At 35.7% G+C, this 144179-nt stretch overlaps 1 protein-coding gene across 3 annotated transcripts; it reads left to right on the top strand.

Moving 5' to 3' along the window:
- The first annotated feature begins 22748 nt into the window (after positions 1 to 22748).
- On the top strand, positions 22749 to 100029 carry LOC149542848 (uncharacterized). 3 transcript variants are annotated; one of them, XM_089797734.1, is made up of 3 exons: positions 22749 to 23089; positions 23173 to 23215; positions 96035 to 96524. In XM_089797734.1, the coding sequence occupies exons 1-3, from the start codon at positions 22862 to 22864 to the stop codon at positions 96157 to 96159; spliced, it is 396 nt and encodes a 131-aa protein (XP_089653860.1). In that variant the 5' UTR covers positions 22749 to 22861; the 3' UTR covers positions 96160 to 96524. The 3 variants fall into 3 exon arrangements, with proteins under 3 accessions (XP_089653860.1, XP_089653862.1, XP_089653861.1); XM_089797736.1 differs by lacking the exon at positions 96035 to 96524 and adding an exon at positions 99384 to 100029 and having other exon boundaries at positions 22752 to 23089; XM_089797735.1 differs by having other exon boundaries at positions 22753 to 23089; positions 96038 to 96524.
- The last annotated feature ends 44150 nt before the right edge of the window (positions 100030 to 144179 follow it).

Genomic DNA, 144179 nt, shown 5'->3' on the forward strand with positions numbered 1-144179 from the left:
TTTCTGAGGAATAATGAATTTTTAATTCAAATATTCCACATAATATTAACATAATCGTGATGTCATCATGGCACATGTGCATCTTACATCATGGATTTTATCCTTACACTTGGCTAAGAATTCTCATAATCTATATATTCTTATTCCTTACGCATATCTATATTTAGTTGTCATCATCATATATTCTTGGCTTTAAGTGGCTTTGAGGTATTACATGACATGACATAGATCCTCCACCATTTTTAAGTATGTTTGACTTCCAAGCATCATACAATCATACATTGTGTGTCATATGTTTCATGGATTCTCAAAGGAATCTCTAGCCAAGTTGCATATCCAAGATGACAAGTTCAATGCTCTCCTCTTGCGTGTTGGCTATTAAATGAGCCACTTTGCTCTCATTTGCGGTCCCTTGATTCTTAGTCTTTCAAGTTTTTCAAGTCCCTTGGTCTCTGGTCTCTCAAGATCAAAATCACTTCTTCTAGTACTCTCAAAACCATTATCCCATCATAGACTTTTCCTTTCAATTGTGTGTGTTATAGGCAATTGGAGCTACAGCATATGGAGAAGAAAGAAGGACATGGGAGCTACAAATGAAAGAGGGAGTTTTTACTTTGTGTTTCTTTCTTTGTTTATTTGGCTTTCACGGTAGACTAGAGGGTATTAGCATATGTTCATTGAGTTTTGTGATTTTCTCATAGTATGTTAGATATTAACCCATTTTCTAGTCTTATAGTCATAACTAATACTCATTATATTATGGTAAAGTATGAAATAAATTATAATTTTTTCCCATTTCAAATTTCCTTTAATATACAATTCTTTATCCCTTAATATGGACTAATAATGATCTTAGCCATAAGGAAGGTTGTAGGATTATAAACATCAACACCAAAGCTGACTAAAGCAAATAAAATGCTATGGACACAGTAAATCCTAAGCATAAAGTTGAAATATGACACCCTCTCTTGTAAAATATTAAATAATTTTGTTGTAACTATCATTTAATATAATGACATGTTTGGTTGTTGGAATACAACCGAAATAGTCATTGAAAATGAGGATATCCAGTTGTATTCTTCATTTGGTGAGGGGAATAGGAATGGGGAATAGGGATACATATTCCCATTGTAGCCCTAAAATGAGCATTGGTCCTAATGCAAGAGCATCCTGGGTTGCATTGCTATCCTACATATTTTTCCTTCTTTCTTGTTGCTACTGAGTTGCAATGTCTTACATTGTCAAGTTTCTTAGTAGTCGTCAAGTTCTCTATGTTTGTTGAGTTTATAGTTGCTTTTGAGTTATCCTTTGGTTCTCAAGCTTTCTTTGATTGCTAAGTTATTTTTTGGTTGTTGAGTTCCTTTGGTTGCTAAGCATGCTACCAACGTCCCTTGGTTGTTGAGCAATGTCAAGTTCCTTAGTTGTCGAGTGTTGCCAAGATCTTTGGTTGTTGAGCATTGTCGAGTTCGTTGAGTTGCAACAATTTGTTAGATTCGTTGTTTGTCACTTTGTCTATGTGTGCTTTCTTGTCAGAGCTGACCTTTGCATTTAATTTAGTGATAGGTATTTGTTGTGAGCGACTTATATCTTATTCTAGCATTTAATATGAGAGTTTATTTTGTTATAATTCCAACAGGCTGACTTGTGGTCGTCCATGTATTTAAAGAGGTCTTTGGTAGAGTCTTATAGAAAAATAGTTAGAGGATAAAAGATTATAGGAGCAGAAGCAAGCTAAGATGCAAAGTTTGATCATTGACGATTGTAATCATTTGTAATATGGCTGTAACTATAACCCAGATGACCTTACAACTGGACATGTATTAGATACATTTGATGAATATATAAAGGCATTTTGTTCCTTTATCTCCCGAGTTTGTTGTTATTTGGTGTTTATTTTCTACTATGTTTACTCTAGCAGGTGGTTGGATAGTTGGGTGTGCCTTTGGGTCTAGTTACCTTGAACCTCCATGTGTCAGGTGGTATCAGAGAAGAGGTTCATCCTTGTGGAGATTGAATCATGTAGGAACCTAAGTGAATTTGGGTTGTAGTGTTGCAGATCTGTGTATTTGACCTATAACTTACTGAGGGTTACGATCTTGCAGGAACCTGATTATCAAGATGGTTTGAGGTAGAAGAAATATTGATAATGTCATGTTGGATACATTGAGATAGATTGCAATTAGATTAGATGTTGTAGAGAGAGCCCAAAGAAGAGGAGCACATCTTGATGATGTGAGTGATGATGAACCAACAACACCAAACCCTCATCCAGAATCTAAAGAAGAACAAGATGAGGCAAGGTTGTTAAGAGTGTTTTTTAGGGAAAATTCAAAGCTTACTATTGAATTTATTCCTTATGATGGAAAACTAGATGGCAATATTGTGTTAGATTGGATTTCTGAAATGGAGAAGTTCTTTGAGTATGAAAACACCCCTGATAATAGGATGGTGAAGATTGAAGTTACTAGGTTGAAAGGATATGCCTTACTATGGTGGGAGCTTTTACAAACTGATAAAGAGAGGAGAGGAAAGGAGAAGATCAAGACTTTACCAAAGGTGGTGAACAAGGTAAAGAACAAGTTCCTTCCTATTGATTACCAAGTTAATTTGTTAAGAAAGATCCAAATTTGAGACAAAGAGACATGACTGTGAAGGAGTATACTGAAGAATTCTATGAATTAGACACCAGATCTAGACATGTGGATGATGATGTTGAGAAAATTGCAAGGTACATAAATGGATTGAGATCTAGAATACAAGATGAGATAAGTTGTGTGAATTTGGAAAGTATGGAGGAAGCATATCGATATGCCTTGAAAACTAAAGAGATCTTGACAAAGAAGCATGAACAAAGACAAAGAGGTAGAGGTGGTAGATGCTAGAGAGGTAGAGGTAGATCTTATGGAGAAGGTGGCAGATCTGATAGTTCTGTGCAAGATAATGGCAAAACTAATGTGATGTCCCCAATGGGTTTTAATAGGAATTAAGGATTAATTACCAATATTAGATTACTAAAATAATATAATAATTATTATTATAAGATAAATAATATTAAATATATGTGATATATATATTGGATATATCTAAATTTGTATAATAATATATCATTATTTAATATAATGATCTTAGGGTATGTTTAATAATGATATAGTTATAATTCATCATAATATTTAAGATTACATAAAATTAATAATATAATATTATAATAGTCTTTACATAATTTATATAACTTATATAGTTAATATATAATCATTAAAATAATATATAATTAATAAAATATGTTATTAATATAATTAATATTAATATGAAAGGACACATATCTATGAATATACTCATATATATAATATATCAATGCATTGGAAAAGACAACAGAAAAAATGGGCAAAAAGGCATACGAATAAAAAAATGGGGAAAATAAGAGAATGACCAGAAGGGGTCATTACAATTGAATGAAAGAATGATGATAAAGACAAGACCAAGTGGAAAGGTGGTGATTCTTACCAAGGAGGTACTAGTTCTTACCAAGGAAGAGGTAATTCTTATTCTAGAGGTGGTTGTGGTAATTGTTTTAGATGTGCTAAAGAAGGGCATAGATCTTTTGAATGTAGATCCTCTAAAAGTGGACAAGGTAATAGAAATGTTGTAGTTCAAGAAGACATTGAGGGTTCACCTAGTGGACCTAAGGTTGGAGAAAATTTGATGGTGAGAAGAACCTTATGTAATAAGGGAAGTGATGATGAACTTGTCCTAAGGAGAAGTCTTTTCAAGACCAGATGTCAAATGGCCAAAAAATATTGTAAGGTGATCATTGATAGTGGAAGTTCTACAAATTTGGCATCAAAAGATTTGGTTAAAAAGTTACAGTTATAGAAGTTGGAGCATCCTAATCCTTATCATGTTTCATGGATCAAAGATGAGCATAAGATATTGGTAAGTGAACAATGTATTGTGAAGTTCAAGAATGGACATTATTTTAATGAAATGTTGTATGATATTATGTCTATGGGTTGTTGTCATATTTTGTTGGGTAGACCATGGCAATGTGATAGATGTGCTATACATGATGGAAGATTAAATCTATATACTCTTTGGATGAATGGAAAAAAGCAAATATTGTTGCCTTTGATTGAAAGTCTAGATGAGGTTAAGTGTACTACTATAAGAATTTGCATGGTTAATGGAAAGAAATTTGAAAAAGAAATGAAGAAGAATCAAACATGTTTTGCTATAATCCCTAGGAGAGCAATTTGTGCCAATAGCAATTAAGTATCAGAAAATAGTGCTAACTGAGTTCTAGTCAGTTGTAACTAAGTAGCAAAAGCTAGTGATAACCGAGTGACAACAGAAACTGACAATATTGACCGAGTGCTAGTAGAAATTACAAATTTTTTGAATGAGTATAAAAATATTGTTATAGAGGATACACCTGATGGTTTGCGTCCAATGAGAAGTATAAATCATTATATGGATATGATTCTTGGAGCTAGTTTTCTGAATAAAGCACTATATAGATTGGTACCTACTAAAAATAAAGAACTTAACAAACAAGTGTATGAGTTGTTAGAGAAAGGTTTGATCAGAGAAAGTTTGAGTCCATGTGCTATACTTGATATATTAGCACCTAAGAAGAATGGAGAATGTGTACTAATTCCAAAGCTATTAACTAGACCATAGTGAAATACAGGTTTCCTTTACCGAGGATGGATTACATAATGGATTGTTTGAGTGAAGAAAAGTATTTTACAAAGATTGATTTCAAGACTGGTTATGATCAGATCATAATCAAAGAAGGTGATGAATAGAATTCTGCTTTTAAAACTAAAGATGGTTTGTATGAATGGTTGGTAATGCCTTTTGGTTTGACTAATGTACCTAGTACTTTCATGAGATTGATGAATGAAGTTCTAAAGAGATTCTTGGGTAAGTTTGTGATTATTTATTTAGATGATATTTTGATATTCAGTAAGACTAAGGAAGAACATCTTGAGCATGTTAGGCAAGTATTGCAGAGATTGAAAGAGAAAAAGTTGATGATTAATCTGAAGAAGTGTTCTTTTATGCAAGAGGAGATTGTGTATTTGGGATTTGTGATTTCAGCTGATGGTTTGAAGATGGATCCTAAGAAGGTTAAAGCAATTTTGGAATGGCCTAAACCTAAGAATGTAAGTGATGTAAGATCATTTCATGGTTTGTCTAGTTTTTACAAGAAGTTTATAAGGGATTTTAATTCTATTTGTAACACTATGACCGAGACAATGAGAGGATATAAAAAAGAATTCAGGTGGACACAAGGAGCTGAGTAGGAATAATGTTTTTGTATGTGCAACTTAGGATAAGTGATGAGTGGGAATTTTTATTTAATCAAAAAGGGCACATGTTCTTTTAATTAAATAAGAGACTTGGGATAAAGTGGTCACCCCATAGGTTATAATCGAATAAATAAATTTTTGAGGATTTGATCAAAGATAAGCATTAAATAAAATATGAAAAAAAATGCTAGAAAGGGGGCTCATAGTCTAGATGACCATTTTTAGTTGATTACATTTGCCCCTCTTTGACTGATGTGTGATCAATTTGGGAACACACAACATTAAAGAATACATAATCCAAGTAGGAAACAATAGATAGAGAGATCTAATTCTAAAGAACAAAATGCAGAAAGAAATAGCAAGTCCTAAATGTATAGTCTAATAGTGATAGTATTGAACACTATGATAGAGATGATATCAGAACTTAAGAAGAATACTAACACCAAGAAAAGTAGATAGATCAAGAGAAAATAGATAGTTGTAGAAGAAAGCAATTTGTAATTATGATAGAATATTCTTGCCCCCTCAAGATTAAAATCAAAATGAGATAGAGGAGATGTGGAAATAAGCTAGATTTGATCAAATCAAAACAAAGAAAAGTTCATGATGATAAATAAGAGATTAATAACAAAGAGTGACCATCTAGAAATGAAGATATGCCCCATTTTGAATAAGTTTGATCAAGAAAGATAAATCATAAGAATTAGGTCAAAGAAAGAAGAAAGATTAAATGAGATGAAATAGAAGTGAAAGCGAAGAGTGGAAGAGAGTAGAAATGATGAAGAAATTAAGAAATGATGATTGCCCCAACAAGATTCAAAGATTAAGCCTCAATAGGTCAACTGGCCACATAGAAGGAGGAAGAAATTTTGACTAGAAAGATGAACCCGAATTTGGATTTTGATCCCAAAAAATGGATCCTAGATGTCAACATTAGAAAATATAGGTAAAAAAATAGATGAGATGGTAAGATAGAAAATAAAGTGAGAAATAGGAAAGAAGAGATAAGATAAGATCAAGAAGAGGCAAGAGAAAGATAATTTTAGTTAGTTGACACATCCATGAAAGATAAATAAGAGAGCTCTATCAATATACAAAATGCAAAGCTAAGCTAGAATGAACCCTAGAATGCAAGCTATTATGAAAAGGTGCAATTGTAAGGGTTACATAAGTAGGTCATAGTTTTTATCATCGAGCCTTATTAGGGACATCAGAAGATCATACAATCATCACAAGGATGACCTATGAAGATGTGAATATGATATATATCAGATAGGAGTGTGGGAACCCAACCTATGCATCAAAGACATATAGGTCAAGATGACTATGCAGTTAGATTCCCTAAGTTTAGTATAGCAAGATAACACCTATATCAAGGTATAAGCACCAAGATAATCCCTAACTAAGGTCTTGCAAAAATAGACAAGGATGATACATTATAGGCCCAAAGTGTCAAGTAGGATAAGCATGAATACTCTAAATACCTTAGACTAACAAAGTATACCCACAAGCAAAAAGCAAGTAAAACATGCCCCATGCCCCCAATCTTCTAGTCCATGACATCCTTGAAATACTATTAGGGAGGGAACACATAGCAAATAAATCATCATAGACAACACATAAAGAAGATAAAGTTCATCATAGCTCAACAAGTTTAATGTTTACGTGTGTGTGTGTGTGTGTATGTCACATGGCCATTTCTTCAAGACTTAGTTCTGATAGTGAGAAATATCATAGCATCCAAGACTGTAGGTAGACTAGATGAAAAGTGTTGAGAATCACTCAATGTCAAGAGGGGTAGTGTTGAGAAACACTATTTTAAATGAGCTGCCAGAGAAACCCTAATGGATAAGGAGACCGTGATAAGCTAAGCAGTCGTGCCCTCAAGACGAGGACAAGAGACAATTCCAAGCTAGAAAATGTGTTGTGAATGAGTGAAGGGGTGAGACTGATAGACATAGGTGCAAGTGTCTCAAGTAATGCCCATTTCTAGATTTTCACCACTTGGCATATTTTTCCAAAACTTCTTATAACTTTTTTTGTGTTTTTTAAAATGATTTAGAGATTACCCACTCTCAAGAAAGATCACATAAATTTGTCCCAATGTCTAGCAAGTTATAGGACATGATGGACAAGTGAGATGGTAGATAAGCAGAGATGGATAAGAAATGAGTATGAAGCAAGTGAATGTGATCCTCAAGGATTGGCTCTTCAAGAGTACCCAAGCTAGAGAAAGATAGTCATATAAAAAAGGATTTGGATAAGCAATGGAATTAATGAGCAAGATAGCATGTAGGATAAGCAATGAGGCCAACAAGTGAGATAACATATGGAATAAGCAGTGGAAGATAATAAGCAAGATAGCATGAAAGCAAGTAGTCTAAAAGAGCATCCATTTCAAGAGGCCTGAGAACCATGTTTTTATTTATTGTGATCAAGACCATGGGGTCAATTAGATAGGATGGCAGTAAGATACAACAATAAGGATGGAGCTAGAAATGAAGGATATGAGTGAATGATTAAGAACAATAAGTAATCTCATGGATGAGATAGACAATATGAAAGGATAGCTCAACATTGTCGAGATCAAGGAGAGAAGAGGGGATAGATGGAAGATGGAAGAATTATGCATGATGCCTATTTACTAGGTTTTCATCATGGTACTTATCCAAGGTGCCACCAAAAGTGGTTTTCACCATAGGACAAATTTATTATCTTTATTTTTGTTACCAAGGTGCCACAAGAAGTGGTTTTCACAAAGGCACTTTTTCTCTCTCTTTTTTTTGGGATTTTTTTTGGATTTTTCTATTTTTTAGAAAGAGCTCAAGATTTTTTCAATTTGGATAGTAGTCATATTAGAAGGATAAGTCATGATAAGCCAATACCATAGATAAGTGTACTTAAAGATGTTGATAGGGTAAAGAACACGAGACGGTAGTAGGATAAGTATATGGAGGATAAGAATTCATGTCTTGAAAGGATTGTAGGAGTATGGATAACATATAAGTGTAAGATTTAGAGGGTTTCATGAGGATAGGTGAAATATTGGGTAAGATCAACATTGACACACACCTTGAAGGGTGTTGGCATGATGGAGAAAATAGTTTGAGGTTTAGACATATGAGGTAGTTGAGTAATGTTGGAGGAAGATGGAGTGGAAGGATTTGAAATAGTTTTAGGAAGATGTTTGGAAGAAGATGAAGTGGAAGCCTTTGGAAGAGAATGTCAACTTTGATTTGTTTTCAATATTCAAGTCTTTCAAAAGAGACTTGGGAATTCATATAGCTTCAGATTTTTCTTTTTTTTTGGATGCTTTAGAGCATGTATCTTCAATAATGGATTTAGGAACCCATATTTTCTTTGATTTCACTTTTTTAATAGTGGACCTTTGTGGTATCTTGAATGTTTTCTTCTTCTTTTCATTCACATGTCGATTAGATGGGATATAGTGATCTTCATTTTTCAATGGATTCTTATGTTTATTCTCACTTCCAAAAGACTTGGGATTTGTGGATGAATAAGGCTGACATGATTGGTTTATATGGATAGATGGATGAATATTTGTCAAGGATGAGCATCTTTGTTGATCTTGAGGTATGATAGGAGAGCTAGAGGATGGGCTAGGGGTGAAAAATGTAGGAGATGAAGGAGCATACAACCCTAATATGGAAGGAAGATTTGAAGGTTATAGCTCAAATGGATTAGGACCAAGGATAGATTTTGGAGAGGCAAATGGATAGTCAATAGGGATATCAACATCTTTAGAGTGAGAAATGTGACCAAGGCCATCAATAGACTCATGAGTAGCTTTGATAGGAGCAACACCTTTGATATGAGGATTTGAAGCTTGAGAATAATTCTAAAGTTGATATGAAGAAGTAGAACATGAGGGGATGCTTTGATCTTGACAAGTAGCTTTGGATAGCAATGGAAGATAACTTTTCTCATAATTTTCAGTAAGCTCAATGGAAATAGTGGAAGTAATGTCTTCATCATATGTAGGAGGTGGGTAAGATATAGGATATGGAGGGGTGGCATCTTAAAGGAGATAAAAGGGTGCTTGATCTTGATATTTCTTGACATTTATAGATTTTTATTTTTGAGAGTCCTCTTGACATGGAGCCACTTCTAAGGACAAGGGAGTATGAAGAGAGAATGGAGTAGTTGTTAAAGTAGGCATACTAGTGCATGAAGGTTGAGGATCTTTAGTCTTAGTAGCATGGAAAATATTTGCAGCCAAATGAAGGTTAGCTTGAATTTCTTTTGGAGGTAGCCCTTGAGAATAGGCATAGTGCATGTGAAAAGCATTAGGTTCTTTATTTGATGGAGGCATGTTGGAAAGATTTGAAGCTTTGGGAGATACATAAGTGTTGGAAAAAGGCCATCACTAGACATAGGTTCATCAACATGATCTTGCTCAAGAGAAGTACCCTCATCACACGAGTCATTTGAGGTATCAATAATCCCATTATCTATAAGATCTTGGACTTTATGTTTCAGCTCAATGCAATCAGGAGTATTATGCTCATAATGTCAATGATAAGAATAATAGATATCCAAGAATGAGTTTCCATATGAGATAGACAAGCAATGTTATGAGCTTAGTGCCAAGAAATGTTTGCAAAATGTCATCATACAAATCTTCCATAAGAGAAAAATTCCTCTCAAAAGTATACCTAGGATCTTCTTGTTGTAGCTCAAGTGCATAGCATGCACCCAAGTCTTCATCATTGTCTTGTTCAAAGATAGGTCCATCATGAAAGCTTGACATAGGCTCTAAGGAGATATCATTTGCTTGTTCTCTAAAGAAGTCTTTGGATCTATAAGATGAAGATAATTGATGTCTTGGAGTAGAATATTTAGACCTTAAAGAAAGTGAACCATGTGTATGTAAAGGTCTTAAGAATGTAATCTTCTCCTCTAACCTTTTCTCAAGTTCACACTTCATTTCTATCATGCACTTAGAGAGATTAAGGTAAGTAGGATCATTTGTGTCTTCTAGTTCTTTGCATTGAGCATATAAATCTTGAAACTCTTTAGTGGCATTAAGGATTTCACAATCATCTAGATTTGGTAGCACAAGGTTTGAATGCCATATTAGTGGATAGATAATCAAGCATGAAGGAGATTAGAGGAAGCTAAGAAGGTGATAGAAGATAACTTTATGTCCAAACTATAGAGGTAGAGTATTCACTTACCAAGATAGTAGAGAGAGATTAAAGTGACTTGTCAAGCAAGGTGTCCAAGCAACTTATGACACTAGTGACTCAAGTCAAGAGCTAGGCAAGAAGCCCAAATAACCAAATAAATAGAGCAAGTGGGGTGACAAGTGAACTACTTTCCCAACCCAAGATTGTATTCAAGAAATCAAGGTAACCATTTTAACAAAAAGATAACTAGAAAGCAAACATAGACCATGAAGATAGAAAAACCAATAGCATTAAGACCAAAGAGCCACTTTAAGCATGCTTAAGCACTAGAGACATAAAAAATCAAAGCCAAATGATGCAACTCCCCTTAGCAAGCAATAGATGATGCAGGAGCATCTAGAGGTATAAGGGCAATCCTGTGTCACCTAAAAAAATGTACTTAGACTTAGTTTCCGTTTCATGTCTTTACATTTTTGGATACCCATTTGGCTCAAATAAAGGTTCCAACTCTCATAGTTCAACTATCAGTGCGTTTGAAAATCTCGAAAAAATAGGAGCATGTATTTGGGCCATCATTTCGATAAACTAGAAGTTGTGAATTGGCCAGATGAATGTAATCATGATTTAGAGCATTCCAGAAAAAGAATCAGGTCAATAGGCCCCACGGTTTGAAAGTTATTGCAGTTTTTTGGGTTTTTGAGACCTCCTAAGAATGCTTCAAAGTTAGGTTTGGGGCATTAAATGACCTTGAAAAGGGTCAAAAAATGGGGGACAAGTGAAGCTTGTCCATAGGGCTATAGAGCGCTTCGAGATATTTTCGAAAATGTAAACAGTTCGTCAATCGGAGCTACGGTTCAAAAGTTATGCCTCCCGGAAGTTCGACTATCGTTTCTGGATTCTTCTAGATTTGCACCAACTTCTAACGCAGCTTCTGGAACCTTCTATTTTGTCGGTGGATGCCTACTAGCACTTTCTAGAATGTACTCCTAGTCCTTAACCCTCCGAGGTCTATTTAAGGAGATTTCTGGCATTGTAAAAGGCCGTTCGGAGTGGAGTTTGAGAGGAGGTGCTAAAAGGAGAAATATTCTCCAGATTTATGCTATTGTAAGCCCTTAGGGCATGTGCTGAAGTTTATTTTCTCTGTACTATTTGTACTAGCTTATTTTCTCAGTTAATTTTTCCTTTCTATTGGTTCCATTCTGTTCTTGGGTTGTGTCCCCATCAAGAAGTGGTATCAGAGCGGGTTTTCCTGAGTGTGTAGACAGAGCGCCGACTGTGAGGCAGTTTGCACCAAGACTGTGTGGTTGTGGGTTTGAGTTAGAAGATGCCTCCATGAAGAGAGCATGGTAGAAGGGTTAGAGCTATTGATCTTGAGGAGGTTAGAGCCCTCCAGAGACAGGTACAAGCATTGCAAGAGGAGCTTCGTAGAGGAGCAAATGTTGCCGCAGATGACAATAGTGAGGATGACAATGAAGAGGAAGTAATGGAAGTTGACGGGGAAGTTCTGAATACTGTAGAGGAAAGGATTTTTAGGGCCATTACTAAGTTTGGGAAAAGACCTACAATTGAAGTGGGTATATTTTCGAGAAATTTGAAACCAGATGAGTTAATCGATTGGATCAATGAACTGGAAGAATACTTTGAGTATGAGGATATAAGGGACCCATATAGGGTTAAGTTTGCAAAGGCCAAATTGAAAGGCCATGCCAAAATCTGGTGGCAAGAGATTCAACTGGAAAGACTTAGAAGAGGAAAGGAGAAGATCACAAGATGGGATCGCATGGTGGACAATTTGAAGAAGCAGTTCATTCCTATGGACTACGAGCTTGATCTGTTTAAGAAGATGCATGGGTTAAAGCAAGTAGGAAGATCAGTCCAAGAATATACAGAGGAGTTTTACCGATTCTTGATTAGAGCGGGGCATGCAGAAGCAAATAAGGAGAAGGTTGCTCGTTATATCAGTGGGTTGCGACCTAGTATCTAGGAGGAATTAAGTCTGGTAAGAATGACCAGCATTGAAGAAGCATACCAGTTTGCCCTACGAGTTGAAGAGAAGCTGAGTAAAAGGTTTGAAGGAAGACAAAGAGGGCGCGGTCAAGGAGGAAGGGGAAGTGGTAGATCATCTAGAGGCCGCAATGAAACTCAAAAGAAAAATGAAGATGAGGGTATTAGCAGGAACCAGAGGAATGAGGGTTTCAACCGCTCATGTGATCAAGACTTTGGAAATCAAAGAGGAAGAGGTAGAGGACGTGGACAAGGAAGAGGAGGCTTCTGTGGTACCTATTTTCATTGCAATGAAGAAGGTCATCGTGCCTTTGAATGCCCTCAACGACAAGGAAGGACAGATAGGAGAGCTGAGGGCAAAGCTAGGGTTGCTCATGTGGATGAGGATGCACAATCATCGCATTCAGAGGATGCAGAAAGAGGAGAGACCTTGGTAAATGAAAGAGTCCTACTAAGTGGTGAGAATGAACTAGGACAACGAAGGAGTTTGTTTCATACCAGATGCAAGTGTGAGGATAAATGCTGTGATGTGATCATTGATGGTGGTAGCACTGATAACCTGGTATCAGAAGAGATGGTCTCTAAGCTGAAGCTCAAGAGGGAGAAACATCCCCAGCCCTATCGGATTTCTTGGGTAAAAGATGATCATAAGGTCCTAGTAAGTTAACAATGTTTAGTAAAATTCAAAATTGGGAGTTACCATGATGAAGTTCTCTGTGATGTTATTTCGATGGATGTTTGCCGTCTATTGTTGGGTAGACCATGGCAGTTTGATAGACATGCAATACATGATGGACATGCAAACACATACTCTCTAACAAAGGATGGAGTTCGCCACAAATTGAAGCCCATGAAAAAGGAAGGTGAAAAGGTATGTAGCAGTGCTAGGATTTGTCTTGTTGATGGAAGGAAGTTTTTAGATGGCATGAAACATCAGCGTATGTGCTATGCTTTGATTCCTAGGAAAGATAAAGAAGGTAGTAGTGAAATACCATTTGAAGTTTCAGATTTACTAGGGGAATTTGGAGATATTATCTCTGATAATGTTCCAGATGGATTGCCACCAGTAAGGCAAATCAGTCATCAGATAGATCTGATTCCAAGAGCTAGTTTGCCTAACAAGGCTGCTCATAGGATGACTCCTACTGAAACAGAGGAGCTAAATAGACAGGTTCAGGAGTTGCTGAGGAAGGGCTTGATTCGAGAGAGCCTGAGTCCATGTGCAGTACCTGCAATACTCGCACCAAAGAAGGATGGAGAGTGGAGGATGTGTACAGATTCTCGAGCTATAAATAGGATAACCATCAAGTACCAATTTCCTTTGCCAAGGATGGATGATCTTATGGACTTCTTGAGTGGAGTTCAGTACTTCATAAAGATAGATCTGAAGAGTGGCTATCATCAGATACGTATTTGAGAAGGAGATGAGTGGAAAACAGCCTTCAAAACCAAGGAGGGTCTTTATGAGTGGTTAGTCATGCCCTTTGGATTGACGAACGCCCCAAGCACCTTCATGTGGCTCATGAATGAGGTACTTAAGAAGTTCTTGGGAAAATTTGTTATTGTCTATTTGGATGATATTTTAATTTTCAGCAAGATTTTGGAAGAACATTTACTGCATATTCGTAGTGTCCTTGAAAGGCTAAGGGAAGAGAAATTGTTAATTAATCTAAAGAAGTGTGTCTTTGCAAAAAGGGAGTTAGTCTATTTGGGATTTGTTATATCACCTGAAGGTCTCAAAATGGATCCAGAGAAGGTAAAAGCCATCTTGGAATGGCCTACTCCAAGGTCTGCTACTGAGGTAAGATCATTTCATGGTCTAGTTAGTTTTTACAGGAAGTTTATTAAGAATTTCAGTGGCATATGTGCACCTCTAACTGATACAATAAGAGGGGATAGAAAAGAGTTCAAATGGACTGCAGTAGCTGCGAGAAGTTTTGAATTGCTGAAGAAGAAGGTGACTGAACAGCCTGTGTTGGCACTTCCAGATTTTAGAAAAGTATTCCAGGTGGATTGTGATGCTAGTGGTAGCGCTATTGGGGCTGTATTAAGCCAAGAAGGTAAGCCTATTGCATATTTTAGTGAAAAATTGAATGATGCAAAGAAGAAGTATTCTATTTATGATCAAGAGTTCTATGCAATAGTTCAGGCCTTAAAGAAATGGAGGCATTATTTATTGCCAAAGGAATTTGTTTTGTATACTGATCATCAGGCATTACAGTACCTAAATAGCCAAGGTAAATTGAATCAGAGGCATATGAAGTGGGTAGAATTCTTGCAGAGTTATACATTTGTGTTGAAGCATAGAAGTGGAAAATCTAATAGGGTTGCAGATGCATTAAGTAGGAGACAGCTGTTGCTTACAACAATGCAGGTTGAAGTAGTTGGGTTTGATGAACTCAAGAATTTGTACCCCGAGGATCCTGATTTTGCTAAAGCATGGAAAGCTTGTAAAGAACCTGTTGCTGTAGATAGAACCAAGTGGTTAGACTATTTGATTCAGGATGGCATGTTGTTCAAAGGTAGTCAATTGTGCATTCCAAGGAGTTCCATGAGGGAAAATCTGATTAAGGAGAAACACAGTGGAGGGATGGCAGGACATTTTGGTCGGGATAAGACCATTGCCATTCTTAGAGAACATTATTTTTGGCCTCAAATTACACAGGATGTGAAGAAGTTTGTACAGAGTTGCCAGGTTTGTCAAGTTGCCAAGGGGTTTAGTCAAAATACTGGCCTATATCAGCCATTGCCTGTTCCATCAAGGCCATGGGAGGACATAAGTATGGATTTTGTTCTTGGATTGCCAAGGACACAAAGGGGTAATGACTCAGTATTCGTGGTGGTTGATAGGTTCTCCAAAATGGCACATTTCATTCCATGCCACAAAACTCATGATGCTGTCCATATTGCAGACTTGTTTTTCAAAGAGGTGGTAAGACTACATGGTCTTCCAAGGAGTATAGTTTATGACCGAGATACTTAATTTGTGGGGTATTTCTGGAGGACATTATGGAAGAAGTTGAGAACAGACTTGAAATTCAGTTCTCTTCTTGATGGGGACACAACCCAAGAACAGAATGGAACCAACAAAAAGGGAAAATATATTAACTGAGAAAATAAGCTAGTACAAATAGTACAGAGAAAATAAACTTCAGCACATGCCCTAAGGGCTTACAATAGCATAAATCTGGAGAATATTTCCCCTTTTAGCACCTCCTCTCCAACTCCACTCCGAACTGCCTTTTACAATGCCATAAATCTCCTTAAATAGACCCCGGAGGGTTAAGGACTAGGAGTACATTCTAGAAAGTGCTAGTAGGCATCCACCGACAAAATAGAAGGTTCCAGAAGCTGCATTAGAAGTTGGTGCAAATCTAGAAGAATCCAGAAACGGTAGTCGAACTTTCGGGAGGCATAACTTTTGAACCGTAGCTCTGATTGACGAACCGTTTACATTTTCGGAAAGCTCTTGAAGCGCTCTATAGCCCTATGGACCAGCTTTTCTCGTCCTCCATTTTTTGACCCTTTTCGAGGTCATTTAATGCCCCAAACCTGACTTTGAAGCATTCTTAGGAGGTCTCCAAAACCCGAAAAACTGCAATAACTTTCAAACCGTGGGGCCTATTGACCTGATTCTTTTTTTGGAATGCTCTAAATTATGATTACATTCATCTGGCCAATTCACACCTTCTAGTTTACCGAAATGATGGCCCAAATACATGCTCCTATTTTTTCGAGATTTTCAAACGCACTGATAGTTGAACTATGAGAGTTGGAACCTTTATTTGAGCCAAATGGGTATCCAAAAATGTAAAGACATGAAACATAAACTAAGTCTAAGTACATTTTTTTGGGTGACACTGGATTGCCCTTATACCTCTGGATGCTCCTGCATCAACAGAAGAAAATGTTTGCACTTGATGTTTTGACTTCATTGACAGAGTTTGACAATAGTTGATAGCATAGAAAGTTTGATGTGCAAAAGCAAGTTTTTTCCAAGCAAGATAGAGACACATGGAGTAGTATTCAAATGATCAAGAAAGGGACAAAACAACCTTGCATGATACAAGCATATGTGAGGTCTCAAAAGAAATCCCTAGAACTATCATCATGTGTATGTTGAAAAGATTTCCACGGGTCTAGCACATTCAAGAACACGTCAAGCAATATCTACCTAAAGAACATGGTTCATTACTTAACAACTTGGCCCACACTTGATGCCCCTTCACCTCACACCAAGTGGTTACCCACAAGAGATATTGGTTTTGTCATGGAGATGTTATTGGCATAACCAAGGGAAAACATATGGTGAGTGTAAAATCTAGGGGTGATTCAGGTAGTCCACTAGGATCGATCCTTGTACCAAGAAATTGAGCAACAAAATAGGGTAGCTACTAACTTAGAGTGTTTAGAAAGAGCTTCTATTCGTAACGTTCCTCTTGCACCCAACTACGGGACACCCCCCTCACCTTGCATTGGGTAATAGACCTCATGGCCACAAGAGCACCTTAAGTGTTCTTGATTAGCATTTTCCTCATGGTCCCAATCCACAAGTACTCACACTTACCAAAGACAAACACTATGTCTACCAAGGTTTTGTGTCGTTGATAGCCTTGAGATTATAGTGGGTTGGAATAGCTAGGATCGCTTGTCCTCACTTAGGTCGTTCCTCTTGGTTTCCCAAGAGTAGGCCCTCTAAAGGATTCAAACTAAAAGTATATTGGATCCACTTTCAAGAGTCAAGATTTCTAATTCATCGTGAGGGTAAAGAGCATACTCTCCTATCTTGATCGTTTCCCCCAAACAGGCCAAGAACTTTCAACTATCCCCTTGTTTTTGAAATCCAAAGGCAAGTAAAATTTTTTGATTCACCACAAGGGCAAAGAGCATACTCTTCTATCACCAAGGAACCTCAATCACAAGTTTAATGTGCCTACAAAATGAAAGAAACTATTAGAGTGTTGTACATGGAAAAATAAAAACAAGCAAGTTTGGTTTTTATGCTTTGGGCAACCCTGCAAACAAGTGTTAGTAGCCCTTGTGCATTCAAAGCTTTGACATATGTTCTTTTTAGTAATGAAATGAGAAACTCCCTACTAAAAAACCAAGGTTAGGGCATAATAACCAAGCAAGAATTGCAATACAAAGTGGTTAGTTGCCTCAAAAATCCAAGTTATCTTCCAACCAAGTGTATGCAAAGAAAGTGCAATCTAATCGCAAAATGATCTATTTTTACTCATTACTTTTGACCTAGTCAACAAGATTGGACTTGTTTGCTATGATTTTAGATCAAAAAATAGAAATGAAAAGAAGAGACCCCTATTAAAATCTAGAGAACTTTCCAAAAATGCAAGAAATTTAGAACTATCTCTTCATTTGTGCCTTAGGGACCCATTTTGTCAAAATAGACCATATTTTTTAAATCAAGTTATTGAGCCCTAATATGAGTTCAAAATTCAAAACACAAAGAACTAATCCCTTATATAATTCAAAGACCTTTTCCAAAAATGTAAGTTTTTCCAAAAATTTCACTGATTTGTGAACATGAATGATTCTCTATGAAAAACAAAGAAAAATTCATGACAAACATAAATCAACTCAAAACAATATGAAAATTGGAGCAAGACATTTAGGTTGCATCCCCAACCTGCAAAAGAAAATTCAAATCCAAACTCAAAGTGGTTTGGAACTAGGGTTTTTGGCCTTCAAACAACTCTACACAAGGGTTAGCCTTAAAACCAAAGAAAGAAACCTGAAAAACCACTTGATTAGATCCAAACAGTTGTTATAAAAGACCAGAAATGATAATGTAACCAAAATTCAAGCAAGAAAATGAAATGAAGCTAGAAACTTGGTTCTAGCTCCACGATGGGCACAAAAAATGTGTGCATAAAAAGTGTCACACTTCTATAAACCATTATTCTTGAGAATACCCATGAAAGAGGGCATCTCAAGAGGCAGCTTATAGATCTCTATCTATGATGTACAAAGGCCATGAGATGATGGTTCTCAAATGAACCAAACTATGCAACCCTTGCAAGGTGTACCATAGAACGAGAGATTCAAAGATGGGAACAAGTATGCTAGCATCCAAGAATCTAGAATAAAATAATGCAAATGCAAGCTACTTTAAATGAAATGCAAGATACCAAAGAGAACTAAGCTAAAGCATAAAGAAAACTAAGCTAAAAAGTATGACATGGTGTAAGTAGAATGAGAGCTAAGCTAAAATGCAAAAATGCAAGAATGTTTGAAGTCTCCATAATCACCAAGAAAACCTACAACATAACAATAGCTTGGGAGACTAAGATTTTTTGAATGAGGAGAGAACCCTTCCTTTTAATGAAAAATGGACGATAGAGATTAAGAGGCAAAAGAGGCATACTCAGGAGGAGAATGCATCTTGAGTGATTCATGTGTACAAGCATCTCAACACATCGCAATTAATGGTTGACTTTTGTGAGGATTTGAGATGTATGGAGGAGAATTAAAGTTATTTTTAAAATAGAAGATTCCTCCCACTTAGAAAATTGTGCATTCATGTGTAGACAAAAATGTTTGTTATTTTATTTCTAAAATAGGAATAATGCTTTTGTGTGTGCAACTTAGGATAATAGATGAGTGATCTGTAAACTAGGATTTACAAGTTTTATAACTTTAATCCAAAATACAGATTTAATCCTTGATCCAGGCAGTAATTGTGTGGTATGTGCTATAAAACTATTGAATTTACAAGATTTATGTTTTAAACACTTAATTTAACTACGTGTTTAATTACATAAAATAATAAATAAATTGGAAGAATTGAGAGAATAAGAAAGAGATAGTAAAGAGATGCAAACACTTTGATAACATAGTTCATCCTGGTAGGACTACGTCTCCAAGTCTGATTCTCAATCTGGGGACCACTTTGTTAAATTTGTCAATCAATGTGTGGAGATTTTTATTTAATTAAAAGGGCGACATGTTCTTTTAATTAAATAAGACACTTATGATAAAGTGGTCACACCATAGGTTATAATCGAATAAATAGATCTTTGAGGATTTGATCAAAGATAAGCATTAGATAAATTATGAGAAAATGCTAGAAAGGGGGCTCATAGTATAAATGACCATTTTTAGTTGATTACAAGAAGCAGATTGAAGAAGTTGAACATATATTAGATCGAAAAGTTCGTAAGAGCACAAAAGGAAAATATTACTATGAGTGTTTGGTAAAATGGAAAAATAAACCAATGGAAGATGCTACATGCATTTCCCAATCTGAGTTGGATTCAACTTAGGTTGTGACATCTCAATGATTCAGGAGAATCATTTATTTCAACCCCAGTTGTTTGATGCAGGAGCATCCTAGATTGCATTGTTATCCTGCATATTTTTCCTTCTTTCTTGTTGCGATCGAGTTGCAATGTCTTACATTGTTGAGTTTCCTAGTAGTCATCGAGTTTTCTATGTTTGTTGAGTTTGCAATTGCTACTGAGTTATCCTTTATTTTCGAGCATGCTGCCGAGTTCCTTTGGTTGCTGAGTTCCTTGGTCACTGAGTGTTGTCAAGTTCTTTGGTTGCTAAGTTCCTTGGTCATTGAGTGTTGTCAAGTTCTTTGGTTGCCGAGTTCGTCGAGTTGCAACAATCTATTGGATTTTTTGTTTGCTGAGTTGTTTGTGTGCAATTTCTTGTTAGAGCTGACCTTTGCATTTAATTTAGTAATAGGTATTTGTTATGAGCCAACTTGTGGCTTATTCTAGTATTTAATATGAGAGTTTATTTTATTATAATTGTAATTGGTCGACTTGTGGCCATGCATGTATTTAAAGAGGTCTTTGGTAGAGTCTTATAGACAGATAGTCAAAGGATTAAAGATAGTAGGAGTAGAAGCAAGTTGAGATGCAAAGTTTGATCATCGAAGATTGTAATTGTTTGCAATATGGTTGTAACCGAGAAGGCCTTACAACTAGGCATATATTAGATATCTTTGATGAATATATGAAGGCATTTTGTTCCTTTATCTCCTAAGTTTTTTGTTATTTGGTGTTTGTTTTTTGCTGTGTTTACTCTAGTAGGTGGTTGGGTAGCTGGGTATGCCTTTGGCCCTGGTTACCTCAAACCTCCTTGCATTTGGTCCATTTGCAAAAATACTTGTTATTGGAATGGGAAATAGGAATACTTCTTTTGTGGACAAGTCACTTTGGTCTGTTGGCCTTGTTCTTTTGTCGGAGAAGCCCGAATTCGATTGCTACAAATAGAAACCTACTGTTATTGTTCTCCTGTGGTTAAGAAGATATGCTACCCCTACAAAAACAAGGATGAAAGTTGTTGCAACATTGTAAACATCCTAACCAATTTGGGCATTGGGTTGGTGATTGCTAAACAAATCATGAAAAATTTGACCCAGAAACCACTGCCTATTTGTATGAATGCTTAATAAAAAATATAACGACGAATGATGTGGGGTTAGACAACCAATTGATATTTAGTGGATTGGATGAAGACTTGGAGCTACACATAGATTCAATGGGCATTTTTAACAACATTCAGAAGATATTGAAAATTTTGTGTGCTGTAGGTGCTCATGATTTCTCTTTTACAAACATTTTTATGCTCAATCCCCAACTCACTCTCAAATTATTGAGTGCCTTAATCAATTTCTCCTATTATAAGTAAAAGGCTATAGATGATTTTATCGATTCAAACTTGTTAATTGGCTTGTTTGTTGTTTGCCACTTGAAAAGTTTTCATTTGAATTCTCCACAACCACCTCTCTTTTATTTGAAAACTTGCCCAATTTTTTTTATAGAACATGAAAAATTTGACAAAGTTTTTTAGTTGATGCTTGCACCTTGAAAATTAAAATAAATTCCCAATTAAATTTTAGGTGAATCAAACAGGACTGGGATTCTCATTTTCTATTCTCATTTCCATTTTCATTTTCCATTGTAATTTCCTATTCCTATGCTTGTAACCAAACAGACCCTAAGGGCCCGTTTGGTTGCAAGCATAGGAATAGAAAATTAGAATGAAATTGTGGAATAGGAATGGAAATGGGGAATGGGAATGGAAAAGAGCAATCTCATTCTTATTTGGTTCACCTAGTATTTGATTGGGAATATGTTACTCCCTTGTTTGGTTGTACAAACACACAAGTTTCCTACTGTTTTGATTGGAAGGGCAACTGATGGAGCAGAGTCAACTTTAAACCAATATCTGATAGAGATTTAGTTTGTCACATTGTGTAGGAGCTCTGTTCCTCCAAGCAAGACAACGATTTCTCAGAATGATTCGATGGACGTTTTCAAATACACTTCCCATGGATGTTTTTGCAAAGATGTCATGATTTTTAAACAATAAAATAAAATGAAGATTTCCATTAAAACTCGACAATATGAAAAGTCATGGCTAAGTGGGGCAAAAAAAGGCAGTTAAAAATAATCTACGACAGATGCAAGATTTTGAAGATATTAATACAACTTCTTGTTATCTTGCAACCTGATCATACAACAGTACTAAACCTTAGAACATTTTGGAACCTTGAAAATAAATTTTGCCTTGTTGAAGGATGCTCACTGAGATGTGTAATGGGCCATTTAAGTTTATTACAAGTTTGGGGGCTATACAAATAACCATCTCAAGCTACCATATGGTTGTGCTTTGGAAAACTATAGTATAAACACAACTCCTCAAAATGTTAAGCTAAGTCTGGTATGAAAACCCATTCCAAATCAAAATGAAAATCAAAGCCTTTTCAGATTAAACCGAGAGGAAACGTGAAGCTGCTGTAGATTAAACCCTGAAAACGAAGAGTGAAGCCGTTGCTGAGCGGAGATGAAAATGATTTCGCTACCAAAATGTTTTAGCCCTTATGTGCAAACTCGAAAACCCAAAAAAATATGAAATTTGGAATAATAAGATTGAGAATAAGAATGGCCTATTCTAATAACAGATTTTTTTTGGCATAAACTTATGCTCGTTTTAGGGGTAAAATTGGAATACGAAACCATATTCTCTATTCTGATTTGGTGCACCAAACAGAAAATATAAAACATATTCCAGAATGTCTATTCCTATTCTAGCAAACAATCAGACCCTAAAAGAAAGAGACGTATTCCCAATTAAGAGAAGGAATGCCTTGTGTATTTACAAATAGGCACACACTAGCATCGCACACTATTTTAATAATTTTTTTTATGCACGGAAAGGATGCATTAGTAAATGTGGTAAAAGTCCAAAAATTTAATAGCTTCGAAACTTTAAAAAAACTACAATATTTTAAAATATAAGCCTCCTTTTATAAGACTGCTTAGCAGCCGTAGTTGTTTAATGCGCTGGTTATCGGAAACACCAAAATAAACAGACTACAAATTCAAAGGAAAATAATTTTGTAGGTTCTGAGTGACTGTAGTTATGGAAATCAGGGGGCCATTGATGCGGGCATTCAGTGTTATGAGTAGGAGTTTCAGCTCCGCCGCTGCTGGCGCAAGTGAAGTAGCCAAGGTTAAAACAAAGAGGAAGAGGAAGACATTGTTTGAAGTTGCCAGGTTTCTACCCGATTGGGGAATTGGCTCTAAATTCTTTAAAACTCACTGGGACCCCAATGATTACTGGCAGCTCTCTCGTATCAACCTCTATAAGGTACTTCGCTTGCCCTCTCTGAAGCTTAAATATCATAAATTTGTTTATTTGTCGATGAAAATGTAGTGTCGTTTGCATTTCAGGACGGCATTCACGGGAAGGCGTGGGGTATTTTTCACAAGAATGGTGAGCTACTCGTAAACCCTTAGGCTTAAAATAAGAAATTCGTAGTGTCATATTCAAAGCGGGTCCGGTTCAGTCTCAGTCTTAGAAAACTAATAGCCAATGTATTGGAACTTTACATTTAACCATCCAAACAAGAATTTGCAAATACACTTGAAACTGTTTATATTATCGGTGTCTGCTAGTGGTTACGATTTTTTTTTCAGAAGGGATGTAATCGTTTTCATCTTGTAAGTTCTAAATCGTTCCATTGCCTTCTTGATGCAAATTCGTTCAATTGATTGAATTGTGAATATGTAACGGACTTAGCACAAACTAAGCAGGCCAAAATTTTGACTCAAACTTGGGACTCAAGAATGTAAAAGTACAAATTTTGACCAGATTTATTCTTAACAATGACTAATGTGCAAGTTGTATGCTTATTTGTAATAACTGACAATTAACTTGAATCTTATCGAATCCTACCTTTACACATCTCCATTGATTGGTCCAGGTCTGCTGTTTTTTCATTACTTTACCCGGTTCATTCCTGTGCCGTGGAAATGAATCTGCAAAAACTGACATAAAAAACAGAACTGATTTAAAGTCATGCAAAATACTGAATTCAAAAATTGCACGGAGAAACTATCTCTGAGTTTTAAACCAAAAGGAGTACAATGTATCATAATGTTCTCCTATATGATTATGACGATTGCGTAGAGCGAGCTATCACCATCTTAGAAAATTACATATCCATTGTCTTTTTGCAAATTATTCCTCCAACTTATGTTCCTAAGACGCAGTGCTCTTGAACTGTATAGTTTAAACTTAACATTCCTCTTGAAGAAAGATATTATCCTCAAGCATATCATGATCATCATCGAATGAAGCCCCTTTTGATGCTTTTAGTTCTGCTGCCCCTGCTGCATATCTCTCAAAATCAGTGATATCCTCCCCAATAAACATTGATTGAACATCCTCAGTAATCCGACACAAATATTGGTTAATTTCATCTAAGTCAATCCCATCATAACTTTCTTCCCCTTCCACGTATTTTATGTGAAGATATAAATTTCATCGAAGTCGATCCCATCATAGCTTTCTTCTCCTTCCACCTTTTTTATGTGAAAATATAAGAACCCCTGAAGGTTCTAACTTTCAACTTGGAAGTTTTACATTTTGTTAAACACTTTGCATGCAAACTAATAAGTTGATTTCACCAATAATCTGTTTTTCAACGAGATAAACTTGCAAACAGCTATGTAATATCATTTTAATTTGCTTAATATTCAACCTGGCATTTTATCAAATTCTTGGCAATTATATCATTTTGAAAAACAAACATCAAACTACAAGGCATTTTGTCATACAGTTTGCATATAGCCAACTGCTGCAACTATTCACAAGAATTCCTCTTTATTCAATTTTGAAAATGAATTAGGTAAATGATCAACTAATGCCTTGAAGAATAGATTTGTATGCAAATAAAAAACCTGGAATTAAATTGCAGCTTGTAATTGTTGGCCTTAATGGTTCACACGTGAAATCTGAAAGCTATTTAGAACCCTGACATCAATGTGTGATGAATCAATGTAGCACAAACCCTAAAATGTGCCTCTTTTGGCACTCATGTCACCTACTGGAGACTCACGTGGTTCCCTATTCCTTGTGGCTGCCTTAATGACTTCAGACGCTGACTTAGAAGGCTGCAATTTATTATATTTGAAAAATCTTAAACCTCTGCAATCAATCTCTAAAATAAGCTATGAAACTGAACATCAATTTCTTCATCAATTAAGCCCAATCATGGCCTTTGAATAAAGCCATCACCATTGCACAATTCACTGGGTATTTCACCAATACAGAGTGCTGAAAGCTATGAAGAATTCCCAATTCTCCAAGCTGAAACTTCAGAAACCTTTCTCTCCAAATTTTATTCCCACAATTCAATAATATCAAATGCATAGATTGATTCCATCTCTCCCTTTGAAGGTATTTATAAATCCCAAATACAAATTGAGCCTAAAGCTTCAGGCTTACGCTTGATATGACTTATCATATAGGCTTTTGTTGTTAGAATATGCTAAAACTAGAAAGCCAGAATCAAGTTGACAGAGTTAGATTACAGTTGGAAATAAAATAAACAGAATGCCATTACTTAGAGATACTTGATGTGAATGCTCAGCATCAATAGAAATCCCCAATATGAAATATCCAAGTATTCCAGTATATCTAATATATCTCCAATATGGAGAATACAATGCACCAATATGCAAAATACATGCAAGCTACCCTGTTTATATAGGAAAAAGCTGATAGAAGGCACGGGCAAGGTTGAGACAAGTATCTCAACTTGGAGGAAGTAGAGTCTTGATGGAACTCAACAACATCCCCTCTAGAAGAGTAGAGTCCAAATTGGACTCAACCATATCTTAGGAGGAGTTAGAGTTCAAGAAGGACTCAACCATACCATGGGAGAAGGTGGAGTCAAAGTAGGATCCAAGAAAATCCTTTAATATGCTCCTTAAATGATATCTAGATAAATAATATCCTCCCAATAAATAAGTTTACCTAAGTAGACTTAAGAGTGAAATGGAAAAGAACTATTTACTCTAACAGCTCCCTTGAAGTGCAACTTATGAAGTAAAATAATGTAGTATAAATGCTTTATGGGTTCTTACAACAAAGCCTTGTTAGGTACCCATGTACAACCAAAATGCAACCTGTCGTAACTGGAGAAAAGAGAGATAATCTCATGGGAAAAACCCTTCCCCACAAGAGAGATGAAAAAGAAAGCAAGATGCATGTATGGATGGAGTAATCAAGACCTCCCCATTATGACATACATCATGCATATACAATAAAGAATCCCCATATAGGAGAGAAGAAGAGGAAGAGAGACCGAGTAGTCCCCCCCCTCCAATGTAGATTGTAAACTTGTGGTAGATGCTCCAGGCTCCATGTAGAAATTGCTCCATGAATGTAGAACAACATTCCTCCCGTTAAGAAAAAAGAAAACCTGCTCAAGTGCCCTCATGCCAATACTGAAAGGTACTTTCTCCAAATCATGTGTACTATGCCACTCTGCTGAAAAAGACAAGTTAGGATCAACTAAGGATGAATGTAGAATAAGTGTCAAAGACTCAAGAGTCTCCTTTGAAGATAGACTGAGCTCCTCGAACTGCTGTATCAAATTATCCACTTTCATGTCAACCTCAAAAGAATAATCAACTAGAGAATAAAGATTAGGGTCAACATGTTCCCTCGCAGCAATTGAAGATGGATCATTCTCGTCAAAGACAAGATGAATTTCTCAATAGTGTCCCCCAAATCTGCAATGTAGGGCTACTCAAACAAACCAACAATGTCTGTCAAGTACTCATACAAAGGAGTTGTGACCGGAAGAGAATGAATGTCCTGTTGCACTGTAACAATAGGAGCCATAACAGTACTAGAATCTTTAGAAAGACCAATTGATGTAGGAGATGTATTATCAATACGTATCTCTTGAACCTCAATTGAAAGAATATCAAGATTCACTTGACCATATTGAATCTCCTCAAAAGTTTCCACACTAGATGTCTGAGTGTTTACATTAGCCAAAGGAACAGTGTCAGAAAAGTGTGAGCAGGTTTACAATCGAGATTATTGATCTACTGCCCCAACAACTGCAATATCTCTACTATGTAAATCTCAAATAATCATAGAATCTGGAGTGAGCTCAACACTTTTCCCGTCCCCACCATGTGTGATCTAATGATGGAACAAATATTTGCAGACAATGAAGGTACACAAAGGACATCATTGAATGATCCTTCGTCTATGTCAATAGACTCTTTCCCACAAGCACTCATATATGTGTTGTTAGCCATCAGGATGTTTGGCGATGAACAAATTTCAAATGAAAAAAATATATTTAATGATGAAGCCATATGATGACAATCTCCAAAATCAAGGATCCATCTCTCTGACTTAGAATTTGCAGTTGCGAGAAGTGCTTCCCCCTTCTTTTATATTGTGTTAGATGAAGATGGTAAATCTTTTGAAGGTAAATTGATTTTATTTTGTGTGAAAAGATGCTTTAACTCATCAATTTGTTTTAAATAACATTGATGTTCATCATGCCGGAATTTCTTGCAATATGCACATGTGGGCTTCTCCTATTTAGATGATTCCATGTTTGAGGAAGAAGATTCAAAATCTTTTTGTGCCTTGTTCCTTTTCTTTTTTTGTTTCTGTTCAGGATTCACTGCTTCTTTCTATATCTTAGGCTCACTAGCAATCAATGCTTGTGACTTGGATGTCTTGATGATACCCTTTTGAATTAACTTTCCTTCCTCTTGGATTAGAAGATTTAAAAATGCATCAAAAGTAGGATCAACATATGCAACTCACATAGAAACCCTATTGGTATGAAAGGTAGAAACAAATACAGAGTACTAGCTTGGATAACACATTGATAATTAATTATATATCTTCCTATATTATCTTGCAATCCTTTAGCTATGTCCTTAGTTGTTTAATCTTGGAGATGCAGTCTTCGATGTTATTGAAATTTTTTGGATCAACATTCATTAGATCATTAGCAATCTGATATCCCTTAATTTTGTCAGATTTACCGTACAAAGTTTCAAGAGCTTCCCAAACCATTTTAGGTGTCTTGAATGATTCAAGATGAAATTGTAAATCGAAAGAGACCAGTGAACAAATGTAAACAAGAGCTTTCTCATGATTGATCTCCCATGCTTGAAGAGAATTAGCATCAATAGGTGCAGGAATAGATTCGTTTACATATCCTTTGCAACCATTTTCCCTCAGATAATTTCATAGTGGTTTTTCCACAATTCATTGTTATCTGGATCGAAACTGTTGTTTTATAAGGAATGCTGCAAATGTATTAGCATTGCCTATACGGTATGCGTTTTTAAAGTGTAGATTTGAATGTATATATATATAGGAGTAGAAGAGACATGTCTCTATGTTAATCAATATTGGTTACTGTAAGTTAATTGCCATTGGACAACATCAACACTCCCTCTTAGCTAGGGAGGAAAAACACATGGTTAGATTTTACCTCAATGTAATATCAAGTTGGCATGATTAACAATATCTTTGATAAAAAGATACTAACAATTTCGGTATCATCTCATGATATCAGAAGTAATGGCCTCAGAGTATCAAGTCACATGATATTCACCAAGTACTCAAAAAATATCCATAAATAATGTATCCTCAATAATACTTACCATAGAAACATTGATGGTTTGTTTAAGGAACTTAATCCACCATGCAAGTTATCATCTGTCATGATCTTTTTAGACATCATAAGATGTCCATCACAATAGAAGGCCATGGTCAGTTTAAGGATCTCAATTGACCATACAAGCGATCATCTATCATAATCTGCTTTGACATCATAAGATGTCCATTATAATAGAAGATGAAGTTATTGTAAGATCGTCACCTTTCAATAATTTCTGCAAATACAAGTGAATCATTTGGAAGTTGTCACTTCCTCATGATATACACAGGGGGCATGCCCATTAAAATCATGCAATTACGCATGCGGATTTTTAGACTCCCCTGAATATCGATCTTGTGAGTTCCTCATCCAAGGTTGCCTCTAATGAAGTGTTAGACTCCCTTTGAATCTTATATCAATCTTCCTTTTCCTGTAAGGACATCCCCCTAGAGAGAGGAAAAGATCAAGGGAAATAGCTCTTATAGTACATATAGAAATACAAATAAGAGATTAACTACAAGAAGTAAATAAAAGTAGTTCTCAAGATATAATAATCAAAAAATACTTATCTCTTGTAGTTAAAGGATAATGCCCTTCAGACGATACTTGATCCTCTTTAGCACTACTGATAGATCAGTGCTCCAACCTCCAAGTTCATAGATACATGATTAATTACATTCTTATATCTTCCTTATAAATAATATCCAATACAAATTTATTTCCACATATATACATATTTCCTTATCAATACGGTTATGGTATATTGAAAGACATATATGTTCATTACTAGAGATCACATATTAAGATTTATATTAGCTCACCATAATATAAAAATTAATTTATAATGTTAAGGTATACCTCTAGTTGCTTGATTGGTGGGTCCCTCTTGTACACGTGGCATTCGCATGATACTTACCTATTTGACAACCTCTGTGTATAACTTGTGGTTGCCCTTCCTTCATTTCCTATACACCTATTCCAACTCATTTTCTGCATGTGGTTACATGGTTTGACTGCCATTCTCCTCTGCGATGATGAGTACCATTGTGGCGATGAAACTTGAGCAATGAGTAACTCCCCCTCCCTTGGCCTTCAACTTGAGGAGACCAAGCGTTCTTCCTGACAAAGTGAAGAGCTTAAAAAAAGATTGAGTATTTAAAACTTGTTCCAAAACTCCAATTTTGTGCGTGCAAAGAGGATATTGGAAATTGATGTGGAATTTGTATTTACATTCTCTCCTTTGAATTTATGAGCTGACATGTCATCATGGAGTTTTGTCTAGCTATTTGTGCGCACTCATTTGTGCATACTTTATGACCATCTCCCCTTAAGGTATTTGGCAATAATAACTGTGCCAAAAGGATGATTCTCGGTAAGACATTCAAAACGGTGCTTTAATGCATCATTCACATTTCATAATTGAGTAACATCATGATACCACATTACTTGAGACATTTTATCAAACATATTAGTTACACTATCTATGCCTTTGATGGATGCTTATACTGTGTTTGAAGGTGAAAACTCTCCAATTTGAGTTTTCAGTATACTGCCTCTCCAATGTGAAAACTCTCCATTTTATATCCATGTGTGTGGCTTATCAAGGTGGTGGAATGTAGATCATGCCATGTTAAGGCATTTCTGTTAAATAACTTGCGTATTGCATACATGTTTGCAGAGAAGATCATGTATTTATTTAATTTTATAGGAAGTTGTGTGCATTGGTTGTTTAATCGCCCAAAGAAATCTTTATGCCATCAATAAGGTAATCATACCATTCATAGCCATCCATTTTTTTTGCATACTATGCTCATCACAACATTAGTATTAAGGTAGGGTCATTGAGTTGGATTCTTTCTTTACCTTCTCCATTTATGGTCTGGCTCTGATACCATGTTGTTTTATAAAGATCATGTAAATGTGTTAGCACTGCCTGTACGATATGCATTTTCCAAGTGTAGCTCTGAATGTATATAGGAGTAGAATAGGCATGTTTAATGAGGAAAATTGTCACTATGTTAATCAATATTGGTTATTTTAAGTTAATTGCCATTAGACAATATCGACAGCAATATAAACATGTCCTATAGCATTCAAACAGAAATGGAGAGAACATGTAAAGTGGCAGCAAAAATAATGTCTTATGTTGATCTACTGAAATAATTACGAAGCTGTTGCACAAGTTTGACATAAATATCACTCTAAATTGATTATACATCAAATCTAATGCAAGTGTACAACTTGACTCAGATTGTCCTGAACTCTCCAAAGCTTTTTTGCCTGAAAGCCTGACAGAGACCAACCTTTTTGATGTTGAAAGAACCTGTATTCATAGCACTTCATCTGGTCACCTGAATCCATGTGGGAAATCTAGTCAAGATTGGATATCAGTAATGGTATATGTAAACAAATTGAGATCCCACAAAAATCTGTTGAAATGGCAGGTTGGACCTTGTGTGCAAATCACTCATGTCAAAAACATAACCATTGCATTAAAAGTGGCAACTCGTACTTCATCTTCCACCATTGAAAGTGCATTTGAATTAATTTCATTAAGATGCAGAATTATTTTTGGGCAGGAAAGCTATTTTTGGAGTAGTTGTGTCATTAAATCTGTTCAATAACGATGCCTTCGGTTGTGCAAGGAGGTAGGTGGGAATGAACAAGGCAAGATGTGGGAATTTTTATTTTTGGGGGTTGGGGATTAGGAGTTGGGAGTAAGCTATACTTCATGCTTGAAGCAAATGAATAAGAGTATCTTCATACCTCCAACTCCGAAGGGCATATGATTTAAAGTTATCTATAGTTGGGGATAAAGTTACCAAGTAACTCACCCCTTAAAGTATGTAAAGTGGGGTAAGTTTGAACTCACAGTCCTAAAAAGTGAACAATGGGAAATGTTGAGGATAAGGGTTGGCTCATAATTCATAAATTGTTAGAGAGTTTGGGATTAGGAGTTGATGATATTACGAAGTAATTCGTAAAATACTTGCTTGTTATTAACAAAGATCGACCACTTTGTTTGTTGATAACGAAGGCATTATCAAGTTTAGCACGAAATTCAGTCTTCCATGAACGGACCACAGATTAGATTGTAGACATTCTCACCAAGCCTCTTGGTCCTGATAAGTTTGTCAAATTTAGAGGGCAACTTGGTTTTGTGGATAGATTAACCATTAAGGGAGGGTATTGTGATAATATATAAGCTTCTATTATTAGTTAATGGTTATCTATTTGTAATATGTTTTAAATATTAGAATGTTTCTAATATTTTGTTAGTTGTAGTTATATGTTAGCTTTCTTTTAGCTGGAATAGAATATTTCTATTCTTTACGATTGTTTCCTAGGAAACATCGCTTTATTCTTTTGTATATATAGACCTTTTCGTCTCTGTTAATAACAAGCAAGTATTTTACCAATTACTATGAATTACCCAAACAAGGAAACATGGAAACTTGTGATCCCAATGACATAACATAATGAAAATGTGGGGGATTGGGGCTGGGATACATCATACCTTGCACCACATTAGAAGCATTTTTGCAAAGTTGACTCTAAAATTATATATTGAGAAGATAGATAAGATAAGATAAATTTATTAATGTCCATCAAGAGACCACCAAAAGGGTCTAAGGGACTGGAAGCGTACAACAATGGAGACAATGTACAAAGGGAACACCAAATGGTGCTCAGGAAGGAGCAAGCAAAGAAATAAGAAAGAGAGTAGAAGAGAAAGAAGATGAAAGAGGCCAAGACTAAGAGTATGTCCTTTCATGGGAAAAAGTCCCGCACCAAAGGGTACGGACTAAGGCTGCCAAGGGCACTAGTCTGTCTCTCTAAATACCTCTGGAGGAGTGACACTGTCGAGAGGATCCACCTGGGGTCCTAGTTTGTCTCTGAACACTGTTGGAGGAGTGACGCTGTCGAGTGAACCTACTGTAGGGTCTGACAGACTTGGAGTGACAGGGGGTAGGAGTGGTGAGTGGCCGCTTCTTACCCCGAGTGGGAGGCAAGGGTGAGAAGAAAGCTGCGATAAGCTGATCAGAGGCCTGGTGCTGTGGAAAAAGTAACTGCAAAGTGTGGTCATGAAATTGCAATGCCTCTTGGAGGTAAATCACAAGGCATCTTTGATCTGGGTAGCTAAAAAAGGTGGAGAGAGAATGACACTCTTTGAAACAAACAATATAACCTCCCTCTAATCTCATAGTAGATGGGGCACCGAAAAATGAAGCAAATTTCTGTTTTGGCTTTAGTCAAAGAACATAACCAACAAATCCGGTCATCTTTGTCAATTTGACGATCCGTCTGGATCTGGAGTCTGTGGGAACCAACAAAAAAGGAACCCAAAGAGATACGCAAGGCATGGATCCAATGCCGAAATAGATAACTAGGGCGCATGATGATTCCATCTTGGATATCTAAAAAGTGCTCAGCATAAAAGGCCATATGCGGATGAAGCCCCCAGTGGGATTGCACCAAGTTGCGAGAATGTAATGTTTGTAAATCCATTTTGATGTGTCTGTTCAACTCTATTATGGGGGGAGAAGGTGATCGGGAGCATCCAGTGAGAATTGAAAGGGGGGGAAGGTGGTCAATCTCAATCCCTACAGATCTCAATAGAGGGGTGCCCTGAACATGCCAACAACAAGCTCTGGTGGTAGAGTTTGAGTCAGCAATAGTAGTTGAACAGTAGGCCAGATAGGGGTAGTGGTTACGATCGTTGACAGAATCCGCAAAACCACGAAGACAGTGGAGATGCCAGATCAAATCAATGACGACTCCAAGCCTGAAGGGATACGCACCAAACTCAGCAAAGATAATACTCTGCGGGTTGGACCGATGACATTTGATGATACATCGTAGAAAAAGTGTTTGAACCCGCTCAATCGAGGCCCAATCCGAGTCAAGGAGGGAGGGACCCCATACTACAAAACCATAGAGCACTGTGGGTTTGACTAAGGAGTCCAAGAGGGACAACTTAGAAGAAGTGTATAGAAAGTGATGTCAAAAGCACTGTCTCTCCAACAAGGCAAGGGAGCCTAACCCTTTGTAGATCTTGGGCCAGATTTCAAATCTCAAGCTGAAGTGGGATCCAAAGAACTTAACCCCAAGATACATCGAAGATGGGTCAATCTCAACCTCCTGTCCTTGAAAATATAAGTGTAGGTGTGAGGTCTTCAAGCAGTTGGAGACCATGACCTGAGTCTTACCCAAGTTCACAACCAACTCATGTGAGTCACAAAAAAGAAGCAAGCCCATCAAGAAGCCTCTGAATACCCTCGGGAGAAGAGGCCAAAAGAACCACATCATTTGCGAAGAGAAGGATGTAGATCAAGACTTTGTGCAAGTAAAAGTCCTTGAGAAACTCCTTGAGCTCATTGATGTAGATGCCAAATAGGGTAGGAGAGAGAGGGCAGCCCTGCTTCACACCAATGGTGCTCTATATGGTATCAGAGAAACATTTTGAAGTCTGGAACCTGCCTACCATAGTCTCATAGAGCTTCATAATAGTTGTAATCAAAATGTCTGAAATCCCAATGTCTCTAAGCCTCTAGAAAAGGGCCCTCCAAGGGATGGAATCAAAGGCCTTGCAAAAGTCCATTAAGCAGTAATAGACTTTTGCCAAGTGGTGGCGAGCCTCCTCAATAATAGCCTGTAGTGTGAAGATGTGGTCCATGGTTTGGTAGTTTGTCCAAAACCCCGCTTGTCCCTTGGTGCGACAAAGCCTCCTATTGAGGTCACTAGATAAGATAGTATTCAACACTGTGGCATACAGCTTGGCGAAGGTGTGGTCAATCATGATGGTCCTGTAATTGCCTGGTTTCGAAGTCACCCCTACCTTATGTATTGGCTAGATGACATGCCTCGACCAAGAGTCAAGGAAACTAGTGCACACCACTCTGTTAATGAGTATGGGGAGGAAGGGGCCCAAGACAGAGGCAACAAGCTTGAATAGTTTAGCCTGAAACCCTTCCTCATCCGCCGCTCTGCTACATATGGATTTGATAACCTCATAAATCCTGGAGGGGGTGAATAAGTGATGATGAGGAGGGGGAGTGAGATGGATAGAGGGCTGGTCGGGAATATCGTAAAGGGAAGAGGTATGGGTTATGAGGGAGCAAAGGTTGAGGGTGGAAGGGGGGCGGGGAAATAAGGTGTGCCAAAAATGCTTGGGGTTGTGGATAAGCATGTCATGATGGGATCTGCATTGGGAAGTGATGAACAACCGTTTCTTATGGCTAAGAAAGTGTGGTAAGAGGTGCAATCGAGGGTAAGCGGGGGAGCTAGCGGCAAAGGCAAAGTGCAAGGAGCAATGGAAGGTTTTGTAGTCTATCATCGAACTATTGGTTCATAGGGAAAGTGTTTCGACACTTGGTGATGCAAGAGGAGGAAGTGGTGCGGTGTGGGATGAAGAGGAGGGAAGACTCCTTAATCGCCATAGCTAGTAAATCAAACATGGAAGACACTTGGCTAGAGAGGGAGAAGCGATCAGGGGGGAGGAGTCGTCTAAGGTGGAGGATGAAGAGGTCCATGTCACTCTCAGAGAAATGGAAAAGGGGATGGGGGGAGCCGCAACCAATGGGGGTGAGCATGAGCATCACGAGGTAGAGAGTGGGAGAGAAGTGGATCACGAGGTTGAGGAGGGTATGGGCGGCTAGTGGGAGAAGACAATGTTAGAAGTAAGGGATACCAAGGAAACAGTAACTAGGTAAAATGATGGCCAAGTTCCAACTTTGAAAAGTAACCTAGTATGAAGGCTCAAAAGTTAGGGATTGCAGGGAAAGCATGTTGGTAAGATAAAGTTTGGTACATTGCCAAAGACAAAGGAAATGTAAGGTTCATGAGAAGGGTATTTCGACAAGGAGAATTTTGAAACTTCAAGAAGGAGATTAATGGGAAAGATTGGGAACAAATGAAAGTTATATTGAACAATGGTTGTCATTGATGTCAAAGGTCTTAGTTAGAGGAGTCTGCTATCAGGGAGAATTGAATGCAATTGGGTATGATAACAAAGGAGCCAATGTGAGGTCGAATCTCCTGTCATGTTCATGCCTAAGCATTTGAGTGTTGGAAGTACAATATTGACTCGTGTTGGTAATATCTGTTGAAGTATGCTTATAATATCATCTTATATATATTCCTGTTGTTAGAAGTGATCCAAAAGTATGATTCATAATTGGTTGTGGTAAGCTACTTAGATAGTGAGCTTGCTCCAATAACTTGTCACGTTCAACATTCTGTCCATTTGAGGGTTATGTTCTATGGATATGAAAGAGAGTATGTCTACACATAAAAGGCCAGATTCAAGAGTTTCAGTAGTTGAGCATTAGTGGATAGAAAGTTAGAAGTGACAAAGTGGTCATTGGCTGATTGGATTGATGCACCAAATCGGTGCGTCAAAGGATTGCAACATATGGTCTTCCAGGATAGCATGTGGGTGGCTGTTGGGACTATAACTATACATTGTGTGATGCATAGCATGTGTCTTTTTTTGCAACAATGTGTGGGCTATTGGACTTGGCCTATTACACTTTTGGTTAAAGGTTATGTTTGTTATTGACTTGTAGATGCAACTTTCTATATATCAGGTCGACATGTGAACATAACAACTGATGTAATGCATATATAGTTAAGGTAAACAATTTTCTACGAATTTGGAAATCAGTACTCTAGAGTACATGTTATGAATGATGTGAAGTAAGAACAAGGCAATATGGGTTACATCTCAATCATTGTGCGGTTTTATTGGAAGATCATATGCACTATGTAAGGAAGTACTAAAGGTTGCAGAGATCAAAAGCAAGCTATGTATTCAGTTTTAAGGTTTGCAATTCATCTTTCTTTGGTATGTTTTGTATAGATCTTGGTGTAGGAGATTAGTGTCGCTGGTAGATTGGTGCCTAACTCATATTGTAAGTAATCATACTTTTGTGAGCTTGCGTTTGGGTAGTAGATTCAAGCATCTATTCTCACTATGATTTTTCCCTTTTGGATTTCCACATAAATTTGATGTTTATGTTTGTGAATGTGTGCTTATGTTCCTTATTTGATAAACTGCAAGTTGATTCTTTTAATGATTGATCTGAATGTGGTGATTGGAGATGTTATTAATGGTAATTAATGTTCGATCATGTTGAATTTAGCATATATTTTCTCCCCTGACATATTGTGTACTCGTTAATTGTTATTAGATCCAAGTTCGTTGAAATAAGTTTAACATCTTAAAGTAGATCCAAGGTGGCACACTCGGTTGCTCAAGAAGGTCTCTCTTCAAACAAATCATCACTTGTCAACGAATCCACTTATGCTTTTTGGAGTGTAAGAATGGAGTCACATTTGATGTTCATAGGATTTGGGTTTGGTAATCAGTTTTTGATGGGTATGATATAGTTGAGAATCCCCCATGAGATTAGGCTAGATCGAAAGTTTATGAGAATAATACTAAAGAGAAGAATGCTATTTTATGTATTTCATCTAACTCTAAGCATGTGAAGATAATGCATTGCAAGACAACAAAGAAAGTATGAGATAAATTGCACAATATCTATCAAGGAGATGACAAGCTTAAGCAAGCAAAGCTTTAGACCGACAGAGGTTAATTTGAAAGATTGAGAATGAAAGAAGATGAGAACATTGCTACATTCCTGACCTAGGTTGATTAGGTGGTCAACTCTAATTGAGGACTTGGGAAAGATTTGAAGGAGTTAGTGATTGTGATAAAGGTACTTAGTTCATTCCCCCAAGATTTGATCCCAAGGTTCTATTGTCGAAGAAGCTAAAGAAATAAACTAACTATGCTTGATATATGTGGTAATTTAACTGCTTATGAGATGAGGACTGAAAATGACAAACCTTCAAGGAAAGACGTATCAGTCAAGGTCTCTAATAAGCACAATGATTTCTGTCTCTGATGAAGAGTTGAATTTAGAAGTAACAAATTTTGTCAGAAAATTGGAGAGAGGTTCCAGAAAGTATAAAGGTAAGTTACCCTTCAAATTGTGGTGAAGTAGGACATTTAATGGCTAAGTGTCCATATAAAGATTCTAATAATGGAGATCGGGAAAAAGGTAAGATGCCTTTTATGAAAAAGTAAAAATTACAGAAAAAATCAGAAAAGCTTCTTTATAGATGAAGAAAGGATCAAGACTCTCCTGGAATTGAGGGTGGAAAGGCGCTATTCATGACTTTGTAGAATATTTAAAGTAGTGCGAGAGGAAGGGAAGCCAGGAATGATGAAGTTGAGATAGATCTTGTAAAGGAACTATTTTGTGTTGGCAAAGAAATCAAGAAGTTGAGGATGAAGACTACAGAAGAAATGAAGGCTAAAAATATGGTACCTCATAATTTTGAGAAGGTAGAAAAGCTGGTCATTAATTTGAAGATCCAAGACGAAGCAGCAAAGCGTATAGATGAAGTTCTGACAGAAAAATTGCTAACAAGAGACAAGCATCTGAGAAACTTGAAGCCACAATTGTGGCATTAAAAAAGGATCTGGAGAAAGAAAATAATCTTAGTTGCCGATTCGTGACACGAATCCGATTCGGGCACGTGAATCGGATCCGTGGATTCGGGATTTTTTTTTTTTCCCAATTATGATTCGTGGAGGATTCGTGCATATATATATATATATATATATATATATATATATATGCATTATATATACTAAAAAATAAGAGAAATATACATAATTCTAAAACTAAATCATTTCATAGTATGAATCTAGTATACTTGATCAATGACATTGATAATTAATCTATTTTCACGATTATAAAGAAAATCAACACATTCACATTGAATTACTGAAAGTGAAAGCTTGTAACATTCAAAATATAGATCATTAAACTTAAAGTTTATAACATGATTTACTCATAAAAAAGTCAAGAGTCAACACTAAAGTTTTTTATTTAATCATCAAATGGATTTTCAAGAAAATCCCCATTAGAGGGGTACTCGTGAGCTGCAAGTGCTGCATCTGTATTAGTAGAGGAACCCAAACCACTAGTAGTAGAGGGGATTGTTAACTCATAATCCTCCTCCTCATCATCCACATCAATCAAAGTGGATCTAGCAAGATCTCGGATGGTCATATCTAAATCAGGAGTCTCGGGTGCTACATCCCAAAGCTTTTCGGGCCCCTTCTTGTACTTAGGATCCTTCCGTGACAACAAGCGCAAATTGTTGTGAATGAACACAAGGTCTTCTGATTTTTTTGGAGCCGACCGGTTGCGTTTGATTGAGTGGATAAAGGAGTAAGTACTCTAATTCCGCTCAGCAGCAGAAGAGCTGGCAACCTAAAGAGAAATTAAAAATTATCAATACAACAATCAAGATAAATAAATTAAATAATAAATTCAAGGAATTGAGAATGTTAACCTTAAGCTTAATTTTACAAACTTACTTGGGATAGGACCTTTATGGCAAGAGGTTGGAGGTACGTGAAGGCTTGCCCATGAAGGTACCACCATTTGATGGCACCCATCCTGCTTTGGTCTGCTATGGCAATAGGGTCGAAATCCTCACCTGAGTTGAAAGCAACAAATTCACTCCTCACAATTGCCCCAATCTCTGGATCTTGGAATATCTTAGCTAGTGCCCTCTTATACCCATCTGCAACCTCTGCATCTCTAAATGGTGACACTCTACCTGGAAGGCGAAGTACATCTGCACTATAGTACCTGGGGATAACAAAAGACAATTGAACACTATCAAATATCAATAGCACAAACATTGGATAAAATAAGCACAAACATTTGATAAGAACTACAGTACCTCGGGGATAGAGCATATGCAAGGAGGTGCAAAGGTGTGGTCATCTTGTTCCATCGATGATGAACAATTTTTTCCACCTTCTTGTAAAGGGTGCCCTCAGGATCATTCTCCCTCCTCTGTATGACCTAAGATATGAAATATGAATAATAATTATAATTAGTGAATATGTCAATTTAAACTTTAGAATCTAGATATCTCTCAAATAAATTTTTTTTGTAAAAGAGCGTAAAACTTACCATTTTAATTTTTTCCAGCATACTATCCATGGAATCATAAATATCCCCAAGGCATGGCTCATCACTATCTGCGAAGCGAAGCATTGCCATTATTGGATCGGTGATTTCCAACACATAACTCACAAGACCCCACCAATCCTCATCTAGTATCATTCTTCTCACATTTAAAGCCCTTGCTGTATTGGAATTCTTCCAAATGCCCCATTGGGGGCTAATGACCATATGCTTCAATGCTTCTTTTACCTTCACAAGCCGTCTCAAGACGATTGTGTGAGAGGCAAAGCGGGTTTCAGCAACCTAAGAACATGTTAAACTCAAGTTAGTAAAACATTTAAAAATTAAAACATGTTAATGTAAACAACAACAAAAATTAATAATTGTGGAATCCAATAATATTCAATTATATATTAAATATAAAAATTTACCTTCAATAACTCCAAGTCCGAGAAACTCCTAAAAATTGCTTGTGACATGTGTTGATTTGTCACAAACATTTGAATCTCTTCAACTTCCTCATATATCCTTTTCACCCAATCTATTTTGGTGCCAATTGCTTTCATCACTAAATTGAGAGAGTGGACGGTGCATGGTGTCCAAAAGATATGATCATATCTAGACTCTACAATTATCCCTGCAGCCCTGCAAACTTTTGCATTGTCCGTGACCACTTGAACAACATTATCAGGACCCATTGACTCTATGGCATCAATGAGAATGCGTGAAATAAATTCTGCATCTTTCACTTGCCCTTCACAATCAACTGCCTTCAAGAACATTGCCCCCTTAGGGCATACAGCAATAACATTGATCAATGGACGGTTTCTACAATCTTTCCAACCATCCGAAATAATAGACACACCCAATTGAACCCAAAAATCTCTTATTGGTTGAAGTTGAGCCTCTACATTTTTCCTCTCATCATGTAATATGGTAGTGCGCAACTTCTCATAACCAGGCGGTTTGTAACCATGGGGTGCATCATTTATTGCTTCCACCATCTCCCTAAAATAAGGTTATCTAGCAAAATTAAATGAAACACCATTTGCAATTAAACAACGTCCAATTTTGTGATCAGCAATGTCTCTCTTTTCAATTTGGAATGCCCTATCTAGTGGGCCTCTCTTGCGGGTGAGTGGAGATGGGTCTTCATCTTCATCATTTGTAGTTGGCATAGGCAAAAAAGGATGTGTTCTTGTGTTTGTTTGATCAAATGATGGTGTTGGTATATATTTTTTTTGGGAAGCACCACGTTTTGCTTTTGCAACTGCTCTATCAGCATCATCTTGCTCTTTTGCTAATGCTGCTATTTGTGCAGCTGGTAATCCCTTCTTATCACTACCTTGACACATGTGAATTCCTTCACCCGCAGGGCCCAAAAAATGTAGTTTCACTCGGGAATAGGAGCTTCTATGTTGTATGTTGCAAAAATTACATTTTCATATGTATGCCCCACCCCCAGGACATTGTGCAACTCTTGTTGTGTGTCTCCATAAAGGAGACCCCTTATCAATTTTGAAGCTTGGTGATGCAGCCCCACCCCCACCCACTGAGCCTTGACTACTCATTGTTCTATTCTTGCAATCTAGAAAAAGTGAAAGAAAACCATGCTTCACACTTGCACAAAAACTTCAAAATTTGGAAAACTAAAAATAAATCAATAATCTATGAAAGAATTCAAAAATATGGTTGAAATGCATACCTTAAACACTTCTTGCAAGGTATTTGAAGCTCCACAACCGATCTCCTTCGAATCCAAGCACTTCAGTTCAAACTAGCAAGTATGAGAGAGCAAAATGAGAGAGCAAAATAGAGAGCAAATGAACTTGCATTGTGATTTAGAGGGTCGTTTTTAGGGTTTAGGGCCTTTAGGGCAAAAAAAAAACATTAAAAAATGATAATGGGCCCACGTTTTTGCATACTCCTCCTGTCATTGCCGCGGATTCACGCGGATCCGCGCGTGGATCCTCGAGGATCCGGGCAGGATTCGTAATCCTGCCTGTGGATCTGCGGGCCGCGGATCCTTACGGATCCACAGGCAGGATTACGAATCCTGCCCGGATCCTCACGGATCCATACGTGGATCCGGATCCGAATTGGACCCGAGCCCGGATCCGGCCTTTTCCAGGCGAATCCGGTAACTAAGAAAATAATCATCTAAAATTGAAGTTTGATAAAAACACATAGATCTTAGATGAGATCATAGGTAGCCAAGTATCACCTTATATGAAAACTAGTATTGGATTTATTGAGACATAGAAGAATAAGCTGAGAGGACAGTCCATGCAATTAGTTTTGAAAGAGAAAGGATCCAATAGTTCAAGTTTAGGAAGATTTCTAGCAAGCAAAGATAGAAAGAAGGAAGATGATGGTTTCATTCAAGTACATTGGCTAAATAGGAGATCCAAAAGACACAGTTCAAAAGACCAGCATACAATATCATCATTGAAGAACTTTAAAGTGTATTTAGATGGATGTTAAATTGATATATCTGAATTGAGAGTTAGAAGAAGTTTAAATTGAACAAATGGAATAGATATTCTAGATTCTGTATGCAAATTGAAGAAGGTTTTGTATGGACTCCTCTATGTGGACCCACACAAGCTCTTACAGCATAGGTTGGACAATTATATACAAGAGCAAGGATTCAAGAGAGGCAGTGTAGGTGGTAATATATACATAAAGGCATAAGGTAATCGTTTATTGCTTGTAGTTGTTTATGTGGATGACATTTATTTGGAGGTAGTAGTGATATGTGCAGAGAATTTTGGAATGCTATGCGAAAGGAATTTAAAATGTCAATGCTTGGCAAGCTGTTTTTCTTCCTGGTTTACAATTCTTTTAGTTAGAAAATGACATCATTCTTATCCCAAACCAAGTGCATAAAAGAGATGTTGAAACAATTCGAGATGGACAAATGCAAACTAGTAAGTACACCTTGTTGGTAGTGGGCCAATGTCTCTTGCAGAGATTCGTGACATGGTTTAACAACCTCCTGTGTCTTCTATAAGTCTAGTGGTTGTATCAGACATTAATAGGTTGATCTTTTGGTGCAACGAAAACCACTATTTGTAACAAGTGGTATCAAATCACTAGTTCAAATCCATGTAGGTCGTGTTGAGTAATGTTGGGAGGGGGATTGTTGGCAATGGGCCAACATCTCTCACAGGGATTCACGACATGGTTTAACAACCTCCCGTGTCTTCTATATGTCCACTAGTAACTGTATAAGGCATTTATGGATTAATATTTTGGTGCAATGACAACTACTACTTTTAACAAGTGGTATTAGAGCTTGGTCAAAGGTTCGAATCCATGTAGGTCGTGTTGAGTAATCCTAGGAGGGGGATTGTTGGCAGTGGCCCAGCGTCTCTTGCAAGGATTATGACATGGTTTAACAATTGTCTTTTTAAAGTCTAGTGGTTGTATCAGGCATTAACAGGTTGATCTGTTGGTGCAACGACAATCGCTATTTGTGACACACCTATGATTACAGGCTGTAAATTGAGTGAGGATGATGAACTGACTTCAGCAAATAAGACATTGTACAGATCAACGATTGGTATTTGTATGCAAGTGCATCTAGACTAGATGTAATGCAGGTTGTTAGATTTTAGACATCACCCGAGGAAACTCATGTCAAAGCAGTTTAGAGGATATTCGTATACCTAAAGGCAACAATGAAGACTGGTCTATGGTATCCCAAGAGTGGACATTTTAATTTGACAACATATACAAATGTTGATTGGGCTGAAAGTATAGATGACTGGAAAAGCACAAATGGTGGAGCTTTCTTTTTTGGTGACAAATTTGTGTCCTGGTTGAGCACAAAACAAGATGCAATGTTTCTTGTTGCACTCTAGTTTTTTTTGATGGAGTGCATTTTGAAGTGGATGAAACTTGAGCCCATCTCCATTCCTTGTGATAATACAAGTGTTATCAATATTTAAAAAAATCCCGTGATACATTCAAGGACAAAACATATTGCAATAAAATACAGGGAAACATGTGTCCCCGCACCAAAACCCCCTATTCTTGTCTCCTAGGCATTTATGAGATGACGAGATGTTGAGAGGACAGTCTTCTCCCATCCCCAATTCTTGTAGATGTGCCCAAAACAACAAGAAATAACCCTTGTAGTATGGGGATGGTTGGGGGATGTTTTGAGGATGGCTAGCCATCCCTTGTGGCTAGGAATGCCCAAAGGCATAAAAAAATGTTTTTTTTTAAAATTTTGTTTGCTTCTATACCTTTGTATGAGAAGGTACAATGCATGAGAATAAAAAACTCAATTCTAATTTCAAATGTATGAGAATCAAACATATTCAATGAAATACATATTAAAAGTTAAGGTTGAATTTTCTAAGGCATGCCAAGTCCGAGTCTCAATAGTATGCTTGAAAAGTTCTTTCTTGAGTTTTATTAAAGATCAAGCATTCACAATACAAAATGGAGTATCACTGTTATCTCATGAGTACATCATCCTACTCTAGTCAATGGAGAAACATTACATCAAGAAGTCTAGTTTGATACAGTCTGTACTATATAGCCTATACAGCCTATAGAAATATATTTAAATACATGCTGTAATTATTACAGCTAATGATATCAAAACTGAAACTGTGCATCTGCGGGGTCATCATCACCAACTCCAACCTGTCTGATCTCTTTACCTTGCGGTATGTGATCCAAATATGGGTAAATCAAAACTTCTGCTACAGGGAGCATTGGAACCTGCATCTGTGCTTCCCTCGCTCTTTGTTCATCGAGTCCACAGATGAAGTTGTTCAGCCTAATTTGAAATGGTGCCTCTCAGCTGACTGTCTAGTCCAGGTGAATCCATGACAGATTTGCCATGTGAAAACTCTAGCTGTACAATCTTGGAGGAACCCCTCAATTTTGTTTCTGGTAAGCCTCATTGTCACAGTAACCGGTGATTCAATAGCATAAAATATGAGTCCTTAGAGACTCAGTAAGCGCTCTACTCCTGCCACCAAACACATTGTCATTTCTATATTTCCAAGTGATCCAAAGAACTTTAATGCAAACAAGTACCAAATTTTTTTTGCATCTTTCTTGAGTCCAGGGATATAATCAGTGAGAACATCACATATATTGAACGTAGAATCAAGTTATTAACAGAAAGGCCAAAGGAACACCATACTTCTATTGCAAAAAGACACTATAAAATATGATTAATGAATTCAGTCAGCAAGAATAGAGGTTTGGCTCCCCACTGGGCTTCATAGTAGGCAATCTATGCAGCAAGAGACGCCAAAGGAAGAATTTCTTTATTGGCTCAACAGGTCTGCACCACAGTATCTCACAAGCAGTCTGCCACAGGCACAAAGTATCACCGAGTCCGAGTTCCAACATTTTATTATATGAGCAAAAATGTCATTATTATCAGCAAGGCATTTATAAATGTTTTTGGCCTTGGTGGAATGAAGCACAGACCCATCAGCTCATCTGAAATAAGTAAAAGAAAAGTCACTGCACTCATATTGCCAGGTCAACAAGTGCCCTTCCTTAGCTGTGCCATAGAATCTCTGTGCACCCTTAGATGCCCAGATTTTGGCCGAACAACCATGGATCAGTGCCAAGGGTTTAGCCTTGTGTTTGAGATTGCACCAAACAGACCTTTTCCCAATCTATCTTGTTATCATCACTAATAATTATTTTGTGAGTAATGAGATGCTTCACAGTTTCCTAGGTTTTCCAAATGGATTTGAACACATCTGACCTGACTCATTTAACTGGGAAGCTTCCAGCAATCAGATCACCGAGAGGCAGTCCTCTCTCACCAATAATTTCATTGCAAGTAATAACATGCTTCACAGTTTCTTAGGCTTTCCAAATGGATTTGAACACATCTGACATGACTTGTTTTACTGGGAAGCTTCCAACAATCAGATCAGTGAGAGGCAGACATCTCCAAGAAGGATCTTTCCTGGGCACTGACTTGGATATGTGTGTCTGACCAAAATCTTCTAAGGTTCTTCCCCATTAAGGAATTTGAAAATCCACTTTGCTGCTAGTGCTACCCCCATAATCTCAAATACTTCAATCCGAGCACCTCCTTTATCCCTAATCATGGCACACCATTGCCATCTAACAACATGTCACATATGATTCCCATTTCCATCTGACCACGAGAATTCTTTGATTAATTCCTGAATATACAAGAACTGGTAGTTGCTAAACAGCCAGGCAGATGTGTAATAATTAATAAATGTTATATGAGGAGACACCTGGAATCTCCCTGCCAGCTAGAGGTAATGTTTGTTCCACTTCCTATGTTTCTTATCAAATTTTCCTTTAATCGAATTCCACATCTCTATAAGATTAGGGCTGAAAGCAAAGGGGATATCTAGATACCTCACCTGGTGTCTCGGTCCCCACCCCACACACGAGCGAATATTTATTGAACCATGCAGGGGTTTGGTCCTCCTATTCAAGCATTATGGAGTTAAGAAGGGATACTTAGGTTCCAGATTCTTTACAGTAAACGTCAAGTTTGCTTATCAAGGCACTAAGATTATCCCCCTTCAATCTAACTAAGATTGTTTTATTGTCTGCAAATTGGATATTAGAGTGGCCTTCCCATTAGGAAGGTTGATAGCTTGCACCCTGTTGGATGTAGAATTATCCCTCAGTAAGTAGTAGAGAGCATTAGCTGCAATAAGAAAGAGGGCAAGTGTCAATGCCCTTACTAATAGGCCTTGACAGGGTAAAGCTTTCTGATTTAACTCCATTCACTTCCACACAGGCCCTTGCATCTTTCATAAGAGCCTTTACCATCTGGCAGAAAAATCCTAGGGAAGCCAAGAAATTCCAGCATCATGAGAATGAAATTCCACTCAATCCTATCGCAGGCTTTCTCGAAGTGAATCAACATGATGACCACTCTCTGATTTGATTCCTTGCTCTATTCATTGCTTCCCAACATATTATAAGGTTCCCCAGTATGTATCTACACTTTCAAACTTGTTTGTGTGGGGTTTACAACCTTAGGAAGAACATCCTCTAGTTTTATAGCCAAGAGTTTTTAAGAATTTTATAGGACACATTGAATAGTGGAATAGGTGTCTAGTTTTTTTATTAGAGACCTATCCACATCTTTAGGAATAAGCTTGGTGAGTCCACCATTAATGTCCTTGCCCAAGGATCCTTTGTCTATGACTTCCTTGTACACCTTAGAAAAGATTCCCACTAATCCATTTAATGTTGCTTTTATATAATTTTTTTGGTAGCCCACCATTGCTAGGCATGTTGTCATTACCAAGGGCAAGGATGGACATCTGAACTTCCTCCAAGGATAGCTCTTTGTCCAACTTAATAGAGTCCTCATAGCTTATCTAATTGGGAATAATATTTCTCATTATAGTTTTCGTCCACCATCTTTTGACTTAAGCAACTTAGTATAAAATTCAGCAAAAGCATTAAGAATATCTTCCTGTTCTATTATATTTCCTCCATCTTCCCAGATGCTATCAATTCGTTCTTTAGCTTTTTATTCTTAGAAAGTTGGAAAAAAGATTTTAGATCCTTTGTCCCCATGATCTTACCACTTCATCCTCACTCTAGTCTTGAGACAACTCATTTTCTTATTTTGAATCCTTTTCAGAGCCTCCTTAGCTTGCATGAGAGCATCTAGATTGGCTAGATCTTTCTAAAGAGGATATTTGGCTTCCAAGAGGTTTTTGTGCATACAGTCTTCCCAACCCTGGGATCTTTAGCCTTTGTCCTCCCCACAGTCTAGAATGCTATTTTCCAACTCTGTATTTTGGTTCCATCTCTCAATATCACTGACTTGTGTAGAGTTCCAAGTGGTAAATTCCCTAATAATGTACAAGGCATATTTAACATTTCCATTGGGTTATAGGGGTGAATGCGTTGTGATAGATCACAACTTGAATGGGTGGTGATTTGAGAGGGTATAAGGAATCTTCCTGACACTGCAACCCTTATCATACTTCCCAAGCTTAAGGAAATCTTTGTTTATATAGAATCTATCCATTATATTATATGTTTTCTCATAACTCTGCTGATAATTGCACCATGTGCGCCAAATATCTTGAAATTCACTCTTCTTCCCTGCCAACAAGTTAAAGAGTGAGTTTATCAATCATTGTATACTAAAAGAATCTTTCATTAGCTTTTCATTGAAATCTGAGACCACCTGTCTTATATTAGGTACTCAACCATACTAAAGTCCCCTTAAATAATCCAAGGTATCTCCTCTAACAAAGAAATCCACTTCCATAGTTCTATTCTTTCTTTGTGATCATTGGAGGCATATTTAGAACAAATCCCCAACTTCACCTCCATGTACAAAAGAACAATCCAAAGAAGACTATTACAAGGTGAGCATCAGAATCTAGAAAGAAATTCAGTCCACTTTTTTTATTGACTAGAATGGCTGCCCCCCTTTACCTTTAGCTTGCTTGGTAGTAAAGTTATTTGCGTCTCTCCATATGCATTTCATATTGATGTCTAAATGAATCTATACGACTTTTAGGTTTTGAAGGAGGATATCAATATTCTTTTTCATTTTAAGAAGTCTTTTAATTACATATTTCCTTTTTGGGGATTCAAGTCCCCTAATATTCGAAGAAGCACAACTCAATTCCATCATGAATTAATGGGCAATATCCATGGGTATCCTAAAGTCTTGGTAATATTTGGGCATTTGACCTTTAGGGCACTCTTCCCTTGTTTATTCCACGATGACCCTTTGGGTCTCCCTCTCTTCCTTTTGAACTTAAATACTTGGTCAACCTTCAGTGGGGTGAAATTAGACATTTGATTCTTTTTGGTATATTTCTTATTCCCAACTTTTCTAGATAAAAAATCATAGCCTCATCAACAAGATCCATATTGGGAGGGTAATGAAAGGCATAATTGCCCAACTATCCTTCCCCTTGACCTCAACATCATCTTCTCCAACTTGTTCCAAACTGATCACTCTCATCATCCTTGCCCAACCTCCCACCTCTTCTATCAAACACCGGATCATAGACCTAGATCGTGAGGGCATCAATACCACTAGTCCTCAGTGGGGACTTGGTGGTTTGCAATGATCAACAGATCAATGAGGAAAGTCTTGGGGTCATAGGCCTTTTGAATGATAAAGTGGGTCCCATTTGAGCCCCTAGTCATAATGTTAGAGTTCTTAGAAGAGATCTTAGGAGTAACAAGGACCATAGTTCTATGCCCACTAATAGGTACCTCGAAGTCATTAACAGGGCTAAAGTCCTGATGCTTTAGGACTCCAATCAGGCCCTTGAAAGAGGATTCAATCTTATCCTATTTGCCTAATGCAGCCAATTTGTTCATACATCCTTCTTTGGACATCCCTAACCTAATTTGGTCTTCAATTCACTTTCTTACAATTGCAATAAGTTTCAACTTCTCTATTGCAAGTTGTTGGGAATTTAGCTTCTTGTGCTTAAGTAGCCTGGACACTTAGTGGGAGAGGAAGCAATAATAAGGGAGGGAATAGCAGAAACAATAGGGGAGGGAAGAGTGCAACCCAGAGGGACAAAAGGGAGAGCTAGAGGAGCAAAATCAAGGAGAACCCGACTTGGCACACACTCACTCTCCATGGCACCATCAAGATTGGAGGAGCCAAGAATACCTTGAGGAACCTCGAGAAGTTTAGATACAATAGGAGCACGAGGGTCAACAATGGGGGCTGAAGATGGGGAGGAGGGGCTTGTGGGGTTGCCAACTTTGTTATGAATGGAAGCAAAAGCATCTTTTCCATTAGGGTTGGCAACATGTTTACCCTTTTCATTGGGGATGGTCAACTTCTTGGAATTTTTTAAAAGAGGGTAAGAGTCTCTCATGTGCCCCTCTTATCTTCACAAAAAGCATGCATTTATGCCTCCCAAAAACTCAATAGGACAGACCACCGTTTCTTCCTCCATTTCAATTCCCAAATCCTTTAAGAGGTCTAGCCCTAGGTTAACTGAGAGCAACAACCAAACATCCATATGATGCAACATAGAAGGGGACTCCATTCGGAAGACATTCCCAAGATTTTCCAAGAAATTAGGGATGAAATTCCATAAGGGGATATTACAGACAATAACCCATCTAGGGCAATACAAAGCAAGTATTTCATCATGGTTGGCATTTCGAGACTAGGTAATTGCCCTAAACCACCCAAAGCCAATGGACCAATATTGATTCTTAACAACCTCTTTCCAGATAAGGGGGTTTTTGAAATTGATAATGAAAAGACCTTTCTGCACCATCCTATATAATGAAAATGTAAACCTAGTTTCTTGCCCCAAACGTTATATAACGAGTTATTCAAGAAATAATGAGAAGAAATTTTATCAACATCTAGAGCTGGAAGAATGATTGCAAGGTCCTTTAATCTATTTTCCTCATCAGAAATAACATATATTATTTTGAGATTAGGTTTGACAATGAGAGGAGTAGGAGAGCACTTACCTCTTCCTCCATTCTCAACGGGTATCTGCAAGAAGCTCTTGGCATAGAGGGTCCAATCTGACACTGTCTGGAATGCTTCTTTTCTTGACCACAACTTCACAAAATGGTTTGTTTCCAGATTCACACAGGACAACATTTAGTTATTACCCTCCACCGGATGATTCATTGACCATAAAACTGAACAACTTTAATAAATGCTATTAAGTGTGAAAGTTAGGATAGAACGAGGACTCTTGCCGCCTAGGATGATCGATTTCTTGTGCGTGTAATGAAGGCCTTCTCGATAGGAAATCCACCTCCAAGTTGCAAATATAACTTTCATATTCTCTCATTTCTCCATCCTTGAGTTTTGAAATAAAAAAAAATACACTATATTACATCTTTGTATTATTGTACTTTATTTGCTTGTAAAATGTTTACTCTTTGGCATTGACCACAATGGCTATCATTAGATGATCCACTTCTGCGAAAGGGTGATAGTAACTCGAATGGGTTTGAGCATAGAAATGAGACCCAATTTCGGTATCAACTCGACAAGGTTGATTTGACTTAGGACTTGACAAAAAATTGGCAAGTCTTAATAGATTTCGACATGTCTTGGCATAAACTAGGATTTTGGGGAGTTTTGCCTTGGGCGAGTTTCTAGTTAGTCTTAATCGTGTGGGACTTGGCTAGAGTCACTCAAGTTGGAGCTTGCTAGGACTCAATGATGCTTATTGAGTTTGGGAACTATGGTTTTGAGTCTTTGGATATTGATAGCCCGACGCTTAGTTTCATGAACTATTGTATTTTGATGTTTGAGACTTTTGGATGCATGTTTGACTTTGAGACTTTTGGATATTGATAGACCATGGTTTTTAGATGTTTGAGACTGTTGTTATAATGCTTTATTGAAATTCATTATGCTGTTATACTACTGCTCTCATGTTTTATTTGTGGCCCTATATTAAACATCTTGGAAATGCTTCCCTTGTCGTCTCCTCCTCATCCCCAAAATTTCGTGGAACATAGATTAAGTATCATTTGATCAAAGGTTGCAAATAAAGAAGTGAATCTAGAAAATATTGAGACTAAGGAGTGATTTGCTTTGTAGGCTTTTTTTGCAAAACCCCTTCCTAAGGAGACTTTTGAATATCTTTGACACAAGTTGGGAGTGTTTTCAAGTGGGTAATGACACAGAGAGAAAGAGGTTCTGTAACAAACGGTTTTTCATATCGAAAACAAAGATGGTTTAAACAAAGAATTTCCAACATTCATAAATAGATAACTAAATTGCTTTTCCTATAACATTAACTGTTTTTAGCAATTAACTGAAATAACCATAACCATATCAATGTTCATCTGAAATTAACTAGTTTAACGATAAACTGATGATAAGTGTATCCATAATCATCTGAAATAACTAGGTTAATGATCAACTAAACATAATTGTATTCTTGATCGACTGAAATAACTAATTTAATGATCAATTGGAAACAACTGTATTTATGATCAACTATAATAACTAATTAAACGATCAACTGGAAGTAACTGTATTTATGATCAACTGTAATAACTAATTAAACTATCAACTGGAAATAACTATATTTATGATCAATAGTAATAACTAATTAAATGATCAATTGGAAATAACTGTATTTATGATCAATTGTAATAACTAATTAAACGATCAACTGGAAATAACTGTATTTATGATCAATTGTAATAACTAATTAAATGATCAACTGAAAATAATTGTGTTTATGATCAATTGAAATAATAAGATCAACTATCCTTTCTTCATACAAATAAGTAATGCTTAACAAGGAAAGAAGGGAAGAACATACAAGATTCATTTGGAGGATCTTTAGCTGGTTGTGCAAGCCTTGACTTTGGTGAGAGGAGAAGCATTGACATAGGCTTAACCTCCCAACCTCGGACTATACTTATCCCCACACATTATATTAAATTAGAATGGCCCTCCCTACCTTGGGATCGGGCTTGGGATGTTCTTAGTCCAGCCACCTGAGCATCCTAGTGTTTAGAATGTCCGCATAGTTATGAAACGAACATGCTTGCATATCTGGCGCTACTAACATCAAGTGATCATTAGATGGCAACCATGCCTTAAACTACCTTGGCCAAGGATTTCAGATGGATTCATTGACCCGATCACCACCGCTCAACTTGACAATAGGTTTCATTACAGGGATGAGCATGAGCTATTATGTAAGATTTATTTATTTTGTTTTGAAATATCAAGTCTGATTTTTATTCTCTTTATCCTTGTAGGATTTTATCTCACCTCTTCACCTTTTCCATGGCTAAACAGCCGGTGAGTCCTAGGTAATCTAGATTCTTAGAGCAATCGACTCTATTATTTTATGGCAAATAGTTGCTTCCAGCATTTCACATTTATGTGATTAATTACTTACAAAAAATTCTCTATATTTTAACTTCCATTGGCTAAATATTTTATGATTCCATGACTTGGTACTTTACTATGAATCATAACAATGCTTTCCTATGATTATTCAAGATTGAATATAGCTTGCAATCTATTGCTATGGAATTGGAAAGCTTTATTGATTATGAAGGAAATAAATTTAGCAACGTGGAAAGTCTGATCATTCACATGACCTGGTATAGTATCTGAAGTTGCTTGAGCTTTGCTAGACACTAGATATTTGCCCTTCTTCAATCGATCTCTCGGAGTATAAAGGCAGCTTCATTTCTAAAGAAAGAAATATGTGCAGCAACATGCACAAAAATGTCAACACTTATATTTGCAGAAGGCTCCGAGTTGACAGAGGTTTGAAGGTTATGAAAACCAGAGCTAAGAGCATGGAGAATATATGACAGAATGAGGAAAGAGTCGGGTTATAGCAGTTGGGTGTATAGGCGGAATGTCATTAGGCCACAACAAGGCAATCGGGTGCTGAGGGTGGCAGAGAGAATAAGAAACATAGCCAAGTGTGTGGAAAAATATGATCTCGACTCCTCTTACGACTTCCATATAAAGGAACAAGCCGTGACTTCTTGGCTTCCACCAGTTTAAAAGATTATATGCCAATTCAAATTGCCAAGTGTCAAATTGATTGAAAAGAAAGGGAAAAAAATAAAAGGTTTGAAGAAAGAGTTGGAAAAATTATAATTCAATTATTATTATAATATATATTTACATACGTTCATGTAAGTATATCAATGGGATGACATCATTTTATTAAGTTATTATAATATAATGGTGTCATTTCATTTATATATATATATGATGAAAGATCAATTAAAATCCCTTGAGGTATGTATTAATATTTTAATTAGATCATTTTATGCTTTCTTAGACTATTTTCTTAATAGCTCATGTGGGTCCCACAAATGTATCTTGTGTTCAAGTCGTTGTGTCCTTTCCAAAGAAGTTTAAGGTCATACGTGCCGATCCTAATAACTGAACTAAGTGAGCATCCCATTCCAATGATCCTGTTTAGCAATGCTTCCCCCCTTTTCATCTTCTCCTGCAATCACCCATGAAAACACTTCCAGCATAATAACAATTCTATAACAATTTCATATAAACATTTTAAAAGACTTTAAATTATTAATCATAATTTCAAATGAAGCAATTGCTAATCATCTAATAACAGTTAATGGTTAACAACCATCTTCAGTAACAGTTAATACAATGTATATAAATAACTACCTATTTCACATGATCATGAAAGAATAATCCGTTAAATCCAACGGTTATGAACAAGTTTTAAAATTAAGTCAAATTTTTGGGATGTAACGAGTTCCAATTGCAAAAGGATCCAAGATTGTAAAAAGGGGAGAATGGAATCCAAATTGCTATATCTTTCAAAATTGGCACACCCAGTTAGAGAATGAAACTCATAATTTTTTAACCTTTGCCATCAATGTCAAAGGGGTAGAACAAAGCCCAAAATTCTATATCTTTCAAGAAAAATTTGTGCTCATAAACTTCATATAGTATAAGTTGCATTACTCAAGGGGAGTTTTTGACATACTTGGTTTATGTTGTTGAGCTAGTATCATGTTTATGTTTTCCATCAATAAACGAAGGAGCTTGTTGAACAAAGGTTGTCATTGATGTCAAAGGTGTTAGTCAGAGGAGTTTACAGTTAGTAAGGATTGAATCCAATTGTACATGATAACAAAGGAGCTCATTGTGTGGTCGAATCTCCTATCGTCTCTATGTTTGAGCATTCAAGTTCTGTAACTACAGTAACAAGTCATGTTGGTAATATTAGTTGAAGTTTGCTCATTTTTGGAAGTGGTCAGGAAGTGTCTGTGGTAATTTACTCAAACATTGAGCTTGCTTTGGCACCTTGTTGTGTTCCGCATATGGCCGTGTTGGAGAGTTATTGCATGCCTGGATTACCATTTGACCTAGAGACTGAGATGCCAAGGAGAAAAGGTCCAGATTGCATCACGAACCTTGTGCTAGCAGAATTTGGAAATAACCAGCATCTGCCCTACAATAGATGCTTGTATTCAATGCATGATGCCTTATATAATCAGAAATACTCCCTGGGTATAAGCTTAGAAAACTACGTATTTGAATACGATGGATTTTGTGTATCAGCCCAATAAGTACCTTGTAATTTTTTTGTATGACAGTATTTTATGACACAAACAACACAAATTGAAGTACTGGGGGTTCTCTATACCCTCTTGATCAAAATCTTCAATGTGCTAAACAGACAAATTGTGTGATCACAAAGATGACTTCAAGGTCCAAATGCGTGTGGTTTTGCTGTTCAGAATAGATTCTCATTTTAGGATGTTTTGGTAAAAACTTCCTTATGTGGTTATTCAAGATTTCACTTTCAACTTTTGAATTTCCTTTATTTATTTTTTGATTTTTTTAGTACTTTTAAGAATATTTTTCTAAAACAAAGTGAAAAAGGAAGGCTTTGAAAAGATAATTCTAAGTCTAAACTAGTTCTATGAACTAATCTTATTAAATCTGGAGACAAGGCTGCAAAAGTGAAATTTAAAACCTATCCTTGTTTCGCCAAATTCAACAACTCCACAAGAATGGTGCAATCTTCTAAGTTATTCAGAGAACTTTCCCATCACAAATATTCACCAACATTCACATGAAGAATACAATAATGGTAGTTAAATTTTCTATCACAAGTTTAGAACTAACTTTGCACAATAGTTGAAAATTATCCAACTACTGAAAGCATCAACACATTGATTCCACAATGAGCATTCTCATAAAATTCTTCATCCAATTTAATATCTTGAAAATAAACCTACTCTAAGTGAGAGATAAGGAATCACGCAACTTGCGAAAGATGTTAATTTCACCAACAATTGAACAATGAATTTACTTAAGAAGTATTTAAGCAACAGTCTCTCCAAATCTCTCTTTGCAAATGAGAGGAGTGGGGTTTATATAGGAGTTCAAAAATAGATGAAGGGCAAAGATCAATTTAAGATTGACAACCAAGATTTAGACAATTGTACTCTAAATTAGAGTTTACGATGTTTATCCTAAGAGAACCAATGAAAAATGAACAACTTAGATGGAGCTTTCTTCTAGAAGAAAGCACCACAGACATGAAATTATTTTATTGGTGGAGATAGGTGGTTGCCACATGAGCATGCTTACCACTTTGAATAAAGTTAGCCTTGAACACTTCTTCAATTTTGGGAAGTTGTGATTTTTTAAAAATATTCCCAAATTGCATCATCGTTAAACCTCCTTACCACTTTGAATAAAGTTAGCCTTGAACACTTCTTCAATTTTGGGAAGTTGTGATTTTTTAAAAATATTCCCAAATTGCATCATCGTTAAACCTCCTTGAACTTTATTCAATTCAATCGTATATCCTGTCTCCATTCTATTCCAAGAATAAAAGATGCAGAAGTGCAAGTGAGTTGAATAAAGTATTGGAAGCATTAATAATGTGCCTTATTGAGATGTCACCTCGTAGAATGTGATGATGCACAATATATACAAAATGTATTTGCTGCTAAGATACCACAGCATCAACAAGCATCATCCTTGCCCATGCCATAATGGGAGCTTCTTGAACTATGAAATAGGAATCCAAATAAAATAGAGATATTTTGTAAGAGATGTGTCACTGATAAATGCTGCGCCCTCTGAGTTATGAACATATTATTATTGCTGCTGGTTTTGGTGTATGATGTTAACAATGTTATAATTGCAGAAATAAATTATAGTGTTTGCAGTTTACCATATATGAAGGACAACAGGTGGAAAACCAAAACCATCTGTGGGTCCCAAGTTGGAAAGACAAGGTTTTGGGTGATGTGCACCGTCAAGGAACGTGCATTTTTCAGGCATGACGGGGAGTGCCGGTAATAAACATTAGACAAGTAAATAAGTTTGGGCACCAAATTATACGGACGAGTGCACAAGTACTTAAAAGGGAAGGTATGTGAGGTTACAAGCCATGTGAAGATAACAGTGATTGAGTCTCATTCAACATACATAGTTGTTGGTAATGATCTTGGAGTTCGGCCCATACACACAACATATTGTAATTGAAGATCTAAGTGATCGGGCATATAAATAAGACCTAAGCCTGAAATACCATAAAGATCAGGGGATAAGTATCATTGGACTGCATGAGCGAATAAGGTGACACACACCATACATTATAACCGCGGGGCCCACACATTCACTAAGGTTTGAGAATTTATTTGAAGTTTTTTTTAATCTTCATAATTGTTTTTATTTATATTTGTGGTGGTCACCTTAGAATATTATGTGGTATTAACACTGGAATTATATATATATATAGACATAGTGGAACACTATAGAAGAGAACTTGGTATGATTGAAAAATCTGAAGATGAGTCTCAGAAAATTTGATCATTACATTCTTTTGGTTGCTTATGAGATGTGCATACCTCTTATGAAAGTTGCGATTTTCAAATGGTTATCTCTTTTGAGTTAGTTATTTTAAGGTGATATTCTTAAAATAACTAAAATTGTGCTATACAATTTGTGTAAGTGTTGTACTTAAATCATGAGAATATGTATTTTGTGAGACTTACAACTATGTGCTTAGATGTCATTAAATTGACTGTCTTTGGGTTGTTTGTATAAATACATATTAGAGATATTGGTAAGTAGAATTTTGTGAGACTTATGACTAAGAGCTTAAACATTAATTATAATGTCTTTGAGTCGTTTGTACAAATGCATAGTAAGTGTTTTACTAACTAAAAGCTTAGACATCATTAAATTGAATGTCTATGGGTTAAGTAAAATATTGTTAGATCATTATCCTTGATTATCAAATTGCATTTATCCTTTTTTTACTAAGAGGGAGTGTTAAAGTTTTTTTAAGTCAATTGTACATTTCTTCTTGAGTAGTTATCTTTATCATATATATATATATATATATAATCATTAAATAATAATATCATTTCTTTCACTGACTGCTTATTGGATTATAAACTATTCGTGATTGATTAGTCATGTCTCGATGGTCGTGACTATTAATCACCACCATCAGGTGGTGTTTTTGCCACCCTATATATGTACTAGGTGAATATGTTAAAGACATACATACGCCATAGTCCATTGATAGAGGATATGACTCAGTCAACCTTTAGTGATCTCAATCGAAGTGATTTAGAGGGAGTAAATCATGTTGAGATGGATTCTCTAGTGATCAATAAAGTGTATTGGTAGAGAGGACTGTTATCCATAAATATACCTCGTGACTATGTGATTTTAATGGGCCTACCTCTTGTGTACATCATGAGGAAGTGACAACTTCCAAATGACTCCACTTGTATTTGTAGAAGTTATTGAAAGGTAACGATCTTGCAATAACTTAATTTTCTATTATGATAGATATCTTAGGATGTTGATGCAGATTTCATAGATTATTCCTTGCGTGGTGGATGTTTATATGGTAAGCATTATGAGAATGCGTGTGCACAAACCTTATAAACATTCTTTGAGTTTATGGTGAATGTATTAAGATAATATCTTTAATATCTTTATTAAGATATTATCTCCTTAGTTAAATACTTGCTATAATGGTCAACTACTTGTCTGTAGTCTGTGTTTTAGTCTAGATAGGAATGTTTCCTATCCTATCTCTTTTGTCTTCAGTCCAGAGAGGAATGTTTCCTATCTTGTCTTCAGTTTTGTTTCTAATTTTGTCTTCAGTCTACATTAATTCTTTAGAAACAACGTCCTTGTAATTCTTTATAAGGAACACATTTGTTCTCTCTATTAATCAATCAATCATTCGGAAATCCGTTAATCTGGCAATTCTTGAATCTTGTAACATGGTATTAGAGCTAATACTTAAATTTTTCTTGAAAAATTTATAATTTCTTCTTGAAATTATTTGTTTAAATTTTTTCAAATAAAATTTTAGTCGATTTTCTCTAAAACCCACCTAGGGTTTTCTGCCTGGAGAAATCTCGAGCTAGGGTTTTGCGTCTGGTTCATTTTCCTCTGCAACTCGTGGTCAATTTTTTTTTCAAAAATCTAGACAAGTCGGGGCTGAATTTTTTTCTTTGAAAATCGCGACCAAATCAGTGGTGGTATTTGTCATTTTTCTACAAATCCCATTTGGAGATAGGTCTGCATTTTTTGCACCGTTTTTGAGATCCGCGGCCTGCGTTTTTGGCACCGTTTGATGCTTGAACAGAGTTCGGTTTACCACAAATCCTCATTCTCTCTGTTGTCAAAGCCCTAACGCTTGTATTTTGATCAAAATCAGACAGTTTTTTAGACTGAAAACATTTTTTCCCATTTTGACCTCCATGGCTGCTGACTGGATTTTTTGCTTGGAACCCTAATTTTTGGGGTGAAATTTTTTTTAATTGCAGATTTGTGGTGGTTTTTCGAGAGCTCAACTGGGTCGTCGTCTTCTTTTTCTGGGTGCCTCATTTTCTGTGCCTCGATTTTTGAGCCGACAGATTTGAAATCCGACTTGAGATTCTTTCTGGGTTTTGTATCAATTTTGGGTACATGTCGATTTTTTTTGCGTCAGCTAGCAATTTGCCTTGAAATCCATGTCTATTGAATTTCAATTCTTGAATCTTGAAGTTTGTACCTGAATTCTTCAAAATGGCATCTTTGACTAATTTGATGTTGGAGGGCAGTCTATGATTCAATGGCTGCAATTATAACCACTGGAAGTAGCGCATGTTAACCATCTTTGAGTATCTTCGTTTGGATGAGCTTGTTCTAAGCACAAAGACTCGTCCGACCTTCGACCAAACAGAACGGGACAAGTTTGATGATCGCAATTGAGAGGCTGTTATGCTTCTCAAGCTCTCTGTTATTGATGATCAGCTACTGCAGATTCCTTCTGGCAAGTTAGCTACAAAAATCTGGAAATATCTGAAGGAGTTGCATGAAACATCTAACAAAAGTTGGGCATTCTTTCTAAAGAATCAGCTATTCTCCATTATGATGGATGAACGTATGTCCTTGCAAGAGCATCTGACAAAGATTAAGGACATCCGCGATCAACTCGAAGCTATTGGTTGGGAATTGGAGAAAGAGAATATGGTAGTCATCACTCTGAAAAGTCTACCATCGTCCTATGAGCACTTCATAGAAACACTCAACATTACGTCAACTAATGTTGATTTGAAGTTTCCAAAATTATGCACCAAACTTCTGCAGCAGGATTGTTGGAAACAACAGTTTGGCAGCAGTGCTTCTACAGCGTCCTTAGAGCAGGCATTTGCTGCAAAATCCTTTCAACAGAACATTGGCAACCATCAGTCTTCTCAGCCTTTCTAGAATCAACCTTCTGCTCAATCCCTAGATGGCTCTACGAATCAAAATGTACAGTGTAATTACTGTCACAAGTTTGGCCATATGAAGTTCGAGTGTCGAAAACGTTTGGTTGCCCAAGCAAGGCAAAATGCTTCCCACCCAACAGCACAAGTTGTCGAGCTTCCTGATCAAGGCGAAGTTGCATTTTTCTCCTTATAAGTTTGTTTCTATTTTTCTGGGTTTGTTGATTTTCTCCATAAAAATCATTTCATGTTGTCTGTAATACGTAAGGCTGCGTGAGATTCTGGGTTTTACTATTTTTTTCCACAAAATTGAAGTTTTGTAATTGCAATTTGTTTTGAGTCATAGCACTCTTCTGGAAAAGCTTCTTGGTTTCAGCATTCTGTAGATCAAAGGAGGGTCTCAGTTATCCCAGAATGCTCTGACATCCGTACATTGACCATTAAGGAGGGTATTAAGATAATATCTTTAATATCTTTATTAAGATATTATCTCCTTAGTTAAATACTTTCTATAATGGTCAACTACTTGTCTATAGTCCGTCTTTCAGTCTATATAGAAATGTTTCCTATCCTGTCTCTTTTGTCTTCAGTCTAGATAGGAATGTTTCCTATCCTGTCTTCTGTTTTGTTTCTGATTTCGTCTTCAATCTACATTGTTTCTTTTATAAACAACATCCTTGTAATTCTTTATAAGAAACACATTTGTTCCTCTGTTAATCTGCCAATTCTTGAATGTTGTAACAAAATGTTATGCAAATTGATGTTCTAGAGGCCATTACACAGAGTATGTGGTGATTATCACATGTTGATATTTTGAAAGCTAATACTCTTGATACCATATGTGGTATCAAAATGGTGGATATCTTTTGATCAAAGATATCCTTAAAGTTTGTCATTCCTAACATTACCAATGGTGTAACATTTATCTTATGTTTATCTTCCCTAGCTAAGAGGAAGTGTTGATGTTTGATAGCTTCTATTGGATAAACTTATGAGATATAATTTATGTAGATGTGTTCATTATATTTGAGATATATGTTTATTGTTCTATGAGAGAAATTAATATAATAATATAATAATATGTATGTATGTGAGAGATAGATTAAATTTATTATATTAATTTAACAAATACACATGTCCCATTATGTCTCTTCACGACTTATTCTCAATATAAATAATATATCACTGTCATTTGGAAAATAAATACCATATGTCATGGCAATGCTTAGTACATTTGTAGTGATCTCGGAAAATTTAACATTTAATTGAATATTTTGGACTTAATGGTGTAAACTCTGAAATTTGGAAGACATCTTTGAAATCTTCCACAATCTATCCCTTCTTGTTGTCTTGAAATTCTTTGTAGGCGATGAAGTCCCTAGTTGTGTTTGTTTTCCTTGTCTATGAATGCTATTTTTCCATGCACCATTTGAATTTCTCATGGGCAGACTTTCATGTGCCATCAAGAATTTTCACTCTTTTCAAAATTTCCAGAGCTCTACACTGGGCGGACTTGGCATGGGTTCGAGGATATTGAGATTTAGCAATTCTTCTTTAACATTTCCTTAGCCTCTCCAAACATTGCATGAGGTTTGGTAGGGTTTGTGGAATTTTGAAAGACTTACCAAATTTGCAATGCCTCATTGAGTGGATCAAACCTGATGATGGATTGAGGAATTCCTCTTTGGCAGGTCAGACTTGATGTAGATTCAGGATTTCGACAAGTTTCAGGTCAGTCTTCATGCAGATATAGGGCAAGCTTAAATTAGACTTCATCTGCATCTAGGACATCTCTGATTCTCCATACCTTAGAAATTTTTTAAGCCTTCCCATAATGAGAGAGTTCGCTTGAAAATGAGAATTTTCAGACTTCAAGTGGTGTTAGGGATTTCTCATGTTGGAGAAGTCAGACTTTTCCATTACCTGGGGATTTCCACAAATTCTTGGGCGGAGTTGATGTTTGTGATTGGTTATAGATCTTTAGGAGTTATAATTGAGATTCTAGGTTTTGGAATTTCCTAAACTTTTACAAACTTAGCTAAAGTTCAGTAATTAAAAGGCATCCATCAATGTTCTTGACATTAGCTTTTCTTGACTTTTCCATGATAAATTGGATACCGGAACAACGATTTTCGAGAATTTTCACAAATTTGAATGCTTTTCTTCTTTTTGAAATCCAAAAATTTCATCACTTTTAATGCTTTTTCATGAAATCCCAAGCTTTGAAAATAGGAATCTCACACTTGAGTGTTTTCATGATCCTTAGTTGTAGAGGCAATTTTTGGCCTTCCTAAACTTCTAAGAGTAGAAATTTCAAAAAGAAAAAAATCTAACTTCATAAATTTAGAGAAAAACAAACAAAAAACTAGGTCCTAGATTGCCCCCAAAATGCCAAAAATCTATACTTTAAAAAAAGCAAAAAGCAAAAGAGAGAGCTTTCCCTAAAAAATAGTTGTCAGGATTGACCTCAAGCAATGCTGATCTTCGTCCCCTGGCCCTTCTAAATACCTTTGTGGCATTAAAATGCTCATTTGATCATGCTTTCTTCCTTAGATTTTTTGATGACACTTTAAGACTCAAAATGAATTCCAAAACTTCACACTAGTAAGAGACTGGAGACTCAAACAAAAACACTCAAACAAAACACTAAAAAGTGGAAAATTGGGAGCCCCATTTGCAAATTGGCGTTGTGCGATTATGCCCAATAGGTAGTTTCCTTTGATGTGGTGCTCGTCTAATCATGCTGTGTCTTCAAAGGTTGAATGAAACTGAAAGTCGTATATAGGCTTGAATTTTTTAATGATGTAACTATTAAGTTTGTTCTTTCTTGTCAAAGCTTGCAATAGTCATGAATCATATTATGATTGGTCGAGCCTTGGCTACCATAACGCACGAGTCTAAAGATGTTTGTCATGTACATGCTATATTATTGCAAAGCTAGATATAAGATAATTGTCTAATCTTTGATACAGGAATCTGAGAGTTTGAATTTCATGATCGATGAGATTTCAATTGTTTTTAGCCCCAATTGGATAAGCATGGGAACCATAGGAACAAACATCTTTTGGGGAATCACTCAACAAGCCAAAAGTATAATATTTATAGATTTTTTTCTGGGAAACAAGGAACAATTGGATTAAAAAAATAAGAAAACATAAAAAATTGTAGAAAAAGAGAAACTTTTTTTTTTTTTTGTAAAATTAAGTGCATTTCCATAGCATGGAGATATAGAGAGAAAATAAAATAGGATTTTACTTGTGTATTTTAGAAAATAGAATTTCGTTGTTTATAATCATCTTGTTGATTGCATAGGGACATATTCAGTTTACTTTTTAAAAGGACAGTCACCAAACAGTTGCCTAAAGTGTGAGATCAAATGTAAGCCAAGTTTGTGAAGTTTTTGAGATCAAATGTAATCCAAGTCTGTGAAGTTCTTGAGATCAAAATGAATTGCAGAAATTATATATTTCTCGTTTATACTCATATTGCTGGTTACGTAGGTAAATATTTAGTTGAAAGGGCAGCCACCAAATACTTGTTTGTTGGCATTATGATATGATGATATGGCAATCACATGATTCATAGGTTTGGTAGTCATTGATGGCAACTACGGTAGCAAAGTAAGAACAGGCACATCATCGTTAAAGGGAAAAGGAAGATAGGATATGATCGATGAATAAGCCTATGATTGATGACTATAGAAAAGCAGCCGACAGTATACAAAGCACCTTCACAGAAGTCATGGTAGAAGTGAAATCAAGTGATGCAATCACGTGTGCAAAATCCAAGTGATTATCCCATTGCATAGTTACAACCACAACCTAATTGGTTGATTGGTGTAAAGGGTTTGAATTATTACAAATATCAAGCAAAGAAAGAATAGTTGAAGACAGGCAGAAGATTCGAGATCATTGAAAGGTATATCATGTAAGATTCTATTGGATGATGTAGTAATTAAGAGTGAAGGTTTTGAGACGATGAGTTGGCATCAGTTGGATTGTTGGATCAATATAAGACAATATTATAGAGGTGCACAGGAAAGGTAATGCATTTTGACTGATCCAATCCAGTTGAAGGTCGATGCTGTCAGGATAAATCATATTGAGATATCAAGATATGTGAAATGCTTGAGAAGATTTTGTGGGAAGCTTAAGGCTTGAACAAATGGTCGAGATTAAGAGGCAAAAGTTATGCCTAACCAAACAGTTCTTAAAGAAGGTTTGTAATCAGGAGAAAAGGAGAGAGAGAGATTGCGAAGTGCTAAGGTTGCAACCAAGTTACAAAGCAGAGAAAAGCAAAGAACAATTGCAGAAGAGCAAAGAACCAATTGGATCTTACAGGCAAGGAGTGCCATATCTAGATTAGTGATTGCCTAATAGTTACAACAAACAAATCCCTGAATCGAGTAGACCCTAACAAGTTCTAGTTGTAAATCCCTTAATTGGGTAAGCTCTCAAAAGAGTATTTGAAATCCTTTAACAAGGTAGATCTTAGCAGATCTATTTGTACCAATCACTTTTAATAGGGTGAACCCTCAGAAAGGGTAATTGTATGCTCCTAATAGGGCAACGCATTTACTACAATAGTGAGCTCGTGGGTATCATCCCCATCGTGGTTTTCACTCTCTAACAAGGTTTTCCACAATATTAAAATCATTGTGTTATGTGTGACGATTGTGTGGTGGTTTATTGTTGTTATCTTTTATTTGCTAACATCGGTTATATCCTTTACTATTTAGAAGTTAACATTTTAGTTTACTAGATTGGTGGTTGAAGTGTTAAATTACCTATTTGTATAGATTAACCTCCCCCCGTCTAAGTACCTAAGAATCTTAATAAGATCTTAAGTCTAAGATCAAATATTAGCTAAGTCTATGAAGTAACTGAGATTGAAACTTATCAGACTTTTATAGAGGGCAATCACCAAATAGTTGTCTAATTCTGGGATCAAATATTAGCTAAATCTATGAAGTAACTGAGATCAAAGTTTATTAGACAGCCAACTAGTTACTTTTAGAATTTATCAAAAATAGAATTTGATAAAAGTGAAACCATTTTGAAGTCATCCAAGAATTCCATTGTGATTGAGGCAAGGGGTAGTTCAATATTTGAGAAAGCTTATCAAATTATACTCCACAATTGCAATACTTTATATTCCATAGTGGCAATTGTTAAGTCCCTTATATGGGGTAGAATTTGACAAAGACTATTTTTAGTAAAAGTAAAAGATTAGCAAGTTAATTATTTTGGCAACTACTAGTTTAGGTGGAGACCAATGTTGATGATACAATTAAATATATTAATTATAGTAATTTAAAATTTCAAACTACTTTATGATATAAATTATATATGATAGTGGTTTGCTGCTTCCCCATTAAAGGGCCTTCCATAATAGTGCATAATATTTATAATTTCAAAATTAGTGTATAATATCAATTATATATTTGATCACATTAGAATCCATGGGGCGAGACATGCAAAGAGACCAGGTCAGTGAAACCACGATTTAGAGAAAATTCATTAACTACTTTGACACTCTCTCACATGCCCTCTAACAATTTATGATGATTGAAGCCCTTTTAAATTCAGTTGATGACTCCTATAGCTTCTTTTTTTTTTGCTTTGTTTAGGGTTTTCTAGAGGTTAGGAAAAAAATGAAAGGGACAAAATAACAAATTGGTTCTTTGCCGATTCCACATCAACTTTGCTCCCGTCCTAGAATTAATCCTGTTTTTTAGTGATTTGTCAATTTTGTGAGTATTTTGTAGGGTTCCATTAGGTTTTTGCATGTTTTTTGGCCATTTTTAGGGGACAAAAAAATGAATTTAATGCACTCTAAATGCACAAAGGTCATTTGAGAATTGGGTCAATTACTGGTCAACATTTTTTCACGAATCAAGATTTTTTCAAAGAAAAATTTGGTTGGCTCTAGGATTAAGGATTAATCAGGATTTTTTGCAGATTATTGTTTTTGTGATGGGTGAAGGAAAATTTAGAGTTCCAATACCATGCCAAAGGGAGAATCTTCAGATTTTACCAACTACTTATATTCAAACAATATGCTTCAAAACACTATTCATCGTATAGGGTAAAAGGATACTTATCGCATTCAATAGATTAAGATGTAACACAGAACAAATACTTTATTCATATATGCAATATGCACTCCAAGTACAATGCTTACAATGATAATGATTATTATGTCTCAATAGTCCCTACAGATGATGTACATATACTTTCCCAAAGGGGTGACTCAATCGTCATGCACCCTTTCGGATACAATTCTACCTGTCGGCTACAATATAGAATTTACCGACATCATCCCTCCCAAAAAGTAAACGAGTTTCCGAACAACAAAATAGAGACGACCCTTAGAAAAGTTCAAACTATTTTTAGAAAACAATTGATTACATCAAATTTTTAGACAGCCAAGAAGAGGGATGCGTCCCTGGTTTAGTAGACATTCGTTCTCTAAGCTTGTCTAACTCTGCTCGAAGTTGATAAACTTGCCCTATTTGTACTTTCAAATCCACTTCAGCCTCCATCTGAGGCTCCAAGGTTGACTGCATCATTTCAACAATTTCTCCAAGCTCCGTCACTTTCTCCGTTGCCACCTCTTTCCTGCTGTCACTTGTTGTAGTTGACTCTATTAGCCCAAAAGTGCTGCTCGCTTGGATCCCTAGGCTGCCCTCACTATATCTAGTTCTACTTTCATTGTTGCTACCCTGGCAATTGACTCCTCCCGAGCTCTCTCTACGGTTGCTTGGTTTGCCTGGTTCCTCTGAAGGGTATAGTAAGCCTCCTTGTATATCCAGACCATATACTCACTTAGAGCCTCTATGCGGCTCTCCATACCTGTCCTTCTCGTAGTGGCTTAGTCCTAGCGCATCTCTGAAGTTTCTATACTCGGCCATTTGCACTCTTCAAAACAAACTGTAAAGGTTGTTGGAGACGCTACCCTCATGAAGGATACAACGTGCTCCAACTCCTTTAACACGAGTCCAAGGCAATTGTTTGTGCAGAGGTCACCACTTGGCGAGCCCGAGTTGCTACATCAGCGAGGAATGTCTCCATAACCTCTCCAATCGTTGTCTCTGGCCCTACTGTAGGCTATTGCTGGACACCCATGGTTGTCTCTACTGCTTTTGCCATCCACTCAATAGTGCTAGGTGGTACCTCATCGGTCTATGTCAGGTGACGGTGACTCTCCACTTGTGTCTGTAGAGGATCTCTTTCTGAAGCCACCTCTCGCGTAGGTGTGAGAATGCCTGTTGCTCGTGGTGTTGGCATACGGTTAAACCTCATGCTCAAGTACGTGCTCAACCTTTGAACTCTACTCTCTGTCTAGCTCCTTCGATGGTGCTAGCAATGTTGCATCCACCATAACCACTGCGTCAGAAATTACCACATCCAAGTGGACGCTCGACGTCCTCAAGCCTTCGCTTGTTGGTATCTCCATCACTCCCTCCTGAGTGTCCACCTCCTCATCTAGAATAAAAATATCAGCCCCTGCCTCTAGTACGACTGGCAAGTCATCTTCGACAAATCCTTGAGGTAACCCCATTCCTACCTGTGGTACGACTGTATCAGATATTGTTGTATCAACTGAAGGTTTGGTACTCCCTTAAGGTGCTAATACTATTGGCCATGTTGCTAGTTGCGGTGCTGGTCGTGCTACTGGTCTGGTTGCTACAGTGATCGACGTCATGACAACAAGTTGCCTAAATTGTTTGAACCCAAGAATGTGAACGCTTGCGAGGGCTAAGTGCAAGTGGGAGGTAGCTGTGAGGGTCCTCGGAAATAGTAGTGGTAGTGCTGTAATAACTTCGACTTCCTCATCATCATCCTCGTCCTTCACTTCCTCTTTTGAGTTGTCACTGTCCTCAGAAGATGTGTCCTGTCTCTTGCTATCCGTGTTCCTGTGCTCAAGACTTTCTACCTCCTGTCACATCATTTTCTGTCCAATGGCCTTCTGCCCTCCAGGATTACCAAGATGCCTCCACCGCATAATCGGTGGCTCCCCCAGTTCTGTCGGACCTAGTTTGATTTCCAACATATCATTCGGTATCATCTGTGTGGTAGCATCAAGAAAATATACCGATGTCATAGTGTGACATGTAAAAGGTTTTGTGTTGTAGTGACATGAACTCTTGCATGCGCTTAGCCAACAAGGATGCCCAATTATACAGTATGCCATTCATGATACCGTTCATAATGGTCACCTACAAAAATGAAATGTCCGATCCCTACTCGAACTGGTGAGTCTGCTCTTCACTAAATCCATCAGACAACGCCAATGTCCTTCCAACACCTTAGATTTCTTTAGGCCTCTTGCCTTCAAAGAATCCATCAATGCTTCGCTTTTTGCCTCCGGCCATTTCCCACATACTAATTCTACCAACTGCTTCTTGGTTTTCTAGTTGAATTTCTTGGGTTTATTATGATTTTCCTTCCTCCCTACGTGTGACCTGGTATGCCAAATACCTTAGTGAAGTTTGTGGCTCTAAAAGATATCACCAAATTCTGTCCCAGGTAAGGAAATGAGCATGTTTGTGACAACTTGTAGGTTTCTAGCATTGTGCAAAGAAACCCCTTGAAGTCGTGAATGCAAAATTCTAGCATTCGCAACGTTGATTATGCCCTTGCTTTCTTCTTGCTTGCATTGCCTGCAATACGTACACTTGATGGCAAAGACTACACATTTTTGTTCATTGTGCTGCTTGATGAATCCTCTTCTAGTTTTTTCTTCAATGCACTCTTTCTAGCTGAATGCATATTGTTACCTCTTTTGTCTTTTTGTGAAGAGAGCAAAGACAATTAGGTCAGTTGCAATTTTCTCTGATGATACGGTAGCTATCGACCAATTCGTATTTACTCCTACCCTTGCTGTGGCCGTACAGATGCAATGGTTCTCTCCTCTAGAGGTTGTATGACTATCCTCCCCTTCTACACCCCTATTTTAATATTCTGCTTGGCTGCTGTGATATATATTTTATACCTTCACATGGCCTTCAACATGACCGTACAACTATAATACAACTATAATCCTTACTTCTCCAGATGTATGGCGATAGTCTTTATCTATTAAAACCGCACATGTTCTTTATAACACTTCAGTCGTACTTGTACAATGATAACTCTCCTCTATGGCTCCTTACCGTACTAAGATGTCATTCTAGGATGTCGTACAATGTGTCACCCTTTGTCCTCTCCTTTAATACGTATGGCTGTACAAACCTTCTCTTTTGCTTGTCCACGTCTTCTTGTGTTCGTACAATATAAATTCTCTTTGGTTTTTGTCATCCCTTCATACCGTATGGTATTATTGTCTCTCGTTCTACTTTTACCGTATGATTTCTCCTTGTGTTCCCCTTGTTTCCTTCTCTATGTTAGCCATATGGGCGTACGGTAGTTCTTCCAAATATCCGTACAGTATCCTTGTCCTTTCACTTGATCACTGTACAATGTGTGCTTCTTGCTACTGCATTTGTTAGCTCTCCAGTCTGTACGATATTGTTTCAATACTCTTCGACTTCAAAATCTTCACTTGTAGGGTTGTACTGTATCCATTATTCCTGATTTGTGTTCCACTTGATGACCGTATAGTGTGTGCTTCCTTTTGTATGTCTTCTCTTGTTCCATACGGTGGTCTATTCGACCTCTCACTATATTCTAGTGGTTGTACGGTATCATTCCCTTTCATATTTAAGCCATACGGTATCATTTTAGGCTCCAATGTTTGTTCCACACTGTACAGTCTTGCCAATTGGCTCTTTTCCAACTCCGTACGGTGCACTTTTTATGTTCGTACTAGTGTCGAATGCAAAATACTTGCTTCTCCTGTGTCCTTTACGGTATCCTCTTATCCCCACTTGATGGTTGTATGGTGACTTCAATCTTTTGTTTGCACTTCATACAAATGTTTTATCAAAGCCGTACAATACGGTTAGACAAGTTCTTCTTTGCCTGTATGGTAAATTATATGACCTTTAGTTTACTCTTTTAGCGTTGCTCTATTAACATATTATAAATTTACATTCTCTATTATTATTTACACTTATTTATTTTACAAATATACATTTCTAATTGTTTTTATACTCTCTTTGAGTTGTTCGTCTGCAGAGGCATGTTATTCCTTTTATGACAAACTTTCAGCTTTGACCCATTCACTACATCGGCCACGTCCTGTTGAGCGTCCATAATTTTATTGCTCCATTATTGCCAACTTCGTGGATCTTGTATGGCCCAACCCATTTAATTTTAAATTTGCCTAGTTTGATCTTGTCGTGCCTATTATACTTCAATTTTAGTTGGCCTGGTTGAAATTTGTTCAATTTTAAGTGCTTCTCATGCCATGCTTTTCACTAGTTCTGTGTAACCTCCGTGGCCCATTGTACCTGCAGTCATTGCTTGTCTAGTTTATTTAAATTATACAATCTCTCCCTCAGACTTTCCATATCTCCCAGTTTGTTTTCGATTGTGATCCTTAAACTTGGTACCATGAATTCTATCAGTACCATTGCCTCTTGTCCATACATCAACTGAAACGGAGTGTGTCCCGTGGTTACCTTGTATGAAGTACAGTACGCCCATAATGCTGATGGTAGCTTCTCATCCCAATCCTCTCCTTCAATGTGCACGATTTATAAATTACTCCTAGTAAGATCTTATTTGTAGTTTCAACTTGTCCGTTGGCTCGCGGATAGTACGGGCTTGATAGGGAATGGTATATCTTGAACTTTGTGGTAAGTAGTCGGATGATGTGATTCACAAAGTATCTCCAATGGTCGCTTGTCAATTGCAGCAGGATCCTGTACCTTGTGATAATTTTCTCATAAATAAATTATGCCATGCTTACCATAGAGTTGTTAGGTAGGGCTCGCGCCTCTACCCACTTGGTAAGGTACTTTGTCTCTACCACGATGTACCTACAGCTTCTAGTTTTACTTACCTTAAGGGGCCCGACATAGTCTAACCCCCATCTTTCAAATAACTCCTATGCGTGCGAAGGATTCAGAGGCATGAAGTCCCTCTTTAGTGGTTTTCCAACTCTCTGACATGTATCGCATGCAACGACCAACTCCCTAGCATCGTTGTGCATGGTTGGCCACCACAAACCTACCAGAAGTATCTTCCATGCAGTTTTATTTGGTCCCATGCATCCTCTTGCTGGTCCTTCATGTGCTTCCGTCAACACCTTTGGGATTTCTTCTTCTAGAATGCACCGTCTTAAAATCTGGTCAGGTCCCATCTTGTACAGTAACCTGTTGATCAACTAAAACTTCTGACTCCTTAGCATTAGTTTCCTTCTCCCATTTGGCAACATTTCCCTGGAAAATTGTCCCGTCGAAAGATATTCTTTGATACATTTGTAAAAGGATGGTAGTACGACAATTTGAAATAGTTGTCTCAGGAAAATCGTCGTTGAGCCCCATCAGTGGCTCTTTTGATTTTATCCTTGATAAGTGATCCGCGCTTACATGACTCTTTCCTGGCCGTACCCACAACTTTGATTGTAAACTCTTGCAACAGTAATAGCCTTTACTCCCGACTCTTTCCTGACTCCTCGGCTTGTTTATGAGATACAACAGTGCTTAATGGTCTACGTAAAATACAAATGGTGTTGCCAATAGATAATGTCTAAATTTTTGTATTGCGTACACCATTCTGAGTGCCTCTTGCTCCATTGTACTGTAATTTTTCTTTGCTTTAGATAATAGTCTACTCACAAAGTATACTTGATGATCTAGTCCGTGATCACCTATCTGCGCCAATGTTGCTCCAATCGCGTAGTTTGATGCATCAACATGAACATGAAACTCCTTATCCCAGTTCGGATAAGCCAGGATAGGTGCTGTTGCTAGTCGGGTTTTCAGTCCTTCAAAGGCTTCATTTTGCTCTGCATCCCATTTGTACGACTCTCCTTTGCAGGTTAGTTTGTCTACTGGGTAGGATACTTTTGCAAAGCCCTTAATGAACCTTCGGTAATATCCGATATGTTCGAGGAACAATTTTACCTCTGTCACATCCGTCGATGGTGACATTTCCAAGATTACTTGAACTTTGTCAGGATCCATCTTCAGCCCTGCTTTGCATACTATGTGCCCTAATAGCTTCCCTTGCGGTACCATGAATTTGCACTTGTTCGGATTCAGTGCCAGTCTCGCTTGCCTGCATCTTTCCATGCATTTTTTGAGTGTAGTTATATGCATGTCCTCTACGCTAAAAATTGACCAATCGTCTATAAATGCCTTAAAATTTCTGACTAACATATTATCAAATATGTGCAAGATAATTCTCTGGAATGTTGCCAGAGCATTACATAGTCCAAATGACATCTTGTTATAAGGATATACTCCATCTTCAACAATGAATGGTTTTTTTAGCCTATCTTCTTTGGCGATGGATATCTGGTTGTATTCAGAGAATCCATCCATAAATGAATAAATTTCGTGCCTCGCAACTTCTTCCAGAATGCTATCGGTGAATGGTATCGGGAACGGATCTTTAATTGTTATAGCATTTAGGCATTGAAAGTCTACGCATATTCTTATCTGAGTGGTGTTCTTTAGAGATATCACAATCGATGATACCCACTCACTCCTCTGCACCCTAAAAATAATTCTTGCTTCCAACATTCGGTCGATCTCATTAGTGAAACGTGTGGTATAATTTTTGTTCATCTTGTATGGTTGCTTCTGTATAGGTACTGCACCTTCTATCAGTGATATCTGGTGGACACATAACTCCGACAACACCCCTTTTAGGTCCTTATATGTCCATGCGAATACGTCCTTATATTCCATGAATATTTTGAACGCTGTTGTCTTCAGGATTGGATTTCAGTCATCTCCCACAAATATATTTTTCGGATTGGCTTCATCTCCTAAGTTCATTGTTTTTACTGTAGGCTCTTCGTACTTAATTGGTTTGTCTTTACTAAACTTATGCGCAAGTGTTTCATCGATCTGTGCTTCTCCTTGCTTCACTTCTCTATACTCCTTTGGAAATCCATTCTCTTCTTTTCCATCTTCGACCCCTAACATGTTACAGCTCGGAAAGAGCTCATAGTCCTCCATCTTCCAATGGAGTAGGTTGTTCACCAAGTCCAAGTAATCATTGTTAGACCTTCCTTCCAATCTCAATATCCCTTCTTCATCAGGTTCCATTCTTTTCTTCCCCTCGTCTTCCTCTCCACCTTTGCCTTTCGAATCCGACGACTCTGCCTCCTCACCTACCATCTACGTGTGTGAGTTGATTACAAATCTCCGGCTCTTGCCTTCCATGGACAAGGTATTCTGTTTCCAATCGTGTTTCACCTTTGCTTGTACCAGCCAACCCCGTCCGAGCATGGTGTCATACTCTTTTCTTTTTAATGGGATGACCACGAAATCTAATAAGAATGGTTGTTCAATGGTTACAGGTTGCACCATCAGGGTACCTAAAGGCTTGATTTCGTGCTGGTCGGCAGTGAGTAGTTGAAATGTAGGTGGCCACAACATAGGTTGTCCCAACTTCCTCCATGCATCTTCTGGTAATACATTCACTCCTGATCCTCCATTGACGATTGTGTCTGTGAGTACGGTTCCCATAATGCCCATCTCTATTATTGTAGGATGTCTTCTCGTTGTGAGTGCCAGTAGCATTGGGTCTATTGCAGTCGTTTTGCTGCCATCCTTTCCTATCTCTTCTGTTGCTTTTGGGAGTGGTGTCATGTTCAGTATCACTGTTCGTAACTGAGGCATTGTAAGAAGGTCATTCAGTTTCATAGGGATTTCCATTTGCACTACTTGCTTTATAATATTGTGTTCTGCCAGGTTCTTCTTTGAGGTGCCGACAATGTCTTGTGTTTGTAATTTTTTGGCTTCCATTTGTTTTTCCAATTCTGTTCATGCTTGTTGCAACCTCTTCTTTTCTTCCTTTGCATTTGGGTACATTGCCTTCTTTGCTTGCTTGCGAGTGATGGCTAGTGTGTCCTCATCATATGTTTCGATGCTTAACAAGTTCACTCCTTGCTTAGGGCATTTCGAATCCTCATGGTCTCATGGACCACACCATTTGCATAACAGTTGTGGTGTTTCCTTTGTGGTATAGTCTCTAGCGATGTGCCTTCAAAGGTTGCATGCATGATATTATATCATCGACTGTCCACTCGAGTCGTACTGTGTCCAACTTCAGCCCCCATTGCTATTATTCTTATTATTGCCTTGTCCACATCAGTTATTGTTTTGGTACCCTCTTGAGGTTGCATCATTGTTCATGTTCATTCTTGCTCCTGCGGTGGACACTTCCTGCGTCAATAACACTTGCTAATGTCCCTTTGTCTTCATATTGAATGGACATTCCTTAGTGGAATGTCCTATAACTTGGCAAATATCGCAAAACTGTTTCTTCAGGCAAGAGCCCTTTGTGTGGCCCTCCTCCTTACAGTCTGTACAACACAATTCCCCTTTCATCGAGTTAGGAATCTTTTTTAGATTTTTGAACTCCATCATCCATAGCATATCCTTCTGCAATGCTTGAACCTTCTTACTTGATTTTTCGTTGCTGCTGTTGCTTTTGGAAGATGAATCGTTTGAGTCCGACGATTTGTGTTTCTTCTTTTTGCTCGTTTTTTGCTCACTCTCTAGATCCATCGCTTGATTATACACATTTATATACTACACTGGAGGTACAATTTTCATCTTTTTCTTCAATGCCAGCCATGGCCCTTCAACAAACCATCTTTTCTTTAATTTTTCTGCCAGCTGGCTTTCCATTTTGCCCACTAGCTCCTTCAGCCTTCTTGCATATACATGGATTGTTTCGTTTTTTTCTTGTTTCGCATTGTATATTTCTACTACTATTGCATTATCATTTCTCAGTAGTCGAAATTCTACTATGAATTATTTCTTGATGTTCGGCCATATAGTTAATTTCTAAGGATTGACATCCGAAAACCAATCAATTGCTACACCCCGTAGGGTCGCTGGAAACTGTCAAATCTAGTCATCTTGGTCTGTTTCACTATTCGCCATCCAGATCATTTTACATGTTTTACAATGTCTGATTCGATTGGCCATCCCATTGCCATTAAACGTCGACAATTTTTCCTTTGGTCCTACTATTGCTACTTTCTTTTGAATCGATGGTACTTGCTATGTACTCGCACTGTTTTGCACAACCGCGTTGCTTCGGACAACCGCCCTACTTTGGACAACCGCATTACCTAGTGCGAAAATATCTTCCTTAAGCAAAGTTGTTGGATTCTCTACCTGTATTTGTTTGTCGAGTGTATTGGGAGCAAAAAGTTCACTCCATGCTCGTGCTCCTTCAACACTTCGAGTCGTGCGAGTTACTTCCCTTCCGTTTAGATTCTCTACCTTTGGTGTATACAAGTTAAGGAACTCCTCCTTTGTCTCCTCCACCAAATTCAATCGCTATTGAGTTTCTTCGAGCAATTCCTCGACACTCCTTGTTCTGCTAGGTGAATGCACTCCTTCCGTTTTTGCTCCACCCCCACGGTGTTTGTCGGTAAGTTGTTGAAGCTTCTTTCTGCGCTCGACCTGTTGTGCTAAAATTGATACTTCCTGTGCTGTGCGTATCTCATCCTTATCTTTTATCTTATTCCTATCTTTATTAAGCAGATTCAGCATTAATCTTCATAACACTTCCTTTGTTCCAGGTTGGATTGGCAATGGTGCCAAATGTTTACTGTATAGGGTAAAAGGATACTTATCGCATTTAGTAGATTAAGATGTAACACAAAACAAATACTTTATTCATATACGCAATATGCACTCCAAGTACAATGCTTACAATGATAATGATTATTATGTCTCAATAGTCCGTACAAACTATGTACATATACTTTCCTGAAGGGGTGGCTCAACCATCACATGCCTGAAACAATTATACCCATCGGCTACAATATAGAATTTACCGACAGCAAACACTAAAACTCATAATCAGAAGAATGTGATTAAAGGAAACCAGTTTGATGTGTGGACTCTTCCTACAAGGGGTTATAACAATAACCGATGATTTGATGGACTCTAGTTCATCCCAGTGTCAAAAGAATCTCCTTTCTTCATCTTCAGCCTACTTTCCATATACCCATGGGCCAGCCCAATATGCCAGTGCATGTTGAGTGGGACTATTGAATGCTTATTTTGTAGAACAAGGCTTATAGTTTACTCACCTCAAAAAGAGCTTGTTTACGGATTCCTATTTGAACACTATGCAGATCTGAAGTTTATGTGCAGCAGTGACATACACAGAGAATTGACATGTTTAAAAGACATAAACAGCCATATAGAGATGACAGTATGCAATACCCGGTGATGTGCATTCTCATGTCAGATTGTATGAGATATTGTGTGCTTCTAAAGCTATCAGGTCTGGTCCATGAACAAGTGTATCACTGAAGGCAGAGTCTCATGTGCATATACAAATTGACACTTTACATGACAAAATCAGTGTAGTTGTTAATACTTTAGGCAACAAATAAAGAAAGAATGGACGAATGATAGACTATCACTGGTGGTGATAGTTCCAGTTAATCAAATAATGAATCCACGGTAGACAAATATCTATTCGTCATAGATAAGGAATGGCAAGCCAAGTGAAAGATGAATATAATTTATAAAGACATCATGAGGCAGATAATGAGAAAAAAAATCTGAACAACCTTATGGCAGCAGACGGTAGAAGATGTGTATTGGTTAAATCAAATATAAGCGATGAGTCAGCAGTGAAGTTTATGGTGACAAAAAAATACTAATCCAGTCAATAAAAATAATAGATGATGAGATGATAACAAAGATCACAAGTAAATATGGAACCAACGTCAAATATGGTTCGAACAAGTAGCAACAATGATGAATATATATCCTAGGTGCTTTTGCGGAAGGAAGAATATACTTTGGTCAAACGGCTATTGGCAAGGCAAGATCACAATGTTTTGATTGTTGATTGGAAATGATGCAGAGTTCAATTTGACAGGCCCAAATTAGGAGTTGATTTTGTAATGGATATTATCTTTTGTGTGTTTAGCATTAGGCAATACAAAGTACTCAATGCGATAGACTTGAATTATATGTGCACTCACGATAAGGGAACATAAAGTATGACATGTACGAAGGCATTTGAGTGAGAGCTTGCACACATAGTGGTCTCGATGATCATTAAAGGGAAGAGACTTCATAAAGTGAAGCGGTATAAGATAAAGAGATTTGAAGGATAATCCACGATAAATAAATCTCAGAAAACCTCCACAATTTCTCAGAATATTGATACATTGCATATTGATGATCCTATACATAATCTTTGCATCAAGCGTAACAATGTTGGGCGCAATTGATTTCATATACATCAGAACATCAAGGTGTTTTCAGATGTTCATTCCGTTTTGAAAGAGATTTCTTCCAAAACCATACGAAGCATTGCTGGCATATTTAAAGACAATCCCATGATGATTATTAGACATCATTCAGAGCACTTACGCCATGCAAGTTACATGGTTGTGAGTGATCAAAGGTCGATGGATAATTTGATGACTAAGAGTGTGTATTTCCGGGAGTATCGGAAGGCACTTAGTTGAACTGGTAGACATGGTGTCCAAAGCAGAGCATGTCATAATTGAAGAATCAGATGCGCGGATGATTATCGAGGCCTAGCTTTGTTCTTCCCTTAATGCAGACTGAGCGATATTTTTCTACCTTAATCGCTATTTGTTCTTAAATGATTAACAGTGAGGAAAATACAGAAAGGATTAATGTTAATCAAAAGTTAAGAGAAGACTATTAAAAATGAAAAAATGATGAAGAGGTGCAATAAACTTAGGAGGATGTAAATCTTATTCATGACTTTTCATATGAAAAGTCACATCCTTGAATAAAAGGATATAAATAAAAGATAAAACATAAGAAAGAAAAACATAACAAGCAACAAGAACATATGCAATAAGAAGAAATATTCATATTTATTTGTAAGGAGAAATGAATATTAAAACTATAATTTTAGTATGAATTCAGAGATTATATTTTAATGGTAAATCAAAGGCTCTCTTCAAAGCTATCAGATTTCCACAATCCATGAATATGGTATATGATTTCTGGGAAAGATTGTGTAAGAATTTTTTCATCAACTTTTCGGATCATACTACATGATCCATCATCAAGATGCCAGAAAGTCAATGAGAACAAAAATATATTTATTCAAGGCATAGAGATTTAAGTTACAATTTGGATTCGAATTTATAATCAATGAGAAAATCATTGGATTATTCCGTTAAAGCTTATGCAATAGATTTTTTCTGCATTCTTTGTTCGACAATCAGGATAGTGTGAAATATATGTATTTCCTTATCTTTGTTTAATCGAATTTCCAACCAGAGAAGTTAAATTCCTTTTGGACTAACGGAGAATTGCATATAAGATTTGTCTTTTGTAGAGCACAGGGGTAATTGATGATATTTTTAATGAAATATTGTCTCATAGATTTATATGTAATAATCTTCATAATAGTTGACTCTGTTCCCTGAATAAGAAAAGGCATTGGTCTTTTAAATCATTGAAGTTCAATTATTTGGATTTATGGTTGAAGTCAGAAATCTATATCTTCCTTCTTGCAAGCATCTAATCAATTATTGATAATATTATACAAAACATTCAATCAATTCAAACACTCAGCATTCAACTTTTTTTCAATCGAGTTTGAGGACCTTGCCAACCAGAGAACTTGTAAAGACATAAATTCGCTATATAAAAGCTTTGAGCAAGGTGATTAGGTTTGAAGTGAAGGTCTACTTGCTTAGGTGTAATGGAGCCTCAAGTGCGGGGGAATTGAAGTCATTCCTGTTTGTTGGCCAGAACTAATTGGACAATCCTATTGGAGAATTGGCAAAGCTCTTGGATTTCCAATCCGTGGTTTTGGGAACCAACAATGGGAACAATAGACTCAAGGGATGTGGATATGATCCAATGGAGCACAAATTTCAGTATTGTGTGTACTTTGAAGTTTGAATTCTCTGTTCAAAATAATTCCAAATTCATGGACACTGCTACTATTCAAGTATTGAATTTAAAATACATCACAAAGTGCTCTTAGATTCTTATTTGTTTGAAGAAAATAGGATGGAGTTCCAAGATCACAAAATATTTTAGTGCCAATTCAGAAGATAAAGAATAAATTTTTAAAAATATATTGTTGAACATAATGATGGATATCAGCCTATTTTTGTTATGCACTCTTTGCCTACTAGCTTTCAGTTAATGTTCAGTTTTCATAGTTTGTAGTCGATATTGTAGGATTATTCCCTCAACCTATCAATGCCAATCTACTAAAGAATTAGTATCCTAAAGATACCTCCTTGTACTTAGAATATTGAAGTAATCTATCATATCCCATTTAAATACAACGACATAAACATCATGCATTTAGAGAAATGCAAGCTTGCAACACAGTATATCCAAAATAACACTAGAGTCATTCATTCCCTGCTATCACTAATATATTAATGAGTTCATAATATTTGTTCTTGAGATATACAAAGGGTTCCTTCTCAAATCAACATGTTTTTGCAAAGGTGATAGGTTCAATTTGAATGTGCTACATGCTTTCACATATTGTATGGTAGGAAATGTAAGGATGCAAAACCTAAGTTCATCACATAACCTACACACATATATGTATATAAGGGGAGAGAAGATAAGGAAAAGGATCCTTCTAACCTCAATTTTAAAGAACTAGGTCTAGGAAGATTAGTGCTAACCAAATGAATAAGGAGCACTAATGCAAACTAGATCTAGGAAGAATAGGAGGAAGGTATCTAATTCCTTAAATGTTCTCCAGGTGTGTATGATGGAAAGTAGATATATGTAGATATATCAAAAAGATAAAGAAGGTAAGGAAACACACCTTTTGAAGTCTGTTTTTTGTTGGCTGTATTGATCAAGATGAGTGGAAGTCTTCGGATCTAATTCGAAAACTGCACAACAGACAAAACTGAGAAATCTTTCGATGATTTGTTGGGGATGGACTGGTGCTTCAGGGGCAAAATATGTCATCAAGGATGAAGTTCACCCTTGAGATGTCCGACGCTGATTTTGATTTTGCAGTTTTGAAGAAAGCTGAAAAGGGTACTCTGAGCTGCAACTTGTTCATTGATTCGAGTTCCACAACCTGCGATAATTTTTTTTTTTGTTGTTATTGATAGGGGGGTTAGCCTCGGTCAAACCCTAGTTTAGGAATTAACCTTGAATTGAAATAGTATGAATGTAATGTAAATGTACAAATTCACGTACTCTGAGCTGCAACTTGTTCATCGATTCGAGTTCCACAACCTGCAATAATTTTTTTTTTTTTGTTGTTGATAGGGGGGTTAGCCTCGGTCAAACCCTAGTTTAGGAATTAACCTTGAATTGAAATAGTATGAATGTAATGTAAATGTACAAATTCACCTTAAAAAGCTAGATCTCTTGAATTGAATACAATGTGCTTGACTTCACCAACAGATTTGGACCAAGAAGATGAAGATGAATGGATGTAGAAGATGTAATAAAGGATCTTGAATGGATTGAAGAAGATCTTGAAGATTAACTTCTTCATTGGTTGAACAGTTGAATCCTTGATCTTCAATGGAGAAATGCTTGAAGTTGTGGATGCAATTGCTTGTTATGATTGTGGATTGAGAAATGGAGCAATTGGAAGGGTTTATATAGAGCTTAGAATTAACTAAATCCCATAGGCCGACCAACATAGAAGTTAACACCCGAACATCTTGGAACACAAGACCTGAAGAGGGGAGGAAAATAGGGCTTCATCAGGGGCAAAGTTCACCCCTAATTGGCCCCTCAGGGGCTTGCACAAACCCTCAGGGCTATCTCAAGGCTCCGAAATAGGTCTTGGAATCACAAAATCAGGTATAGATTTTGAGGAAATCCTATTTTAGTGTGAGGAGCAGATTCCATGTGGATAGATAGATGAAAGGAAGGACCTAGGAGAAATAGAACCTACCTTGAGCTTAACACCATGAAATAGGAGCTTTAAAAAGGACCTATGAGGTTTTACCCCAATTCCACTTAGGAGAAATGACATAAAAGGGAAGAAGAGATGAAAGAGAGGATGAGATTGATGATCTCACATTAAATAGGTGCTAAACCTTCATTAAATTGGGGTGGTTCCAATTTAGTACGGTACACACATAACTGCATGGACAGCTTGGAAATGAAACTTCTTGTGTGTGTGACTTCCAAAAGACACTTGAAATAAACTTGATGAGAACACATCAGACATGATACAAAGCATATATGTGTGTGTTGCTATGTGCTTTTACATATAAACTGCATGGACAACTTGGAAATCAAACTTGTGTGTGACTTCTAAAAGACACTTGAAATAAACTTAATGAGAACAAATTAGACATGATAGAAAGCATACACAAGATATATATATATATATAAACACGTGTCACACACATATATAGAGCAAACAAATAAATAAACATAAGATATGAAGCATGTCCACAGATACATAGAGGTATAGACATAAATGCATGTAAAACACGAAGGATACTTGTAGGGCACATATATAATATACACAAGGCATGAAGAATACACATAAGACAATAAGGCATGAAGCACAAAGACATGTAAGCCAGGAAGCATACACATGAATAAATGTGAGGCATGAAGCATACATGTGAGGTAGGAATCAATACACATAATACATGTAAGGTAGGGAGCATACGGACAAATACATACAAGGTAGGAAACATACACACTAATATACACAAGGCACAAAGTATGCATTTGAAAGGTTCACAAATATAGAAGTTCAATTTTGGTCTATTTGATTGTATTCTTTGATTCACTTAAGAAGGGGTTGAATAGTTTGCCTCATTTTATCTCTTGAATTGAATACAATGTGCTTGACTTCACCAACAGATTTGGACCAAGAAGATGAAGATGAATGGATGTAGAAGAGGTAATAAAGGATCTTGAATGGATTGAAGAAGATCTTGAAGATGAACTTCTTCAATTGGTTGAACAGTTGAATCCTTGATCTTCAATGGAGGAATGCTTGAACTTGTGGATGCAATTGCTTTTTATGATTGTGGATTGAGAAATGTAGCAAATGGAAGGGTTTATATAGAGCTCAAAATTAACTAACTTCCACAGGCCGACCAACATAGAAGTTAACACCCGAACATCTCGGAACACAGGACTCGAAGAGGGAAGGAAAATAGGGCTTCATCAGGGGCAAAGTTCGCCCCTAATTGGCCCATCAAGGGCCTGCACAAACTCTTGGGGCTATCTCAGGGCTCCGAAATAGGTCTTGAAATCACAAAATCAGGTTCAGATTCCGAGGAAATCCCATTTTGGTACGGGGAGCAGATTCCATGTGGATAGATGGATGAAACGAAGGCCCTAGGAGAAATAGAACCTACCTTGAGCTTAACACCATGAAATAGGATCTTTAAAGAGGACCTATTAGGTTTTACCTCAGTTCCACTTAGGAGAAAGGACATCAAAGGGAAGAAGAGATGAATGAGATGATGAGATTGATGATCTCACATTAAATAGATGCTAAACCTTCATTAAATTGGGGTGCTTCCAATTTAGTACAATACACATATAATTGCATGGACAACTTGGAAATGAAACTTCTTGTGTGTGTGACTTCTAAAAGGCACTTGAAATAAACTTGATGAGAACACATCGGACATGATACAAAGCATATATGTGTGTGTGCTTTTACATATAAACTTCATGGACAACTTGGAAATGAAACTTGTGTGACTTCTAAAAGACACTTGAAATAAACTTAATGAGAACATATCAAACATGATACAAAGCATACACAAGATATATACACACACACATATAGAGAAAACAAATAAATACACATAAGATATGAAGCATGTCCATAGATACATAGAGGTATAGACATAAATGCATGTAAAACATGAAGGATACTCGTAGGGCACATAAATATACACAAGGCATGAAGAAAACACATAAGACAATAGGGCATGAAGCATGAAGACATGTAAGGAAGGAAGCATACACATGAATAGATGTGAGGCATAAAGCATACATGTGAGGTAGGAAGCATACACACTAATATATGCAAGGCACAAAGTATGCATTTGAAAGGTTCACAAATATAGAAGTTCAATAGTTTGCCTCATTGTATGTTGCTAAAGTAGGTTTCTTCCGTAAGTTGGTAGGATTAATGTTCTGATACCAACTATAATGTCCCAAAATTTGGGGCATCAGTGACTTTTGCCCAAAGTAACAATTCCACTATGTAATTTGTTTACGAATAGTATTCTATAATTAAATTGTATACTAGCTATTGAACTTTAAATTAAATAAGTTAAATAACATCAATACTTCAAATGATTATGCTGAACCAATGTGTGTGTGTGTGTGGATATATATATATATATATGATCATAAGTTTGTATAAATAAATTTTTTAATTGTTAATGAAAAAATGTATTCATATAACGACCAGAGCTTGTAAATGTCTACAATTGTACACACACACACATATACACATAGATATAGATACATACATATATACATACACACACACACACACACACATATTAATACTTTAATCCTAAGCCACAAGGTTCGGCGAATATCAAGCTTGATATTCGGATATTGCCGAATGTGAAACTTTCCCAAAATAATCGTTAAAATCCGATGTTGATTCAGCTGCTACAAACAGACTTTCTAATCAGAGTCGAATGCATTTAGAAATTTCCATTTGTAGAGTTTGTAGGTTTTTGGCGTGTAGAAAAACTATAAAACGCGGTTCGAACCCTCAAACAAAACACCCTGCGAATGAATTTTACTGAGCGGCGAATGAACCAAAACACCCTCTCTTGGTCCTTTGTCATGCGCAATGCGTTCTTTGGTCTTTGACGTGCTTGGCAGTGGGCAAACGCTTGTGCCCTCTGTCGTGCTCGGCAGTCGGCAACGCTTGTGTAAAGCTGTAGCAATTCTTTTTTTCCATTCGTATAGTTTAAAACTCCAATTTTATATTACATATTATAAAGTATAAACTGCGATTCATTTTGTAATAAGCTTTTGACGCGATTCAATTTTTTTGCGATTCATTTTGTAATATGTAAAATTTTTTCTATAGTTTGACTTTGTATCACATATTACCTAGTTTGTTTGTATTTTCCATAATTTTAACTTTTCAATATGTATTAATTTTATATTTAGTTTTTTTTTTTTATATAGTTTTTAAATATAATTTGTATATAGTTTTTTACATGATATAATTTGTATAAATTTTTTATTTCAATTTATATAGTTTTTGTAATCAATTTAATTTTTTAATAATTCTTTGTAATCTATTTTGTAATAGTTAATTAAATATTAGGTTTATTTTTTAAAATTGATTTAAAATAGTGATATATTAATTTTTAATTAACATAGTTTGGAAAACTTTTAAAATATTAGTCCATTAGATATATATTAATATGCTTACTTTATTTTTCTTTGTAAGTTTATAATTTTTATTATAATTTAATAAATAAATAGATGTATTATATTATGTTTAATAAATTATAAATTTATGTCAATTTTTAAATAATACAATTATTAGTGTAAAAAGTTGACCTTCAACATGTTTAATTTTAAATTAACATTTTAAAATTATTTATTGAATAATTTTGTTTTGAAGTTTGAAATATTAATATATTATTTTGTTTTTAATTCTATAGATTGTAATATGGCTCCCAACAAATCAACTTTAGAGGCGTGGAAACATGTGACTAAAAATGGTCCTAATAAAGCTCAGTGTAACTTGTGTCCAAAAGTTATTACTAGAAGTTTAACAAGGGTCATGGATCACCTGCTTGGTATTATGGCAGGTAAAGGTGGAGGTGTTACTGCATGTCCAGGGGTGACCCAAGAGCTTAGAGCGATTTTAGAGAAAGAGCATTCATCTTCTATTGCTCAAAAGATGAAGAATGCACAAAAGAAACAAAGAATTGAAGACGTCCCTAGATTCACATCCACTATACCTTCATCTTCATGTCTACCTCAAGTTGTAAAGCCAACAAAAGAGAGCGGAGCTTTGAATAGCTTTTGAAAACCATGTGAGAAACAAGTAGTTGATGATTTACTAGCTGATTTATTCTATACTAGTGTAATTCCATTCAATGTAGCTAGAAATCCACTTTATCGTGTTGTATTTCAAAAGGCTGGAGAGTTTGGCAAAGGGTACATACCTCCTTTTGAGGCTTTGAGAACAACTCTCTTAGAGAGGTCAAAAGATAGAGTGACTGATAAATTAGCTATGGTCAAAGCCTCTTGGAAGGCAATAGGGTGCACTATATTGAGTGGTGGATGGTCAGATATCTGTCAAAGATCATTGATTAATGTTTTAGTGTCTTGTCTTGAAGATGTTGTATTCTTAAAGGTTATTAACACTATGAATCATAAAAAAACTTTTGAATATATGTTTCAGATATTAGAGGAAGCAATTCTTGAAGTAGGGGTTGCAAATGTGGTTCAAGTGGTTACTAATAGTGCAGCAAATTGTGTGGGAGCTGGCAAGCTGATTATAGAGAGGTACCTAGAAATTTATTGGAGTCCATGTGCAGCTCATTGTTTGGATTTGTTGCTACATGATTTGGCAAAATTCCCTTGGATACATGAAGTAATTCATAGAGGAAGAGAATTTGCGAATTTCATACAAAATCATCATCTCACATTGAGCCTTTACAGGCAACATGCATCTAGAGAGTTGTTGAGGCCTTGTGATACAAGATTTGCTTCATTTTATATCACTTTGAGAAGAGTGGTTGAAGAGAAAGCAGCTTTAAGATCTGTAATTTGTTCCAATGAGTGGGAAAATTCAACTCTCTCAAAAAGTGTTAAAGGGAAGATCATAGAGCAAATTGTTTTAAATAGTAACTTTTGGGAAAATGGGGCAAAGGTTATAAATATATGCGGTCCAATTGTCGACGTGTTCCGCATGGTTGATGCTGACACTCCTTGCCTTGGAATGCTTTATGAAAGCATGGACCGTTGCAAGGAAGCAATTCAGAGAGCACTAAATAATGTGGAAGCAGAGTACATAGAGATATGGGAGACTGTTGATTCAAGATGGTAAATGATCCACACTTCTTTACATGCAACAGCTTGCTATTTGGAGCCTAAACTGTTTCACATTGATAGATAAGCTGATGCTGAAATTTTGGCAGGGTTTTATGAAGCCATTAATAGATTTGAACCAAATCCAGCAATTGCATCTCTAATTAGAGAACAATGTTGGAAATACAGAAAAGCGGAAGGGATGTTTGGAATAGGAGCAGCCAAATATGATATGACACGAGATGAGGTACCTGGTTATAGATGGTGGATGAGCTATGGGGTAGAAACTCCTGAACTTCAGCGATTTGCCATTCAAATTTTGAGTCAAGGAGCAAGTTCATCAGCTTGTGAGAGAAATTGGAGTTGCTTTGACCACATCCATTCCAAAAAGAGGAACAAGTTGTTGTCTGGAAAGTTGGGAGATCTTGTCTATGTTCGCAGCAATTTAAAATTGCTTATGAACAAATCAACAAATGAGTCATCTTCACAACAACAGACTTTTGAAGACACAGCAGTACCAGACGCAGATGAGCTTGACTTTTTTGAGGAAGAATTGGGTAGTGATACTGATGATGATGCTACACCATCTGAGCCAAGTGCTCTTGATGACTTCGAGCTTTCTTGAAGCTATGAAGTCTTGACTTTTGATTGTACCTTCGCAACAAAATAATATCTTTGCTATTGTGATTTCACATGTTTTTTATGTTTTGTACTTAATAAATGTCTCATCAAGCTTATAAAGTTGTGAGATCTATTTAACAATTTTTACTATTTTGATAATTGATAAGATATATTACATACATCTAGAAAATAATTAAAATTGTATAAGGCAAATGTAATTCGAATTTTTCCCCGAATTTTTACTCTTTCCCGAACTTCATTCGAATTTTATAGTTGTTGAACTCGAATTCGAATTTGAACCTTGTGACTGAGCTTTAATCTATAGCTTCATTTGCAATAATCAACCGTATTAGCGATTGAAAAGGAGAGCAGGATGGGGTGCTTGGGACATTTGCCAAAACTAAGCCCAAGGGTGTGATATAACATCTCTCGACCCATAAGTGGCCTCTTGTCCATCCAACATGGGGTGGGCTAATTAGACGGGGAACGCATCTTTGTCCTCTCAATTGTGTCTCCTTACTAACTCATAAATGACTGCTTCTATTCTTCAGTTTCACCTGCAACAACAACCATCCTAGGGATTGGAGAGGAACACATGATTAGGTGCCCAGAACATTTACCACAACTAAGCCCAAGGTGCATGATATGATTCTCTTTGGCCCACAAGTGGCAAGGTTGGGCTACTCAGATGGAAAACCTGTCTCTGTTCTCCCACTTGTGTTTTCTTAGCAACTTCTACATGATTGTTTGTAGGAGAATTTATAGATTAAATAAATAATTAAAGAATCTAGACAGATTAGCGACTCACATTATTAACTATAGTTAAAATACACAAGAGATTATATATTAAACAATATCATTCTACCAAGACCTTGAGGTAGTATACACTTGCTAGATCGCAAGACAACTGCTTTTTTGCTGATTGCAGATCACTTATAAAAATCTGATCTTTTTCCATGACTTATCTCAAAATGTTCTTCCTTATATAGTCTTCAAAGAGGATGAATAGACCTTTCTCCTAGCTCACGAGGCGTCTTCTCTAAAATAATTGCTGTCTTTTCTAAATTGATCTCATTTCTCTTCAGTTATCACATCTTTTGAAAATCACTTTGTTCAATGATTTGTTAAGACCACATATTGTCGATCGCAGGAATGAATTCCTTTATGTGGCTGTAAGCTTAGATATTATAAAATTGCGAAGTCTTATGATTAAGGCAATTTTCAATTATTCTGCTAAATATAAATGGCTGCTTTACTTTCTGAATGCAATTATATTTCAGAACACACTTCTGTCAAATCAATCCTTCCTAGATGCCTCTCAAATAAATTTCTCTCCTTATTTTTTTATTTAAATTAAAGTGGGAGTCACACCTCTTTGTTTGACAAGGGACACATCCCTTCATAAAGCACTGCCAGTATTCTTTTAATTAATTACTGATAATTATAATACCAGGCTGAACCTTCACAAATAACTGCCATTATTCTAATTCCTTTAATCTGGGTTGGCCTCTTATGAGAAAATACTATTATAATATTTCTTTTTCTATTGCCTTGGTTTGATTGTCATAAAGACCACGATCTGACCTTATAAATGCTGCAATCTCTTTTCGCTAAGGGCTGCAACTTGTTTTAAGGGCTGCTAACCCTAGTTTGGTGGGGACATGACAGAAGGACAGTGACATCACACTTCATCCTGATCATTGTGTGGGAATACTGCAGAAAGACATACACAACACCACACAAAAGACACAGCAAGAAACAAAAAACAATATGTACAAGGTGGGACTGATATTCATATAGGCACCGCTGATCCCAAGTGTCATGGATCAGTAAGTTCATTAGTCATTCTACCAAGACCTTGAGGTAGTATACACTATTACTGTTCCTGTCAACAAATTGTTAACATTACACTTGGGCCGTATTATTCTCCACCTTGAACATTTTAGTAGCAACCATTTTGATTTTTCCCTAAGATTACACATGCCTTTGGAGCTGTCTTCATCATTCTATCCAAGGGACAACTCTTGTTTTTGAGGTAAACAAAATATCCATATCCTCTGAGTCTTTCAGAAACAAGAGGCGGATGCAGATTGAAATCTTCCTCACTGAACTCTTTTGCATCCACACCTGTACCAATATCTTCCACAGATCTGATCTTGTCTTCCCATGGTGCACACCTCCAATGGTCATCATGTGAAGACCTACCAATCCACACAATAACTTTTTCCTACTCATCTTCAACCATTTGGTGCACATTAGCAATCGCATATGATGAGACGGAGGGGAAAATATTAAATGATTCAGAATAATTTGAACCTACCAAGATTGACGAATTTTGACGAGTTTCCTTGATTTGCACATATTCATCAGTTGGCTCCCTACCCCAAGTGAGTGATTATATTCTTAACTAAAGCAAAGCAGAAGAGGAAATTAGCAATGGTCTCTTCTTCATTCTGACTTTCCAGGAGAAAATACTAGTTTTACTGGATGAAGCTTCATTTGTGATGTTGGAATTGTCTGCTTCAGTGTGCTGGCATTTGTCTTCCCTCTGTTTGTTGATCTCTTTGCAAGATAGTCTATTTAATCATCTGGGAAGATCAAGATCATTTGCACTAAGGGTGCAAGACATGATTTGAGTTCTAGAAGGAACACTTGATTCCTTCCTCAACTCACTGCCTACATGTTGCATTTCCAATGGGAGGGTTTGAACAAACTGTGTCTCATCATTCAAATCTGCTCCTTCTAGAATTTCATGTTTGGGAGCTGTTGACACCGCTTTCTTCACTACCCACTGCTGCATCAGATTCTTCCTTTTCTTTGTTACTTTCTTGTCCTCATCTCATCCTCTGCCTGTTGTAAGTTCTTACAACCACACATCAAATTTTCCTTTTAACATGGTAGTGGTATCACCATTTTGTATTGTTTCTCACCTCATCATAGGTCAATATTGATTTTGGATCTGCACTATTGTTTTTGAATTAGGCAAAAACGGGTTTTGAAGGGGTCCTGAAACCCTTCACATCGGACAGCTAGAGATAGAAAACATTAAGCATGGCTAGACAAAACTTGCTGGCAAACCCAGATGGCCAACATCCACAGAGACCAAAAAATCAACACAAAGCCAGCAGACCCAAGCAGAACAAAAGAAAATGAAAATGAAAAAGAAACACAGGTGGCAGCAGCCTTAAGCCAAGTTATACAGGGTGTTAGCCACCTCTTCTTCCATCTAAGTCATCTTGAGAGCCACCTTCTTCAGATCTTCAATATCCAGGGGAAGAGTGGCCGCCTTCTTCCTTGTGCTGATTCTGGTTCTCTTTCCAAGCCCAAATGCATCAACTGCAAGCACCTCCTTTTCACTGTCCACATTGATGGTGTTCTTCTTGGTATAGCTTCTCTCCACCCTCGCAAGAAGAATTCTCATGTTTTTCTGCGGTACACTTAATGATCTTGATACTGTGCTCCATTATCTCTTTAAGGGTCATTCTATTTTCACCACCTTGCCCTCAAGAATATCCAATTTATTTTCCAAGACCTTTCTAGCATTACCCTCATCTTCCACCAAATCGAGCACAACTGTGTTCTCCTTAGTAGATAGAGACGAAGGCCCTCTGATTTTGTGCCCCACTTATGTTCTCCATGTTCTGCTTCATGTCCTAAAACTTAGTCAAAAGAGTTCTATATTTGAGGTTGAGGCTTTTTATCTCATGAAAGGCCCATCTTTGAACCCGAAAAGAGTACAGAGCATGAGCCTTGGCAATCTAGAGGACACCAAATGGAAGCTCCTTTTAATCATGGAAATCATCTAATCATAAATCAACTGACACCTCCTTAGGCATGTTCTTCTTACCATCTTCTTCAAAATCTAGAGGAGATACTGGAACATCATGAACCACAACATTGGTAAAATCCTTCATGAGAGGGATTTTAGGGTTTCCTTCCTTAATCTTCTTTGATTTGACAAGATTCCCTAGGAAAATACCAGCCAAAGGGCTGGTGGCATCAATATTCACCACAATAGTAGTTCCTATGCAAATGTCACCTGAGACGGCCATATTTTTATTCTTTGTATACAACCCACTGGGACTGGTCCCCACTTTTTTTTAGCCACCTACCTTGCCACCATCAACTGGCATGAAAACAGATGGGCCAATAGAGAGGTCCGCTTATTCAGGTTTTGAGTAGGAGGGAGCTCTTCATCACTATACTCAGTATGGTCGCCCTCATCACCTTGGTACACCAATGTTTTGGGCTTGGGCTTCTCCTTAACAACAATTTTTATCTTAGGGTGAGAAAGCTACTTGTCACTATCCTCGGTATGATCCCCCTCATCGCCTTGACGCATCGCCTTCTTTGGCATTGTCTTCTTTCTGGCCAAAATTTTTGACTTCTTGGTCTTTGGGGTGCCAATTTTTTGCTTAGAATTAGATGTAGCTTCCTTCCCAGACACACCATCATTAGGATTACCCACTTCCATAGATCCCACAAGCTGAGGGATTGGATTATCTAAAGCCTTAGCCCTCAAATACTTGTACAACACTAAGTTAAGCCCTTGATGAACACCTTTTCTAGGGTCTTCCTATGGTTGTAAATGTTGGCCTTAAGAGGAATAAAAAAAATATGGAAATGGAATCAAAGTCTTATGCCTAAAATGATTCAAAAACACAAAGTGGTAATTGTGCATCCTGGTAATCTCCCATCCACCATAACAAAGACATGATAACTTGCATCATCTTTATATAAAATGGCTTTAATTGCTTAGGATTAAAGTAAGTGGTATCACCTTTACCAAGGATCTCCCTTTTGTCCTCTGTTTTAGGGAAATTTAGCACGGCCTGGTCGGACATCTTCCTGTCATTGAAGAATTTCATCCCTTTCGTAGACATACCTGTCGCTTTTGCCACCACAATCTCATCAATAACAAAACTCTTGCCACGTAGAATGATAGCACCATTATCTTAGTCATTGACAAAGATCTAGGTCACTTTTTCAGTCATAGCCGTGTAACCTTTCTAGAAAAGGGGCAAGGCCACCCTTTGTAAGCCAACGCTCACAGGTAGAAGGCTCAGTGCAGATCAAGTCTCCTCCCATGGTCAGATTCTCAAAGCTACCTAGCTGAAACAAAAGACAAGCAGCAAACAAAGTAAGATAGAAACAAAAATTGCTCCTTTTCAAAACCCAGAAAGCATGTAAACTTAAATGAGCCATTATAACGGGATGAACAAAATGTCTATCACTGTCACAACTGCAGATTCCGAGTGAATGAGGTGTCATTTCCATAATTAAAGCACTTTCCCACTCCTACTGTTGATATGATCCAAGGGTAAAAGGTGAAATCATTTTTTAAACAACCTTCCCCTTCCCATTAAAAAATATCATTAGCCTTGACACCAAGGTTGGCGAAGCCGTCCACCACCTTATCAACTTCTCTATAGGAATGGGCTACATAGCATTTGTCAAAATTATGAATTATTTCTTTGGAGTCTCTTATAATATGATCAATTGATCAAGATGCAGGAATTTCCCCTTTAAGACATCTTATGATGTTATTGGAGTTCCCTTCTAGCCAAACAATTTTACTATGTAATTTTTAGCAAGAATAAGACTTTGAAGGGCTCCTGTGGCTTCCACATAGTGGGTAGACTGAGTTCCCAAGGGCAGTGCCACCACAATGATAGAAAAGCCATTCTCATCTCTTATCACTCCCCCACACCCAGCTGGCCCAGGATTTCCTTTAGGGCCCGTTTGGTTGCTGGAATACAACCGGAATAGGAATAGGAAATTAGAATATGATTTGTATTCTTTGTTTGGTGCGTGGAATAGGAATAGGGAATAGGAATACGTATTCTCATTTTAGCCCCAAAATGAGCTTTTGTCCATTCCAAAAAATACCTGTAATTGGAATTGCTATTCTTGCATTCATTTTCGCTTTCTCAAATTTGATTAAATTTTCAAATCCGCTTTGACCTAGGGTGAGCGCGGGAACTTTGTTTTCAATATTTTCAAATATTTCAGCAATTTTCCAATGGCGCTGATTGCATCTTCAGAAATATTTTCAAATGGCGCCGATTGCAAGTTAACCCTATTCCAATTTAAGCTTGCATAACCAAACAAGGGATAAACAAGATTGGATTGCATTTTTCCATTCCTATTCTTCATTTTCCATTCTCATTCAAATTTTCTATTCTAATTCTCAATTCCTACGCTTGCAACCAAACGGGCCCTTAGCCACCCCATAAAAATAAATTTTCACCAAATAGTGGGAGGTGAAAGCGAGGTGACACTGTCTTTGTCCTTGGTCTTCCCAATACATTTTGAAATATCCATGTTCAACTGCTAGCCTTGGGAAATACGGATGTCATCTGGATTGCAAGCCACGCTAGTCTTCTGAGAGAGATTGGGAGCAAGCAGATTGAGATTTTCGAGAATAGCCCTTGATATTTTCTCAGAAACTATAAAAGATGAGCAAGATCAATCTTTAAAAATTCCTATTATTCCTCTCTTGCCATATACCATAAATAGTATGAGGATCCATAAGAGACCAAAGAACCTTGAGGACTTGATTAGCTGAAGGACAAGACCACTGAGTAGCAAATTCCTGAATAGAGGTTGGGAAAACCCAGCTAAGCTTCCATCTTCTGAAAAGGTATACCACATCTCCAAGGACAAGGAGCATTGCATCAACAAATGAGTATCCGATTCCTCCTCCTCTAGGCACAAGTAACATCTATTGAGAATCATAAATCCTCTCTTGCAGAGATTGTCCGTGGTCAGGACTTTATTTTGAAGAAAAATTTAATAGAATATATTTAGTTTAGGAATCAAGATTTTGTTCTAGACTCTGGCCCAATAAGGGGGATCCCCAATACCATCAATCAGCAAAGAGAAGGTAGAGGGTATTGAATAGGTTCCAGAAGGCAAGGCCCCCGAGATAATAGAGTCTTGAGAGTCTCCTCTAAGAGAAATACCATTGAGATAATGCTGAAGATGAGACAGCCTCCTATCCAGAAAAGAAAGATTGATCCACTGCTGGTTTGTCCAGAAATCTGCTACAGCAGTACCCAATCTCTCCTTCCATCTATCAATACAATGATAGAAGTCTTGAATTTAGAGAGGCCTATAAGATATCCACTTGTCTTCCCAAAATTGATTAGTTTTTCGGATTTCCATTACCAACTTTTCATCTCATTCCTTTGAAAAGAACCTCCTCAGCTGTTTTAATGTTATTCCAAATGAAAGACCCATTGACGAGAAGATCAGAGTTGACAAAATTTGCCATATTGGAAAACTGAGAAAGATACTTATCTTTCCATGTTGTATTCCATTCCTTAGGAAGCTCAGTGTAAGCTTTCCAAACCTGTTTTGCCAGAAGGGCCTTGTAGAAGAGTTTTATACTTCTTATTTCCAGACCACCACTCCTCTTAGGTTTGCAAACTTTTTCCCAAGCAGTAAGTGGGAGCCTTTTTTTTCTCTTCAACACCCGACTAGAGAAAGTGTTTTTGAATTCTTTCTGTGATTTCAGCAAATTTGGATGGGATCTTAAAAGGCTAAGAGCATAAATAGGGAGATTTTGAAGAGAAGATTTCAACAGCTGCAGTTTACTTGCTTGACTTAAAAGAGCCCCCTTCCAGCCTGCCAGCTTCTTATTAAAGCTATCAACAATAGAATTCCAGAACTCGTCATCTGGCTTCAAACTTGACAAACCAAGACAGATTGAAGGCAAGGAAGCTATAGAACATCCTAGGATTATAGAAATTCTCCTCTGCCTCTCCTCAAGTGTGTTGACGGAAAATAAAGAACTCTTGTTCCAGTTGACAATCTGACCAGCCTTACATAAAGTGCCCTGTGTTCTCTGCATACTTTGGGCTTTGTTGAGTGAGGATAACCCTAACTTGATAGTATCTTCCAACAGAACCAATCCAAAAGAGGAAGGATTAATACCCTAAATCTCCCCTTGCTACACCAACTTCTTCACAAACCTACCCAGACTCTGAGCCATGATGGCAAAAAGGATAGGAGAAGTAGGCTTTCCTTGTCTTAGCCCTTGGATGGGCTAAAGAAGTGGGAAGGGGACCCATTGATAATTAATCACAGCAGAGGGAGTGGAGATGAGCTGAGAGATAAGTTGTCTTACCCTAACAGCAAAGCCCAACACTGCCAAAACTTTGTCCAGGAATCTCCAATCCACCCTATCATAGACCTTAGACATGTCCAGTTTAAGCAGAAAAGTCTGTTTCTTAGCACTCACAAGGGAGTGTATATTTTCATACACAGTAGTGATGGAATCTAGAATCTGCCTACGTGGCACAAAACCATTCAGCTGAGGAGAAATCAGAGAAGGGAGTAAATCCAATATTCTAGAAGTAAGAACTTTAGTTATTATCTTATAAAATGAATTTCACAGACTAATCAGCCTAAAACGGTCCATAGAGTCAACCATCAGAACTTTGGGAATCAACACCTATAAAAGTAGAATTGATTTCTTTAAGTGGGCTCCTTGCTCCAAAAATTTCTTTGACAACATTAGTGATATCCGTCTGGATAATATGACAAAAGGACTGAAAGAAAACATATGGAAACCATTGGAGCCAGGAGATTTCTCAGCTTCAAAAGAAAAAACATCTTTGATCTCTTTGTTTGAAGGAATAACAGTCAGAAGCCGATTATGGTCCTCATTTAAAATGGAAGGGATTGAATCCAGAAGCGTATTCTGGTCACCTTAACTAAGCTGTGGGTCCTTTGTCAGGAGAGGAGAAGAATAGGACAGTTTCCTCCCGAATCTCCTCCGTCACAATTGCGCCACTCTCAGCTTGGATATGGGAGATTTTATTAACAGCCTTGTGTTTCATAGCAGTCATTTGAAAGAATTTCGTGTTCTTATCTCCAGAATTCAGCCATAAACCCCGAGACCTTTGTCTCCAGTAGACCTCCTCCTTGGCTATGACATTACGATATCTATGATATCTAAGATCTCCTTTTCCTTATTGAAACTCTCCTGAGAATGTCCTTCCTGCTCGATAGTATCCTGCATTTCCTGAAGTTTGAGTTTGGTATCTTTCTTTATCTCAAAAATATGTCCAAAAGTACCTTTTTTTCATTTTCTAACTTCCTCCTTCACATGTCTAAGTTTCCTGGCAACTTTAAACATAGCAGTGCCATGAATATCAATATCCCACTATCTTCAAATGCACTCTTCTAGTTTGGGATGGACCAACCACATTCTTTCAAAAAGAAAGGAAAAGTTTCTCTTTCCTTTTTTGACGTCTGCCACAAAAGAAATGGGGGAATGATCTGAACCAATCCTGGATATGACCCCTATGGAACAGAGTTATTTAAAGAACCAAACACTAGAAAGAAGGGTCCTGTCAAACCTCACCTGAATGAGATCTTCATTAATCTGCCTACTACTCCAGGTGAAATTGGTACCTTGCAGATCCAAGTCCAAGAGGGCATGCTGATTTATCAAATTCATTAGATCCTTTCTAATGAACCTGGAAGCATCACACTGATTGTTGAACCTTAAAAGTATTATCTGAATCAATAATGCAAGGGCTCAAATTTGACTGGCTGACCATTTTTTAGAAATTTCTTTTGAACTCTTTCCATTGATTAGAGCTTTCTTTCTCTTTCATTAACAGATTTCTGTTTTTAAGCAGGTAGGCCAAAGCCAAACTCCCCTCAAAAGATTAGTGGTGTAAACAAACGCATGTGGAGATATATTAATGATATGCACAACAAAACTGCTGAGACCAAACAAAAAAATGCAGTTCAGGTCTAATTCACGTGAAAAGAGTTATATACATAACTTTGAAGTTGAAAGGTGTTCCATCTTGAAATGATCTGAAGAGCTCAATCTTTTGCCATTACAGAGCTCAAGTCCTTAATTCTAGTGATGAATGCTTTTTGAGCATGAAAGCTTAAGATTGTACCTTTTTACATGTACAAGAGTGGTTCCAAATTGGCCCATTTTCATCTTTTTTCCTTCCAATGTTATGTTGTACAACAATCACGATCTAAGATCTTTTATAAACTTATTTGAATGCGAACTGAAAATATCATCAAGTAAGACAGGTTGGTAAAACATTGTGCAAATATTTTAATTACAAAACTGAATGATGGCATATCTCACATCATTTGTGGTCAGCTCTCTTCAATTTAACTGCAAAATATACTTCAGTTCAAAATGATTATTCCATGTTCAACTTTTATGATATCTACTTTACGAATGTACCAGAGCACTTGTGAACTTGTATATATGTGCTTATTGGAATACCTGATTATGTTCCATATGATTGTTTCTGAGCTCATGCTGTTCATGAAAATAGAGAAATAAGTAGTGATCAATTCAATGCAATATTTAGAACTGTCTTGTCCATGATATTGGGGATTTATCAGAATGTGTTTTAACACAAGTTCCATTATAGTCGAAGACAGTATTGCATGCAAAAATCTGTTGGGTATAGGTTGATATCTTACCATGTATATTTTTAGTAAGGTAAATTATGATATTCTATTTACCATGCTAGCTAGCAAAGCAGATATATTATTGGTTTAATTCAGCGAAACTCTGAACCATTTTGTGCCTTACTTAAATTAGTATTAATCTATACTGGATGGTCATCAGGTCAAGATTTCGAACTGATTTCAGTTAAATTTTTGGTGCTTCTTTTCATTTTCTTGTTTGTGTTTGTTATTCAAGTGGATATAGGACAGCATAAATGTTTCTTTCCCCCAGCTTACTACTACTGGTATATTTCATATTTGGCTATAATTTAGTGGAAAGAATGCAAATATTGTTAATCTCATTGGAAAATTGCAAGGACTAGGATGCTCTCTTGGGAGATTAAATTAGACAAGCGGAACCCTATATTAGCACCATTTAATTAATTTGCTTTTATTATAATAATAATAATATAAATTAACATCAGGGTCATCAACTATATACAGTAGCCAAGGATTATCTTAGCATAACAATATTAGCACCATTTAAGTAAATTGTCATTTTTATTGTGATAATAATGATATAAATTAACATGACGACCATCAATTATGGAAGCATAAAATTATGATATTACTCACATTACATGATGTTATTTGTTTATGTATGCATTTATGTGTGTTTATACATGCGTATGCATGCATAGACATGCACGATGGTGCACGTGCACACACACACACACACACACACACACACACACCCACCCACACACACGTGTGTGTGCGCGTGCACGCACATGTGTATTTATGTATGTGTGTGTATAGATACACACACATACATACATCCATACATACACGCTGAACATTACTTTGATATTTATATGATTTTTAATGTTTATATATGGTTAATGCATCTTATATAATAAAAGAACATCACTATATAAACAATAAAATCAACCTATAACAGATTAGAAAATCAACAATCTTCTTACACATTTCTCTTTTTTAGAAAACCAAAAATCTTGCTTTCTTCTTAGCCACAAACACATACACAACACCACCCACACCCCTACATTCACACACCCACTCACCCACCCATACATGCATAAATTCAACACACACATCCACACATGCCCTCACACAACTGTATAGTGCACTTGCACCCACCCACAACATACATTCACACAAACACCCACTCACACATCCACACACACAAACCCCACTTTTTATAATCCCTAGATAGTTACACCTATTACCATATTATAAAATAATGGAAGGTGAATAATACAAAGCCAACCATTCAATCACAAAATGAAATTCAATAACTATACATGATTTTTTTTGTCTTATATACATAGTGATGACTTTCCTTCCACTTCTAGAAACCCATCATCAAAGAGTTGCATTAAAGTCCCCTATCAATCAAAGGTTGTGGTATGAAATTTAAATGCTCTTCACATAGACAAGCTTTCTCTTTCACCCAAAATTCATGTTAGCCCCCATCATTATAAGAAGGTATTGACAACATATTAATTTGGCTCGATAATATTTGGCAAGTCTCCTTGTAGAATAAACATTTGAAAGATCCAATGATCCAAAACTGTTTGAAGTGAATTGACACTATATCATGCAAGTAATCAACATCTTGTTGTCATTAAGATGAATAAAATGATGAAATGTCATGGTAAAGTCTTAGGTCACAATGAGTAGGTGAGTCCATATATATGCATGAGAACATGAGCATGAGTAGTAGGATACATGTTCCCTATGAGAAAACCCTAACATCCATGAAATTTCTGTTGTTTCTAAAGAATATTTATCCCATACAAAAAAATAAGTTCCTATTTATAACACTCTCAACAATCTTGTTAGAACCAATATCTTTAATGACTATATTGTCTTAACCATCCACCTTGAATCAAAACACCCCAATCTTATCAACTAGGATCAACAACATCATGCATTGTTTGATTGATTTGAAAATGCAACAATTGTTTAATTCATGGTATTGAGGGACCACATTGTTAGAGTATGGCATATTCAATCTTGATATACTAACATACTCTAGGGAGCAAGAAAAATTCCTTAGTTGTACTATATTAAAATACTACAAAGAATTAAAAAGTTGAGTCCTTTAGCTGAAACCCCTTAAAAACACTTTAGAACAAAGAGTAAGACACATCTAATAGTAAAATGGTGGAAGACATTTTCCTATTTATTCATGCTTTTTAGCTTGAAGAATTTCAGTGCAACTTATTAAAGAGCTATTATAGTCATATTTTGCGACATTAAAGATTATGTAGATTACATGCGAAGTCAAAGACCAAATCTAAACATCTTAGTATTGTTTGATAGATTTTTGAAATACTAAGAGAATATAAATGCCATTAATATAATGAAGTGCCCTTTTAATGCTACATATAAAACAAAGATTAGGTTTTTATACATCTATGAGAAGAATAAATGTGAATACACCTATACATAATCCTCTCAACAATATTAAGTAGTTATTCAATCTACAATGAAACTCTAATATATGTCAATTCATTTCACAACTTTTGATAGGTGTCAACCACTCTCAAAATCTATAAAGAGCACAATATTCCAGTGTACAAGCAAGATTAAAGGCCTTTGATTTCATCACAGTTGGTGTTGGAAGAATGGAGTATGCGTTAGTATTGTGTTCAAATCTTTGTTTTTCAATTTTTAGGCACAAGATTATATTATGTAGCTTGTTGATTATTGGAGGTTCATTTAGGATGTGAGGACTGCAAGAGATGATACTACATATGAGTGTCTACTTTAACAAGGTGTATCCGTTTCACCACTGTCATAATGAAGTCATGGTAGGGTTTGGGTTTTTTTTTTCCCTTAGGAAACCAGGATAAAAGTAGGATGGTTGGTAGCTCGTAGGCTTTGTGCCTTGCTGGATTGCCTTGAAGGTCTGAACCCTCCATCGGAAAAAAAAAGACATATATTATGCAAGTTTGAAAAACTAAAAATGTGGCAACATTTTTCCTTAGCCCACGTGCCCCAACTATGCTTCCACATATCACATACTCTTTAGATGTGGCAATGTAAAATGTGGATTCATTTTATAGTTCCAATCTTTCAAAATTGAAACATTTTGTAAATGGTTTTCGCTTTCGAGTATTACAGCTCATGCTTGGCGTCGAATCCTGGGATATGTCAATGTAATTTCGTTTCTGTAGCTTTTTTGGTGCTCTTCTCCATTATATTTTCTGTTGCAGACCAATTCAAGTGTGTTTATTTTCTTCTTTTACTAGCTCAATTTTATGGCGATTGATAGCATGCTTGTCTTTATTGTTGGCAGACATGCCTACAGTTTATCATTTTATCTTAGTCCAAATTTTGACATTGTATTCTGTGAAACTATTCTTTCAATTGTTGAATGATTTTAGGCTTATTAAAATTTGATTTTTTTGGGTGTTTCCCCTTGGCCTAGGGTTTTAGTTTGGTGGACTAAAATATGCCTATCACGACTTGATTCAAAGCTAAAGAGGTCAGTGATAATTTACGGGGTGTCACACTTTTGTAATTTACAAATGAACCCACAATTTGGTCTTGATTGTGGTTAGTTGAGCATCTTGTGAATTATCTATGAGATGTTAATATGCTTTTAAGATTTTCTCACTTGTTAAAATACTGATTCTGTGTTTTTCAAAGTTATCTAGCTCAAATGTGAATAACATCTTCTCGATGTATGTGTTGCATAAGTTAACTTACTGTCAAGTGCAGTAGAGTAGATTTTACTTGAACTGTACATGCTAGGAAGGATTGCACCCCTGCACTGTTTATATACACTATAGAAGTATCCTTATTTAGTTGCTTATCCTAGTTCTGATGGAATCCCCATCTCCATACTTGTATACCTACATATCTCCAATTACTTGTGTTGTGAAGATCTTAATAGCTATTTTTGAATGGGACCAAAGTGTACAAGAGGAGGAACTATCCTTATTTATTTATATGTCCGTCCTAAATTTAATGACATTACTATCTTTTTAGTTATCCCCACATAACAATGTTGTGAACAAATGCATGCAACTAGAAATTTCAATTAATCTATGAACGCAAGAGAAAACATTATGGATTCTAATTATACAATAGAGAAGGATAAAGAAGCTTATGTTTAGGTTTCTAAATTTTTGATGACATTCACTTATTATGAATCAAAGCGTAAAGGGGGCTAGCTGCCCAAATGTTTTAACTAGTTAAAATGTCTCTTGTTAACACTAGATGTAAGATGGTTTGTAATTTTTGAAGTAATAGTATATTTGATATTAATGACATGGTGGAATCAAGTGATTGAGACTTTCTTATCCTTATAACCAACAATTTCTTGGTCCTCGTGTTTGAGAGCTTTTCCCCTTTGATTTTCCTCTTGATTTCTCACGATTTTTACAATTATTTCCCGTCTCATTCGTTCAACCTCTATTTTGTGTGTTCAAAGAACTTTGTGATGTAGATCCACCTGAGGTTTTCCTATGAGTTTCCTCACTCAAGATAATACCAATTACATCATCAAATTGAAGGGTATTAGATCCAGAAACGAAATTACTCACAACCATTACCAAGCCCACAAAATCAAGAGAGTCCTAATTTCTTCATCAAAATTAACATGTATAGAAGATAATTGACTGGTAACAGTAGTAAACTCATTTAAATGATTTGCAACAGATCAACCTTCTTCCATCTTCATATTAAATAAACCCTTCATGAGAAATACCTTGTTTGAAGTAGAAGACTTTTTATACAACCTTGTTAGGGTTTGCATCATCTCTTCAGTCATCTTTATTTTTATAATATTAAATGCACCGATTGCACCAGGCATAAAAAAAATACTTTTAAGTGCCTTTCTATCCAAAATATCTTAGTCCTTATCTGTCATAGTTGTCAGTTTCTTGGATTTTCCTTTCAATGGCTAACATAAATCATTCTGATAAAGATAGTCCTCCATTTGCATTTTCCATAACTGAAAGTTCTACCTATTAAACTTCTCGACCTTCAACTTACCCTTGTTATCTAACTAATATCATAATTATCAACCTTATTAAACTGTAACCATATGAGCACTATAATCAGAATGCACAACAAGATACTTATACATAATAACAATAGATATGTTAACTGGGGAAATCCTTGATTAGAGGGAAAACCCTGGTTGGGATGGTACCCACAAATGATGTACTAATATAAATATTTCTTGTTAGAGGATAGACCCTGTTTAGGATTCTATAACAACATTTAGTACATATCGATCCCTATTAGGAGATTCCAACCTTGTTAGGAGTTGTGGAAAACAACTGGACCCACTACCCAAACAACTTCAAGGATAAGACCAATGAACCCACTATCCAAATGATCTCTGTATTATTCCTTACAAAATAATAGAAATGAAATGTACTTCCTCTTCCTTTGTCTTGTCAACTAGACTTCTACTCCTTCTGATCTTGTAACCAGATCACAAAACTCACATCCAATTATCCCTTGGATTACATACTCACATTCAATAAACACTTTGCTCCTTTTTGCACTTCGCATTTCCTACAATGATCACGACTCTTTACAATCAAGGAAAACATCTTTCCTTTATACCATATCTTTAAAATAATTCCTTGAGTTAGCCTTGAGGCTTTTCCAATTAATTAAAATAAGATAATTAATTAATTACAATTACAATAGCATTGTTGACTCATAGTCTATACAGAACTTCACACGAGAAATACTAGTACTTGCGCAATTACTCACATCACCAACAAACTATCCTCTATCATTGCCTAATTGTGCATCTTCTCATTACATCTCAAATGAAAGATAGTGAACAAAAATTAGAAATTGCTTTCTTAATGCCATGTCTTTGAATTACTCTTTGTAAATCAAGGACAACTTCCGTATGCCTTTGACTTAGACTCTGTGCACTAAACCACATCATCATGACACCATGGTGAAATGCCCATTACCACGCATCACTAGAAAATCAAACCATTGTTCTTACGACTAAGATCTTTGTTTGCTCCTCAACCAATCTTTACAAAAATCATACTATGTTGACATCAATGAAAAACACAGTCACGAATGCAACATATAAATACTTTCCAATACTTAGGATACTCCCCCAAAGTAGTATCATCAACATTCATGCTAACAATCTTCCTCGTTGGCATTGATGACAACATAGATGAAAAAAATCTAAGTTCCAAGAATACCAAATAGTACTCTGCTATTGTTGTCATCTTCTCAAATCATCTTCATTAACCAAGTCTAAAATCCTCTAGATTTTAGGATTAGCATCAATTGTTCACATGCTAAACAATTCTCAACACATCAGGTGCATATCTCCCGCTTCCTCGCATTAATCTTTCTAAATCTCTCTACAAAGATATCTCTCCCCCATTGCTTAGGAGATGTTTTTCATGCATATTCTCCCCCATTGACATCAATGTCAAATGCCTCAATATTACAAAATACCAATTGTTAATACACTGTTCCAATTCTTCAACCAGTTTGCGTGTCCAACAACACTATTCAAAACCAAATACCAAGAGTCCTCAATGACTCAACTCCTCACAGATACTCCCCATATAGGAAACATCAACATTTAGTCTAGTTTAACAATATTGCTATGTAACACTGGACTGATACACTTATTGCATCATCTACTCAGAAGTAGGTAGGGGCATAACCCCAAGCATACCTCTCAAGTACTCAAATGTATCTTTAGGAAAAGGCTTCATAAAGATATATGCAATCTGATCTTTAGTATTCACATACTCCAATCTGATCTCCTTTTCTGTTGCTTTCTCTCTCAACACATGATACTTAATAGATATATGCTTAGTCTTAGAATGCAATACAAGATTCTTAGACATACTGTACTTGTGTTATCACAGTAAATGATAACAGGTTCTACAAACTCAATTTTAATATCCTTCAACATTTACTTCATTCACATAACTTGGTTGTAGTTATTTGCTGCTGTAACATACTTTGCTTCAGCTATACTCTACGAAATACAATCTTGCTTCTTGCTTAGCCAAGAAACCAATCTTTCTCCAAGAAAAAATGTTCCACCACTAGTGCTCTTTTTGTTATCCATATTGTCTGCCCAATCGGCATTAGTATAAATACATAGAGTAAAATCACTTGATCTATCATACCAAATTTCATAGTCAGACATTCCTTTCAAATATCTAAATATCCTCTTTACTATTGTAAAATGACACTCCTTAGGATCAACTTGAAATCTAGCTACAATCCCAACTGCATTTGCTAGATCTGGTCTAGTGTGAGTTGGATATTGCAAGCCTCCAATCATGGATCTTTACTTCTTCTGCTCTACTGCAGGTGTCTCATCTTTGTTGGATAACTTGTGACCAGTTATCATAGGTGTACCAATAGGTTTACAACTTTCTAATCCAAATTTTTTCAATAATTCTTCTAGGTACTTAGCTTGTAAAATGAAAATGCCATCATTGTTCTGCACAATCTATAGTCCTATGAAAAACTTCATTTCCCCTATCATGCTCATTTCAAACTCATTCTTCATTTCTTTAGCAAAATTATCACTTGATTTGTCATTACCTCTAAATATGATGTCATCAACAAATATTACTATTATCAACAAACCATTCTCAATTTCTTTCAAATACAAGTTATATTTGTTGTATCTTTAACAAAACCAAGCTTTACCAAATAACTGTCCAACCTTGCATACCAAGTTCTAGTTGCTTGCTTCAAACCATATAGAGCTTTCTTTAGTCTGCATACCATGTCTTTGTCTTCTGTCAAAGGAAAACCTTAAGGCTTCTCAATATATACTTTTTCTTCAAGTTCTTCATTCCGGAAGGTTGATTTAACATCCATCTAATAAACCTTGAACTTCTTATTTGTTACATAGGCCAAGAACATCCTTACTACTTCAATTCTGCCTACAGGTGCATATGTCTCCTCATAGTTTATGCCTTCTTGCTATGAATGTCCCTTGCATACAAGTCTAGCCTTGTTCCTCACAATTTTGCCTTGCTCATTCATCTTGTTTCCAAATACCCATTTGGTTCCTATCACATTCTTATCTCTAGGTCTATGAACTACCTCCCATGTTTCATTCTTCACAATATGATCTAATTATTTCTTCATTTCTTGAATCCAATGATCATCTTTAAATGCTTCATCTACGCTCTTAGGTTCAACTTGAGAAATCAAACATATGTCTTCATTAACTTTGTTTCTTGTCATTACAACTTTGTCCTTGCTTCCAATTATTTTCTTTGGAGGGTGATTCTTTGTTAGATTCGTGTTAGGGGTAGGAGTTGACATCTCAACTCTAGGTTCAGATCCTTGCTCTCCTCTTTGCTCAACAATTAACACATCATTTTGCAGATCATTGTTAGTCTCAAAGAAAACTTCTGCATTTTGTCTAACAATTCTAGAATTATCTTCTTCTTCATCTAAATTATAATCTACCATCTTTTCCTTAGTTCTAGACTTTTCATCAATCCTTACATTTGCACATTCGGCTATTGTCTTAGTTCTATAGCTAAAACATTTGTATGACTTTCTTTTCAATGAATAGTCAAGAAACATACCTTCATCACTTGGATCAAACCTACCAATCTCATCATTTATCTTAACGTAACATTTGCTCCCAAATATTCTAAAATACTTAACTGATGGTGAATGACCAAACCATAGTTCATAAGGTGTCTTGCTCATACCTTTTCTGATATGTACTTTGTTTAGAGTGTACATTGTTGTATTGATTGCTTCTCTCCAAAATGTCTTAGAAACATCATTCTCAAACACCATCGCTCTTGCTGCCTCTGCTACTAATTTATCTCTTCTTTCAGTAATCTCATTCTACTTAGGTGTTCTAGGTGAGGATAGATGTCTTTTGATTTCATTCTCTTCACAAAATATATTAAACTCTCTAGAGGTGAACTCTCCTCTATTTGATCTCAAATACTTTATCTTAACACCACATTTGTTCTCAAATCTATTCTTAAATATCTTAAACTTCTCAAAAGCTTTAGATTTCTCCTTAAAAAATGCTACCCACATCATTCTAGTGAAATCATCAACAAAAATCATAAAATACCTTTCACCATAGAATCCTCTTGTTCTTGAAGGAACACTCAAATCTATGTGAACAATCTCCAGCTTCTTTGTGGTAGTGAACTTCTTGCTAGGAAATGATAATTTCTTCTGTTTAGCCAAAATACATTCTTTGCAAACAACATTAGTAGGCTTCGTTATCTTAGGCAAGTCTTTAACTGCAAATGTGTTACTAACCTTCACAATATTATCAAAATTTATGTGACAAAATCTTCTATGCCACAACCAACTATTGTCCACTTTAGTTACCAAACATGTCATTTCAGTAGGATTCAACTAAAATACATTACCTTTGGATATTTTCCCTATTCCAATCAACTTACCATCTCTATCTTTGATATGTTGATGTATAGCGTCAGTTGAAGTAATGTAAATGCTTATGTAAATTATGTTCTACAGATATTACACACACACACACACACACACACACACACACACACACACACACACACACACACGTAGATACATTGAAATGTTCACATTACAAACTGTACAATTATCAACTATTATCATTATCGAGGGACTTGATAGTCTACCGCTGATCAAAAAAGGATTACATGTGAAATTTAAACAAACTAATATTAATCATGAATTCGTAGAGGCATGACTCTACGTGGCCAAAGACCACATAGAGGCAGTACTCTACATGGCCAAAGGCCACGTAGAGTCAAAGGCCACATAGAGGCATGGCTCTACATGGCCAAAGGCCATGTAGAGTCATGACTCTATAGAGACATGATTGTCCATTAGGTTATATATATGTCAATTAGATCAATGGGACAAATATCAATCCACGACAATACAAGTCCCATTGATCTGCATTCCTCTCTCTGTAGGTTAACAAATTCAAAATTGTTGATTCTCCATTGATATTATAATCTAAAGATCAATATATATCAGTTACCATTCAAAGATGAAGATCCACCCTTCTATTTTTGCAATCAACCAAGTAATGATATTCATTGCTATTCAAATATGTTATACTAGTTTTATCTATTAGAGATCTCTAAAACTAACATGGTATCATAGCCACTCTGATAAGAAACTCTATTATTAAAAATTAAGATCTAAAATATCAGATCTATAAAATTTAAAATTATATCCTCAAATCAAAATGGTGAACCATGTAAGGTTAAAGGATATACTTGAGGAAGCATCAAATTTTTCATCATGGAAAATTTGAGTCATGATAATATTAAGAGAAATGGAATTAGATGAGTACATAGAAACAAAAAAATCCATGCCTTAAAATGATCCAGATAAAATGACATGGAAAAGACACAATAACAAGGCCATAAGAATTATAATAGACTCTGTAAAAGATCATATTCTTCCCTCTATATCTAATCTTAAGACTGCATTTGAGATGTTCTCTACTATTAAAGACATGTTTGAAATCAACAATATGATCTAGATAAAATGACATGGAAAAGACACAATAACAAGGCCGTGAAAATTATAATAGACTCTATAAAAGATCATATTCTTCCCTCTAATCTAGTCTTAAGACTACATTTGAGATGTTCTCTACTATTAAAGACATGTTTGAAATCAACAATATTAGTAGACTGCTAACCCAAAAACAAGATCTACTATACATAAAAATGAATAATGGGGAGTAAATTACATCCTATTTTAAAAGAATTTATGCATTAAAAGATAAACTTGCAACAATGGAAAATTGAGTTGATGACAAAGAACTTAGTATGATAGCATTAAGAGGACTTCCTTTATCTTGGGAAACATTTATTCAAGGTCTAAGATCTCAACCTGAGCTTCCTAAATTTGAATTACTAAAAAATAAATGTACACAAGAAGAACCAAGATTAGTCTCAAGAGGACTAAGTATAAATCAAGAGGGAGACATTCAAGCTCTTCATGCAAATTCAAACAAGAAAAAAAATTCAAACATAATAAAAGGGAATTTGACAAATCATATAAGAAACATGATTGGTCCAAAGTAAGATGTTTCAAATGTGATAAAATTGGTCACTCTCATAACTACTACCTTGAACGAAAGAGAATTCAAGTAGCCCTAGCAGAAATCACAAAAGAGAAAGAAGAGAAAGAGGAAAAAGTAAGCTATGCATTTTATTTATCTCTTTCAAGTGAATTAAACTCAAACAAAAATACTTGGATTATAGATAGTGGAGCATCTCGATATATAACATGTTTTGGAGACAAATTTGAAAGTTTCTCAGAATACTCCTCAGAAGAAGTCACATTTGGAGATAATTCTACTCATCCTATCAAAGGTATTGGCTCCTGCTCTATTCACCTAAATTCAGGAATTACTCTCCAACTCAAAAATGTTTTATATGTACCTGGTATAAAAAATTAATTTGGTGTCTATTTTTGGTCTTACTAATCAAGGATTTAGAGTCACTTGTCAAGAGGACAAAGTTCTATCTTGGCTAAAGAACTCTAATATCAAGAAAGATATTTCTATTGGATTTAGAGATAGAAGTCTATATAAACTTTGTGATAATAAAAACTTAGCCCTAAGTCATGAAACCCCAAATTCTACCAAAATTTGGCTTAGGAGGCTAGGTCATCTTCACTATCGTGCATTATCATCGATAGGAAAAATTGTAAAAGGATTACGTGGTCTCAAAACAGATTACTTAAGCATCTGCAAAGGATGTGCCCTAGGAAAAAACACAAAGCAATCATTTCCTAAAAGGGTTCATAAATCAAAATATATTCTTGAACTTATCCACATTGACCTTTGTGGTCCTATGTCAGCACCTTCACTAAATGGGTGTCTCTTTTATGTAATTTTTATTGATGACTATTCTAGAAGAGCTTGGATCTACTTCCTAAAATAGAAGGAATTAACTGAAGTATTATCAAAATTCAAGGAATTCAAAGCTCTAGTTGAAAACCAGTCATGACAGAAAATAAAAATACTAAGGTCAGACAATGGAGGTGAATACATCTCCAAATTTTTCATAAAATTTTGCATTACTATTGGGATTAAGAGAGAGTTTTCTATACCATATAATCTTCAATAGAATGGAGTTGTAGAACGTAAAAATAGATCAATTGTTGAATCAGCCAGAGCAATGATGCATGATCAAAACCTTCATATTTCCTTCTGGGTTGAAGCATCTAACATTGCATTCTACATTTACATCAAATTTCCACACTCAGTATTAGAGAACACCACTTTTGAAGAAGTGTTTATGGGTATTAAATCAGATCTATGTCACATAAGAATATTTGGGTTTCTTGTTTATATTCACATTCCTAAAGAGAAAAGAACAAAACTTGAATCATCTAGAAAGAAGGGGATACTCATTGGACAGTGAAACAACCAAAGGCTCTAGGTTTTTTTGTTTTAGGTCAAAGAATAATTGAGATTAGTAGAGATGTGAAATTTGAAGAAGATATTGCGTTTAAAAACAAGAAACCAATCATGCTATGTAGCATTATTAACTGAGTTTATCAAAACAAAACCTTCAAATGTTAAAGAAGCACTATCAAGCCAACCTTGGAAAGAAGAAATGACTGAAGAATTAAATTCCATACTAAAAAATGATGTATGAGATGTTGTACCTAGACCTAAAAACAAATCAGTTGTTTCTTCTAAGTGGTTGTTCAAAATTAAGCATGCACCTAACAACAACATTGAAAAGTAAAAAGCCAGATTTGTAGCACGAGCTTTCTCACAGAAAGAAGGTATTGATTATGAAGAAACATTTGCTTCAGTTGCTAGATACACTTCAGTTAGAACTATTTTGGCTATCACAACATCCAAAGGATGGAAAGTTCATCAAATAGATGTTAAAACAACATTCCTAAATAGTAAAATTGAAGAAAAAGTTTATATCGAGCAACCAAAAATGTTTTACACTCATGACAGTAAATCTCACATATTTAAGTTAAAGAAAGCACTATATGGTCTCAAATAGGCTCCTAGAGTGTGGTATGAAAGAATAGATTACTATCTAACAAAGTTAGGATACTCTAAAAATGAAGTTGATCCTAACTTATATGATGATATGATTATTTTTGTATTCTATGTTGATGATTTGTTGGCAAAAGGAAAAGAACATCTCATGAAGAAGTGCAAAAAAGAACTAATTGTAGAGTTTGATATGAAAGATTTAGGTCTTCTACACTACTTCCTAGGACTGGAAGTCTGGCAAAAGGGGTGGCTACATTTTTCTGAATCAGGAAAAATATACCATTGATATTTTAACAAAATTTGAGATGATGGAATGTAAACCAGCTACTACTCCTATGGAAGTCAATCTACACAAGTTGAAGGATGATATGATCAAATCTGAATCTATGGATCCTACTTACTATAGGCAAATTATTGGATCCTTAATATACTTAGTGAATGCTTGTCCTAACATATGTTATGCGACTAACACCTTAAGCTAGTTTATGTTAGCATCGAAGAAGGTACATCTACATGTAGCTAAATACATCTTGAGATATCTAAAAGGCACTATTGGCATGAGAGTTAGATATGATCAAGCAAACATCAATCTTCATGGATATTCTGATTTTAATTGGGCAAGCAGCTCTACTGAATGTAAGAGTACTTTTAGATGTTGCTTCATTCTTGGATTTGGAATAGTTTCCTAGTTTAACACAAAACATTCTAGAGTTGCATTAAGTTCTATTGAAGTAGAATACATTGCCTCTTCTTTGGGAGCTAGAGAAGCTGTATGGTTACAAAAGTTTTTAGTTGATTTGTTTAAAAGACCTTTGAAGCCCACTGTGATTCATTGTGACAATCAAAGTTATATTAAGCTCTCAGATAATCCAGTCTTCCACAATCATTCCAAGCATATTGAAATTCCTTATCACTACAATAGAGATATGGTGGATCGAGGAGTTATTCAACTAGGGTACATTAGTACTAATGAACAAACATAAGATATTGTGATATTGCTATTAGGATTTAACTATGTGATTTTGAGTCAAACTCATTGACCCATGTTTCATGAGTAGTGATTCAATGTGAATCCATCTCCCATGAGAATAAATGGAACACTTAGCACTCATTGGATCTAGGTGATGCTCACAATGGTGAAGCACTGAGACTTCCCAAGAGGTCACCCATCTCAGTACTACTCCAGCCTAAGTGCGCTTAACTACAAAGATTACTCCATGGTTAAACCCAAAGCTTGCAACCCAATTTGAAAAACCTTCACCAAGTGTTGTGCCTTATGAACCACTCATTATAAAGCCCCTTAAGCTTATTAATTGATAAGTAGGAGATAATTTCCATAGCAAGTCAAATTGTGATATTGCTATTAGGATTTAACTGTGTGATTTTGAGTCAAACTCATTGACCCATGTTTCATGAGTAGTGATTAAACATGAATCCATCTCTCATGAGAATAAATGGAACATGTAGCACTCATTGGATCTAGGTGATGTTCACAGGCGTGAAGCACCAAGACTTCTTGGGAGGTCACCCGGTGCTTCATCCCTGTGAGCATCACCTAGATCCAATGAGTGCTAAGTGTTCCATTTATTCTCATGAGAGATGGATTCGCATTGAACCACTAGTCTTGAAACATGGGTCAATGAGTTTGACTCAAAATCACACAGTTAAATCTTGATAGCAATATCACAATTTGACTTATGGAAATTATCTCCTACTTATCAATTGATGAGCTTAAGGGGATTTCTAATGAATGGTTCATAAGGCACAACACTTGGTGAAGGGTTTGCAAATGGGGTTGAAAGATTTGGGTTTAACCATGGAGAAAACTCTATAGTTAAGCACGCTCAGGTTGGAGTAGTACTAGGATGGGTGACCTTGTGGGAAGTCCCAGTGCTTCGTCCCTGTGAGCATCACCTAGATCCAATGAGTGCTAAGTGTTCCATTTATTCTCATGAGAGATGGATTCGCGTTGAATCACTATTCATGAAACATGGGTCTATGAGTTTGACTCAAAATCACATAGTTAAATTCTGATAGCAATATCACAATTTGACTTGCTGTGGAAATTATCTCTTACTATTTAAACATAAGATATTTTTACTAAGCCTCTTGCTAAAGTGAAGTTGGAATACTTTAGAGGAAAATTTGATATGATCAAATTGTAATATTGGATACTGAATTAAAATTTTTAATTTATATGTGTTTATGCTTCTATTGTTGTTTAGTTACATCAAATATGTAATGAAAGGTGGCAATATTTCATAGACATATATATTTAGAAGGTGATCATTTATGAGGTGATAATCATGTAAATGATAGGCCTATTATCATGGAAATTCTAGATATTATTTCACAAAATTAGAGATCATTGATAACAAATGCATTATGATTACTCTAGATATTGTTTTGGACAATTAGAGATCATAATATATGTTATGAAAGTGTTCATAGCATGGTGATTTTAATTATTTGATAAGTCACTATTTCAGAGTGTTAAAGTTAGATAATGTGTTTAGATATCCTATTCTGATATCTATTAAAAGGTGTATTATTTCTTCCTTGCTAAGAGGGAGTGTTGATGTCTAACATTAGTTGAAGTAATGGAAATCCTTATGTGAATTCTGTTACATAGATATTACACACACACACACACACACACACACACACACACACACACACATGTAGATATATTGAAATGTTCACATTACAAACTATACAGTTATCAATTATTATCATTATTGGGGGACTTGATAGCCTACTGCTGATCACAAAAGGATTACATGTGAAAGTTAAACAAACTAATGTTAATCATGCATCCATAGAGGCATGACTCTACAAAGACATGACACTCCACTATGTTATATAGATGCTAATTAGATTGATGGGACAAATATCAATCCACTCCAATACAAGTGCCAATGATCTGAATTATTCTCTTTGTAGGTTAACACATTTAGAATTGTTGATTCTCCATTGATATTATAATTTAAAGATCAAGATATATCAGTTACCATTTAGAGATAAATATTTGCCCCTCTATTTCTGCAATTGACCAAGTAAAGATTTTCATTCTTATTCAAATCTATCATAATAGTTTTATCTATCAGAAATCTCTAAAACTAACATGATAATGCAGGTATTCTTAGTGAATTGCAACTAATAACCCTTGTCCACTAACTGTTCAACACTCAACAAATTATGCTTCAATCCATCAACAAAATAAACATCATCCTGAATTTAACAAACTTATTCATATCAGTAGTCATGTGATGTGAACAACCATTGTCAATTATCCAATTAGATTTCTTCTCAACTTGGTAAACTAGAGCTCTTTCTTCTCTAATTTCTCTATCAAGATCATCTTCTTTGACAACCACAAATCCCAATTCATCATCATTTTCACTTTGAACTCTCTCATCAGATTCTTCATTTTCATTTGCATACAAATAATTTCTATCTCTTCTAGGCTTGAACTTTCCCTTATACTTTTTCTCTCTTTTAGGACATTTAGATGCATAATGACCAAATTCATCACAAGTCCATTATTTAAAGATTTGCTTACAATCTTTTTTTATTCTCACAAGAAGGGATATACCTTCCTCAATCTTCTTGTCTTCCTTAGATCTATTGCTACCAAAAAAAATCTCCACGTGTGCTTGTACTCCTTATTAGATTAGGTTGAATGTTAAGGGCGTTGAAATATGTTTCAACTCTTGCTAAATCTCCAAACTGTCTTAGATATAATTCTACAACTTTTAATCTTCCAAGCAATATTTCCTTGGTAAAATCCTTAGCGTAGGGTATCAATAGCTGAACCATCTAACTTATTTTCTTGAATGGTGGTGTCAAAATTTTCAAGATCTTCCATACTACCTCATCTTTTTCCTTGGTTCTACCATGAGAACAAATTCTTGCAACAATTTATGATATTCTACCAATATAGCTTCTTACAGATTTATCTTCCATCATCTTAGCATCTTGAAATGTACATATCTAATTCTACAATCTAATTCTCTTTGTATGTGTATCACCTTCAAAAGTAGATTCTAATGCTTTCCAAATTTCATGAGATGTTTGAGGTGACTTTACCTAACTATATTCATTCTCTAGAAGAGTTAATAGTAGACCTTCTCTAGCTCTCATGTTGCACATGAATAGATCTCTCTCTGCTTCACTACATTCTTCAAGTTCTTCTTTCACAATCATCTTCCCACTCTTTGTCAAGATCCAATAACCCAAACCCATGCACAATAGAGAAGTCTTCATCTTCTCCTTCCAACTATCATCATTGGCCCCATCAAATATAGGACTATCCTTTGTGAAAAGATTCACCATTGATCTCCCAAAGTTTTAAAGCTTATCCTTCAAGGACCTAAAGCTCTAATATCAATTGTTAGAATATATAGTCCAACAATATAACTGAGAGGGGGGGGGGGAGTGAATCATTTATCCAACTACTATCACAATTATCAACCTTATTAAACTTTAACCATTTGAGAAATATAATCAGAAATCACAAAAAAATACTCATACACAATAACACCAGATATGTTAACTAGGGAAACCCCTGGTCAGAGGGAAAACCTCGGTGGGGATGGTACCCACAAGATGATGTACTAATATAAATATTCCTTGTTAGAGAATGGACCTTGTTAGGAGTCTATAACAACATTCAATACATATCAATCCCTGTTAGGAGACTTTGAATCTTTGTTTAGAGATTCCAACCCTGTTAGGAGTTGTGGAAGACAACCGGACCCACTGCCCAAACAACTTCAAGGATAAGACCAGTGAAGCCACTATCCAAATGATCTTTATATTATTCCTTGAAAAATAATAGAAACAAAATGTACTTCCTTCCTCTTCCTCTTTCCTATCAATTGGACTTCTTCTCCTTCTGATCTTGTAACCAAATCATAAAACTCGCATCCAATAATCCCTTGGATCGCTTACTTGCATTTAGTAAACACTTTGTTCCTTTTTGCACTTTTCACTTTATACAATGATCATGACTCTTTACAATCAAGCAAAATATCTTTCCTTTATACCATATCTTCAAAATAATTTCTTGAGTTGGCCTTGAGGATTCCCCAATTAATTAAAATAAGATAATTAATTAATTACAATTACAATAGCACTGTTAGCTCATAGTCTATACAAAACTTCACATGTGCAATACTACTGCTTGCACACTTGCTAACATCACCAAAAAACTATCCTTTGTCATTGCCTGATTGTGCATCTTTTCATTACATCTCAGATGAAAGATAGTGAACAAACATCAAGAATTGCTTTCCTAATGTTCTGTCTCTGAACTACTCTTTGTAAATCCAGTACAACTTTCGTACGCCTTCAACTTAGAATTTGCACACTAAACCAAATCATTAGGACATTGTGTTGAACATGTCCATCACTGTGCATCACTAGATAATCAAACCATTGTCTGTACGACTAAGATTTATGTCTACTACTCAGCCAGTCTTTACAAAACCATACTATGTTGACATTAACAAAAAAAATAGTCATGAATGCAACATGTCAATACTTTCCAATGCTTAGGATACTCCTCCAAAGTAGTATCATCAACATTCATGCTAACAAACCTTTGTCTCCATACACTTTGAACATTATACCATACAGTGTGCTGAAAAATTACTTATGTTAATTGTTCAATCCATATGATTATGCATCTACAAATTTATGTAGCATTAAAGATTATTCAGTCTCTTATTGATTGCCAATCCTCTCTTTGAATAGTAATTCTGACATAATTAATTCAAAGGCTTCCTTAATCGCTGACCATAATATCAATGATTATTTAGACTTCTTGAATTGTTTGATCATAACAATTGCTAACTCCCTTAATATTGATTTGCAACACTAATCAATTCGTTAATATTAACTAATATTTATTTATTGTCATCGGTGGTGGATGAGTTGCACAAATAGGTTTGGTTGGTATATTCTTCCCAAAATTTATTCTAGATCCTATTGCTTGAAGACTTGGGCGAGTTGACTGTCAACTCATTCATATCACAACAGATTCACACCAAATTTTCATTTTCTTTCCACAGTCTTGATATAATATGCATTGTTTTCCTACTTCATCACTGATTATTCTGCATTTGTGAGAATAAAATCAAGGACTTGAGTTGATTATTAATCTTATATTGTATGCAAGGGCCATGTTGCTATTCCACCCATGCCTTGTTTGATGTGGCCTTTGCATTAGTGTTCATAAATTCACAACAAATATTTTCAAATATGCATGCCTCTTGAATAGGTTACATGATAAATGTCTTTTTTCCTCAAAAATCTACTATGCACTATCCTATGTAGTTTTGAAAGAGTTCTTGCACCAGAGCCCATACTAGAACCAATTTTTTTGGTCTCATAGACCACGCAATAGGTGAATGTCTCGTAACAACACAATATATTCACACTAGTTATAATAGAACTACATTTTAAAGATGTCTAATTGTATAAATGCTTCATAGTAATGAAAACTTGTTGGAAGTTATACAGATATAACCTTTATTCCAATGTAGCAGAAATTGAAATGTCCAAGATATGTTGGCGATTCCTTTGTACTTTATTTTAGATTGAATGCTAGTAAACTCTGAATATACACTATAATTCATGTTGATCCGTTAGTTCTAAAATGATACCATTAGAGTGGGGATAATCATAATCCCTACATGTGTAATTCTCAAACTCCCATTACCATATTTTGACTCACAAGTAGGGGGATTTTGGAATCAATCCATTCTTCAAGGATGGTCTCCAACATTTTTTAGTTTCAAAAGATAAGAACAAGGCTCACATTTATCAACATAGTAGTGTCCTTGGTACCTTGTTACAATATAATTTACCTTGAATAGACACATCTGTATCTAAGATTATTCTTGTTATTCCTTGAAATAAATAATAAACAAATGATAATTGAAATAATTATATATTAAAAAAAATAATTATTCAATATTCTTTTTATAATAATCAAAATGAAAAAATAACAATTCAAAGCTCATCATAATAATATAATTCAAATTATATATACATATATAAATTTCACCAAACAAAATATATAATATGCATTAAATAAGACCAATGTACCTCAAACCAACAAGAAGAAAAGTTATGTTTGGTGAGTCACATCCCTTGACTGGGAATAGTGACTACATATATGTAGGAGTCTTGATCAAAGGAGTAGGCACAATGGACAAAGTAGAAGGAAGGGTAGATAACAATCCAACAAACCATCAATGAAAGTAGACTAGCATCAGGTTGGTTAAAACTCACCATAAACCTAAGACGGGATCCAAACAAGGTGTTTGATACTGCAGGTCAGGACACAGATTAGACCACTATAGGTGAGGCTTAGGCATCAGGATTATAATTTATACAATATATATATATTCTAAAGTTAATAATCACATGAAAGAAGGAATTCATGTACTAATTCATGATGTTACTAAAAGGAAAGTTAATAAATTTAAATGAAATGAATAATTAGATTAATTCTATTTGAATCCCACAAAAAAAACAAGTATTCATTATTTACAGGTACTAGAGTTCCATAAGAGAATGAGTAATATACTCATTAAGAGATGGATCTCGTTATTTATAGGTACTAGAGTTCCATAAGAGAATGAGTGATATACTCATTCAGAGACAGATCTCTTTATTTATAGGATGAGGCTATTGGAGATTGTCATGATTTCCTTAGTCTCTAGATGTATATCCCAAAATGAATGGATACAAATACCATATATGAATTCAATATTCGGTAAGAGATGGATTCCTATCTAAGGGCAGACCTAAGGATAATTTTGCCCACTAACTTAGAATAAATTTTTATATCACTAATATTTCATGAATTTTTGTACTAATACTAGTATTGTAGGAGATTCGACAAGAGAATAATCAAGGACATTATAGTGGTATCAAAGCATAATCCTGCCAACTTGTGAATTGTATTTTTTCCAAATAGAATAGAAGGGAAATACTATGGCAAAACAACTAGCCCAAGAGTTAAGAAACTTCATGGAACAAACCAATGAAAAGTTTGAGAGAACCAACCAATTAATACTTCAAGCCATCCAAAACATGGGTAATAATAACCAAAATGAAAGAACCATTCCAATTACAGGAAGAGATACACAATCTAACCACTCAGAGAATGAACACTCAGCTCAAATTTCTTCCCTTAAACCCACTCTACCATCATTTTTCCCCAGGGAAGAACCAATTGGAGAAGAAGGAGAAGCAACCCCAAATAGTGTGAAAGAACTGACCTAAATGTATGCAAGGCTAGAACCTAAAATCCAATGAATTATCCCCTTTAAAGAATATTATGAAATGAAGATGCTAGCGAGTCACAATAAATGTAAACATCATGGGGAAAGAGACATCCATGCTAAGATAGGGAAATTGACCTTACCATATTTTGAGGGCTCGAGAAAAGAAACCGCTCAAGCTTGGGTGCAAAAACTTGATACTTACCTTTCGCTCAACCCTATGATGGAGGAAAATGCCATTAAATTTGTAATAATTCATTTGACTAGAGAAGCACATAACTAGTGGCAACATGGTATTATTAATTTGGGTCATAAGAGCATAACTACCTATGACGAATTTACACAAAAGGTCATTAGTAGATTTGACCAAAGAACCAGAATGATATTTCCAAGAACTAACCCGCTTCAAGAAAACCAAAACTATTGAAGAATTTGCCAACAAATTTAGATTTTATCAATCATGATTTCTGACATATCTCATAAGAGAAGAGTATATGTGTTCATCAAAGGACTTAAGGAGCACATCAAAATAAGGGTAAAACCCTTTGAGCCTCAAACACTTGAGGAAGCCATTCGTAAGGCCAAAATGACAGAATATGACATGCTAAAGGAAAAATAAAAAACAAGTTGCTTCAAGTCAACAGATTGAAATGAAGGGCCAGAAATGGAACTGACAAAATGTTTTCATTGTCAGATGCCATGGAATAGAGACCATCGGTGTAAAGTAAGAAGTGAATTCATAGAGAGAGGTCTGTGTTTCAAATGTAAAGGACCATGGATGAAGGGTCATCAATGCAAAAGAGGACAAATGAATAACTTGGAGGAAACAATCAACAAGGGACCTACAAAAAGGGCTAGAATAGAGGACTTCAAGCATGGAACACTAGCAGTTATCACACAAGGGAATGAAAATAGACCCTTTCGACTTAAGGGAGTGGTTAAAGGACAAATGATAACCGCCTTAGTAGACACAGGAGCTTCACATGATTTCATCAGCTAGCAATTGGTAGAAAGATGTAAGATGGCTGCTCAAAATTTCAAAGGATTCAAAGTTATCAAGGGAAATGACACCATAGATCAATGTACCAAATTTATTCCCTAGTTAGAGGTCAAGATAGGGGACTATATAATCAAAAGAAGCTTTTTTGTGGCAAAACTTCAAAATGACATCATTTTAGGGATGTCGTGGATAAATTCTTTGGGAAGATTTACAATGGATAGTCCTAATTTGGAGATATGTTTCTAGCATCAAGGAAAGGAAGTAATATTAAAAGGAAAATTTGACGATTCTCTGAAGATGGTATCATGTAACAGAATGGAGAAAATTATCTAGCACAATCAAGGTGAATGGATAGCTCAATGCATGATCCTAGATGAATCAACCACCCATGGCCAGACTACACATATCAACATTCACCGCATTCTTATGAAGCGCAAGAGGGTCTTTGATGATATTCTACTTGGACTTCCCCCCAAAAGAGGGTTTGAACATTTAATCGAATTGGAAGAAGAAGCAAAACTTGTAATCACCACGCCTTACCACCACCCTCACAAATTTAAGGAAGAGATTGAAAAAAAAAATAAAGAACTATTGGAAATGAGACATATTCAATCTAGCTACAATCCTTTTGCATCATCAGTAGTCTTGGTTAAAAAGAATGATGGAACAATGAGAATGTGTATAGATTATCGAGCCTTAAAGACAATTAAAGATAGATATCTAATTCCTAGGTTGATGAACTGATGGATGAATTACATGGAGCTAAATACTTCTCAAAAATTAATTTAAGGTTAGGGTAGTACCAAATTAGAATGTGAAAAGAATATGTTCCAAAAAGAGCTTTCTATTGCCATTATGGTCATTTTGAATTTCTAGTTCTTCCTTTTGGACTCACCAATGCACCTGCGACTTTCCAATCCTACATGAATCATATCTTCCATCAACAATTAAGGAAATTTGTACTCATTTTTTTGATGATATGCTTATTTAAAACAAGACATGGGAGGAACACCTCAAGCACATCGAGGAGGTTTTATACATCTTAGAATCAAAATCCTTATATGCAAAAATGTCAAAATCTAAATTTGGACTTGAGGAAATCATTTATTTGGGTTAAAAAATTAGAAGAGAAGGAGTAAGTGTGGATGAAGAAAAAATTAAGGCAATCAAAGACTGGAAAACTCCTAAAACTTTAACACAACTTAGGGGATTTATACTCTTATGTAGTTACTACCGACAATTTGTGAAGGGATTCTCAAAAATTGTCGCTCCTCTCATAAACTTAATGAAAAAGGGGGCTTTCACTTGGAATGAAAAGGTGCAAGCTACTTTTGAACAACTCAAAATAACCATGAGTTCCTGTCTAGTATTAGCCATTCCTAATTTTTCCATACCATTTGAGCTTCAATGTGATGCATCTAGGGAAGGAATTGGAGCAGTGCTTATATAAAGAAAATATCCCATAGCTTTTGAAAGCCACAAGCTTACAGAGACAGAAAGACTTTATTCTATTTATGATAAAGAAATGTTGGCCATAATGCATGCCTTGGTTAAATTTTGTCAATATTTAGTTTGTGGGAAGTTTTTGGAAAAAATAGACCACAATATCTTATGTTACTTTCTGAGCCAGAAGGATCTTAACAATAGACAATAGAAATGGGTGAGTAAAATACAAGCCTATGATTTTGATATTGAATATGTGAAGGGAGAAAGTAACCAAGTCATGGATGCACTCTCCAGAAAAGCCCATATCAATGCCATCACAAACATCGTCAAAGACTGGAAGGTAGGAATCGTCAAAGAATATGAACAAGATGCACAAGCTCAAGAAATACTAAAAGGAAACCTACTCAATTAAGACTATAAAATTAAGGATAAATTAATACATTATAAAGGAAGAATTTTTTTTATTCCCCAATCTCAATTTAAGGCTAAGATTCTGAAGGAATTCCATGATAATCCTTTAGCACGGCATCAAGGATACTATAAAACATATAAACACATCACAAAATGATATTTTTGGAAAAATAAAAAATTTGATGTACACATATATGTACAGGAGTGTATGACTTGCCAGCATAATAAGGCTGAGCTCACCCATCTAGTTGGGTTACTTCAACCATTACCTATTCCCCATCAAAAATGTGAAAGTATATCCATGGACTTCATAACAGGTTTACCCAAGGTACAAGGGAAGGATGGGATCTTTGTGATCATAGATAGGCTCACCAAGTATGTTCATTTTTTCCTGATCTTTGCAGAATATAATGCTTCCTAGATTGCCAAAATTTTCTTCAGAGAAGTATTTTGACTACATGGGCTTCCTGAAAATATTATCAGTAATAGAGATAGTAAATTTATTAGTAAGTTCTGGCAAAAATTCTTTAGATTAGTAGGCACAAAATTGACACCCAACACAAGTTACCATTCCCAAACAGATGGTCAAACAAAAATAGTAAACAAGTGGTTGGAAGGATATCTTAGAAATTATGTTACAGGTTAGAAAAATGCATGAATGAGATAGTTACACCTGGGGGAATACTGCTATAATATGAAGTATCATATGTCAATAAGAATGAGTCCATTCAAGGCTCTGTATGGATATAAAGTGACAACCTTTAGAGAATTGATGCAGTACAAAAGCAATGTACCCAAGGCACAAGACTTAATTCAACAAAGTAGAGACATTTTGAAGTCCCTAAAAAAAAATCTACACTAAGCTCAAAATCAACAAAAAATCTATAAAAATAAGAAACATATCAAAAGAAGCTTCAAAACAGGAGATCTTGTTTTATTATGACTACAACCTTATAGACAATCCACCCTCCAACAAAGTGGTGCAGAGAAATTAAAATCCCACTTTTATGGGCCCTATAAGATATTACAAAGAATCAAAGAAGTGGCCTATGAGCTAGAGCTTCCTAAAGGTAGTAAGATATACAATGTGTTTCATGTATCACAACTTAAAAGGGTCATCAGACAATATACCATTCCTTGCAATGAGTTGCCCCCATTAGATAATGAAGGGAAACTCATCTTATATCCTAAGGTTATTTTGGATACCCAAGAAAAGAAATTATGGAACCACTCACTTATAGAATATTTGATTAAATGGAAACACCTACCAAGTGAGGATGCCACTTGGGAAAAAGAGGAAGTCCTTAAATTGCTTGAGGACAAGCAAAATCAAGAGGGGGAGACTGTAATGAACCTCGAATAGATGCATCTGTATCTAAGATTATTCTTGTTATTCCTTAAAATAAATAAGAAGTAAGTAAATGATAATTGAAATAATTATATATTGAAAAATACTAATTATTCAATATTCTTGTTATAATAATTAAATTGGAAAAGTAACGATTCAATGCTCATCATAATAATATAATTCAAAAAAAAAATAAATAAATAAAAAAAAATACACACACACGCACGCACGCACGCACGCACGCACGCGCACACACACACACACACACACACACACACACACACACACACACACACACACACACACACATAACTTTCACCAAAAAAAATAAAATAATATGCATTGAATAAGACCAATGTACCTCAAATAGACAAGGAGAAAAGTTATTTTGGCAAGTCACGTCCCTTGACTGGGAACGGTGACTATATATATGTAGGAGTCTCAGTCAAAGGAGTGGGCACGGTGGATAGAGCAAAAGGAAGGGTAGATAATAGTCCAACAACCCATCGATGAAAGTAGACCAGCATCAAGTTTGTTAAAACTCACCATAGACCTAAGATGGGATCCAAATAGTGCTGTTTGATACTGCAGGTCAGGACACAGATCAGACCACCATAGGTGAGGCTTAGGCATCAAGATTATAATTTATACAATATATATATTCTAAAGTTAATAATCACATGAAAGAAGGAATTCATGTACTAATTCATGATGTTACTAAAAGGAAAGTTAATAGATTTAAAAGAAATGAATAATTAGATTAGTTCTATTTGAATCCTACAAAGAGAACAAGTATTCATTATTTATAGGTACTAGAGTTCCATAAGAGAATGAGTAATATACTCATTAAGAGATGGATCTCGTTATTTATAGGTACTAGAGCTCCATAAGAGAGTGAGTAATATACTCATTGATAGATGGATCTCATTATTTACAGGTACTAGAGTTCCATAAGAGAATGAGTGATATACTCATCAAGAGATGGATCTCTTTATTAATAGGATGATGCTATTGGAGATTGTCATGATCTCCTTAGTCTTTGGATGTATATCCCAGAATGAATAGATAGAGATACCATATTTGAATTCAACATTCGTTAAGAGATGGATTCCTATCTAAGGGTAGACCTAGGGACATGTAACGCCCCGCCAAGGGATCCAAAAGAATTAACCTAAAGTTTCACTAAGTTTGCTAAACATTTTTTTTATTATTATTTTAAAGTAAGAATGTATAACATACACATCAAACACATAGTAGCGGAAGCAATGACATGTAATCATCGACAAACATACATTGTAAGTTACATTTCTTAAAGATCCGAAGACGTTGAGTCACATTTAAATTTAATTAATTCTAAGTCTAACAACTATCACATACATATGAAAGAATAATCAGAAAGTCCCATGTCCCTAATATACATTTGATCCGAATGCCTCTTGGCAAATTAATTCGAAATGCTCAATCATCCACTGTACAAGTCACAGGGTATGAAAGGCTTAAAAGAATATACATATGTAAAAATAGAAATGCATCAATCTCCACGAATCCATGATACAAAGTACAGTAAAAATATATGAAACTATTCACTATACATGATACATCCATAATGATAAAACATCTATCATAAAATCTAACTATCCATCATAATAATCCAAGAACATAGTGAAGGTAAATGCCAATCAAGAAAACTCCAACCACAGTGACCACAGAACGGATCTCAATGGTAAGAGTAAAAGCACTACCACCCGACCGCATGGAACCTAAATGGTCCACTCCCACCGCGCTGAGGAGATAGTCTCAAGTCCCAAACAAGGTATCAAAACACAAAATACAAGTACTCTCTAAGTCTGGGAAATCCTAAAAGTATACTAACTCAAGGGTTCCAACATAGATAGACATCTAGACCCAGAGGTACCACAAGACACGTAGGAAACCTAATATGCAAGTGGGAAAGTGTCATCGCAAAAGTCACGTAGAAGTTACCCGAGCAATCCCTTGGGAATCCTGGGTCCCTACTGATCCCTGCGGCCATTAGTATCCTCTCGTACTGACGAGGCATACTATGGAATGCAAGGTCGTAACCAAGTGTTCTCTCTACCCCATCCTAGTCTGTACTAGCACTCAAGGCATGGGAGAGAACATACAATTATCTTATTAGGTTCATTTTCCCTTATTTAGTGTAAATGTTTTCACTTGTTAAAACAACTTACAATGGGTTACTCCAGGCAGCCTCTTAGGGCCCCGATCCCCATTGCAAGCCACTTCCCAACACTACACATAGATAACCTACCCTAGGCTCATGAAATCATAAATCAAAGAATCATAATAAAACCACCTCAGTCCTATACAAGCAACTGAAAAGACATCATAAAAGATAAGCCACAAAACTTACATCAGTTCTTCATGAGCAACAGATAAGCACCAAATAATAATCATATGACCACGACAGTTCTCTATCAGCAACTGAAGGCATCAATGATAAATCACAAAATCCAATGGTTCTCCAATGAGCAACCAGAAAGTATCTCAATAGTAAATTACAATACTGATCGAAGACTCCAAAATGGTCAAGTCAAAACATGACATCATCAAGAACATAACAAACACTTCAGTCCTTTCAAGTGACCGAAAAGCAATCCAAGTATAACTGATTGAGACTCAAAAATGGTTATCAAATATAACTGATCGAGACTCAAAAATGGTTAAGTCAGGTATCTCATAAACATACACCTCAGCTTCACACAAGAAGACTGAAAGCAATAACAACTAGTAAATACAATCATGTCATAGAGCACTCCATCACACTACCATGGTCGAGTTAAGAAAGATCGAGACCAAATCATCATAACATCACATTCACAACCCCCAGCCTCTGGTAACAACCTAAACTGGTCAATATTAGAACAAACCCCAAAACCTCAAAACATAGACAATATAACAAAACAATATAGTTCATATTCTCACTGCTAGATTGATTTGAACATATGTAATCAGGTTAAGTGTAATATTTTTGTTTCTAGTTTAATGTATGTTTTCACGAAAATAAGTTCACAGTTTGACCTACAAGTTAACCCATTCGTCTCATAATTAACATATAAATATAACCCATATAGATATTCGAATAAAATTGTACAATTACTTTACTTTTGATTCTAAGTCAATTAATCAATATAATTAGAAGGAAATTATTTATTTAATTATTGAAATGATGACCTATTATTTTAAATAAGAAATTTCAATTTAACTAAAAATCAATCCTATATAAATCTACAGTTCTATTAACAATTTTCATTATTAATTAAATTTAATTAAACTAATTTCAATTAATTTAATCAATAATTACTGTTCTTAATTACTTATTTTAATATCTCCATTAATTACTAATTTATTAATATTTATCCAAAAATTATTAATAAATTAATACTTACACAAAAAAAAACTATATTAAATGCATTAATATTTAATTATTAAATATTAATAAAGATTATTATTAAAACATTATGAAATAAAAAACATATTAAAATATATTAATAAAAATTTTAAATATTAATAAAACCTTTTTGAATAACATTAATTTAATTTAAAATTGAATATATAAAAAAAAGTTGCGTATTTTTTTTAAGCCTGCCGGCTTATTCATAAAGGCCGCCTGCGACCTGCCGCAGAGGCCTGCGGCTGCCGGCAGTACTCTGTACTGCCGCTGCCGCAGTACTCTGCGGGCAGGGATGACAGAGCTGCCAAAAAGGTACGGGGGGGAGGGGGGTGTGGGTATTCCCGCCCCCTCCCATTAATATTAAAAAATTTATTATTATTTTTTTTATTTTTTAAATTTTTTTTATAAACATTCACATATGTAGTCTAATAGAGAAAACAATATTAACCATTCAAATTTTCAATCTATAATTTTAATTTTTTTAAATTTAAAATTCAACCCTTCCCCGTTCAAATCTAAATTTCTTTAATCTATCGAACGAGGATTCCTGATCACTCTTTTAATCTCTACGTATGTCGAATATATTGACAAGCATTTAATAATTTACAATATTGAAATATTGAACCTTTCATCACAAAGAATTCAAATGTACAATCCACAAACACGAAGAAGACAGGAAAGAGAAATTACATATTTAATCAACAATCAAAGCACAAGACCCTACCTGGTCCTGATGCTAACATGAAACCCCCAAAAAACTGTGAGAGAATTTGCTCCTCTTCAATTACTTTTCTTAAAAATCTTTCCTAGAATTCCTCTTCTGAAATTTCCTTCCAAAAGTTGTCTCCCAAAATTTCTGTCTTCCCCAAATTCCTTGTCCCAATTCGTGTCCCTAAAAAATGAACCCCCAAAGTTGTGATAAGAAAATTCTCCTCAAATCGGGGCACTAATTGTGCGTTCACCCGAGAAGACTCATTGCATAACTCAGTTAACTCCAAATTAACCTTTATTATCTTTTATTTTATTTTGCATTCATCTTTCATGCACATTAAGTTGATTTATTAAATAACTTCATTTAATAATCCACTTGACTTCTATTTTAAATTAATTTATTACTTTAATCTCATGTGCACTTTATGAAATTAAAATAACATTATTAATTCTTATTATTTAATCTTTTAATTTAATTCTCATTTTTAAACTCATGCTTAGATCATGCGATCTAGAATTCTTAATAATTTAATATCTTTCAACTTTTAATTTATTTTAGAACTTAATTGATAACATATTTAATTAATTTAAATAACAATAATATTTAGCATTTATTTAAAAATGAACTCCAAATATATTATTATTAAATTAAATAAATATTATCTTGTTCTAAATTTATCTTTGAACTTTAATTTCCAAATTTAATTCTTTTATTTAATTAATTTCTCAATTAATTAAATATTAAAGATTTCATATTAATTCTCCATTAAATTAAATCTTTAATTAATCTTTTTAATTAGACTTAATTAATAGAAAATACACCAAGGACTCATAAAGCAACATACAAAAACCCATCATAGAAAAACACATACTAAATCAAACAAAAAGGGTTATAATCACGAAATTACATCATTTGATGCATTCAGAGGGTACTTAACTCAGATACTTGTCCTAATTATCAATTAGGACAATTGGCTAAAGGGTTTAGGATTTGGACTTAAGAGTTTATCTCCTCTCTCTTACCATTGAGATAATGCGATAGGGTACGCTCATCCTGGCAATTCAGGGAAGTCGATACCCGGTACCTGCAACCTGCATAAAATCCACGCATGTACAAACACAATATTCTAAGCTAAACAGACAATGGCAGGAAGTGGTGCATCGTGTAGATCCCGACTAGCAGGTGACTACGACTCCCTTCCTTAACCACATCAGAAACACCATACATAAATAAAACAAACACTCACACCATACACATGCAGTATGGGGTAAGTATCCATAAGAAGCACATGGAATAATAAACCATCTAACTAATCATCATCGATAACTGAAATCATTGAATAATCATCATACATGCATGAAATATAGAGTACCAAGTAATCTCATCATATAATAAACTGAGTGTAAAACAACATCTGATAATCTCTAAAATAATAATACTAATCATCAAACATAAATTGGCCTAAAAGAGTTTGGCAATGATAACAGAAATGCGACTTAGGGGCAGGCACTACAGGACAAATTTCCTCACTAACTTAGAATAAATTTTTATATCACTAATATTTCATGAATTGTTGTACTAATACTAGTTTTGCAGAGATTTGACAAGAGAATAATCAGGGACATTACATACAACTAGATGTAGAAAATGTTGTTCAATCCTTCAATGCCCTCTAGACCAATCACTATTATATTCTTTGTAGGTTTCACAATCACATGCATTATATTTCAAATCATCTTCTATTCCATTACATATACAATGAAGCTTTGATACCATTTTGAGTTTGTGGATCGCTGCAAATGTTGCATTGTCCTTTGAGGTGTATGTTTTTTAATGGCAACAATTTCACTTATATGTATATAATATAAGGAAGAGACATGTCTCCTCATGAGACATGTCTATCCATTATTGTCTAATTAATATAATAACAAATGATTATTTAATTATATAATCTATCATATTATATATATATATATATATATATATATATATAATATGATAGATTATATTATTAAATAATCATTTACTTAGCTCTCATAGTTTATCCAACTAAAGCTACCAAAAATCAATAATAATTAATTTTTTTTGCTCTGATACCACTTGTTAGGATTAATGAGACATGAATAGCAATTACATGCAAATATAACCAATATCAGAAATAAATAAATCCCACATAAGAGAACACAAGACAAAAACATTTAACGTGGTTCACCCAATCCCTAGGCTTCATCCACCAAACAATGAGTCCAATATTATTATTATCTAGTGATTACAACCTAATTACAATTTGTAATCGCTTACAACTCAATACTGCTACAAGAAGCTACAATCTCATCATACATTATGAAATCTCTAATCCTATGCCAATTTATACAAGCTTTTTGGTGCTTACAACATAAGGGCTAGAATAAGCCAACTAATAGAAAAAATATAACTCTCAACACCTTTTACAATATTAAATTCATTTTTGGCTTTGGGGGTTGTGGTCTTAGAATACATGCCCCATTTTGAGTCCAAAATGGGGATCCCCTCTTTTCAAGCATGGGATCCCTTTCAAAGCATCAAGTCTAGTGCCTTGATGTATCAAGATCTTCCTTTGAGTCTAGGTTAGTCCATAGTACCTGGTTAGCTAAGTTTGAGTAATATTAGAAGGTCAGAAAGACAATTTTTCTTCAAAGTTGTGCACCATGTACACAAACCACCAAGCTTAGGAGGTGCACATGCACACCTTGTGAGGTGTGCACTCTCTTATAAGACCCCACCTATAAATAGGTTGTGCCTCCCCTTATTTTACTCACTTATTCTCTTAGAGACTCTAGGAGCACACCTTTGCACTGCTCCAATCTACACATCTCTACAATGTGTACTACCTCATCCACACTTTTTGAGGTTTAAAAAACAATATAAGGAGCACACATGTACACCCTCATATTGTGTGCATAGTGCACATAGAAAAGAAGTCCCCCATATGCAAAAGTAATGTTCTCATGTTGCAAACATGCACATGTGTGCTAAGTACACAATGTGTATACTTATATTCATTGAGTTAGGTAACCCTCTAAAAGGCATGCACTGCACACCTTGCATACATTATGAAATCTCTAATCCTATGCCAATTTATACAAGCTTTTTGGTGCTTACAACATAAAGCCTAGAATAAGCCAACTAATAGAAAAAATATAACTCTCAACACCTTTTACAATATTAAATTCATTTTTGGCTTTGGGGGTTGTGGTCTTAGAACACATGCCCCATTTTGAGTCCAAAATGGGGATCCCCTCTTTTCAAGCATGGGATCCCTTTCAAAGAATTGAGTCTAGTACCTTGATGTATCAAGATCTTCCTTTGATTCTAGGTTAGTCCATAGTACCTGGTTAGGTGAGTTTGAGTAATATTAGAAGGTCAGAAAGACAATTTTGCTTCAAAGTTGTGCACCATGTACACAAACCACCAAGCTTAGGAGGTGCACATGCACACCTTGTGAGGTGTGCACTCTCTTATAAGCCCCCACCTATAAATAGGTTGTGCCTCCCCTTCTTTTGCTCACTTATTCTCTCAGAGACTCTAGGAGCACACCTTTGCACTGCTCCAATCTACACATCTCCACAATGTGTACTACCTCATCCACACTTTTTGAGGTTTAAAACACAATATAAAAAGCACACATGTGCACCCTCATATTGTGTGCATAGTGCACATAGAAAATAAGTCCCCCATATGCAAAATTAATGTGCTCATGTTGAAAACATGCACATGTGTGCTAAGTACACAATGTGTATACTTATATTCATTGAGTTAGGTAACCCTCTAAAAGGCATGCACTGCACACCTTGCATACACATACAAGTGCACTATGTGTGCATATGTGCATTTCAGGCATAATAAGTGATTTTTGTCATGTTCTATTTTGGTCAAGTTTATGTCAATCTGAGTCTGTTTCTAAGGTCATCTTAACTTTTTATCATTAATAATATTGATATTTATCCATTGTGTAGATAAAATGGTGTCATCTTCATCCTTTATGGCCATGAAGATTACACCAAAACCATTCACCTTCAAATATCAAGGGGCACCTAAGAAATCCTGATTTGGAGACAAGCACTCAGAAATATGAGACACAAAGCTTGGATATATTGATTGAAACACTTTCCTTCTATTGTGCAACAAGCCCAAGGAGAGGTTAAGTATGGTATCAATCTCGATTAGAAGTGGAATAGTAAACACAACCTCTCATCCTATATTAGTCCAATCATCATAACTAATTATGATTTTAGCACATCACTATGTACTGGAAGAGAAAGTTGTCAAAAGTGTGACTGAGGAAATTGTCTTGGATATTAGACTTTGAAACATATGAGAAGGTCTTCCATCTACCATGGGTAGATCAATACTTACATATAACCTATGGCATGGTAGATAGATGGTACAGAGAAAATGAATCAGAAGTAATGAAGCTAGTAAAAGGAAAGTACCTCATTGACATGACACCATTGAACTAGAGAAGTAGAAAGATCTGCCTAACATCATCTTTAGACTAAGTATCCTCAAATAATGCTTTGAATTGTTGTATAACTATTTGTATTGAAGAAATGTGAGTTCTTAGCTTGTCTTGAAAAATCTCTAGGCTAGTGGCATTATAATACTTATTTGCTTCCAAAAATTTCCCTCAAGCTTTATTCTTTATTTCTTGGATATCTTCATATAATCCTTCCATAACTTTATTTCCCACTAACACCTTCTCAATCCAATCATCCACCTTAGCCAACTCTTCAACCATATATATTTCCATCAACATTTGGTACCTATTTCATTTGATAGCCTTTAACACTTACATATCTTTAGCCTATGTATGTACCTCATCCATTAGCCCATGATCTTGGTTTATAATTGCAACCAATTTGTCAGCATTATTTTGTATGTTGTGCAGGAGGTTCAAATTATCTTCTATAATATGTACTCCTCTATCTTCAAAACTGTGATGCCACCTTTTGCAAGCATCCAAAAATAAATTAGTTACTCGCGTGACTTGTATAGTTTCTTTTCTCTCCAAAGTGGCCCCTAGAGAAATATTCAGGTGATCAAGATCTATTGGACCCACTATCTCATTTAGGTATCCCCTTAACAACTTGTTCCTACTTCCTCAAAACCAAGATCCCTGACTCACTTTTATCTAGGTGTAAGAATACTTGTTTTAGGCTTGTAGTGATTAAAACCTTAGTTGTATCCACTATGGGCTAACCCAACACTATTTCCTTCATCTAGTCATCCTTTGGAGTAAATTCTTTAGTATTAGCATGAGGAGGTGGAATGGAAATATGTGCCAAAAGACCTTTATTTTGGTTCTTGATGATGAAAGCTAATGTCTTGGCATCTCCCTTGGGTGGTTCTGGCATCTTAACTAATTTTATCAACTCTGCCATTTCCTCCTCTTCGGTGAACTCCATAAGTCTATTTTGTTAGATCAAAACCTCATTTTCAGCCATGTTGGAGTCATTCCCATAGGTGACATGTACTAAATAGGAGCCACAAGTTTCAAAACTAGCCCTTTCTCTTTATCACCTTATTCTAGAGTCTTTTCTTGTTGAGGGAGGGCTACTGGTACATTGGCTACTCTATAGTCCTTCTAAGTAGAGCCATGGCCCTCCCTACAACTGATCATTTAGAAACATGGATGGTGAACTTCATAGAGACTATTAGGATGGGGAAGATGCCTATTGATTGGGCTACTACCCTTAACAAAAATATAGATGACCAATTAATTTCAATAAAGAATGACCCTCACTTCTATATGAATTCTTATATTGTATATCTTCTGGCAACAAGACCCACAGATTACCTAGGGTTGGTTAGGAAGGGAAGCATGTAAGATGCAAATTCCTAGTTGTACATAGTTTATCCCCATCTTGTGAAGAAGAAGAAGGCTCCCCTTAAAAATCCTGAATATAGGTTGGTCAATGATGGGTTCATATTTACCATCATTTGATTTATAGAAGGAGATTATGCCAAGAGAATGTTGATAGAAGCAACAACTCAAATAACATAAATTGGAGCTTATTTCATAGAATTTAATATATTTTCTTATATCTGGATAGCTAGTACTCTCCTGTGCTTGAAGAAGCTTGCACAATATCCATTAGATAGACTACTGCTATTAGAGATAGGAAGGCAATTGGCTTCCACTTGTGATAGGGTGAGAAAGCAACATAAGAAGACATGGGTTTGGTTGATTACCATTGGGGATTTTGAGTCAAATAGAAGTAGGACATTTCTACTTCTGACTCAAAATGGAACCAGTATCCTCTGGAAGGTTATCAATCACCTCACCCATATTTTGGCAACATCAAAATGGTACAACATTTCGTAGGGAAGAATTTTGTACTTGAGATGGAACTTAAAGATCATTGGATGAATTCTGTAGATGACTATGATGTCTAGATTAGGGACTATTGTAGGGTGAGTCCACATCTTGTGAAAAAGGTTCTTAACCTAGAAATACCCCTCAAAGAATGGAACAAGGATTCCCTTGAGGTGTTGGATCCCTTATACAACATGGATAAGATATACGAGCAACCCATTATGAATGTAAAAATTGGGTGAGAAGAGAATGATGATATTCATCACAGGGCTCAACATATTATCATGTTAACAAGTGAATGAGTTAGGAAACCTTTTTTTTTAGAGCTAGTTCCTCAAACCCCAACCCTAGAGGCCACGACTTAACCCAAGAAGGGAAACGAAACAAAAGTCATGGTTCCTACCTATGTTGAGAAGTCACCAGTAAGGCCATAAATGGTGCATCAACATGAATAGGAGGTAGAGAAATTTCAAATAGAAAGGGTAAAGAGTAAGTAAAGAAAGAGGTCACTTGAGTGAGAGACCAACAAGAGCAAGCCCAAGTAGAGCCATCTACAAAATAAGAGGTTCATGTAGAGAAAGAAGAGGATCAACCCACAAGAGAAGGGGTACAAGTACAAGAAGCCCCTACAACCTCGATAAAAGCCTCCCCGTCAGTTCTTAAAAGAGCCTAAACTAAGATGACAGTGGTAGGTGAGAAGAAAAGGAAGTTGAAGAAGAAAAATTCATCACCTTAGGTTCCAAAAACCATTCTTGAGGTACAAGATGAGGAACAAGTCAAACATGTCCCACTAAATAAGAGGACTTGCTCAATGAGGGCTGCAGAAGAAGAAAGAAGGAGTTGGACTCAAACACCACATTCTATTCGCTGAGATCCTATCCATGTAGAGGCCTCAAAAGAAGACCAAGAGGGATGAAATGTAGGAGTAGAAGATGATGTCTTTGATATTTTGGATTTTCATTTCATGCTAGTGGTAACCAAAATGGCAGGAGAGAAGATACAAGATACCCATTTGAATGAGCCATTGGGAGAAGATTGGAAATAATTTCCTCCTTTACCAAAAAGGGCCTCTTGGTATATCTCCTCTACCATCACAATATCTTCCATCCATGCCTATTTAATTGGAGCAAGAATTAGTTGCCTTACCTCCGATAGTAGAGCCAGAAAGTTAGACCTTAGAGGAAGGGGAGTATGTCCATTTATATACTAATGAAATATCAGAATAATGATGATTAGAGAGGAAGAGGAACAAACTCTTCCCAGGATAGAGGCTAGATTTCCACCCAAGTTGAAATGGAAGCTCAATCAGTAGTCCTCCCTCGACAAGAAAAGACTCCATAACAAGGCGATAAAGGGAAAGGGCCAGCTTCAAAAGCTGTGTCTTCTTTTTAGTACATGTCACCTATGGGAATGACTCCAACATGGCTGAAAAATGAGGTTTTGATCCAACAAAAAAGACTTACGGAGTTCATCGAAGAGGAGGGAATGACATAGTTGATAAAATTAGTTAAGATGCCAGAACCACCCAATGGAGATGCCAAGACATTAGATTTCATCACGACAAACCAAAATAAAGGTCTTTTGGCACATATTGCCATTCTACCTCCTCATACTAATACTAAAGAATTGACTCCAAAGGATTACTAGATGAAGGAAATAGTGTTGGGTTAGCCCACAGTGGATACAACTAAGGTTTTAATCACTACCAGCCTAAAACAAGTATTCTTACATCTAGATAAAAGTGAGTTAGAGATCTTGGTTTTGAGGAAGTAGGAACAAGCTATTAAGGGGATACCTAAATGAGATAGTGGGTCCAATAGATCTTGATCACCTGAATATTTCTTTAGGGGCCACTTTGGAGAGAAAAGAAACTAGACAAGTCACAGGAGAAACTAATTTGTTGGATGCTTGCAAAAGGTGGCATCATAGTTTTGAAGATAGAGGAGTACATATTATAGAAGATAATTTGAACATTCTGCACAACATACAAAATAATGCTAACAAATTGGTTACAATTATAAACCAAGATCATGGGCTAATGGATGAGGTACATACATAGGCTAAAGATATGTAAGTGTTAAAGGCTATCAAATGAAATAGGTACCAAATGTTGATGGAAATATATATGGTTGAAGAATTGGATAAGGTGGATGATTGGATTGAGAAGGTGTTAGTGGGAAATAAAGTTATGGAAGGATTATATGAAGATATCTAGGAAATAAAGAATAAATCTTGAGGGAAATTTTTGGAAGCAAATAAGTATTATAATGCCACTAGCCTAGAGATTTTTGAAGACGAGCTAAGAACTGAAATTTCTTCAGTACAAATAGTCATACAATAATTCAAAGCATTATTTGAGGCTGCTTTGACTGAAGATGATGTTAGGCAAATCTTCAAAATAGAAGAAGCATTATTGGAGCTAGATTCCAAATTGGAAGATTTTGTAGATACCCAAAAAGAGATAAGTAATTACTATCAAGTGATGCATAATAAGTACGAGTCATTGGATTTATTGGAAGCTAAAGAAATCATGAAAATAATTGAAAATTTCAAAAATAAACATCCAAACATCATTTTGGTATAAAGGGGAGAAAATCTAGATGATGGAAATTGAGTTTTGACAGTTCGCAATTTTTATTTATTTATTTTGATCTTGTCCCAAGGTATGCTTTTCAAAAGGTTCTCTTTTTCAAAAGTGTACTTTTCACAAGGTACATCAAATCAAGAGGTACACCAATAAATTTTGAAGATGAAGTAGGGCGCTAATAAGTAACTGTCAATTTCTATTTTTGAGTATTCCATACATCAGAAACACATTTTGATGATAGTTCAACTCCCAAAAACACCTAGAGAAGGCCAAGCTTCTATTTTCAAAAGTCTTAGTGACTCTTAGATCATTGCATGGCTTCTCTCCTCTTATCTTCTTCTTCTTTTATTGGTTTAGTCATGTAAAGGCTCATGCACCCATTAATTGATATAAACAAGGGCGGGGACCTAATTAGCACCATTTAAAGAATCGTTTTGTATATAATTAGTTTTATTTTACTAATTTTTTTAGCATGAGTTTGCATTAGAAGGAATCTAACTCCTAACACAAAAGGAGAGGATTTTTGGTAAATGCATGGATGTAATATATATTCCAGGCCACTATTTTGATGCAATAATAAATTTTATTGGTGCCTTCATTCTAAGTATAGTAAATCTTGTTGGAGTGTGTTATTTTTTGTGAATTATTGTTCATGAATGATAATGGAGCTAATGGTTTTATTGTGTTGTGATAATTGTGTGATCTTTTAATTCTAGTGTTAGTCTTATGTTAACAAGTTTCATTGTTGTAACAAATTGTAGAAAGGATCATTATTGTTCTTGCATAACATTTTGTCTCATGATTTTATTTTTCTGCTTCTTTGTAAAAGGTTATGGGTCCTTTAAAGCCTATTTTTACTTAATCAAAACATTTTGTCTCATGTGAGTGCACTTTTTGTGGCCTCGCAATTTGATAAATCATGAAACATCTTTCTATTTTTCATTAAAGTTCTCATCGATGATTGCATCAATGGAGTTGAGAAAGCATTGATCCTAACTTTATTGGTTTCCTACCAAATCCTTTTGATAATTTAATTTGTAGACATGTTGTTACTTTGGCTTATGTCTGTTAGGAATTTCCTTTTTAGTAATTTCCTTTAAATCTCTTGTTACTCTATCTTTGTCATTTTATTTTCATATATTTGGTTAAAATATGAATTCATATAGTTGCACTAATTATAAATTGCATTTATTATAAAACAAAAAGTACAAAAATATATTGTTTTTGTGGTTCCATTTCAACAAAGTTATGCAGTGTTGGTAGATACAAGAAAATATCTCCTTGTGAACATTCACATTAATCTTCAATTGAGTTACCCAACAGGTTGAAAAATAACCATCCAAAAGCTTATATTTGATCATTGATCAACTTTTCAAGAGAGATATTTGAGAGAATTTCTTTCATTAGCATCATGCAAAATGACTGCTCAACATGGGTGTTACCCCTTGACACCACCTTGTACCGCAACAAGGATCATGTCTAGGGAAGTTGACCCTAGGACCTTACATGGGGTGGTTCTCCTTGACCCCAAAAGGATCATTTTCCCTTGACCCCTAGAGCTCGGGGGCACTACCTTCAAACCCATGTAGTAAAATCTGGGGGTAAACCACATCGAAAAAAATGGGGAAAAATTAACCTTCGAGTTTGATTAGGTTCCACATCACAACAACTATTTGAAGCTAATTCTAGGTGGAATATTTATTGGAATAATTTTACATGCAAGGGTTCATCTTGGGTATGATTGTGTTTGAATAGCTAATATATATGAATTAAACTATAATGTAACCATTAGCTAAATTTTTTGGAGCCACAAATCCTTCATCTATGAATTTTTGCAAATTAGAGAAGCAATGAAAGGATTAGAAATTAAAAAATGTTAGATATAATCAAATGTATTTTTCATTTTATATTACCATAATATTCATGGTTGCACTTGGTTGTATAGGAGACATAGTGCATTTGAGATTTTGATTATAATTTTTATTCTACTATTTGAAGCTAATTGTAGGTGGAATATTTATTGGAGTACTTTTACATACATGGGTTTATCTCAAGTGTGATTATATTTGAGTAGATTATGTAGATGAAGAAACCTATAATGGAGCCATTAATGCTAAATTTTTTGGAGGCATAAATCTTTTATTTATGAATATTCTTCAAACTGTAGAAGCAATGACAAGGTATGAATACAAATTTTTTAGAGATAATCACATATCTTTTTCATTGTATATTACCATAATATTCATTGTTGCACTTTCTTGTATAGGTGACCTAGTGGTTGATAACACTTTTTGTGCCACTATTTGAAGCTAATTGCAGGTGGAATATTTATTTGAGTACTTTTACATGTAGGGATACATTTTGGATGTGATTTTATTCGAATAGCTAATGCAAATGAAGAAATCTATAATGGAACCATTAATGATGAAAATTTTGGAGGTACAAATCCTTTTTTTTGCAAATTCTTTAAATTGTAGAAGAAATGACAGAAGTAGCTATGGTGATACTTATTTTTTTGGCATATCTATCAAAAAATCATTGGTCTAGAAGAAATGTTGTCAAGGTTCCATGACCTTTGTGCAAATTGAATTGCACAAGAAATGATACGAGTACTTATGGTGATACTTATATTTTTGGCATGTCTATTAGAAACTTACTAGTCTAGAAGAAACATTGTCAAGTTTCTATGACCTTTCCATGGATTAAAAGGAATTAATGCTCTATATTATTTCCACCATTTATTTTCTCTAGTATACTCACTTTTTATGGCTCACTCCATGATGTGTTTCCTTTTCCATAGATAGGATCATAAAATAAAATGATGAGAACAATATCAACCTTGTATTTGGTGTTTAGTGGCAAAAAATATAAATGAGTGCATCACAAAAATCTTTATGTAGGAAAGCTTGGTGTAATATTCAAGATGTTTATTAATATTAAGAAATCACTTTTTCTTCAAAATTCGACATGGGGCTTTATTTGGACATTTAAATCAATCTTTTCCTTTTCTTTTCTTATTTTCTCTTTTTTATTCCCTTATTAGGTAGGGACTCTAACTGCAAGAGTACAACTTTTGTTTTTCAACTCATTATCCCTTGAAGAATTGCTATAATTAAAATTATATTTGACACCTCCTTCATGTCTCATGGATCAAGGTTTGGAATCTTATTTATTACACCAAAAAATAATCTCATTGTAAGAAATGTGTAATACTAAGAGGGAGTGGGGGGTGAATCACTATTCTACAAAATTTTGCCTACAACTAAATATTGTTAATTACTTTATAACATGCATATGAAAGTAAACTAACAATGTTGAACAATAATAATAACCATACACAAAGAGAACTTATAACACCATATTTTGTTAACTAGGGAAACCTTAGCCAAGGAAAAACCCCACTGGGGATGGTACCCACAAAATGATCCACTAAACAAAATTATCATGTTAAGGATGTTGACCTTGTTAGGAGTCTATTAAGTACATATACTGTCTCGATCCTTGTTAGAGGATTAGGCCCTATTAAAAGCCTCAACCTTGTTAGGAGTTGTTATTAAAATTATAATATGTATTCAAGATGATCCCACTGCCAAAACATGCAATTATATGATACCATTCCTTTATACAAAAGGAGATAGATACAAAAACCTCTTATTGATGATATCTTCAATATTTGATCTTGCTTTCACTGCTCTTCGCATACCTATGGTCATGCATCAGAATTCACATCATATAGTTTGCATAATACTTCACATATCATGTACAACATACACTTTATTTTGCATAATATAATCTTTCCTTTATACCATTACATTTTACAAAACTTTTCCAAATGGCTTTCAAGCTTTCACACATTTGGAAAAACAAAAAACTAATTCTTTCTAACTTAGGATTAACATCTAAGATTTCATCCATAATTAGTTAAGTAATTATTCCACATCCAAAATAATTCCTTAACCTATAACTCCCCTTTTACCGTTATACTATGTTCTACTTTGTTTACTGCCTATGTAGTAAATTGATCATAGCTATTGCCATATTGTTTGTACTGTCACACACACTTAGCCATGTTGATTTGACACTTTATACTACCTATCCTTAACTAAACACATGAAAATTATTACTCTATCATCCGTACATAACAAAACTATTCCTACTTTGCTAGATAATTATTTGACACTTAGACAATTTTCTATTCTAAATGTTAAATACTTATCATTACATTGTGCCTTCTTTTCCTGAGATATATGTTGCCATAAATGAAAACTCTATTATTACATCAAATTTTCCTACATATCCATATTGAAAACAATATCCTCCTTTACCATTGATTAAAAAAATGGGAAAATTGGCTAAGTCCCAAAATGTTGATCAAAAACTTTCTTCAAAATTGGTTTTTATAAAATCTTCAAATTTGTGGATCATTACATTTATAACCATCTTTCATTATTATCTCTATTACAATATAATTTGAATAGATATTACTCCCCCTTAGTACATACATCATATACTATACACAACTTTCCTTATATGTCTCTCCCCCTTTGACATCAATCACAAAGGTGCCAAAATCTATATATATGTCAAAATTGTAGTTTTTTATCTCTTCACTAGGCTTATAACCGCTAAATGAAGTCTAAAAATCTTAGCTTTAGACTCTTCAAGTTCTTCTCCCAAGTGTCTTTCACTCCCTTTGCTATGCTGAGGAGAGTGCACAACACACAGGATGCAATTTCTATTGCATTCAAGTTAGAGTATACAAACTTGTCAAAGGACATCTTCTCTTTTAGACACTCCTCCACTTTCTAGTCAGTGTGTTGATCTTCAATGATAGGTGCTCTCTCAAAAGTGAAAGTCTCTTTTCAATCCTTTCTTTGTTTAGTTCTATTATACTTATCTCATCATGAGTCTTGCTTATCTATCCTTCAATGTCTTCAATTCTAGTACTTGGCTGAATAAGCTAGTGTGTTAATGCTTTAACTTAATCATGCTTTCTTCTCATCCCATCATCAATGTCCTAAGTGAAATTAAAAGATATAATACATTTGGAATACAATACCTTTCCTTCTAGCTTACATCTCCTCAGCTCCTTGATACAGGCATCAAGAGCTCCTAGATCATTCCCGATGTTCTGACACACTATGCCAAACATATGAGCATCATGCTTTTCTTGTTTTCTTTTAGACACTCCTCCACTTTCTACTTAGTGTGTTGATCTTCGATGATAGGTGTTCTCTCAAAAGTGAGAGCCTCTTTTCAATCCTTTCTTTGTTTAGTTCTATTAGACATATCTCATCATGAGTCTTTCTTATCTATCCTTCAATGTCTTCAATTCTAGTACTTGGCTAAATAAGCTAGTGTGTTAATGCTTTAACTTGATCATGCTTTCTTCTCATCCCATCATCAATTTCCTAAGTGAAATCAAAAGATATAATACATTTGGAATACAATACCTTTCCTTCTAGCTTACATCTCCTTAGCTCCTTGATATAGGCATCAAGAGCTCCTAGATCATTCCCGATGTTCTAACACACTATGCCAAACATATGAGCATCATGCTTTGCTTGTACTTGAACTATTTCCACATCTAAAAAGTTGGTGAATTTAGCACCAAACACTTGAATCAATTCCTTAGCTTTCTCCTTTGGATTAGGATCTAATTAATAGTATTACTGCAAGTGTTCCCTATAACTTTATAGTTACATCCATAATAGTATTTTGTAAACTCTTCACCAGATTATTTTTTATTATCATCTTATTTAAAGATGATATTACCTCTATCTAATCATTGTCATCTGAGCTCATGAGAGTTACAAGGGTAAGAGATGTTCTTGGTGCACTTGTCTTCTTATCCTCTTCATCTTTCTTCTTCTTTTCTTCCTCCTCTTTTATTTTCTTCTCTTCATATTCTTTCCTTTTCTTTTCCTCTGCCTCCTTCATCTTTCTCTCATTTTCTTCTTTCTTCTTTTTATTTTCTCCTTCTTTCTTCTTCCTCTTCTTATCATCTTCCTTCTTCTTCTTTTTATCCTACCCCTTCGTCTCATCTTCCTTTCTCTTCTTCTTCTTCTATTCTTCCTCCTTTTCTTGTTCCACTCTTTCCTTCTTCTTCTTTTCATTCTCTAATCTCTTATTCCTTTGTTCTTCCTTCTCATTTTTTTCTTCTTCCTTCTTTATTTTCTCTTATTCTTCAAAGCTGAAATCACTAGAGATATTTCCACAATATTTGTGCCATGATCCCTAAAAGGATCTTCAATTGTATCAATTGTGACCTTAGTTTCACCAATTTGCATAGTGTCTATTCCAATTGTGATATGGGGTGTTGTTTCTACTACTTTATTTAGGTTTGTCATCATCTACACAATTACTTTTTCAATTTCTTCATTAACCTCATGGTAGTTTCCTCCCATTATTAGTATAACCCTTTTCTTATTTCTAAGATAAGGTTCTAGACTTTTCATCAAACTTTCCATATGCTCTTCATTGTCAACTTGGCATAGTTTTCTTATTTGATTTTGTCTAATATTCTTGTCCTCATCAGCTACTTTTTTTCTTCTATTATTCAACCTCTCATAGAGGTCTTCTAGGATGTTATCCTTAACATCCTCATTTATTATTAGACATAATGATATGTATAATAAAAACATTTTCTAACTCTAATATGTCAATCCTTCTATATAAATGATAAAATTTATTCAATTGAACAGAGTTTCCATCATCAATGATGACACTATTTACCTTTTCAATCTTAGACTTCCAAGCCTTCCTTCCTGATTGTGCAACTTTTGGTTGTGTCTCTATTTCTTTTGTGAGGCTTAATTTGACCTCACATTCTCTTACTAGGTAGACTAGGCATTATTTCCTTCTATCTCTTGATGGGTCCTATTGCCATTGCCTTCATTATTTTCTTCCTATGATAATTAGGTGACTCTTTCTTCACTTTTTCCAGTCTAACTAATTTTCTCTTCACCTCAACCACTTTGACTTCCTTTTCTTTTGATTCTTTGGTTAGTCAAATAGTAGGTCTGATGGGTGTTTTCTACTATGAGAGTGATGTATAGGGGGAAATAGGTGTTTTTGTAGTAGGTGTGGCCATTGTCACTCCATCTATTGGTCCTACAAAATCCAAGGGTAGAATGTACACCATCTCTTTTTGACCAATTTGACTCATGCCATTGATTTTTTTCCTCACTGCACTTCCTCAACTGACATTCCAACTTGCTCCATAGTCTACTTCATAAATAATTCTTCTTTCTTCTTTGTTGTCTTTTCCAACTATACTTGGCTAGATGACTGAATAAGCTCTTCATGTTCCTAACCTAGTAAACTCATCTATATTTTCTTTAATGATAGTTTGGGCATATCCTTCTAATTCTTCCTTAGTAATTTCATATCCCAAGGGTTCAACATACAACATCCTAGGCTCTATAGCCTCAATGTATGTAAAATTAGTGTCCACCATAAAAAAAATTCCTCTTTGTACTTCTTTATCATGGAGGGTGGAATTCTAAACCTTTCCCTCATCTCTGTCAAATATGTCTTCTCAATCAAATTTGCACTATCATTTACCTTCTATATAAGGTGTCTATTATAAACTTCAGAGATCTCTTCCATTGTGCTCCTATCACTACTCATTATAGTTGATGCTTGCATAAATGGAAATTTTTTGATTAGGTAGAAAATCATGTGAATAATCAAAGATTGGAATATGAATGAACTATTTTTAACTTCCTTTATCTTTTCTAGCTTCTTTATTAATTATGCTCTTAGGATTTCACACAAATTAACCTTTTCTTTATCAACACAGATTTTGTAAGTTTCTTGTATAAAACTAGCTACATTATTATCTTTTGTAGAGTTGTAGCATAACCTTGTTGCTATGATTCTACTAAAAAATATGACATCATGGTGCTTGATATTGTGTATCACAACACCTTTACCATTGTATACAAATTTGGTGTTGTTTAGCAATAATTGACATTCTTATCATTTATTGGTATACTACCCTCATTTCATAATCTAGTGACCTCATGTATAAGGTTGGTAGACATTTCAATCACATTATCTCCTAACCAAAACTTTCCATCATGAATTCTTCTTAATATTATCTTTGTCTACTCTTCAATATCAAACTCATAATAAAATAGAAACTTAACTAGGTCATTATCCTTCAAGTATCTATATCCTTGTTGATAGCTCATGTATTGATTGTAAATATGATCAAATTCTTTATAGAATTTTTCTTCACCTACATTCTCAAATTTACTTCTTAGATAACTTCCCACATCTTCTAGATGAATGACATTCTTAAGTGTTATTGATAACATGGTACTAAGTTCATCAATCACATACTTGATCAGGTTTTTCTTCATTTTAGATCTAGCTTCATCTTCCACATTATGAACTAAGAACTTAGTGATCTCTATGCTTGAATTCTTAACATAATTCATAGATTAAATCCTTGCTTAAGAATAAAATACCTCATTTTTACATGTAACTAGGGCTGCTCATTCTTTGCACTTGAAAACTCTTCAAATCTCCTTCAATTCTGCTATCAAAATGCTCTTGATTGCTCCTTAACTCTTCGCATAGTTGAATTATACTCATAATATTTTTCACATGACTTATATCTTTTCAAAACAATCTTTGCATTAATTGCACAACTACTCAAATTGCAAAAAGTTGTCTTTGTTAACTAGTAAACTCGTTTTCATTTGTACACCTTCATAT

This window comes from Cupressus sempervirens, chromosome 8 (genome assembly GCF_028749045.1).
Source record: "Cupressus sempervirens isolate cs-2001-9-10 chromosome 8, ASM2874904v1, whole genome shotgun sequence".
Classification (NCBI taxonomy): Eukaryota; Viridiplantae; Streptophyta; class Pinopsida; order Cupressales; family Cupressaceae; genus Cupressus; species Cupressus sempervirens.

Excerpts from the sequence above, each read along its gene's own strand:
- LOC149542848 (XM_089797734.1), top strand. The coding sequence starts at position 22,862 with ATGGAAATCAGGGGGCCATTGATGCGGGCATTCAGTGTTATGAGTAGG. Across the intron at positions 23,090-23,172 it reads CTCGTATCAACCTCTATAAG|GACGGCATTCACGGGAAGGC; the intron begins GTACTTCGCTTG and ends TTTGCATTTCAG. Across the intron at positions 23,216-96,034 it reads GGGTATTTTTCACAAGAATG|CAGGTAGGCCAAAGCCAAAC; the intron begins GTGAGCTACTCG and ends TCTGTTTTTAAG.